At 54.4% G+C, this 116,371-nt stretch overlaps 8 protein-coding genes across 30 annotated transcripts in view; 1 reads left to right on the top strand and 7 right to left on the bottom strand.

The window, feature by feature from the left end:
* Positions 1-23,042: 23,042 nt before the first annotated feature.
* FXYD5 (FXYD domain containing ion transport regulator 5) lies at positions 23,043-33,674 on the bottom strand. Of its 7 annotated transcripts, XM_045988893.1 has the most exons (10): positions 33,482-33,558; positions 33,063-33,139; positions 32,656-32,716; positions 31,172-31,252; positions 30,383-30,433; positions 28,927-29,037; positions 26,773-26,868; positions 25,702-25,731; positions 25,554-25,628; positions 23,043-23,378 (listed from the first exon to the last, which is right to left on the bottom strand). In XM_045988893.1, exons 3-10 carry the CDS (start codon positions 32,714-32,716, stop codon positions 23,329-23,331), a joined length of 555 nt encoding a protein of 184 aa, XP_045844849.1. In that variant the 5' UTR covers positions 33,063-33,139; positions 33,482-33,558; the 3' UTR covers positions 23,043-23,328. The 7 variants fall into 7 exon arrangements, with proteins under 7 accessions (XP_045844849.1, XP_045844844.1, XP_045844842.1 ...); XM_045988888.1 differs by lacking the exon at positions 33,063-33,139 and having other exon boundaries at positions 31,172-31,216; positions 33,482-33,674; XM_045988886.1 differs by lacking the exon at positions 33,063-33,139 and having other exon boundaries at positions 33,482-33,641.
* A 362-nt stretch (positions 33,675-34,036) lies between these two features.
* Positions 34,037-43,380, bottom strand: FXYD7 (FXYD domain containing ion transport regulator 7). 2 transcript variants are annotated; one of them, XM_045988913.1, is made up of 6 exons: positions 43,205-43,380; positions 38,837-38,866; positions 36,657-36,731; positions 36,475-36,517; positions 36,275-36,315; positions 34,037-34,440 (listed from the first exon to the last, which is right to left on the bottom strand). In XM_045988913.1, the coding sequence occupies exons 1-6, from the start codon at positions 43,233-43,235 to the stop codon at positions 34,418-34,420; spliced, it is 243 nt and encodes an 80-aa protein (XP_045844869.1). In that variant the 5' UTR covers positions 43,236-43,380; the 3' UTR covers positions 34,037-34,417. The 2 variants fall into 2 exon arrangements, with proteins under 2 accessions (XP_045844869.1, XP_045844870.1); XM_045988914.1 differs by having other exon boundaries at positions 36,484-36,517.
* A 145-nt stretch (positions 43,381-43,525) lies between these two features.
* FXYD1 (FXYD domain containing ion transport regulator 1) lies at positions 43,526-49,390 on the bottom strand. Of its 10 annotated transcripts, none has more exons than XM_045988867.1 (9): positions 49,305-49,390; positions 48,868-48,969; positions 46,431-46,506; positions 45,949-46,024; positions 45,315-45,389; positions 44,958-44,994; positions 44,020-44,069; positions 43,777-43,828; positions 43,526-43,662 (listed from the first exon to the last, which is right to left on the bottom strand). In XM_045988867.1, exons 1-8 carry the CDS (start codon positions 49,316-49,318, stop codon positions 43,806-43,808), a joined length of 453 nt encoding a protein of 150 aa, XP_045844823.1. In that variant the 5' UTR covers positions 49,319-49,390; the 3' UTR covers positions 43,526-43,662; positions 43,777-43,805. The 10 variants fall into 10 exon arrangements, with proteins under 10 accessions (XP_045844823.1, XP_045844824.1, XP_045844826.1 ...); XM_045988868.1 differs by having other exon boundaries at positions 45,949-45,981; positions 46,442-46,506; XM_045988870.1 differs by lacking the exon at positions 48,868-48,969 and having other exon boundaries at positions 49,305-49,380.
* A 1,301-nt stretch (positions 49,391-50,691) lies between these two features.
* On the top strand, positions 50,692-58,501 carry LGI4 (leucine rich repeat LGI family member 4). 2 transcript variants are annotated; one of them, XM_045988767.1, is made up of 9 exons: positions 50,695-51,449; positions 51,891-51,962; positions 52,209-52,280; positions 53,160-53,231; positions 53,359-53,430; positions 53,675-53,844; positions 55,857-56,021; positions 56,124-56,629; positions 57,450-58,501. In XM_045988767.1, the coding sequence occupies exons 1-9, from the start codon at positions 51,280-51,282 to the stop codon at positions 57,762-57,764; spliced, it is 1,614 nt and encodes a 537-aa protein (XP_045844723.1). In that variant the 5' UTR covers positions 50,695-51,279; the 3' UTR covers positions 57,765-58,501. The 2 variants fall into 2 exon arrangements, with proteins under 2 accessions (XP_045844725.1, XP_045844723.1); XM_045988769.1 differs by lacking the exon at positions 51,891-51,962 and having other exon boundaries at positions 50,692-51,449.
* Positions 58,502-58,715: 214 nt separating this feature from the next.
* FXYD3 (FXYD domain containing ion transport regulator 3) lies at positions 58,716-70,859 on the bottom strand. The gene is given in 9 exon segments (XM_045988903.1): positions 58,716-59,636; positions 59,777-59,814; positions 60,098-60,204; positions 60,207-60,289; positions 61,044-61,067; positions 61,169-61,201; positions 62,314-62,370; positions 66,013-66,119; positions 70,727-70,859. Coding segments are annotated over 7 exon segments (348 nt in total). The 5' UTR covers positions 62,357-62,370; positions 66,013-66,119; positions 70,727-70,859; the 3' UTR covers positions 58,716-59,616.
* A 17,094-nt stretch (positions 70,860-87,953) lies between these two features.
* HPN (hepsin) lies at positions 87,954-104,437 on the bottom strand. 2 transcript variants are annotated; one of them, XM_045988792.1, is made up of 13 exons: positions 104,277-104,437; positions 103,627-103,696; positions 98,571-98,672; positions 98,444-98,485; positions 93,221-93,350; positions 93,022-93,144; positions 92,868-92,908; positions 92,244-92,409; positions 91,949-92,139; positions 89,197-89,292; positions 88,854-89,026; positions 88,507-88,671; positions 87,954-88,303 (listed from the first exon to the last, which is right to left on the bottom strand). In XM_045988792.1, exons 2-13 carry the CDS (start codon positions 103,640-103,642, stop codon positions 88,265-88,267), a joined length of 1,284 nt encoding a protein of 427 aa, XP_045844748.1. In that variant the 5' UTR covers positions 103,643-103,696; positions 104,277-104,437; the 3' UTR covers positions 87,954-88,264. The 2 variants fall into 2 exon arrangements, with proteins under 2 accessions (XP_045844748.1, XP_045844749.1); XM_045988793.1 differs by having other exon boundaries at positions 88,854-88,996; positions 104,277-104,436.
* Positions 104,438-105,801: 1,364 nt separating this feature from the next.
* SCN1B (sodium voltage-gated channel beta subunit 1) lies at positions 105,802-113,426 on the bottom strand. Of its 3 annotated transcripts, none has more exons than XM_045988895.1 (6): positions 113,257-113,426; positions 111,457-111,623; positions 110,487-110,727; positions 106,956-107,097; positions 106,535-106,611; positions 105,802-106,450 (listed from the first exon to the last, which is right to left on the bottom strand). In XM_045988895.1, exons 1-5 carry the CDS (start codon positions 113,294-113,296, stop codon positions 106,545-106,547), a joined length of 657 nt encoding a protein of 218 aa, XP_045844851.1. In that variant the 5' UTR covers positions 113,297-113,426; the 3' UTR covers positions 105,802-106,450; positions 106,535-106,544. The 3 variants fall into 3 exon arrangements, with proteins under 3 accessions (XP_045844851.1, XP_045844852.1, XP_045844853.1); XM_045988896.1 differs by having other exon boundaries at positions 106,540-106,611; XM_045988897.1 differs by lacking the exon at positions 113,257-113,426 and adding an exon at positions 112,410-112,820.
* Positions 113,427-116,311: 2,885 nt separating this feature from the next.
* The window catches only part of GRAMD1A (GRAM domain containing 1A), a 23,432-nt gene continuing 23,372 nt past the window's right edge, over positions 116,312-116,371 (bottom strand). For all 3 annotated transcript variants that reach the window (XM_045988675.1, XM_045988672.1, XM_045988673.1), the window contains one exon: positions 116,312-116,371. This exon is cut by the window's right edge and continues 389 nt beyond it. The gene's annotated coding sequence lies outside the window, so the exon portion shown is untranslated.

The following is a 116,371-nucleotide window of genomic DNA, read 5'->3' as shown; positions in this document are numbered from 1 at the left end:
AGAGTTAAAAAACAAAAACAAAAACAATTACTGAACCCTTCTGCAGAATACAGAAACCATAATCACTATGATGCCAGCAGTGACAGGGCCTGGAGGGAATGAGGGGACAGCCAGGACCATGCCTGGCGAGGGCAGTGGTCTGAGCACTGCATGGGCCATACCGCTGAAGTTCCCTTGCCATCTCCTGTGCATCCCTCGCTCTGGGAGGATCATGTAGGATGCTCCTGGCTACAAGCAAGGGAAGAAGAGATGCCAAATATCTTTAAAAAGACAAAGGCTTTTGTTATTTTGCAAAACAACGAATCTCACCAAGATAGAGAGGTTCTACAAGGTCATTGCATTTCTCATGGACCAAGAGTCCTTGCATATGGGGAGGTCCTCCCTCAAGGTGGCAATATGGCTGCTACAGTTCCAGCCATCATTTCCTACAGATGCAAAACATTACAACCTTACAGTTCCTTTTGCTAAAATCTTGCTCTACCCATTTTCCTCCTCTGTTTTAAGTGTTTGACCTCTCTGATTTCACTCTTGGTACTTATAGGCTCTTCTAAGTGCTGATTGAAGAAACTGCAGAAAGATAAGTAGAAAACTGATCTTTCTTTGCAGCCGTAGAAAACCAGACACTCCTCAGCATCATAAAACTCCTCTTGCAAATACTCTATCAAGCAACCTTTAACCTTCCAAATTCTGTAATTCTCATCTGTCTTACTTAATAATTTATTGCCCTGGGAATAATACTTAGATTGTCATATAGATTGTGACAAGGCTAAATATTTGTGAGGTTTTTTTCTTTGTTAAACCAGTCAAGTGTGATCGGCACCGCCTTTTTTTTCTCCCACGTGGATGGAGGGGAAAACCAGACACAGAGTCTGTCATGATTCTGCTTCAGATGAAGAGTTTGAGAAAGTCGAATCCGAGGTCAGTGAGTGCCTCCTCACATGGCTGCACTCTCTGTGGGAGGCACAAAAGGGAAGTTTCTTCCCCTTGCATTATTTTTTAAGAACAAAACCATTTTACCCCAGGAACCCCCATATGTGAGTTTAAGTCTGCTGGGAAGTGGTTAGTCACAGCTTCTTCCAGAACCAGTCACTGACCAGGAGACGAGAGAACTATGACTGGCTTACATACTTTCCCTGGACACATGGACGGAGCTAGTAAAAACAAGCTAATAAAATCAGGGCTCAGTCCACCCAGAAGAGGGAAGGAAAATGGATTTGCTTATTAATAATGCAGATTCCCAGTTCCTGCTGCTGGGCACGTGGCTGCTTTTGCAAGTCACCCCATGTCTGGGCTCACGCTTGGATTCTGCTTTTTTTTTGTCTCAGGTTGAGCGAACCACTCAGGCTTTGTAGAAAAGGAGCCTCTAGAGGGGGCGTGGCTTCTGTATGAGGGAAGTGCCTGCCCACATCCTTCAGGGGGAAAGTACCTAAGCTTGGCTGCATATGTATCTTTAAGACCTTGTTACCAATTAGACTGTCTACTGCTACTGAAACCCAAACTAGCTTAAGCACAAAGGGAACGTACTGGTTCTTACAATGGAAAAGTCGGGTGGGGGGGGTTGGATTGCAGGTATGGCTGAATCCAGGTGCTCAAACAATTCACTCAGGACTGTGCATCGCTTCTTCTTTCACCTTTTCTGCCCTCAATATCAATTTCCTTTTCAGGCAGGTCCTCTCCTCCCCCAGCAGCTCCAACCTTGCTGCCCACTAGGTGAGCAACCAGGGTAGGAACAAAGCTTAGCTTTTCCAGAGCTTCAGCAAAAGTCCTGCAGCTTTCTCATTGGCTTTACCTGGATGATGTGCTCATTTCTGAAGTGGGGGAACATGGCTGACACAAACAAATCACGCAGACAAAGAGAAGGGAAGGATGGTTCCCAAAAGAAAATGAGAAGGGCATATTTATCTCTTGCATAGAGGGAGAGAGAGAGCCCCAGGAGCACCAGCCTATCCTGTTTCATCACGAAGCACTGTACAGTCACTCACAGGATGATAAGGGGCTAAATTAGCTGGGGGTGGTCAGAGAAGGCATCTCAGAAGAGGCGCCACTGGAAGCAGAGCCCTGCAGGATAAAAGACTGTTTCAGGCAGAGGAACCTGTGAAAGCAAAAGACTTGCAGCGAATCCACAGTTGATGGACGAGTGGACAGAGGAATTAATGAATGGATGCCTGCAGGCGGGACTGCAGGCAAGAGCACTGTGTTCCGGTTCAGAAGGAGCCCACGAGCCCTGTGGTAATGGGGGAGCTGGGGTTGGGCTGTAGCTCTTGCAGGGGAAGTAGACAGCACAGACTGTCCGAGTGGAGAGAGGGGAGAGGTATTTGGACTCGGGAGCCAGGAGAAGTTGGCCCTGAACCCTGCCTTGGAAACCATGCCCCTCATCCCTCCCTCCACTCCTTAAGGCTCCTATGGCTGCCTAGAAACCCCCTCCCCTTCCGAAGCTTGCTCTCCCCTCCTTCTCCACAGCCTCCCCCCCACCCCACCGCCTCTCTCTCTCTCTCTCTCTCTCTGCCTTCTCATTCTCACTTCCTTTCCTCAGTTCCTCAAACACACCTAACTTGTTCCCATCTTGAGGCCTTTACACTTGCTCTTCCCTCCACCTGAACACCCTTCCCCAAGAACTCTGCAAGCCTGCCTCCCTCATAGGCCTCAGGTCTCAGCCAAGTCCCCTTCTCTGAGCAGCCTTCCCTGACCACCCCAACGGCATTCCCTGCCCTCTGCACCATGACCCCTTCCCAGTCACGTCACCCTGCTTTACTTTCTCTCCTAGAGGTTTTCATGTTTCGGAGGCTGCTGCAGTCAGGTGGCAGCTGTCACCCCAGTGCCCAGCACAGACCCCGGCAACAGAAGCTTGCTGTCCCCTCCCCTAGCACCCACTCAGAGGGTTCAAGGTTCAGCTATGCTCTCTGTCTGCTCTTTCCAGTGTGGTGGTGCCTTCTCTGTGCTTTGACTCCCTCCTCTGTAAAGCGGGCATAAGAGCAGACACGCCCTCTGAAGACAACCATCTAAGGCATACGGAGCCCCTGGAGCTCAGCTCACATAGGTGCCCCATAAGGGTCAGCCACTATGGTCTCATTCCTACCACCCTAGGATCGTCGTGAAGTCTTTGGGAGGGAGCCGGGCACAGCGGTCACCTGTATATGAGTCTCCAGGGCTCAGATTCCAGCCATGACTGTGGCTTCCTGGCTGTGTGACCCTATCCAAGGGGTCTCTCTCTCTCTCTCTTCTGGAGCTGTTTCTCTCTGGAAAGCGAGGCTTGCTGCTGCACCACCACGCTCTCTGCCCTCCATCATGGATGCGCACCCGAGCGGGCACACACAGCTGTGGGGCGGGTATAATGAACTCATGCAGATAAAAGTGTCTAGTGCAAGGCTCCAGGCAGCAAACGGAATGTGATTCACAATGTAATTTGTTCAGCCAGCTACAATCCAGAGAGGGTTCATGGTAGGACGTGGGACTCCACTGATGTCCTGGGTCTGGCTTTATCGCCAGTCCTCCCCCAACCCTTACCTCCGTTCTTAAGGGCCAGCTAGGGGCTGTCCCCTGCATGTAGAGAGGATTGGAACAGCAAACATCAGCCTCATCATGCTCCCTGCCTTGCTCATCCTGTCACCAGGTGGGGGCAGTCAGATCGAAAAGGGTCCCATGACTCTGGGATGAACACTTATAACCAGGGTCATTGTGGGGAAGTGGGGGGAGAGGTAGACCAGAATAGAAGTTCCCTACCCCCAAGCCAGACACCTTCCTATCCCTCTATCTATCTGTCTATCTATCTATCCATCATCTATCCATCTGTCATCTCTCAGAGCTCAGTGGACTTAACCTTTTGGTCCCTGAGGTCTTGGGAAAGCTGGATTGTTGTTGTTTTTTTAACTTGATACTTTTTTTCCCAGAAAATGGTAATACGTGCACCAAAAACATGAAGTCTGGTACAGTATTCTTGCTTTTGAAAAAAATTGCAAGTAAGGACATGGGAAACAAAACAAGTCTACTAAATGAAAAAGCATTGTTATCTGATCAAAAAATGGACAAAAGACCTAAACAGACATCTCAGCAAAGAATATACAGATGGCAAATAAGCCTGTAAAAAGATGTTCAACACCATACATCATCAAGGAACTAAATCTGAGATACTGCTGCATTCCTATTAGAATGGCCAAAATCCAGAACACGGACATCACCAAATGCTGACGGGGACGTGGAGCACCAGGAACTCTCACTCATTGCTGCTAGGAATGCAAAATGATACGGCCACTTCGGAAGACAGTTTGTTAGTTTCCAACAAAACGAAACCTACTCTTACCACACAATCCGGCAACTGCAGGCCTTGGTGTTTACCCAGAGGAGGGAAAAACGGTGTCCACAGCACTGATGTTTATGACAGCTTTATTTATAACTACCCAAAACTTGGAGACAACTAAGATGTTTTTCAGTAGGTGACTGGTTCAGTAAACTATGGTACAACCAGGCAATGGAATATTAGGCAGCAATAAAAAAGCAGAGCACCCAGGATTTTAGGCAGTGAAACTACTCTGTATGATATGACACTGATGGGTATATGTCATACGTTTATCCAAACCCACAGAATGTACACTACCAAGAGTGAACTCTAATGTAAGCTAATGTAAACTCTAATGTCTGCTCTTTGGGTGAGAACAATGTGTCATTGCAGGTTCAATTGTAATAAATGGACCACTGTGGCAGGAGATGTTAATAACAGGGAGGCTGTGTCTGTGTGGGGATGGGGATTTTATGGGGGAATCTCTGTACTTTTCACCCAATTTTGCTACAAACCTAAAATTGCTTTAAAAATAACATTTATTGATTTTTTTAAAAGCATTGCTTTTAATCTCAGTGGTTTTCAAACTTTCTTGACACTAAAAAGTCACTTTACATCACAAGTCAGGATAAACACATGTTCACAAAAGAAATTTCCCAAAACAATACTTCCTGACAGCCAAGGACAAATCCTGGTATTCTGAAATTTGTCTTGTCTTCTACTCAATTTAAAAGATGCTTGTCATGACTTTCTAAATTGATCTCATGAACTACTAATGAGTCACTACTCACAGTCTGCAAAGCTTTAATTATAGGCAAGAAAGGATGCTTTAACACCAGGAAAAAGTGGGACCCAAAGAATATTCCTTTACGGTGAATACATTTTGCTTGATGAAAGCATCATAGTTTTGTTTTTCTTTTTTTAAATCTGCAGCGGACTGATGAGATTATGCTGCATACGAAGAAGCACAAATAGGGTAAGCTATATCTGTGGGATTAATTTCACTCATTCATTCATTCATTCACTCATTCATTCATTCACTCATTCATTCATTCATTCACTCATCCATTCAAATGCAATGTTAGCAGCAGTGGGGTTCTGGAGCTGGCTCATACGGGCCGGCAGGAGTCAGGTGTTAAAATGTTCAGCAGTTTTGGTTGAAATCACATTGATGGCTTGAGATGGGCCACACGAAGCATGAAGAGCAATCAATCAGAGCCCCCCCCCATACACACACCTTACCCCTTTGAAAATTAATATAGGGAAACCCTAGGAAAGTCCAGTGGGAGGTTGGAGAGGGAAACTGAACCAGTCCTGTCAATGACAGGAAGAATTGTCAATTACAGACCCCACGGGATAATCCCCAAGGGGAAAAATGATCAACTATAAGCCCTAAGAGAAGTCATTGAATCTCCTGCAAGACATTGACAACTCAGCTACTCAGCCAATGAGGAACCGCCAGCAGCCTGGACTCTTGCTTTTCTCCAACAGACCCTCATTCAGAACAACCGCTCCCAGCTTCTTCCTCCTCTGTGAAATAGTATTCCTCTTCTTTGTTCTCTGGACTTGCCTATAGGTTTGCCATTGTTTGCGTATTCCAAACTGCAATCTCTGTTATTCCCAAATACACCCATTTTTGCTGGTAAGATAACTGACTTTTACTTTTTTTTTTAAATATTTTATTTATTTGACAGAGAGAAATCACAACTAGGCAGAGAGGCAGGCAGAGAGAGAGGAGGAAGCAGGCTCCCCGCGGAGCAGAGAGCCCGATGTGGGGCTCGATCCCGGATCCTGGGATCATGACCTGAGCCGAAAGGAGAGGCTTAACCCACTGAGCCACCCAGGCGCCCCCTGACTTTTACTTTTAAGATTAACACCCCACAGCTGCTTGTTACACATTCGTGAGCACAACTGTGCTGGTCAGTCCACCGTGTGGACAGAGTTTACATTCTAAAAGGGAGGGAACAGTTCACGGAAATAACCACAAAAGTAAGTGTAAACATGTAAATGCTGTGAAGTAACAGTAGAGGAATCCACAAGAGCATATGATACCAGGGGCTCCAAGAAGGCTTTTCAGAGGACATGAAATCTGAGCAGAGACTTGGAGGATGAGAGGATTTAACTAGATAAAGATTGCAAGGAAGAGTGTTTCAGGCAGAAGGAATAGCATGTGCAAATGCCTTGTGCCAAGAGAGAGAAGGGCCAAGGGGAGAGCAAGCGGAAGCAAGGTGGGAGGCGGGGAGATGTGTCTGCAGGTGGGGGCAGCCCAAGCAAGGTCTGTGGCAGGGCGAGGCGTTTGGGTTTGATCCTAAGCACAAGTCACACAGGGCTCCTCCCACAGCGTGTGACGGGATGTTCCTGGAAATGCCTTCTTTCACGCTTTCTCCCATCAGACTCTAGGAACGGGATGTACAGTACAGACTGTACGCAGCTGTGGGGCAGAGATGACAATTCCGTCTCTTCTGCATGTTCCTCTGGTTAATGATGCAGACTAGGGTTTTAAGAGTCAACCTCGGGCAAGTCAGATGAGTCCACGATGTGAGAAAACAGACCTGGAGAGCTCAGCATTTCACTGATGCAAGGGAGGATGGGTTGGCCTGATGTTACTTAACAACGATGAAGGGAGGAGCTCGTCGCCCCACACATGGAATATATTTTGAGGGCGGCCAGAACAGCCTGCAGGCAGCAGTGGAAGAAACCACAGCTTGGTGACGGAGAAGATACAGGGCACAGGCAGCTGCTTCAATACCACAGGTCTGGGCATACGGGGATAGAGGGCAGAGTGAGAGGGCTTCTTTATACATCATTGTTACAGCAGTCATAAAGGGGTTCTTTTTTGAAAAAGATTTTATTTATTTATTTGACAAAGAGAGATCACAAGTAGGTAGAGAGGCAGGCAGAGAGAGAGAGAGAGAGAGAGAGAGAGACAAAGAAGCAGGCTCTCTGCTCGGCAGGCTCCCTGCCGAGCAGAGAGCCCGAGGCAGAACTGGATCCCGGGACCCTGAGATCATGACCTGAGCAGAAGCCAGTTGCTTAACCCACTGAGACACCCAGGCACCCATAAAGGGGATCTTGTAAGGGGGCAGCTAGCCTGTCCCCATGTGGTCGGGATAGCACCTTTCAGTCTCCCACTCTTGGGGAGTCCTCTCCATCTGCTGTCACAGAACAATTGCCGTTCCTTTCCCACCGATGCCTCTTGTTTGTTATGAAACTGGTAAGTGGCTGCCTAAGCTGTCTGTGCCACACCTAAAACACGGGGGCAATTGTGGTAGCCTCCTCATGGGGTACTTCTGAGGACATTGAGATACCTGTAGTGTTTCCAGGGTACCTGGTACCTAGTAAGGGTTCAGTAAGTTTAGCTGCCATTGTTAACAGTGTCTCCAGCCTCCTGAAGATCCCCCCAAATCAAACACACCTGAGATGTGAGGCAGGTATAAACAAGTTCTTTTACTGAAGGGTCAGTTAATTAGTGTTGACACTGCTGCAAGTGTCAGAACCCCAATCTCAAGTGGACTTAAATAGAACAACAACAAAGGAGATTGAACTTATTGGTACACTAAAATGTTTTCAGCTTCAGGCATAGTTGGATCCAGGTGCTCAAGACGACAATAGTAGGAGCGTATCTCTGTCTCTTCTACCAGCTCAATGTACATCTATGTGGCCTCATTCTCAGGCTGACTCCCCCTTCCTGGGAGAAACAATGGCAACTCGAGGTTCACATCCTATTAAAAGGCTGAGTAACCCAGACAAAATATCAGCAGAATTCCCAGAATTGAATCTCACTGGCTGAGCCTCACCATGTACCCATCCCAGAACCAATGGCAGTGGCCAGTGTACAATTGGCCAGGGCTAGGGCCTGTGCTCATTCCTGGAGCTAGGAAAGGATGTCATAGTCCAAACTATAGGGGCTGAACACAGGGACAAGAATTGCCCAAAGGAAAATACGAAGGCTGTTACTCAAAGAAGAGAGAGTGGTTGCTGGTCAGAGGGAAACCAGAGATGTCCTCTACAGTCACACAGATCTCTGATTAGATGGCTTGGGGTGTGACTTTATCCAGCTTTCTTGCCTCCTTGAACCACTAGGGGAAATGAGCCACCAGGGCTTGTTTCTTGGAAAGGAAAATGTCTACAGTGAAATCTTTTCTCCTGTTGTCTCTTGTTCTATTCTCAACCTTCCCCCTATAGCTCTGCTTTCCAGCCTTTGAATCTGGCATTCCTCCCTTCTTCCCTGTGAAATTCCATCTTCCCATCTCTTGCAGTGGGGGAGTGGGGGGAAGCTTTAGTCAGATGCTAATAGAAACTCTCTTCTGGCCAAATCTCCTACACCCAAGGGGCCATGCCCACGTTTTGGGCTCTGGTCCTGAAATCACAAGAATTTGGTGGGTGTATCAGCCAGGATTCAACCAGAGAAGCAGAACCACTAAGCTATACCTATAAATAGCTATGAAGGCACTTGTTCCTGGATCTGATCTTATGCAATCTGGGGAGCAAGTGAAGCAGTCTCTGTCAGGGGGTTGTATTTAAGTCTGATACATGAACTTGAAGTCCACAGGGCAGGCAGGCAGGAAGGGAAGATGGATCTCAGGTCAGGGAGAGCAAGAATTAGCAGGAGCACATGCCCCAGGCTGGAGTCTGTGAGGATGGATTGAGCCTATTTCAGTTCCTGTTGCCTCTGACAACTTGGTGGTGTGTGTGTCCTTCTGGAGTCAGAGCCCTTCATCAGAGGGCTAAATGCACACCTGGAGTTAGGCAGCTGAAGGAGGATCCAGGGGAAGGTGGAGCAATTGCAGGACCAGTGGAGTGAGCCAGCAGATAAAGGCCAGGATGCATGAGCTTCTAGAAGCCTGCTACTTCCGACTGCCCCAAATCTTCCATAAGAATCCCTCCTATGGGCTCAACCTTATGGAAACACACGGAGAAGGGGATTCTGGGAAATGTAGTTCAATGCAAGCAAGTTGCTACATTAGGAAACCACCACACACAGTCCACCCCTTGTCACCCAGCACGTAGGCATCTCCTTAAACCATACTTAATCTCCAAATAAAAAGAATCACAGAGTCGTGCTTTAACTAAAGTACACATGTGTCAGCTAAAACTCAGAATTTGCTAGCCCTTCTCTAAGGAGAAGATAGGGCACCTTTTTTTTTTTTTTTTTTTAATTATTGGTTGATGCTCATTCTTCTCATAGCTGATTCTCCACCTTTGATATCTTGTCATTTACATATTGAGCAATAAAGCTAACTGCTATGAACACATCCTATATTAGCGAACAAGGGGAAAGAGGGAAAGAAAATAAAAAATATTTGGTATGTATATATACACACACGTATTCATTTCAGAAAAGGGAAGAAGTAAGTATTTCTTTCTAGAAGTATAGCTACTACAATTCTTACTTCTGTACCTGCTCACAGCTGGCATTTATAATTATGTTTATACCTCCCTTTCCCATTATCCATTTGCTATGGTCTCCATGTTTAGGGTCCCTCCCATTCATATGTTGAATGACCAATAGGATGATACCAGGAGGTGGGGCCTTTGAGAGGTGATAAGGTCATGGAGGTGGAGCCCTTATGAATGGGACTCTTACAAAAGAGACCCCAGGGAGCTCCCTAGCCCCTTCCACCATGTGAGGATTTAAGAAGTCTGAACCCAGAAGAGGGCCCTTACCCGACCGTGCTGATGCCCTGATCTTGGACTTCTAGCCTTTAGAAGTTTGAGAAATAAATTTCCATTGTTTATAAGCTACCCCTGCTTGTGGTGTTTTGTTATAGTGGCTGAATGGACTAAGAGGCCTCTCTGTATTCACTCTGCCCTCAGCGGCCATCTTGTCTGCTCTATCTCTACCTTCCGTTCTGTCAGTTTTTTGCATCGTGTATGTTCGCGGTCTGTTAGATATGTAAAGGTTAATAATTCCTTTTTTAAAAGATTTTATTTATTCATTTTAGAGATAAAGAGAGAGAAAGAGTGGGGCGGGGAGCAGAGGGAGAGGAATAACCAGCCTCCACACTGAGCTCAGAGCCCAACACAGGGCTCAAACCCGTGACACTGAGATCATGACCTGAGCTGAAATCAAAAGTCAAATGTTTAACTGACTGAGCCCCGCAGGCACCCCTAATGGTTTATAATTCTATCTTCTTGTTGTATTGAACTTTTTCTTAATACAGAATGTACTTTGTCTCTTGCAACATTTTTATTTAAAGTCTATTTGCTCTGAAATTAGTAGAGACAACTTGCTCTCTTTTGGTTACTTTTTGAATGGAGTATCTTTTCCCATCTTTTTGCTTTCAATCTACTTTCAATGTATTTCAATCTATTTGTGAATTCAGATGATTTCAATCCATTCTACCTATTTCATTTTCAATCTGATTTTAGATCCGATATCTTTGGATCTAAAATGAGTCTCTTGTAAACAACATATGTTTTTGTCCCTCCTGCCAGTCTCTGTCTTTTCATTGGAGTGTTTCATTCATTCCCATTTATAGTAATTATTGATAAGGAGGGAATTAACTTCTTCCACTTTCTTATTTAATTTCCATATGTTTTACAGCTTTTTAGTCCCCCATATGCTACATTGCTAACTTCTTTGATGTTTCGTTAACTTTCTTATAATGAAGTATTTAAATTTCTTTCTCAGGGCACCTGGGTGGCTCAGTGGGTTAAAGCCTCTGCCTTCGGCTCAGGTCATAGTCTCAGTGTCCTGGGATCGGGCCCCACATCAGGCTGTCTGTTCAGTGGGGAGCCTGCTTCCTCCTCTCTCTCTGCCTGCCTCTCTGCCTACTTGTGATCTTTCTCTCTCTCTCTCTCTCTGTCAAATAAATAAATAAAATCTTTAAAAAAAAAGAATGAATTTCTTTCTCATTTCTTTTGTGCATTCTATAGCTATTTTCTTTGTAGTTACAATGGGGATTATATTTAAAATCCTAAAGTTGTAATCCTCTGATTTGAATTTAGACCAGCTTAATTTTAATAACATACAAAAACTCTTCCTTTACAGCTCTGTTCCAACCCTTTGGGTTGTTGATGTCACAGAATTACATCTTTAAACATTCTGTGCCCCAAAACACAAATTAAGAATTCTTTTGAGGGGCACCTGAGTGGCTCAGTGGGTTAAGCCTCTGACTTCGGCTCAGGTCATGATCTCAGGGTCCTGGGGTTGAGCTCCGAATCAGGCTCTCTGCTCAGCAGGGAGCCTGCTTCCCCCTCTCTCTCCCTGCCTGCCTCTCTGCCTACTTGTGATCTCTGTCAAATAAATAAATAAAATCTTAAAAAAGAAAAAAGAATTCTTTTGAATGGATTAGTCTCACATCATGTAGAAAACAAAATTGGTATTCGAAACCAACGTCATGGGCACCTGGGTGGCTCAGTGAGTTAAAGCCTCTGCCTTCAGCTCAGGTCATGATCCCAGGGTCCTGGGATCGAGTCCCATTTCGGGCTCTCTGCTCAGCCGGGAACCCGCTTCCCTTCCTCTTTCTCTGCCTGCCTCTCTGCTTACTTGTGATCTCTGTCTGTCAAATATATAAATAAAATCTTAAAAAAAAAAAGAAACCAATGTCATAATAATACTAGCTTTTTGACTAATAATTTTTAAAAATGTCTCTCAGATAATAGAGCAAACAAAAAGTGCATTTATAAATCATTATTAAAATAATATTAGCTTCTTAATTGTCCATGTATGATACTGTGATTTATAATACAAAATACATGAGTGGTCTCCATCTCCATTCCTGACACAGAGCTTCTTAAACCCTCAGACAGAGCTATAAATATATCTTTTGTTATGTTAATGAGGTGATCCTTGGACCATCCCTAAGGAAGAGATATGATTGTCTATGGAGCCAATCATATGACTAGAGATTTGGAACTTTGCCTCTTATAACCCTACCTCCTGGAAGGAAAGGGGCTGGAGGCTGAGTTGAATTGCCACTGGTCAGTCTTGCCTATGTAATGAAGCCTCCATAAAAACCCAAAAAGGTGGGCTTCCTAGAGCTTCTGGGTGGGTGAAGGCATGACTATCTGGGGAGAGAGAGCACAGAAGCTCCACGCCACCCCCCCCCCCCATAACATCTTGCTGTCTGCCTCCCTTCTATCTGGCTGTTGCTGAGTTACCTCCTTTTATAACCAGTAATAAACCAGTATTCTGGTAAGTGCAATGTTTCCCTGAGTTCTGTGAGCCACTCTAGCTCACTCATTGAACACAAGGAGGAGGTCGTGGGAACCTCTGATTTATGGCCAGTCCTTCAGAAGCACAGGAGACAGCCAGGACCTCCCTCTGGCTTCTGAAGGGACAGGCTTATAGGACAGAGCCCTTAACCTGTGGAATCTGATGCTATCTCAGAGTAGGTAGTGTCAAAATTGTGAAATTGTAGGACATCCAGCTGCCATTGGAGAATTGCTTGGTGTGGGGGGGGAGACATTACATGTCAGAATTCAGTACAGAATCTCACCACATTTTAACTTTATTTAGATCTTCATTTCCTTAGGTGTTTTCCAGGTGCTGTCAAGCAGCTTTTCACACCACCCCACAAGACCACGCTAAGCATTTCTTGGGGGATGGAACAAGTTCCCTCAGCTTCCTTTCTTTTTTTTTTTTAAAGATTTTTTTAATTTATTTATTTGACAGAGAGAGACCACAAGTAGACAGAGAGGCAGGCAGAGAGAGAGAGAGAGAGGGAAGCAGGCTCGCCACCGAGCAGAGAGCCCGATGTGGGACTCGATCTCAGGACCCTGAGATCATGACCTGAGCCGAAGGCAGCGGCTTAACCCACTGAGCCACCCAGGCGCCCCCTCAGCTTCCTTTTTAAATATGAGAATGTTTTGGGATGCCTGGGTGGCTCAGTGGGTTAAGCCTCTGCCTTCAGCTCAGGTCGTGATCACAGGGTCCTGGGATGAGCCCCACATTGGGCTCCCTGCTCAGTGGAGATCCTGCTTCTCCCTCTCCCTCTGCCTGCCTCTCTGCCTACTTGTGCTCTCTCTCTTTCTCTCTATCTCTCTGTCAAATAAATTTGACAGTATTTATAAATACGAAATAAATATAAATAAAATCTTTTTTTAAAATGAGCACTGGGCATTACAGGCAACTGATGAACCACTAAATTCTACCTCTGAAGCTAGAAAAGAAAAAAGAAAAAAAAAAAGAAAAAGCAGCAGCAGTCAGTGATCAGACAACTGATCCTCTATATTTGGAGGACAAAGTGCTTTTTGGCCATTTGGGTCCTGCAGGGGGTGATGCAAGCTGCAGGAGGAACATGTGCACAGGCACCTGCCACGGGTCTGGGGCCGAGGGCTGGGCAGCTGCTACTCTGCTAAGAGCTGAAATTGAAGGAAATTACCACAATGTACCATCCAAGCCTTCCTCTGGAAGTTTTCAGGCTTCAGTCGTCTGCGTCGTTCCGAAATGAGTCTCCGGTGCAATTGCCGTCCAGGTGGGGAGACAGCTTCCTTGGGCCTCCTGCTCTGCCATCTTCCCAGAATCCTCTGGGGGTTCTTTGTCAGGTGATGACAATGTTCTAATATGGGTTGTAGTGAAGGTTGTGCATATCTGTGAATAGACTAAAAACTATTAGATGGTACACTTTAAAGACACGGATTGTATGGTATGTGCATTATATTATAAGAAAGCGGTTGTTTAAAAGAAAGAAAGAAAAGTGCTGCTCTTTCCATGAGGGAAGCTGTTCCATGTAATCAGCCTGCCATCACCAAGCTGACCGATCCACTTGGGGACTGCTGCCGGATCAGGGGATTTAGTGCTAGTCTTTTCTGCTGGCAGACTGGGCACTTACCAGTGGCAGTAGCCAGATCAGCCTTTCCGAGTGGAAGTTCTGATTGCAGATCCCACGCACAGCTCCCCTGGCCACCTCCCACACCCCATGGTTAATGAGCTGGGTTGGTGATGATGGCAGTGGCTGGGCAAAGAGACGGACTGGTGTCCACAAGGTGGCTTATCCTATCTTCCTAAAATCTTATTTTCTGAGTTCACTCTGGCGAGCCCCTGCGTAGGACACAATTCTCTTCCTCCTCTGGAGAGTTCTACCTACTTATCTCTTCCCCAGATCTCTTTGTAGCAGTCTCTGACCATCCAGTCAAACCATTATTGACAACTGATGAATTGATATAGATCTGTATTTCTGGGCATCTCTTGCTGCGGTCAAAATGGACAACCGGGTGCTCTGCTCAAATTTCTGCCCATGGGCAAAATTTCGCTTGACCCCCATCCTTCAGGGGTGTCCCAGGATGGCGCTGTCACGATACAGCGGTCCACTTTTGGGTGGTGCCTCCATGTCCTACGGAATTATATGTAAACCAGGGTTTTCTGTCACTAGAGTTTTACTATCTCCAAAATCTGATTTTTTTTATTCTCAGTCAACTAGTCATAGAGAGCTCCCCATGGGTCATAGGTGAGGTTTGAGAGCGAGAAGGCATTTAAGCAGGAATCAGGGACCTGAACATCAGGGTAACTTCCTCAGGCAAAGCACTCATGCCTTCACCACCTGCTAGCACCGTCTTGTCTAAACCACTTCCACAGATCGCTGCTGTGCATGCCTAACTTTGTGACTTCTTGGGTCGTGCAACAGGTGAAGAAATGTCGCTCCATCGGCATAGTATCTTAGTGGCCTGGGGTCAAATATTTAGCCTCTACTAAAGTCCAGTAGAAAGCCAAGAACTGTTTTTTCAAAGACAGAATAATTATTTTCAGAGAATGACCTGACTTTGCTCCAAAATCCTAGAGGTCTACACTGCGATTCACCAATAGGGAGCTGAGAGTCCCCAAAGAGCACCCCGTCTACCAAGACACTTCAAGCACCATTGTCTCAGCCCGGATCTGTTGCAGAGCTCTCCCTCATTCTGGATCCCACTCATAACTCTCAGCTGTCCAGATTGCTCAGTAAATGAGTGACAGCAGTATTTCTAAGTGAGGTATATGCAGATTCCAAGGTCTAGAGAAGTTCCCCAGTGCTGGGCTTCTCTTTCAGGGTCAGGAGGGCCATGAGCAGCAACTTTGCCTGCACCCAGGAAAGAATATCTCTACATCCCTCCAATCCCTGGACCCCAAGAATGTTCACTGAAGTGATAGACTGCACATTTTTGTGGGTGGGGTTTATTTCCCAATCTCTGGCATGCAGTTGTCCTTCCAATGTGTATAAAGTGGTGGCTATTTCTTGCTCATCAGATCCCATCATCATAATATCCTCCATCTAATGGGCCAGCGTGATGTCCAGGGGATAAGGCAGGTGCCTAAGCTCGGTCCAGACCATCTTATGACATAGGGCTGGAGTGCTGGTATACCTCTTGGCTGGGACAGTAGAGATGTTTCTGGCTTTTCCAGCTGAAAACAAACTTCTGATGGTCTTTACTATCAGGTATAGAAAAAAATAAAAAAAATTTAAAGCACGTTTTTCAGATCAGTAACTGTATAACAGGTCCTAGAAGATCTGTTGATTGCTCCAGCAACAAAACCCCATTTGGAACAACAGCAGCCATTGGAGCCACTCTCCCCTGCTTACATCTACAATGATCCACTGTCCTCTTCCCAGATCCCTCTGTCTTCTGCACAGTCCAGATAGGCAAGTTGATGGGATTGTGGTGGGACTCACCCCTCTGGCATCTTTCAAGTCTTTCTGGTGGCACCAATCTCTGCAGTCCCTCCAGGAACGTGGTATTGCTTTTGGTTTTCTATTTGCATAGGCAGAGAGAGTTCTGGCTCTTCCTACCGTGATATCCACCAACTCCGTGGTTCAGGGAACCAGAGTTGGAATTTTTATAATTGCTCAATGTATCTATTCCAATTATGCACTTCAGCATTGAGCAAATATCCACAGGATGGATTCAGTGACCAGTTAGGCTTTCTGTGGGACAGAACTTCCCTGAAATTCTGTTGATCACTTGACCCCCATAGCCCCACTCTGACTAACAAACCGCTAGCTCCCGGGGTTCCAGGAACTCGAGTCAGTCCACCTCTCCACAGTGTCCACTCATGCTTGGAAAATCTGATTATCTCCTTTCCCCCAGTGTACAGTTGCCTGGTAAATGACCACAGGTCTCCTGGGAGGAGTCTAGGAGAAAGATTTACCAGCATACATTTTGGGCAGCATAACAGGGTCGTACCTCCAAGGATCCCAGCCCTTCTTTCATCGAAGGCTCAAGTGTAGGATGTGATCGAGGTGCAATGACTCTCTGTTGGTCATCCAGCTCTGAACTCATTCACTAGTCCCAGAGCTCACCCACTAATTCAGATCAAGCAAGACTTTAGTAGGCTGCCTGCCTATTTCATTTCAAACTAGGAAATGCCAATGAGTTCTGCAAGTCAGCCTGTTCTCATTCCTGGTTGGGCTTCACTCTCCAATGGAAACCACACCATCTGATCTTTGATATGTCAGTGCCCGCAGGATCCCTGCCACCTGTGGTCTGTCGTGCCTATAGAACTTAGAGTTTCCAGTTCAAGGGCAGCCATTTCCCCTAGGATTTCTGACCTTCAAAGAAGAGCCACCACGAAGCTCTTCAAGGATGCTAGGAGTCCTTCTTATGACTTTATTTATGACAGCCACATGACAGCTGATGATAGTGACCTCACTGTGGCTCTTTAACACCGCCCCCCCCCATGGAATAGCTATTCTTAAATGACAAAGCCACTCAGCATTCCAGTCTTTCTAAGCCTATGTGGGTTTCTTTCCAGCTTAACTGAGATATCATCAATAAATAAAAATTCTATGTATTTATGGTATACAGCGTATTGTTTTGATATAAGTATATATCATGAAATGATTACCACAATCAAGCTAATTAACATTTTCATCACCCGTGTGTGTGTGTGTGTGTGTGTGTGTGTGTGTGTGTGTGTGTGTGGTGAGAACACTTGAGATCTACTCTCTTGGCCAGATTCAGTGTTACTGTAATAAATGCAATATTATTAACTATGGTCACTGTGCTGAATATTAGATCTCTGGAATTTACTCATCTTGTATAATTGGAGCCTTGTACCCTTTGACCAGCATCTCCCCATTCCTCCCATCCCCCAGCCTCTGGCAAGCATCACTCCACTCTCTGCTTTTATGAATTTGATTTTTATGGATTCCACTTACAAGTGATATCATGCAGTATTTATTTCTCTTGTGTCTGGCTTATTCTACTTAGCATTGTGTCCTCCGGGTCCCAAGCCTTTTGGATACTTTCCTTCAGAGCAGGACTCAGCAAACTACAGCCCAGGGACCAAATCTAGTGGACAGGCTGTTTTGGATGGCCTGCAGGCTAAAAATGGCTCTCACATTTTTTAAAATTTATCTGAGAGAGAGAGAGAGAGTGAGTGCATGGGGGTGGGGGAGGAACAGAGGGAGAGGGACAAGTGGACTCAGTGCGGAGCCCGACGAGCCAAAGGCAGATGCTTAACCCACCCAGGCGTCCCAGTTTTCATATTTTTAATTGAAATAAAATCAAAAGAAGAATAATATTGTGTGGCACATGCAAATGATAAGAAATCTGCATTTCAGTGTCCATAAATAAACTTTTATGGGGACACAGCCATGCTCATTCTTTTACCAATTGTCTTTGGCTGCTTTTCCACTCTAAAGCCGGAGCCGCAGCCGGCACTGGCTTATAAATTCTAAAGTATATCCTATCTCGCCTTTTACAGACAAGGCTTGCTGACTCGGGCTCTGCGGGTACACCAAGGAACCTCTGACATTTTAACCTAGGACAGGCCACCTTTGGGTACACAGGTCCGTCAAACAACCAAGCAAACCATCAGAGGTATTCTTGGACCTTATGTTCGAACATCGAAGCTAGAATCTCTGCTTCGTGGGCCAAATCAATACATTTGGCCCGATCCAATTTTATATTCTGCCCCTACCTTGGTTCAGCACACCAAAGACCCATTTCTACGCACGTTCTGCAGTTTTCTGTGGATGGAAATTGGCAGTTGTTCTGGGGATCTCCTCACAGTTCCTATTTTGCTCCTCACCCTTTGGGTTCTGTTGAGACTTAAGTCTGGCTATAGGTATTAGAGGCAAGAAAAGTTCTTAGGAGGATCACCAGCTCCTACAAAGGGCACTGCTTGAGGAAAGGCCATTCCAGTTCCTTCCAGCAAGAGGAGACCATCCTCCCCAGACAGGGGTGCAGGCTCACTTGATGGGCAAAGGAGACGTGACAGCCTTGTTAGAATCTGCCCATATAATCCAAACCCACTTTCTGGGCTCCTATTTCTTCCCATTCAGTGCCCTAGCATTAACCAAAGGACCCTGTAAGGTGGACGGGAATTGTAAATTCGGCTGCCCACAGGATTTCACTTTGAGCATGGTTTTCAGAACTCTGGGCCCTCTCTCGGTGGGAAATAAGTTTCTCTCCCCACAGCCACAGAAATGTTCGAGTCCCTCGGACAGCTCTTAGGCTGGGGATATAAAGCTCTGAGCTCCCCATTTTCTTTCCTCACGTTTTCTAGCACTCTTAGAGGCAACCAGCCAACTCATTAACCACCTTATTTTTACTAAAACGTCCTATGGAAGCAAACACTTGGTCCCCCGGAGCCTCGCTACTGATACAGGCAGTTATCGGTACTGATCTGAGTAACTGCTTTGCCACTTTGTGCCATGGGCTGTCAGTGTCCCCTTTGCCACAGGAAACAGGGTCATCAATGCCTTGAAATCTGATTAGATCAGAGAACCAGTTGCTTGTGACCTTGGTGGTATGTGTCCCGCAGAAGCCAGGACCCCCCCATCGCAGGGCTAGGCACGCAGCTGGTTCAGGGATTGGAGGAGCTGAAAGAGGGGGAAGGTGGGGACAGAGGCAGGCCCGACTGTTGCCTTCTACCACGAGGTGAGTCGTCGCAGATAAACGGAGGCTAGTGGAAGCCACAAGATGGCCACGGCTCCAACCTCGACCCCGCCATCCCCCATGAGAACGTCTCTTGCAGCCCACCTTAACCAGAAGCATACAGGGAGGGGAATGCTGGGAAAAGTCATTTAACCTAGCCAAGTGGACACATCCCAGAGCCACCTCACGGGGTGTTTCCAAGGCTGTTTAATCTCCCCACAGGCAGGAGCTCACAGACTCACCCACCCACCTCCCTAAAAGCAACACCTCACTGAAGCAAGCCTTAAAAGTCCCTCCCAACAGCCCCAAAAAGGCACGAGGTAGTTCCATGTGAAGAAAGCAGATTCCTTCCAGTAGTGTGATGTGGCCTTAATTCTTCTAGAACAAGAGTCTTGTCAGTATTGTACTCGGGAGGCTGGCTGCATTCCAAGAGCCATTCCATTAGGTCTTGGCAAGCCATCTCTCCCCTGATGTAAGAGCGGGGGAGGAGCTGCAGTTTAGACACCACAACAGAAAAATGGGTCTTGTGCCAGAAGGGGTTGGGGCAACAGATGGACAGCCTTTGGAGAGCACTGGGGGCCTTGCTAGAGAGATTTCTGGATGTCTTTCCTGAGTCTGAGAGTCAGTGTTCTGTCCCCTGGAGGTCTCCACAGACTCCACTCTTAGGAATTACCTTTTCCTTTCATATTTGAATAAAAATAGCTTGTGTCCCCATCCTTAACTTGGGAGAACCTCAGCATCCTCCCCACCATATCCACACATTCCTTGGGGCTATTGTTTTCCATGATGTTAGAGTGTCATGGACTCAGCTAAAAGACTGTATTTCCCAATTTCTTTTTGCAGATAGAAGTGGCCAATTGGAAGTAAGCAGAAGTCTTTGGGAGGGGATCCTGGGATCCCCTTTTAAAAGGATGAAGCTCGAGGCACCTGGGTGGCTCAGTGGGTTAAGCCTCTGCCTTCAGCTCAGGTCATGATCTCAGGGTCCTGGGATCGAGCCCCACATCAGGCTCTCTGCTCAGCGGGGAGCCTGCTTCCTCCTCTCTCTCTGCCTGCTCTCTGCTTACTCGTGATCTCTCTCTGTCAAATAAATAAATTTAAATAAATAAATAAATAAATAAAAGGATGAAGCTCACCTACTGGTGCCTTCCCCTCCACACCTTTTTCTTTTCTTCCTGCTTTTTTTCTTCCGGGACATGACATGATGGTTCCTGCAGCCATTTTGTGATCATGAGGATCAGAGCCACATGCTCTAAAAGGGATCCCCTTTTAAAAGGATGAAGCTCACCTAGTGGTGCCTTCCCCTCCACACCTTTTTCTTTTCTTCTTGCTTTTTTTCCTCTGGGACATGATATGATGGCTCCTGCAGCCATTTTGTGATCGTGAGGATTAGAGCCACATGCTAAGGATGTCAGAGTGGTAAGTCAGTAGGAGCCTTGTCCCTTATGACACCAACGAATCCCTTATGACACCAACGAACCCCTTCTCCAGTCTCGGACTGCACACTTCATAGTTCTGTTATGTGAGGGAGAAATAAATCACCTTGTTGAAACCACTATTGTTCCTGACTTATGCCTCTTGACATTGAATATGGTTTCTGCTTCTAGAATTCTTGACGTGTGAGATAATAACTTTCCTTTGTGGCATTACCCAGTTCCCTCACTGTAAGAAGATTGTAGTTTCCTACCTTCTTGAACGCAAACATGTCTGTGTGATTTGCTCTGGCCAATGAAATGTGAGCAGAAATGATGTGTGTGTTCCTTCTGGCAAAGACTACAAGAGCCAGCGGTGTCACCTTCTTCTCTCTTCTTTCTGTCACTGATAACCAGAGACGTTTCCAGTGGCGGCTTCTCCATCAGCTTAGGTCACATCATCGCTCCCACGCGACCTGTGATAAGCACGAGGTATGACTGCGAACACACCTTTGCCGTTGTAAGCCACTGAGATTTTGGAATTATTCCTGTCACTTTCCGGCCTGATATAGGGAATGAGGAGCTGACAAGCTTTTTGGAAAGCTTGGTGGAGTGGGCTCTAGGCTAAGACTTTGCAGATGATTTCAGAACCTGACTCTGGAGGAAAATTTGCCTCCACTCCCGTGTACTGCTTGTTGACACTCACAAAATCACGGCACCAAGCAATTCCCCGTGACCCCAGCTGGTTGTCCTACAACTCAGTTCAATTCTGACATGCACCAGAGTGAACATGGAGCCCGGAGGGGAACTTATGGGTCCCATGAGACTGCCCCTCTCCCTCCTTCTGACGCCCATGGATCGTAGGTCCCAGGTCACCCACAGCTTCTGTCAAATGTGACTACAAATTGGGGGTTTCCATGGTTCCCTCACCTTGGATTTGATGATTCGCTGGAACAGCTCATAGAACTCAGGGAAACACTTCTGTTTACCAGTTTATTATTATCATTATTGCTTACTCCAGAACTTCATATAAGTGGTAGTATTAGGAGTATAAGTGCCCCCGAGCTTTGGTACCTGGCTCCTTTCACTCAGGCTAATGCTTCTGTGAGTCCTCCTTGTTGCTGCCGTGTTTCGTGGTGAGCCGTATTCCTTCTCAGCACATGCCACAGTTTGTATCCACGCACGTGTGTGTGTGTGTGTGTGTGTGTGTGTGTGTAATATATACATGAATGACCTCCCCCCCAATGGGTTAGGCCTCTGATTAGCAGCTGGTGGATGTCAATCAAAAATATTTTTAGAACCCCCCCATATGTATATATCATACTACATACATCACAAATATAATATACTTGTATTCCACGTAATAAGTCTATGCATATACATAGTATATATCACACATGTCCATATGATATATATCACATATAATACATGTTTGTTTTCAAGGGATTTATCCTATTTATTTTTTATTTGAGAGACAGAGACAGGAGAGTGAGCGCAAGCCAGGGGAGGAGCAGAGGGGGAGGGAGAGAGAGGAGGAAAGAACCTCAAGCAGGCTCCATGCTGGGCGCAGAGCCTGATGCAGGGCTTGATCCCAGGACCCTGAGATCACAACCCGAGTCGAAACCAAGAGAAGAGTATATAAAGAGTCAGATTATTTGGGGTGTACTCTGATGTTTTTCTTTTCTATTTTATTACTTTTCTATTTTTTCTATTTTATCTATTTTTTCTACTTCAGTTTCTTTTTTTTTCTATTTTATTACTTTTTTATGCTACTCACAGCCCATGAAACTGGTTTCATAATCCATGAAGAGGCTGTGACCCAAAGTCTGTGAACTCTTGTTATGCAAGTCCCTGACGACAGGACCTGGTCTCTGTACTTTGTCGTGATGGCCCATATGCCGGGGGAGTGGCCTTTGCCCTGAGCCCCGCGCTGCAGAGAGCCTGCTCCGGGCTTATCCGTCGGAGCCCCTCTCCAGGGCTTTCAGGATGTGCCCACCAGAGCCTGTGCCTTTCTTGACCCTGCTCAGTGTCCCCGGGACCCTGGAATTCCCTGCCAAATGGCTTTGAGCCCTCCCCCTCCAGGCCTGTGTGGCCTTCTTGCTGGGCCTCCCCCTCCACCAAGAGGTGGCCCAGAGGCAATCATTTGTAGTGGGGGGTGTGGATAGAGTTCGGATGGGCAGGCTGGGGAGTCCACACTCGTGTGTGAGGCCCTTCATAGTGATGAGGGATCCGGAGTGTAAAGAAAGGTAGGCCCCTCTGGCCCTGGGACCTCCATTTGCACTTGGCCGGTTTCCTACCAAGGTGAGGGGTGAGTTCACATCCAGACGCCCCGCCAGGGTCTCAAACTGCTATGGGCCCAATCCAGTGCTGACGCTCCCACCGGTCAGCGTCCCCATGGCCTATCCTCCCGTCCCTGCTGCCTCACACCAGCCAGGCTGTGTTCTCTGGGTCCCCTGCCTTGGCTTTTGTGTCTGTGACCCCCTTCCTGCACTCCTCGGGGACCCGTCCCCAGTCCCAGCTGCTTGCTTCCGCTCCCCAGTCACGAATGATCAGAGGCCATGGGCAAGGACCACAGTGCTTTACTCTTCATCTGAACACAATGGGTAACTTGGGGAGCAGTGCCCACGAAGCCGGGCAGCCCTCTGGGTGGGCAGGGTGGGCAGGGGAGGGGCCTTGGGTGGTCAGTCCCGGCTCTGACTCCATCCGGGTCTTCCCTCTCAGGTTGGGCTTTATTGACTATTCTGTAGGCTTCGCGAGGGGAGGGAGGTGGCTGGGCACGGTGAGCCAGTGGGGACTCAATCTTGGGGTGCCCATCGATTCAGTTGCTGGCCCCTACTTCCAATGGTCTCACCTGTTACGATTCCGGCATAATTGAGGTAACCGCCTACACTTGCCACCTGCGGGTGAAGGAAACGTTTCAGTCATGAGTTGGAACAATAGTGATTATCGCGTGTGCTCTGGGTGCTAAGGGTCAGGCCTGCCGACCCTATCCCTCAGGAAGCTCCAGGGCAACCCTGAGCCAGAGATGAGGGGCACACAGGAGAAGAGCGAGTGCGAGGGCCCCAAGCAAGCAGCCTCCCACACACACAGAGGAGCTTGAAAACCCCTCTGAGCTTGTATGTGATTCGTTCGTTCAGAAAATATTTACTGTGCACCTACTACATGCCAGGCTCTGATCTTGGCATCGGGAGCACAGCCGGGGACAGGAATGAATAAAATCCCTGCTCTGGGAGAGCTAACTTTCTAGTCGGGGAGACCGACAATGAGCAAAATGACTAAGTCAAGTGTACGGACAGTGATATCAGATGGTGACGTAGGCTCAGAAGAAAACTAAAGCCAGGAGGGAGGCAGGGAGGCCCAGGGGCCGGGGCCATCCTCATGGCATTGACTGGAGGGGCCTCACTGAGCAGGTGATATTTGAGCACATTGAAAGAGGTGGTGGGGGGAGCAACGTGGACATCTCGAGGAAGGGTGTTCCAGGCAGAGGGAATAGCCAGTGCAAAGGCCCTGAGGTAGGAGGAGATAGGTGGGCTTAATGGACAACAGCGGAGGTTGGGGGGGCCAGACCAAAGTGAATGAGGGGGAGGATTCCAGAAAACTAGTCTCCGGCTGGCACCTTTGCCTCCTCACCTCTTTCTACTCCCCGCCAGGCTCGCACGGCCCCAGCCACCCCGGCCTCTTCCTGTGATTACTGCAACATGCTCAGCTCATTCCTGCTTTGAACTTGCTGCTCCCTTTACCTGTTTTTTAAATCGTCTTTTTCATCATCAAGAATCGGTTCTGACTTTATCTCTTTAGAGGGAGTGTCTCTTCCCATCCCTCCTGGCTTGTTATTCTGCTTTATTTTCCTTCTGGCAATGTGCACTCTGCTCACTAATGCACTCACCTGTTTACTGTCATCCCCCCAAAGGATGTGAGTTCCCCGAGGGCGGGGACCAGGCACAGCATGGGCACAGAGTAAGTACCCACAGATGACTATCGCCGGAACCACTGCCGGCCCCAGAGCTAACTTTCAGGCTCTGCCCTCACACAGACCTGGGTCCAGTCCTTCCCTGATTTTTGGGTGCTGCAGGACCTTGGGCACACCCCTATTTCTCTGAACTTCACTCTTCCCACGGTGGTCTGAGGGGAGAGGGGTGAGGACAGGCTCCAGCACAACAAATCAACAAATGGCAGACAGTGTTCCTCGAGCCCTGGACTCGGTGCGGGGCAGGAGGCACCCGCCATCTCTCCTCACCACTGCTAGTGTTCTGCCTCCCACCTCAGACAGAAAAGGATGTGGCTGTGTGCGTTTTTCTGATGGGGAAGTTGGGCAAGAGAGGCAATAACACTTGATGTAAGCTATATGGCTTCACGCAGAGCTTGTGAACAGGCAGCCTGCGTATTTTAGTTCACCTGCAGCATTTTAAAAATTCATTTTTCTGCTCATTGTTCTCTCTCTGGCCCCATTCCCCATATAATGCTGGGCTCCATGCAACGTTGTTCCCAACCCCCAAGAGACTGCATCCCCTTGGCCCCTCGTCTCCTAGTTGAGCCCTGGGTAGGAGGCTGTGGCCAGAGAGAGAGGTTTGGGTTTCAGATCCCTTCCTCCTCTACTCCCTCCTGGTGGGCTGGAGGGCGGGGGCATGCAGGTGCTGGAAACCTCTCCCTGGAACCACAGAGCCACGACTCAAGCCAGTGGCCCCATCTAGAGTTCTGTCTCCCACTAGTCCCTGGTGCCACCATTCTCTCCTGTCACCCCTCCAGACTGTGGGGACATGACTGCCCCTCCCCCTTGCTGTGCCATCCTGCTGCCACCAGAAGAACCACCCAGCTGAGCTCAGCCTACATTTCCAAATGGCATGTTTGGGCTAAGTCAATGGTGATCATTTTAAGCCATTGACTTCTGGAGTTGTTTCTACAGACATGCAGCTAATATGCCCTATTTAAAACAGCTAAAAAAAAAAAAAAACAAAAAACAAAAAACAAAAAAAGCAGCTCTGCCCCAGAGAGGCCGGGCTTCAAGAACTGATCCCCTGAGTCAAAGCCTCCTCCCTCCCAGGCTTGGGGCCTCCCCCAGCTCCAAGTCTTACTCGTGAGGATGACAATGCCAGTGATGAACAGCACAGCTGCGACCAGCAGCCCCCGCTTCCGGAGAGTGTATTCATCTGCAGAGAGAAAAATGGAGTAGTACAAGAGGGGCCTCCCTGCCTCTTCCCACTCCTCCCATGGGTAACTTACCATAGGAGAAGGGGTCGTCCTCACTGGAACCTGGGGGGACAGACAAGGAGCAAGTCAGTGTTCAACAAACATTGTGGAGTGAAGCAGTGAATGACGGAGTTGGTAGGGAGGGAGGGAGGGAGGGAGGGAGGAGGACCCGGATCTCAGCCTTGGGATACTTAGAACCAAAGCCTCATACAACGCACCACGTGGCTCCCATCCTCTCTCTACCTCAGCTCCTCACTCCAGCGCTCACCTCGATGGCTGCCCCACTGGTGGCTGGACAAGGCCCCTCTCACCTCAGGAACTTTGCACTGGCTGCTGCCTCTACCTGCAGCACCCCTGCCCAGACATCCACATGACTCCCCCTCAGCTCCTTCTCAGGGAGGTCTCCCTGGCCCTTTATGGAAAATACTCCAGTCACGTCTGCCCGTAATGCTACTTTATTTCTCTTGATAGCAGCTTTAAACCACCTGATACATAATTCTTATAACTCTTATTTATTGTCTCTATCCCCCACAAAAATGGGGAAGAGATTTTTGTCAGCTTCGTTCACTGCTATCTCTCTGATACCTAGAAGACAGCAGGTGCTTGTCAATGTGTTTTGAATGAATGAATGAACTCTCTATGTGACCTATCATTTCTACCCCTTCAGTGGGGCTGGCTGGGCAGAAAGTGGAAGATAAGACCACAAGGGGACGGATCAAGGTATCCCTGAAACAGAGCTCCCTTCCTGACCCCTAAACTGATCTCAGAAGCATGAGTAAGTCCAGCTGAGACCAGAAGAGCCCCTCAACTGAGCTCAGATGAAACTTCCAAACTGCAACCTTGGGAGCTACATAAATGGTTGTTATTTTAAGCCACTGAGCATCATGGTGGTTTGCACTGGGCAATCATTCATGGATTCGTTTGTCTATCCAGACATTTACTGGACGCCTACCTTATACCCCCCCCCCTTCCAGCCTTGAACTCATGTATCCACCCAACACATGTTTATGGAGGACTATTTCGTGCTGGGCATGGTTCCAGGTGCTAGAAATACACAGGGAATAGGAAATCTCCTGTTTCCAGTCTGGGAAGGGAGTTACTGACCAGTCGGCCCGAGGATAGGGTCTGGCCTGCCGCCTTTGCCTGGAGACTGCCTCTTGGAGAGCGTGGTGCCTTTACTGGGTTCAGCCGAGGGAGTGGCTAGAAGGTGGCAGAGGGCAGAAGTGAGTTGTGGAGGAGACAAGGCACAATGACTTCACTTCCTGGGATCATGACCCGAGCCCAAGGCAGCCGCTTAACAGACTGAGCCACCCAGGTGCCCCACCACCTCACTTCTTATGTATGAACGGACAGGCAAGGATCACAAGATGTTGGGGAAAGCCTTGGCCAAGGGAAGGCTCAAGCCAGACTGGCAGCAGGGACAGACACACGGAAACCACAGAGAACGTAAAGGACTGTGTGTTGTGCGGGGCTCAGGCACGCTGGTCCTAGAGAGCCTGGGCTCCCATTCTGGTTCTGCAGCTTTGGGCTGTGTGGCACAGGGCTGGCAGAGTAACCTCTCTAAGCCCCAGTTGCCTTCCTGTAAAATGAGGTTTTGACAGTTCCTTCCATGCAGGGTGGCCATGAGTAGTGAATGAGTGAACATGGGAAAGCTTAGCACAGTGCATGGCTCAGAGCAAACTCTGCTGTTGCTGTCACCCCAGAGCTGGCTCTCCTCCTGGGAGCAGCTTCCCCTTTCTTTGGGGTGGGAGGGACCGCTCCTGCTTTCCCCAGTCCATCTGGTTCTATTGTAACACAGGCCACAAGGGGGAGCATGTGACCCAAGCTCCTTCTTCCTGGGAGGAGGGCTCCGGTGAGCCAAGGCTCTAAGGTGCCTTTTATCACTTGATTTCATGACCCCCTCAGCCCAACTGAATTTCTCTCATGCATATTCAGGAACATGATATCATAACACAGAGTAACTCGGGTCAACACGGACTCACAGCAAGTGAATCTAGAGATGTGAGAATGTTTTCTCCATTGGGAAGAGTGGACACAGTCACTACACCTCCCCACACCTCCATTTTGGTGGAAAATAGAATAGTTCTCTTCTCTAAGACATTTTATTTCCATCCATGGTAAAATTGCTTTAATAGATAGGCTCTGTCAGAATCAGATGCTTCACTGCCATCTCTGGAAAACTACAATGATTATAAAAATCCACAAGGGGAATGACATGGCCTTGGAGGTGATGCTCTTGTGCCGTGCCCAGTCTGCACAACTGTGCATGCATGTCAGCCTGGGAATGGTCCAAGCTACAGTACCTTCCAGATGGGGCTGCTCTTCAAATATGGGTCACACAGGAATGGGAGGCCACCTGCTGGCTTCCCCTCAGCTCAGCTTCCTTTTCCATGCCTGTTAACGGACTCACTGGTCCTGAGGGGAACTACTTCTTCCCTGGCTCTGGTCTATGCAGTGCAGACAGGGGTGACCCCGCTCTCCAGCCCCAGAGTGGGCACAAGTCTCGGGCCTAACCAGTCAGAGCAATCCATTTCCCTGGCTCCCTTTGGCCATACGTGGGCGTGTGACCCCAGCTGGGCCAGTGAGAGTCAATTCTATGCCTTGGGCTACAGATGAGAAAGAGATGTGCTCTATCTGCTGGGTTTATGACCTAAATAGAATTATAGGACTATATTTGCCACCAAGAGGGGAAAAGAAACTTGAGAACTTAAGAACATAGACAACAGAGCTGAGAAAGAGAGAGCAAGTCAGTTATGATGACAGTCCTTGAGCATCTAGATCCAGCTGTTCCTGAAATCCTATATCTGGACTTTACAGAACACATATAGCCAATAAATCTATTTTACTTTTAGTTGTGTTTGCAGTATTTTGCAAGTGAAAAGCTCCTGCTCTAACATGAAGAGATACACAAAGGAAACATCTACATCCACATTTCCAGGTGCCAGCCCTATAAAGGAACCTGAAAAAAAAAAAAAGTCCAGCAGGTTTACAAAACGCTGCATACTACAAGCTCCTGTAGGGGATGCTTGCTGCAAATGAGTGTTAATAGGACTCCAAGAAGTCCCGCCAAAAAGAAATGTGTTTAACTTTAACTCAGAGTTTCCCAAATACCTTTGACCGCAAATCAAAACAGAGTTTTTTGAAAATGTATGAACAATTCCCCAAACGGATGCTCTGAGAAATGTACTTGGGGAACTGTTGACCCAGATAGAGAATTAAACAAAATTTGTACGTTGCCTTTCTAGTCCCAGACCGTACCTTCTGGGCTGGTCTTGCCTGTCCTCGGATCTGTGGCTGGGAGCCGGTGCACTTCCGTCGGTTGCATTTTCGGGGTCTGGATCTCCTCCTCCTGCTCTTGTGTTGTTCCTACTCAGGTCAGATGAGTGAGGGAAGGGTGAGCAACGAGTGAAACAGGGGCTTGCAGATCCATAAAACATCAGAGGGCCCTCTCCCCCTCCTCTGGTTGGCAAAAATCAGGGACGGTCATGTTGCAGGTGTCACGGTGCAGGCGGGAAAGGGGGACACTGGCCTGTGGCCGGTGGTAGGGCGAATCTACACAGCCACTTCCCAAGAGGCTTTGAAAACATATGTCGGTGTTCGTGTTCCTTGTCCCGTAGCATTGTGGGTAAACGCCGACATCCGGGACCCCCAGTCCCACCTCAGTCCCTGACTTGTTGTGACACCTTGAGTGAGTTATTCTGAGCCTCTGTTTCCTTGCCTGTACAGGAAGGCTGTTCTATCTCGGAAGGTTTGGGGAAGGATTGAGTGAGTGAATGCAGGTCAGATAGAACCATGACCAATGTATCATAAGCGCTGACGGGGTTTGCTTAAGGAGGAGGGAATAAGGTTGCGTTGCTGGGTGTAGGAGAGAAGACTAAGATGTTCACAAGACGTGCAAGTTTTCCTTAACCACGCGCAGACATCCAAGCAGAGTACCAGACAGACCAGTGGTTTATACAGGAGTGTGGAGAGAGCCTCCGAACATGCCGCTGCATGGGGGGAAATAGCAAGTCGCAGAACAACGATCACTTTGCAAACGACCAGCTCACAGGAACACGCTCCCCGGTCAGGATTTTTTCTGCAGGCAATCCCCCTGTGGTCCGACATCTCTGGGGGGCTACTCCCCAACCAGCGCCAGCAGTGGGGGCCTCTTGGAGATGGCGGGGAGAGAACAGAATGGGGGATGGGCCATGGGATTTCATCCTGCCTGTAATATCTGTATCACTTCCAAGCGGATTGTGCGCATGTACTATGGTATCATTAAATATTCATGGAGAAAATTGGGGAGCACTTTTTGAATGATACTCCCAGAAACAATTCAAAACTCGCTTGAAAACTCCAAAAAGGCAAAAGATACAGAGATTAAAGGAAGGAAGGAATGGCTTTGGCCCCTGAGGAGTTGCCGGGATGTTTGCAAAGCTCTGTACCTTGAGCTGGGTGCCGGTTATGCAGGGGATCGATTTAGAGTAATCTGCTTTAGTTCTATGTTTATGGGTTTTGTATTTTTCAGTATGCATATTCTTTTTCATGATTTCAAAAGATTTGTTTCTAAAGAAGCGGAGGTGGGTGGCTGGTTGTCCCACCACAAAGTAAGACAGAGGGTTCAGAGCTGGGGTACCAAAATGAGTAACCAAGGACCCGGAGTGTCATGTGGGAGAGAAAGAAGGAGAGGTGTCCGTCCCAGGCCCATGGTCCCAACCCCTCCTCCACTCACCGCCAGTCTGCGAGGTTATCTGAGGGGTGGGCTGGGGTTCTAGGTCTGCATCTGGAGTCCAGAAACGGGGAAAGAAGAGAGTAAGATGTGGAGAAGGTCCATGGGTAGAGGAACAGGGGGATTTCTGTAGCCACTCAATTTTGATAAAATTGAAATGACTTAATTAACTGAACCATTTGCTAACGCCCCAACGGCCTTGCCCACACCTGCCCTTCCTCAGCCTTCCCCTCCCACAGATGCACATGCCCCTCCTAAGAACTCATCCACCTCTGGAAAGAGCCCCTGGAACTTTCCTTATGAATCACCATTCCCTGAGTCTGGGTCACTTCATTCAGTGAGGCCGGCACCAATCTTATTGGGGCTGGAACATGAGACGGGGGTCTGGCCGATCAGCTTTGGTCTGTGGCCACAATGATCAGCTCATGGCTGGACTTGTCACCTGAGCCTAGTCGGGGACGCTCAGTTGTGGGAATTTTGCTGGATTGGGGAAGGGGAAACCCGTTTTCCTCTGGCTTCCTAACAGGGCGGACGGAAGCCTCAGGTCTCTAGGGGCCATCTTGACCCCATAAAAGGATCGTCCAGCCAAATCAGAAAAGATAGAACCGAGAGATCGAGACAGGTTCCTGATAGCATCATTTGAGCACCTAGACCCAGCCATGCCTGAAGGCCTATCATCAGACTTTCCGATTGCACAAATCCAAAATTCCTGAGCGGTCCGAGCTTGAGATTTTTGTGGCTGTTGTTATTTGCAGTGACAGGATCTTGACGGATCTCTCTCTCTTTCCTCACCTGGGGCTGGTGTCACAGCATGAACGTTTGATCTGTTTGGGTCTGCTGGAGAAACAAATGTGGCCTCCTTCAATATCTGTCCTGGGAAACCAAGGGCGAGGAGTCAGAGAGGAGCCTCTGGCCCCGCTTCTCTCACCAAAATTCCACCTTGCCCTCCCCTCTGAAGCTGTGGGCAGTAGCTCAGGACATACTGGTGGAGCAGCAGACAGACAGACAGACATTTGAATAGCGGTATCCATCCATGGTCCTGGAAGTGTTTTAAGAAACGCTGATGCCCAGCACTCCTTCTCCAGCCCCTTTCCCTTGCCCATCCTTATGGGAAAGGAGAGGTGATTTAGCCTTGTGAGCCCAGGTCCTAAAGTTAGCCAGGGCTGTGGTCTCAAATTTTGCTTCCAGCGACTTCCTTCCTATGTGACCTGGAGCGGGTGAAGTCCTCTCTCTGAACCTCAGCTGTCTCATCTGCAAAGAGGGCATACTACCTGAATCTGCTTCTCAGCACTACAGACAGGGTGAAAGGACACGGCAGAGGAAAGGGTCTCCCCTACTCCCTGACTATGCAGCCAGAGCCGGATACAGCCACTGCTCCCTGCCCTGGCCCAGCCTCACCCTCTCTGGCCTGGATACCCCTCCCTGGGCTCCCTGCCTTCATCCCTGCCCCTGCAGTCTGCTCCCACCGGCAACCAGAGGGACCTGTCAACCCCTGGGTCAGGTCAAGGTTTGCTTGTGCAGAGCCCTCTCCTTGCTCCTAATACAAGCCAAATGACTGAAAGAACACATGAAAACCATTTTAACAGAGACAAATGGGGCAGCTTATGACTCGGATTCTGGGGGCAAGAAAGATGGTTGTATCCCAGCCTGACTGCTCACTAGCCTGTGGCACACGACACTTCCCTTTGCTGAGCCTCGGTCTCCTCATCCATAAAATGGGCATGACCGTATGCATAACAGGGTAGGGCTTAAGTTGAAATGAGTTCCCCTAGGCACACATGCCATGTAGAAAGCACCTGCAAATGCCCACCATGAGTACTGTCTTCTAGAAACCCTCCCCAGGGAGGACCGAGACACTTCTAACTCTTGGACTGGCCCCAGCTCACCCCCTTTGCCTAATTGTGTATCACCCGTCTGTCCAAGGAGCGGCTTTGCTGGGAGCCTAGGGTTCCTGGCTGCTCAGTAGAAAACTGACACCATTCTCCCAGCCAAACCAAACTCAGTGAGTTCTTCTTGGAGGTGAAATGAAGATGCTCAGTGGGACAGGCTCTGGCCAGACTCATTGGAAGCGGCCACCCAGGTGCGAGGTGTCCAAAGAGGGTGTAACCCTGGTCCTCTCCACCCAGACCCCACTTCCTGGTGCTGCCCCGGTAGGAGGGTGGAGACATAGGGTAGGCCATCCAAATCCACTGGGTGCCTGCCCACCGCCCACCCCCTGCCAGTGTACTCAAGGTGGGGCACTCTGGGGCAGAGTGGGGACAAGGGCTCAGCCTTACCTCTGGTGGGGAGAATCAGGCCAACGATGGTGAGGAGACACAGGCGACCAGACGGCGACATCTATGGGGTGAGCGGGAGCTGGAGTCAGCCATGATGTCACTAGGCAGACCCCCCCCCGACACACACACACACACACACACACACACACACACACACTGGTCCGGTGGGGATCCTGCAGCCCCCTCTTTACCCAGAGGAAGCACCTCTGGCTTCAAGGACTCCTCCTGCCAGGACTGACAGCCGGTTTCCCGGGCAGAAGGAGGGTTCTAGAAGCGGAGGGAGGCCCCCAGCAACCACCCCCTTCTTCCATCTGCAGGCCCCCAAAGAAAACAAGAAGCATCAGACCAAAGGGGCTTCCAGTAGCAGCCACCGCACAGGGACACCCCTGGGGCAGAGAAGAACTTACCCCACCAAGGCTGAGCCTACAAGGCACAGGAGTTGATCAGGGGGCCCGGTGCCTCCCTCCGGGGCTGTCCCCAGAGGCTAGGAGTCAGCAAGGAGGGGAAAGAGGAAGAATGAGTAATGTGCTCCCGATCTCAAAGGAAAAAGTGAGCTGGTGTTAGGGGCCTCACCGCCTCAGGGACAATAGAGCAGGATGCTGGGCACCTCTTGGAGACCCGGCTGGAGAGGGATGGCGGAGAGCTGGGGAGACTGAGGCCAGAGGAAGAGGAGCCCGCAGCCCACCGGAGTGCCCGGAGAGCAGGCGCAGAGACTTGCGCATGAGTAGGGGGCAGAGAGGCACGAAAAGAGCAGTCCTCCAGGCACCTGAGCCCGGCCCCTGAGCAGAGGGGAGGCGGGCGCAGGCAGATCAGAGGAGAGACTTACGTCAGAGCCGGGGGTCCCAAGCCGGCAGCCTCGTGGACAGAGGGCAGCGGCGTTGGCTGCGTCCCGGCGGAGGGTGTGGCCAGGGGAGAGCTGGCGGGCGGGGACCGAGACGGGCTCAGTCATTTCCTCTCGGGTTTCCTGGCTTCAGAGCCCGCGGTGGGAGCAGGAGGGGGAGACGCTGAGGGCTATGGGGGGCAGGGGTGAGAGGCCGGTTAGTGGCCTCCACCCACCCGCTGGGGGGAGGAGGGCGGGAGAGCTCCAGCAGGTCTTGGTGGGTGGGAAAACTTTGGGGAGGCGGGGGAGTGTGGGCGGGGTGTCTACTCTGGGGTGGCGGGGGAAGCGACGGGAAGGGGCGACTGGGGAGGAGGCGTGGAGCACGGGAGGGGAAACTCCCGGGTCTCTAAGACTGGGGAGGCCACGGCGGGGGGGGGGGGGGGGGGGGGGGGAGGGGAGGAAGAAGGAGGGGGCAAGCCTGGGGGTGGGAGAGAGCTCCCCAAGGTTCAGTTTTGCCCTCTCCCCCATTTTGTCCCCACAGATGAGAACTCACAGACAGAACAGGGGAAAAAACCAAGTGCACATTTATTAAGCTCAAGACAGAGACTCCAAGGGTGCAAGGAAACCGATCTTCGGAGGGGAGACAGGGAGGTGCAGGGGAGCAATACGTGGGCATTCTGGGGGCTGGGGCTGGACTCCCGGACCCCAGGAGCTGGAGGTCTGAGTCCCTGGGTCCGGGATGCAGACGGGCTCTTTGGGGGGTCGTCATTGCCAAGACCTGGGGAGGGGCAGCGGGGTGCAGCTGCACCAGCCTCGGGTGGGTGGGGCGGCTCATTCGGGGGAGCGCTCCCCGGCGCAAGGCTGGGGTCCCCACCGCCTCCACCCGGTCCTCAGACTTCCGCACTCAGGCAGGGACAGCAGTGGAGGTGCCCAGGGCTGGTTTTACACGCCACCACCTCCAGGGGCTGGGGACCAGGGGTGTGGGTGGAGACAAAGAGAGAGACAGAGACAGCGTCAAGAGAGCTGTGGTCACCCACATGGGGCACCTGTGCAAGCAGCCCCCTCCCACAAACCAGTACCCCCCTTCCCCCATCCTCCCATGGAAGCCAGATCCCCAGGAAATGTCACCCTCGAGCTAACACTGGGAATGTTTTGCCTCCCCACACCATGATCCCTTTAGGGACACCTGTGTGGCTTTTGTCCTGCCCCACAGGACACTGTCATGGAGGGGAGCATACTTGCGATGAGGCTGGAGACCCCTGGTCCATCTTGGGACCTTCTGGGATGTCGCCCTGCTAGAAGGGAGTCTCCATATGCCCCTCCTGGGTCCCCAGCCTCCTCCTACACCCCCATTCCAGAACCACACCCTATTTCCCCATCGTTTGGACACAGTTGGAATTCCCCGGCATCCCACCCACTTGGGACCATCACTCAACTGGAGTGGGTCACAGTCCTGGGCATATTCTGAGACCTTGCCCCAGGTACTAGCGCCCCCCACCTCCCGCCACCGTCATCCACAAATAGGTCATCCACAAACCCCCATTAGGGTTTTAAATGTCACGAAAAGAACACAAAACAAAACACATCAAATTCCACACCAAATCCCCCCAAGCACGGAGTACCCCAAGACCCACTTTTTAGTTCTAAGCCTTTCTGTGAGAGGCAGACAGATTCCCATTTCTGATTTTTGTAAGTCCCTGGAAAGGACGCAGTTGCACTAAAAACAGGTCAGGATATTTTTACATAATTTGAATTAACACCCCCAAGGAATCCCAATCTCTCATCTGCAGCTTATTCCCTCCTACATCCTAATCTCTGTCCACCTTCCACCCGCCTGCACCGCCTCTTTCCCCACCCCCCTCACCCCTTCACCCCCCCACACCCTGCATACCATCCACTCCCACCCCCCCACACACCTCATACTCCTTACCTCTCCACGCCCCACCCCTTTTCCCCACCCTTCACTCCCTCCACACTCTTCACCCCACCACACCTGCCACCCCCTCCAGGGCCCCCCACCCCCAACTCTTCCATCCCCTTCATCTCCTGTACTCCCCCTCCACTCTCCACCCCCACATACACCCCTCCATCCTCTTCACACTTTATTCCCTTCCTGTACTTTGCATCTCATACTCCTTTCATCCCCATATTCTCTTTTCCAAAATCAGTTTTTAAAATCTGTATTCTGTGTGTCTCTCCTTTGGTTATTTTGATACAATTATCCAAAAACCCTTCCCCCCTTTCCTCCCTCCTCCTTCCCCCCTCCTCCCTTCCCTCCTTCCTTTTTCTTTCTTTATCCTTTTTTTTTTAAGTAATCTTTGCTCCCAATGTGGGGCTCGAACTCATAGCCCTGAGATCAAGAGTCGCAAGCTCCCACCGACAGAGCCAGCCAGGTGCCCATCTCCTGCCTTTCTCTTGATCATTTCATCCTTGGTCTTCCCAGCTGAACAATAAGGTCTGGAAAATATCCCATCTTCCTGCCTCCTGTAGTGCTCAGCTCTGTCCCTAATCCGAATGACGTGGTCCCGCCTCTCTTCACAGACTCGTGGCTTTCTCCCCTGGAGAATTAGTTCATCCTTGCTTTCCCGGAGCTTGTCTGCTTGTTTCTGGGAAGCTTCAGTGGATTCTAGGACGTTTCCCACATCCCACTGACTCCAATGGTTACCCTCTTCCATCCCGCTTCGGTTGGCCCATCCACTCATGGGTGGCATCCTTCTCAGGGGACATCCAGTGCCGCCCCCCTTCTCCTCCTGCCCCCATTTCTCCTCCTCCCAGAAGCACACCCTTCCTCCCCCTCACCTGAGGAGGGGAGCTCCGACTTACAAGATTTGCACGTTGGGCTGCGGAAGCAAAAACCAGAGAGAAAAGCATCAAGAAATCCAATAGCCACAGGCTTTCTGGGAAAGATGGGGGGACCCTGGGGCCCTTCTGTTAGGAAAATACCCCTGCACCCCAGGCTGCCCCCGCCCCTCTCCTCTCTCTCCCCGCTGCTGCCAGACCTCTCAGACCTGGAGTCCGCCTTCCTGCACTTCACCTTCTTGCCTGTGAGGAGATAGATAGACACAACGAGGCAGGGTGTAAGGGTCTCGACGAAAGCCAGCAGGGAAACTGTAGGTGCCCAGGGGACCCCAAGGCAGGCCCCGTTGCAGCGCTCTGGAGCCCAGGAAAGGGTCACACTTACTGATAATGATGAGGATGCCCAGCAGGAACAATATGGTGGCCAGAGTCATGCCCACCGTCTGCACAGTGTCATAGTCTGGGGGAGACAATGGGGGACATCAACATGGGAGCACCTCAGCCCTCCCTGGAGCCTCGACCTGACTTCAAGGCTGCCTGGCCAGGGCCCCAGGGTCCAGGGATGCTGGGGGCTGTGCTGGGGGCTTCCCCAATGGGCTAGTGTGAGGATGGAGAGCAGGAGCTCAGGAGCTCCCTTGACCTCTTTACCCTGACTCTTCCCTAGATGCTTTATGTATATATAAAACCATCCTCTACATCATAGGCATATGTACCTCCCCTCCTTTTACTGTATCCCACCTGGTCCTATCCACCATTGTCACCTGTCTGAACTATCTCAGCAAGCAACCTGCTCTGTGGTCTCCCTGCACCCCAGTCATAGGGTTCCTGCTAACACCTGAGTCAGATCAGGGTCCCCCAGCTTGGAGTGCCCCACCCCACCCTGGCTTCCAGTGCATTCTGAGGAAAAACTGCAGTTCCTTCTCAGACCTCACCCCACTCCACTTTCTGCCTCAGTCCCCTCCCCCAGGCATCCTGGTCTCTCTGCCATTCCTGGAGCAGATCAGGTATGGTCCTACCTCAGGGCCTTTGAATTTGCTGTGCCCTCTGCCTGAAAGCTCTCTCCCCGCCAATATTCCCACCTTACTAATTTCTGGGCTTTATTCAAATGTCAGTGAAAGCTTCTCTGAAACCTTGTCTATTTGGAATTTCCCATTCTCTCCTTAGCACTTTATAATCTCATTCTTTCCTGTATTTTCCTTCATAAGAAGCATTTTTGTCCAAAATGCCACAGTAGATATGATTGATCCTTGAACAACATGCAGGTCCCCTTAGATGTGATGTTTTTTCAATAAATATAGTAGAGCACTGTAAATGTATTTTCTCTTCTTCATGATTTTTTTTTTTTTTTGTAAGCTCTACACCCAACTAGGGACTTGAACTCATGACCCTGAGACAAGAGTTTCATGCTCTACTGGCTGAGCCAGCCAGGCGCCCTTCTTCCATATGATTTCCTTAATAACATTTTTTCCTCTAGTTTCCTTCGTTGCCAGAATGCAGTACATAATACACATAATATACAAAATATGTGTTAATCGAGTGTGTATGTCATCGGTAAAGCTTCCAGTCAACAGCAGGCTATTAGTAGTTAAGTTTTGGGGGAGTCAAAAGTTATATGTGGATTTTCAACTACACGGGGGCTCGGCACTCCTAATCCCCACGTTGTTCAGGGGCCAATTGTATTTATTGAAATATGAATTTATAGAGCACCCACTCTGTACCAGCAGTGTCCAGGCCTCTGCCTCAGGGAATTGGCTTTCATATTGTGACAAAGCACGGAACAAGATAAAATGAAACATCTGGGCCATGTGACTATGACTAGATGTGTCTGTGGCTCCTGTTGGCAGAGAGTCAGGAAGGGCCTCTCCCAGCAGAGCAGTCAATATTTGGTCTGAGCCCTGAAGAAGGAAAAGGAGCTTACTCAGCTGTATGGAGAGCTAGACAAGGAGTATTCCTGGCAGAGGGAACAGCACGTGCAAAGGCCCTGGGGTGGGAAAGAATTTGGCATATCGGAGAAACAGTACAAGTGAGCAAAGGGAGAAGGCAGAGGGGTGTTTAGAAAGGGAACCCGGGCCATGTCTGCTCAACTTGGGGGTAACTTCTTTAAGCTTCGGTGTCATGGGGATGATATAATGGCATCACCCAAGTAAAGCTTTCCACAAGCCTCATAGGTAGAAGCTAATACTATCCCTTCTTTGCAGAAGAGCCCAGAGAGGATGAGTTACTTGCTTAATGACACACAGCTAGTGAGTGGATAAGCTAGGATTCAAATCCAGGCAGCCTGGCCTCAGAGTTGTATGCCTCTCTGGTGACCACAATGTACCAGCCCAGAGACATGATGAAGCCTGGATGAGGTCCAAAGTGGGTGCCCACCCCCCACATCCCACCAAATCCAATTCTGCCCTCCAAGAGCCCAGCCGATGTAAACTGAAACTGCATGGTCACACGGCAAGTGGCCCAGCAGGTATCATGTTGCCAGGGCTGAAGCCACTTCAGCAATAACCTGTGGGGACCAGCAACCACCCCTCTTTCCAGCCCCAGGGTACCCTCATCACATCTACCACTCACCATAGTAAAATGGGTCAGGTTCCTGAGGAACTGTGGCAAGGAAGACAGGAAAAGAGAGAGAGGGAAAACACATTTCAACACTGGGTTTCTTAACATTTTTGAGACTCCAGATGGGGCCACTGGCCCAATGCTTTCTGGGTAGAAATCAGATAAAGATGTCCTTTGATCTGAATGATATAGCCTCATGCATGGCAATACACGAGGCTTGAAGCATGGAGCATAGGCTGGATTCCAGTCCCCACTCACACCATTAGTCAGTACCTTCCCTTGTTCAGTGCACAACCCACCAAACTGTACATGGCAGTCCTGGAACTAGCCTCCTGTGGAAATCTGAGGCAAGCTATGGACTCACTTCCTGAAAAACACAGACACCTATCTTTTGCATATGATGCTGGAGTTAACAGACTTCAATCCCACTGATAAACTGTTGAGTGTATCAGCTTCCCCTGAATACTCCCTAAAACTTCTGTTATTTGACAGCTCCCAAAAAATTAGGCATTATGGCTACTATTCTCATCCACTCGCTCCTGCCACTGAATCCAATGCAGAGGAGTTGTCCTATAAAATACTCTATATTATATTATATATAATATATATTTTATGACTTATTTCTAAGACATCAATTTTAAGATTCAAAATTGATTTCATAATAGCTTTCTCAGTGTGTGTGTATATGTGTGAATATGTATGAAACTCTACTATACAAAATGTACCCAACCATTAGAAGACTCATCCCAATTTCAGAAATGTTAATGTGTGAATAAAATGTGTGTGTGTGTGTGTGTGTGTGTGTATTTACTTTTCCCCATCCCCCACCTTCCTGTCCCAAACCATATTCCCCTTTGGGAAAGCTCAGACCACACTTCCCATTCAAAAAGCCCATCTTGATGGCTCCCTCATTCCTGACAGCTCTCAGGACATTCTGTCTTGTCTAGAGCTGAATTCTGCAGAGTATGCATCACTAGCTGAGGGGAACCAGGAATGTGAGGCCAATGCTAGGTACCATCAGTGTTCTCTTCCAGGCTTGGGGAAGGATGGCAGCTGCCTTGAGGTTGGGGGTTGGCGGGGGGGGGGGGGGGCGGCATGTGACTAATTCTGGCCAATGAACTGTGAGTGAAAAAGCATCAGGTGACTTCCAGACTGGAGCATTTAAATGTTCTTACAAGAGCTCCCTTTTGCCTGTTGCCTCCGTGTTGTGAAGTTTTCTCTGGTGACCAGAGACACCCCCGGGGTCGACCTGCAATGGACGTATGGTGTAAGTGAGACTTCAACCTTGATTGTCAGAAGTCCCTGGGATTTTTGATACAATCTTTACTACGGCACACTCTAGCCTAAACTGACGCATACAGATGGCGCCCAGGCAAGACTTGGAATAGCACCATTTCTCATAATGTGTCAGTTTCTCCTTCTTAGTGCCCTGTCCGGTCTTCAAGGAGGAAGTCTTGGGTAGGTGTGGAGGTGTCTTTAACACCTTCTGCCTTGCTCAGCTCCCTCTTTTCCCATGAGGACACCGTCCTTGGGCTCCCAGCCTTCAGCAGGCAGTGATAACTCTGTAGAATTTTGTGACATTATCTGGTTTTCTCCTTTATTTACTTATCTAACCAGCATTCGATAGCACTGACTGCATGCCGGGTTCTGTCTAAGCACTTCACAGGTGTTGACACACTTACGTCTACACAACTGCTCCCTGATACGGGTGCTGTCTTCACCCTTATTCCACACAGAAGGACACTGAGGCCCAGACACATGGAGTTGCTTGTTAACAATCATGTTTATACTTGCCTTTAAGGCAAAAAAGAAAAAGAAAGAGAAAAAAGGAAAGTCCTGATTTTCCATTTGTGATGGTGATATAAAATGAAGCCAATTGATGAAGTTTTGTCAAAAATGAATCCTTTAAAGGGAAAATAGTAAGTGTGCGTGTAGAGGACACCTGGATAGGGCAAAAATCGTCCTCGAGAGCGTCAAGATGGGGAAACGTTATTTTATAGTCGCATGTGCTGTCTTCGCGCCCCCACCAGATGGGGAGGAAGTTGGCTTGACTCCTCTGCCGTTAATCCTGACATTTATAAAAGTCTTTCTAAGAACTTTTCTGGAATGAATGAAAGAAACAATGAACACATGAGTGGGTGAGCGGGTGAATGAATGAATGAGAGCCCCCCGTTAGGCTGCAGGAAGCCCCATCGGAGGTGGAGTGGTTGGATTAGACTACTTTGTCTCCCGGGTTGCCAAATAGTCCACCTTCCCAAACCATCAGAAGCCCACGGGGGGAGCACCTGGTCCAGAATCCTCTTGAGTTCACCCTGGGTGCCCCGGGCTCTATGCAGAAGTCCCTCTTCTGGTCCCTGCTGCCCCAGGAATCTGGTTCCTCAGGGGGAGCCTGGGCTAAGGGTGGAGCCAGGAGACAAGAGAAGAAATGTACACCATTCCTGGCCAGTTGCCAGGGAGATATCAGGAAGGAGGTGGTTGCTATGGCAACTGGGGCATCTTCAGAGGTGAAGAGAGGTAATGGCACCCTAGGCTGGGTGGGGTCCTGGGGGTTAAATGTCTAATTCTGGAGCCAATCTTGGCTCCGTCTGCTCTCTTTGTATCTCTCAGTGCTGCCCTGCAGGGCTGGCTTCTGGCCAAGCCGAGGGTCCTTCTCAAGGATAGGGACCCAGGCCCGCAGGTTGTGCTCCTGCATCCCCTCTCTGTTTGCCCCCATCTCTCCCTCTTCCTTTCTGACAGAGTGGGAGAGGCCTCGTTTCCCTCCCGGTACTCCCCCCCACACAACTGATCCATTAATCAGTTTAAGTGGTGCAACACACAACATGCTCCTCTTCCCCCCTCCCCCGGGGTTTCCCAAGACCTGGGGTCCCCTCTTCTGCTGTGACTGGGGAAAAGGAGGGGGTGGGGCTGAGGCGTCTCTCCTCCCACCTCGGCCCCGTCTGCTGCCATCGATCCTGTTAACCACCATCTCTGCGAAAAGAAGCCCTGGGCTCCCGCCAGGCCCGCTGGCTCAGCCCTGCCCCCTCTCCCTAGGGTGGCTTCCAGCCTCTGCAGCCCCCCCCCCCCCCCGCCCTGCTTCAAATTCTGCAGATATGGCTCGGTGCAGCAGCCCCTGCCTGCCGGGAAAGGGGGCAGGGAAGGCGAGATCAGAGTGGAACTGGGGTTCCCTTCACCACCAGGGGTTCCTCAGCACCACTGGCCTATCCCCTCTGGCCCTGCTCTCAGTGCTGGAAACCCCGCCCCCACCCCCATTAGAGCATTCTTCCCCTGGTTCCTCTGCAGAGACAACCTCAAGAAAGGGGGCTGTTCGGGGGCAGCGAGTGTTTCAGTGGGCACATAACTGGGTTAAGGGGCGTGAGATGTAAATCGCGCCGCCCCTGGATGGGGGTAAAGAAGGAACATCTGTGTGCACACCTGAGTGCACCTCCCGGACCCCACAACACCCCTGCATGCTGGCTGGAAAGGAGGGTCCCGCCATCCATTCCTGCCCAAGGGGGGGCTCACTGCAGTGGCTCGGCCCCACCCCACGCTGCTCCTCCTGATATCTCTCTCCCGCGCTGTGGGTCCATCTCTCCTTCTCCTCCTCTGTGTCTTTCTCTATGCCTCTCTGTCTTTTTGTCTCTGATTTGATTTTCTCTCTCTCTCTCTCTCTCTGCATCCTTTTCTGTTGCTCTCCGCCTTCCCCTTCACTCTCAATCTCTTTCCGCATCTTATCTGTCTTCCTCCGGGTCTCCCTCTGTGTCTCTGACTCTGGGTCCCCTGTCTCGCGCTCTCTCTCTTTCAGGCTTTCAATTTTTCACATTCCTTTCCATCTCCCTCTCTCTTCCGTCTCTTTCCATCTCTCTCTCACTTCCTCCAGCTCTCTACCCCCTGTCTTTTTGTCCTTCTCCCTCCTTCCCGCGGAATCTGCCTGTCAGGGATTTCTGGAGACACCCACCATAAGAGCCCGCGCTGGAAAAGAGAGGCATAATCCTACTCCCCTTGCCCATCTTGGAGACCCTGAAATTTGCGAGAGCCCCTGTGGTCGCAGACCCATCCGTTCCCACCCTCGAAGCCCGTCTCTTCGCGTCCACTACCACCGCTGTGCAGGACCAGCCGCCCGGTTGCCATAGCTACCGGTCCGCGCATCCTTTCTCCCGGGACTGCCGCTCTCCAACCGCGGGTCCCGCACAGGAACGACACCACCGGGAGGGGGTGTCCACGAGGCCTGGAGGGGCGCCAAGGGGTGCACTGCAGGGGCCTCCGCCCATGGAAGGAACAGACATCCCCTTCCCCATTCCCTTCCCTTTTCAGTACTGGAATCTCCCTAGATCCTCTCCCCTAAGCTTTAAGATCCAGGACCCCTCCCCACACCCGCTCGCCCTCTCCCCAGGCGGCGCTCACCCTTCGTGGGGGCCTGGGTCGGGGTCGCCATGCCGGGCCGGAGCAGGGGGCGGCTGGATGCCGAGACGGTGAAGGCGCGGCTGCAGCAGCTGGAAGCTGGACGGACTGATGTCGGGGGGAGATGGGGGGAGCCCTCGTGTTGGGGGGGGCCGTAGCCAATGGGGGCCCTGAGAGCCCGCCCCCGTCCCGGCCACCCCCGCCCCCGCCCCCGCCCACTCCCGACGTCCCCGCCCCTTCCCCAAGGGTGGGGGCGCCCCCTGTCGGGGCCAAGGGGGCGCCCGAGCTTCCGCGCAGAGGGACTGACAGATCCACCAAACGCTGTCAAGAGAGAAAAGCACGTTTTATTGAAGTCTGGGCGGCAGAGAGGAGTCTGTGGGAGCAGGGCTGGGGAAGAGGGCAGTCCAGGGGGCGGTGGGCGCACAGGTGGTGGGTGGGAGGCATCAGGAGCCAGGGGAATCCTGTGGGGGTGAAAAACGTGAGAGGCAAGAGAGCCCCCCAGCCACCACATCCCACCCTTCGCCCCCTTCTCCTTCTCTTCCCCCCACCCCCCAGCCCAGCCCGAGCTGCAGGACCTGGCTGGGTTCCATCGCTCCAGGTGTCTCTACCGCCTGCGTGTGGACAGACCTGAGGGGGAACACGGAGAGTTCGGGTGTCAGGAGGGGCACCCCAGCTCCTGCAGAGCAGGGAGCAGCAGGGCAACTCCCGGACCTCTGGTTTCAGATCAAGCCCCTCCCTCCACGTGTCTGTCCCGGCCCGGAAAGGGGTTCTTGGAACCCGCCCTCACCCCCAAACACCCGAAGTCTCCCCAGACTCACGACGGATGGAGCTGCGGAAAGTTCCCTCCTCTTCATCAGGTTCCCCAGTTCTGGCGGAAGAAATTGGGGATGAAAAAGGAGAGAGGCAGCCACCCCCATGAGCCCCCCAGTGCAGCCCTCATTTCACAGACCCCGGTACTGAGGGCCAGAGATGGGCAAGGAGCAGGCTCGGGGTCCGCCAGAAAACCGGACGCACCCAGGAGCGCTTTAAGCGGGTGGCAGGGGGTGAGACATGTGCCTCCCCGAGTGCTGGGGAAGAGCCTAGAAGTTGGTGGAGGATGGGGTGGCGGAAGGACTGGAGGGCAGACAGCCTAGAGACAGCCTAGGCTAGAAACCCAGAACCCTCATCTCTTAGTGGAGTGACTTCACCTCCATGTGCCTCTGTTTCCTCATCAGTAAAATGAGGTTAATAACAGCACCTACCACACATACAAGGGGTGTGGGGAGTAAATAAGATAATTCACAATAAAACAGTATCTGGCACTTGGGACTAAATATTAGCTATTATTTAAAATCACATCTATAATTGTTTTAACATGGGGAAGGTATTCATACATTGCTTTAAATTTTTATTTAAAGATGAATCAAAGGGCTGGGAACAGGACGCTGAGCTAAACTGGGCCGCCAAGTGTGGTGATCTCATTTCGCCGTGGCTCTTTCTCTCGCCGCTTACCACGCTTTGTGATTTTATATTTGTGGGGCTGCTGGAACCCACGGCCGCCGCCCCCACTGGGCTGGGAGCTCAGCCAGGCAGGGAGGGCAGTTTACTTATTCACCATTTGGTCCCCGGGGCCTGGCTTGGGGCTTGGCACATAGTAGGGGCTTAATACATATTTGCTGAAGGGTCTCCGGCTGCGGGTCCGATGGACTCCCTGCTTCACCCCCAGCGCCCCTCTAGAGAGAAAGTAGGTGAGTGAGAGCCTGGAGGGGCCTCTTACCTCTGCTGCTGGTTGAATTTGCACCTGCACCTTCTGCCTGTGGGTGGGGGTAGGAGGAAGACGAGGCTGAGATTCGGCTCCAGGCGGGCACCGAGCGGCGCTCTTGCGCCGGCTCAGGCTCGCGAGGGGCGGGGCCGTGGGGACAGGGGCGGGGCGGGGGCGGGGTAGGGTAGGGGCACCAACGAGGCTGGCTGGAGCAGATGGGGCGGGACAGGGGCGGAGATGGGGCGGTGCGGAGGGCGGGACTGGGGCTGGGGCGGGGCGTGGACGGGGGCGGGGCGGGGCGTGGACGGGGGCGGGGCGGGGACGAAAATCAGCTCTTGCGGGGGCTGGAGGTAGCGGGGTGTGGGTACTCACTCAGGACGATGAGGATACCCAGGATGAAGAGGATCCCGGCGATGATGAGACCTCCGATCCGCAGGGTCTGGTAGTCTGTGGGCGGCAGGGAAGAGAGTGAGGGCAGGGAGGGGAGGAGGAAGGATAGGAGAGGGGCAGAATGGGGAGGAGGGAGCAAGGAGGATGGGGAGGAGGAGAGGAGAGAGAAGGAAGAAGATAAGAGAGGAAGGAAGAGAGGGATGGGGGAGGAGAGGATGGGAAGGAAAGGAAGGAGGTAGGCAGGGCACGGAGGAGGGAGGAAACAAGGAAGTAGGGGAGGCTGGTGGAGAGGATGAGGGGAACAGAGAGGGGAGATAGGGAGGCGCAGCAGAGGATGAGCCATAAGATAGTGAGAGGTTAAAGGAGAGGTTTAAAGAGACTCAGAGAGACAGAGAGGGATCAAACAGACGGACACAAAGAGACAGAGACAGACAAGGGGAGATCAAAACAAGGAGTCAGAGATCTGAGAGACAAGAGAGGATAGTGACAGAGATACAAACACTGAGTCAGAGAGATAGAGATGGAGAAAGAGAAGAGGAGTAACTAGGACAGGACGGACAAACCCAGGCCATATGCCCTCCCAACTCCCATGGATAGACACTCCTCCCTCCCTTACCATAGGTGAATGGGTCATGTTCCTGTGGAGCTTCTGGAAAGAGAAAGAAGTCTGGGGTTGGATGCTTCCTGGGACTCTGGACAGGGACAGGCATAAAGAGACCTTGTGGGGGCTTTACTCTCCTGGGCTGAGAGTCTGGGGACCATTGGACCCTGAGCAGGCTGCCCTCTCTAGGTCTTAGCTGCCTCATCTGCACTGTCCTGGTGGGGCAGGGGGCACCTAACTGCCCCCAAATCTTGTCTTATCCCATGTTGTCAATGATTCTGTCATCTGGGCCTCCATCCCACGGTCCACCTTTGCCTGACCTAGCATCAGCCCCCACCCCAAATACTAGCTTCTGACCGGACCCATGTGGAACCCCCAATTTCCTGGTACCCCACTGACTCATTTAGCTTGGAGTCTCCAACTTGGTTTTCTTGAAGGGCTTCCCATCGCCCCACCCCCACCTCCCTTGGAGCTGAGGTGGGTGGTGGGCTACATACCCCAGACTCACCTGCACTGGCCGTGGTGAGAAAACCCACACAGAGAACCAAGATGTGGTAGAGAGGCGCCATTGTCCTAGGGGACACCAAGGGTCAAGAAATGTGTTCCCTCATTCCCCCCACCATTGGGGCTTGAACCCAAGGGGTTAAATCAGGGTCCAGGGGTTTGATTCCAAAAGTGTCTATCATCCAGCTTGGCCACTGGGAGAAGCAGGGGCACCCCCTGCCTCATCGGACACAGTGTCACCAAAACAAGTCACAGTGGGGGTCATACGACACACGGCAAGGTCAAGGGGTAAGATACACACAGTCCACAGGGGCCTCCACAGGCCTGGGCCTCCCCACAGCAAGCCCCAGATGCCCCACACCTACCCTAGGGGAAGAGCAGGATGGCTCACCCCAGCCAGCTAGAGAGAGAGACACACAGACACACACGGTGAAGGATGAAGGATGAGGGATGATCCAGGCAGGACCTGAGGGCCCACCTGCCCGCATACCACGGCCTCGCTGTGTCCATGTAATATCCCAGCTCTCCTGCCCTCAGCCGCTGGCCAGCTCTCAGCCTGACCCTGGGTATAAATATCTCCCACTTCACCCTGGAGGAATTTGCCTCACACAGGCCACCATGGCAACAGCCTTCCTTCCCCCACTCGGGGGTCACGCACAACCCCGCCGGGGTGAGGCCCGGCTGCCACATCGCTCCCGGCTGCCCCTGTGGGAAAGGCCACCCCTTCTTGTCTTCTGAAATGATGAGAATGGGGGGGAAAACATCCCCTCCGCCTGCCTCTGGGTGACATCTTCCACAGGCAGACGCCACCAGGCCTGTGGCATGAGGCCCAGAGCAATGGGGCCGAGAGACAGAAGACAGATGCCGGGGCAGGGACACACACACACACACACACACACACTCAAGCACAGGCAATGGGGCTGGGATGGAGACAACGCCCATTCCCCAAACTCCTGGTTGGAGCAAGACATGGGGTGGAGACAGTTGCTAAAACGATTCTCTTCATCCCAGCCTCCAGTGCCCCCAAACTGTGACGCAATCCGACCTACACACAGGAGTGTCCGAAAGCCACCCCAGCCGGGGGCACACGCAGCAGCAGGGGAGCGAGGCGTTGGACCCCCACGCCCACTCCTGGGGAACCCCACCGTCCCAACCACACTCCCTCCCTCTCCGGTCTGGCCCGCCTGGGAAGCCACGGGCTGGCCACTCCTGCTCCCAAAATAGGTGGCCCAGCCAGGCGAGGGGGTGAGGCCTGGAGGGGAGGGCAGGGGACGCTCACCCCAATCAGGCTGTCCCCTGCTGAAAGAAGGCCCCCAAAGGTCCGGCTGTGCCGGGGGTGAGCACTTTGGACCCCCTGGCCCAGAGCTGGACTGCGGCCGCCCTCAGCGGTCTCCCCTCCCAGCCCCACCCCAGCCTTCCCCTCCCCAACCAGCAGCTGTAACTGGAGCCGGGGCTGGAGGGGGGCCAGGGGGCGGCCCCCAGCCCAGACCGCCCTGGCCCGCTAGGTTAACTCTCTCAGCTCAGATGGAGGAGCAGCAGGCGGCCGGCGTCTCCGGAGAAGGGACGAGTCGGGAGGGAGGACAGGACCACAGACCCACGCACGTGCCCGCACACACGTACCCGCACAGGCATGCACCCACGCCCGTGCCCTGTGGTGCGAGGGTGGGGTTCAGGGGTTTTCTGTGAGGCTCCCTGGGGACTGGGCCCATTCGGCTCCTAAGGTCACCCCTGTCTGAGTGCTCAGGAGCCCACTGACCCCTAACCCCAGTGTTCTGCGGGGGGACCTGGGCTGCCCCACAGGGCTCTTGGGACATTTCCGTTTGTGTATGTTGTCTGCTGCTGACTGTGAGGTCCCCCATAAGCGCACCACACACACGCGCACACACACACGCACACACACACACAGATAGATGCTGTAGACAGACACAATGACCTAGCCACACACGTGTCCACTCTTACAAATGGTCACATTCTTGTGAAGACATACAAATGGGGGGACAGAAACACACGGATACACACACCACACGTAGATGGACTCAGAAGCCCAGACGCACAGCTGGCCCTCCTCCGCGGTTTCAGGGACGGGAAGGCCCATACGCCGTGTACATATGGACACGGGGGCCGGCACACAGTGCCGTGGGCACAAAGAGAAGCAGAAATTCTGTCCAGGACACCGCCCTGCGACCCGCCACTCTTACACACAACCACAAAAACCGACACACACAAACTGTGTTCGTACCCTCACGTGCAGGCCACCAGGGCACAGCGGGCCACTCGGCCACAGGGAGACAGGCCTACACATGTGTGAGGCACCTCCAAACGTGTGTCGATGTGTTTAATCCCAAACCTCCCCTTTCCTGATCTCGCATGGCCTGTGGGACTCTGTGGAGGACGACGCACACAGTGCCCTCACCCGCGGGCCGGACTCACAGACTCCGGTGACAGAGAAACCTGGCTTCCGGTGGGAGCTCTGCCATCCTGGTTGTGCGACCTTTAGGAGCCCATGTGACCTCTCCAACATGCCTCCGTTTTCTGTCCCATAAAATGGAGAAACCACTGAGATCGTACATATCACACTGGGCCAGCCTTAGAGGTCTCGGAACCCCACACAGCCTTATTATTAATTCCATTTTCGGGATGAGCAAACCGAAGTTTTAGCAAGATGGAGCTAATTCTCCTGAGGCCCCTGAAGGCTGAGGACAGAAACCGGCCCCACCCTGAAAGGGTCAGCTCATGGGCTCACACTGTGGAGGACACAGTCAGGAGCAGGTGGGCATGTTCAGACAAAGGCACAGGGGTAGAGAGCTCTGACACACACACACACACACGCACACACACATGCACGCACGCACACACAGAGGACCCACCTCAGAGGACCCATGGGGCTTTGAAACGCCCTCTCATCCCTGTGCGTCTGAGCCCCGGCCCCTCATGGCCCTGCACCCCAGGGCCACCGGCACAGTCTCTGGTTAATGATAACCCTGATGTTTATGCAGCCCTGGGGAGGGCTGACAGAGCAGCAGGGAAGGCAAGCAGGGCTGGGGGCACCCAGCCAGCTCCAGCCCGTCCTTGGCTCCAGCCTGTCCCCCTGCCAAGGCCCACTGCACCAGAGTAGAGCAGCTCCGCCACTTTCTAACTGGGTGATGTCCGGCACCTGACGCAACCACTCTGAGGCTCAGTTTCTCCTTCTGTAAAATGGGGATAAACTCATAGTCCCCTCAGAGGTAAATTGGGGGGATTATGTGAAACGGCTAGGGTTGTTAAGTCTCCTGGGTGTGTGCAGCCCTGGCTAAAGAGGCTGGGTGTGTTCCTCAGGGGTGGGGGGAGAAGGGTTCGATTTAGATCTGTCCAAGGCCATGAAGGGAATCATTTAACCTCCTCCAGCCTCAGTTTTCCCATCCGCAAAGGGCACATCAGTAGTATGGCCCAGCTCATGGGGCTACTTGAGAACTGAATAAATTCATGTAAAGTCAGGCATGCAGGAAGTGCTCGATGATTATTATTACTGCTATTTCAGGTTGGGTAACAAGTGTCATTTCTTTATTCTTTCTTATTTAATGAATCTATCCAAATTGCTAAAAGCTTAGTCCGAATGAAAATCACCAATATCCATGAGTTTGGATCTCCCAAGAAAGAAGACAAAATCACGCATGCAGAGAGGCCCTGGGGCCAGCTGCCTGGGCTTGAGCGCTGACTCTGCCCCAGCTGGTAACCCAAATCTCAAATTGACTTGACCTCTCTCCTCAGTGTTTCCATCTGTAAAATAGCCATATGATAGGATCAATGTCAGAGGGCTGTGATGAGGTCGGCATGAGATGACAGACAAAGTGTTAGGACAGGGCCTAGTGCAGAGCCAGTGCTGAGGAAGGGGGTGGCATCCTCACTTTCACTTTTCCCAGGAATTGGCTCCTTATCCCAGTAGCTAGTGGGCACTCAAGGGGTTAATTTCAGGCCTGGGAGGGAGGCTGTGAGTTTGCGGTCTGACAGCTGCCCTGCCGAGTATGGCCACCAGAGGGAGCAGCTGGACCCCCCCCCCCCAGCCTTGGTGATGGGGCACATTACACCCTCCTGGGATCCAGAGGAGGGGGCTGGCTGGGCGTGGCCAGGATGTCTCCAGCCCCCCAGGGGTCTCTCCTCCAACCCCCTCCGCCTGCCAGCCATCCGGTCCCCACCCTGGTGACATCCTCCTCACACTCCGAGTGGGGTGGAGTGGGGAATCTGGGGAGGGGGCTGGCTGAGAGTGGTCAGGGCAGCTCCAGCCCTTTGTGGCCCCTCCCCTCCCATGGGGCCATCCAGTCCCTTCCTTAGGGCTGCTCTTCCTATGGCCTCTGACCTCCTCCTTCTTAGGCTGCATTGCCGGGCGCACCCAGTGCCCAGTGAGTCCCTTTCCCAAACCTCCAAGGAGAAGGGGCGTGGGAGGAGGAGAAGAACAGGGAACTGGAAAGGGTGGTGAGAAATAAAGACACCAGACAGAGGGATACACACACACACACAGAGGCCAACAGACAGAGACTGAGAGACTGAAACAGAGACAGAGAGAAACAGAGACCGAGAGACAGAGAGAAATCAAGACGGACAGAGAGTGGGAAACAGAAGAACTCACTGAGTCAGAAATACAAAAAGAGAGACAGAAAAGGAAAGAGAGTAGACAGAAAATTAGACACCAAAGCGATAGAGGAAGAAAGACAGGCTGAGAGAGAGACTGAGAAAGGAGAGACAAGGCAGGACAGAGTGTGCCAGCTGGCGGAATGGAGGGTCGCCTGGCACGCCAGAGGTAGTGGCCCCAGCCCGCTGAGCCGGGTGGGCAGAGAGAAGCCGGAGCCTCAGCGGGGGTGAGGGGGCATGGGAGGGGCTGGCGTGCTGCTGCTGCTGCTGGCTGGAGCCGGCGTGGGGGTGGCCTGGAGACCACCAAAGGGAAAGTGTCCTCTGAGCTGCTCCTGTTCCAAGGATAGTGCCCTGTGTGAGGGCTCTCCGGACCTGCCCGAGAACTTCTCCCCGACTCTGCTGTCACTGTGAGTGTCAGGCCCTCTGGGGGCCTGAGGGCAAGGATGGGAGTCCTGGGACCCCAGGGGCTGGAGGCAGGGTGCCGGGGTCCCTGAGGAAGCAGGGACCCTTCAGGATCTTGGGAGGTGGGCAGCAAAGGATGTTGGGATGCCTCAAAGGGGGCTGCTGGCATTTGGACAGGAGCCGAAGGGAGACTGCAAAGCCCAAGGCAGCATTTGGGGCCCAAGAGGGGAGGGGGGAAGGACAGCCGTGGGTGGTGGGGGGAAGCTGAATGATGCCAGGATCCTTGCCAAGTGAGGAGGGCAAATGCCTGTTTCCCTAGGATGGAAAGGAAAGACATCCGGGGTTGGGGCAGCACACCAGTGTCCCCCAAACAAGAGATGGCTCTGGGGCGGGACCAGAGCACTGGGGGTGATTGTCTGCTCACCCACCATTGCCCACGTCCCCAGCTCATTCGTTAGGACTGGAGTCACCCAACTGAAGGCCGGCAGCTTCCTGAGGGTGCCCACGCTGCACCTGCTGTGAGTGGGGCCCAGCTAAGCCGACAACTAGCTCGAGGGAGTGGGTGGGTGTTCGCACAGGTGCGTGGGGGGCGTGTGCACACGTGTGTATGCGCATGTCTGCGAAGGAATCGCATGTACCTGTGTGTGTGTGTGTGTGTGTGTGTGTGTGTGACCACGCCCATGAGGGTGGAGGGTGGGGGTCAATGTTAACATGTCAGAGAGGAGGCAGCAACTCTGGAAAAATCTTTCTTGCTCCCTTGCCAGCCTCTTCACATCCAACTCCTTCTCCGTGATTGAGGACGACGCATTTGCGGGCCTGTCCCACCTGCAGTACCTGTGAGTGAGGCCAGGGAGTGGCAGTGTGGAGGGGGGCTTGGGAGACGAGCAGGGACCCATCTGTGGCTCCGGGAGCAGAGGGAGGTAGAGGCTTATTGGCATGTGGGGGGGCAGGGGGTGCCTGAACAAAGGCCCTTCCTGGAGGGGGGTGGGGTCAGGGCTCCTGCTCAGCTGTGTGACCTCAGCCTGCTCACCTCCCCTCTCTGTGCCTCAAGATCCACAAAGGGCCTGGGTAACCCAGGACTCTTTCAGGCCCTCCCTGACGTAGCAGAGCCCAGGGAGAGGCCAGGGAGGACAGGGACAAGAGAATATTTCATATGAATGGGAGACAACTCTGAGGAGGTGATGGGGGTGATGGGGCGCTAGTGTTGGTGTTGGTGACCGTGGTGGCGGTCCTGTTGGTGTCACGAAGGCTGTGTTGTTGACGATGCTTCTCAGTATTGCTGGGTGAGGCTTGGTGACGACGGCGTGGGTGCGGATGACGGGAGTGAGTGCGGGGTCGGCAGCGGTGGTGGTGGCACCGTCTGGCGTTGACGAGAGTTGCGGCCATGTTCCTGGCACTGGGGTTGGGGATGGGGGTCGATGCCCGGGTGTCGGTCGTGATGGACGTTGTGGCGGTGGCAGCGGTGACCGTGGAGGTGGTGCGGGCGGCCATGAGCCGGTGCAGGCAGGGTTCACTGTTAGCTTGGCAGCGAGCATGGGGTTGGGTTCATGGCTCCTGGGATGACTGTCTGGAGCTTTGGGGAGGACAGGTTTCTGGGGAGGCTTCAGCACATTCCAGTGGCCTGTGACTTCAACGGGCTGACTCTCCCCAAGCGCCCTGGGGCCACAGCAGGGAACCGAGGCCCCCCCCCCCCTCACCCCGCCTTCCCTCCACAGCTTCATTGAGGACAATGAGATTGGCTCCATCTCTAAGAACGCTCTCAGAGGACTCCGCTCGCTCACACACCTGTGCGTGCCCCCGCAAGGCCTCACCCCTCCCTTCCGCCTCACCGCCCCAAACCCCATCACCCAGGGACACTGGGGATCCAGGTCACTGATCTGGTGACAGCTTCTCCTCCTCCTCTCCTTCCGCCAGGAGCCTGGCCAATAATAACCTCGAGACCCTCCCCAGATTCCTCTTCCGAGGCCTGGAGACCCTAACTCACGTGTGAGGCTCAAGGGGGCTGGCTGGGCCGGGGGAGTTGGGGGGTGTTTGAGAGGGAAGGGGAGCGCTGGGCCCACTTTTGGCTGACACCCAGAAGTATGGCTGCTGTGGTTCTTCTGTTATTTTTCACGCCACCTCGGGGTGGGGAGCTCCATCTAGAACCCTTGCCTGGGGAGGGGGGGAGGCACATGGCTGCCAGGGTGGCGTGGAAGCCAGGTCGCAGCCCCTTCCCGGCCTCTTGCCCCAGGGACCTCCGCGGGAACCCGTTCCAGTGTGACTGCCGTGTCCTCTGGCTGCTGCAGTGGACGCCCACCGTGAATGCCAGCGTGGGGACGGGGGCCTGCGCCGGCCCCCCTGCTCTGGCCCACATGCAGCTGCGCCACCTCGACCCCAAGACGTTCAAGTGCAGAGCCATAGGTGGGGGCTTTCCCCGCAGGGTGGGAGGGGCAGCCGGGGTTCCAGAAGAAGGTGGGAGAGCAGGGGCATGGCTGCCAGGGCTGAAGGGCTCACCTCGCTCCCCGTTCTGCTGTTCCCCGGCTTGTGAGCCCCTGAGCATGAGCATTAGCTTTCTGAGCCTCAGTTTCCTCATCTGTAAAATGGAGCCATAGGATCGCAGCGAGAATTCGGTGGCGCGTCCACACCTGCATTTGGAGCAGAGCCTTGGATGCGAGGCCCTCTTAAGTGTGCATGCTGGTGGCTGTTATTAATATAAAAACAGCCATTTAAAAAGACTTGCTATGATCACATTGCTTTTCCATAAATACGTTTTGGTAACTTTATGGGTCCTTGGCAGTGCAAAAGGCACAGCGGAGATGAGGACGGCCCTGGCTCTTGCCCTCCCAGAGCCTATGGCACAGGGGAAGGTGGAGGGTGAGTGCCCGGAGTGGTCAGGGCTGGGCTGTGGGTGCCCTGAGCCAGAGCAAGGATCAGGCACAGCGGGAGGGCCACAGAGAGCTTCCTGAAGGAGTGGGTAAGGCTACTAATGTAATAACCAATTTTTACCAGCATCTAAGTGTAAGTCGTGTTCTGCGTTTGTGGGACTCATAGAACTGGAGAAGTTAACTTAAGAGTCCCTCTTTATTCAGTTGTTCCACAGTCACTGAGGGCCACTCTGTGTCCTGTCCTATAAGAGACAGTGGGCATACTGTGGTAACCCAGACAGCCGTGGGCCCTGCCCTCAGAGCCCTGGCAGGTGAGGATGTAAACATTAAATAAAACACTACAGAAACAAACTTCGTGCTACACATTGTGATAAACACAGGGAGTAATGAGGGAGATTAAGGCAATGGGGTGATCCTACCTTCTGTGGGGCATCATAGACGGCTTCTCTGAAGAGGTGGCTTTACATCCAGATGTAGCTCAGTGGAATACAGAGGAAAGAGCACTCTGGAGAGAGGGGACAGCATGTGCAAGGGTCCTGAGGCAGCAGAGAGTCTGTCCTGCTTGCAGATCAAAGACAGGCAGCATCTTGGAGGAGTGAGTGAAGGGAAGGACACAGGTGAGATTGAAGGCAGCAGGGTTCTCACCGTGTATTACTTTGAAAGCCACAGAAAGCAGAGCGATCTTACCCTGAGGGCTGTGGGAAGCCTCGGAGGGTTTCGAGCCGGGGGTGATGATAAAGATACACCTTTGGGCCGGCATCCTTGGTGCCTTGGTTCATTGCTTCAACCCTGGTGCCTGGAAACAGGGCCCCGCATATAGAGTGAAGTATTATAACCTGGAGTCTACAACCCACCTCCATGCTGGGCAACCTTGGTGTACCGTTACCATAAAGCTAAGTGGCTGTAACCAAGAGGTCCAAAATCCCATGAATTAAAGAAGACAGAAGGGTCTGAGGTGAGCAGCCCCGGTGGGTGGGGTAGCACCTGGGTGTTGTCCTGGTTTCCATGGTTGAAACTGAGTTGTGGCCCACCTATCGGCCACGTCACGGGGAGAAGGGGCAAGAGACCAAGCTCAGGAAGAGCCATTGGCAAACAAGGGAGGCGAGCATTACCGCCAGCACTTTGCTCTTTCTCCACAGGAAACTTGGCCTAGACAGGGCCACACCTAATTTCAGGAGGGAGGTATTGGGGGAGCGCTAGGGTCACGTGGCTGTGCTCCAGTCCTCTTTCATGGAAGATGGGAAGGCTGGACTGTGCCTGCAGGCCTTAGCTTCCTCATCTGTAGAATGGGTAGAATGGAACGTCCCTAAATGAATCGAGAAATACATTGTTTCTAAGCAAAGATTTGATGGTGTCCTGAAGCTTAGAAAACAAAGCATTCCCCTGTTGTTGTGACTTAATTCATCTGTAGATGAAAAGATCCCCACCCTGTGTCCCTATGAGGTGCACACCGTGACGGTCCTCATTTCAGAGATGTGCAAACCGAGGCTCAGCGATGAGGGCCCGCAAGGTTCCGGAGCCCGCCTGACTCTCTCCTGCCACCCCCAGAGCTGTCCTGGTTCCAGACGGTCGGGGAGTCGGCACTGGGCGTGGAGTCTTTCTCCTACCAGGGGGAGCCCCACATCATCCTGGCGCAGCCCTTTGCGGGCCGCTGCCTGATCCTCACCTGGGACTACAGCCTTCAGCGCTTCCGGCCTGAGGAAGAGCTATCCGGTGAGCCTGCCCCCCCCACCCCTCTCCATCCTCCTGCCTGCCCCGGGGGACCAGCCCAGTGGGCCTAACCTGTCCTCCCGCACCCCGCCCCCCCCCCCACAGCACCCTCGGTGGTGTCCTGCAAGCCGCTGGTGCTGGGCCTGCGCCTCTTCGTGCTGGCTGCCCGCCTGTGGGGGGGCTCGCAGCTGTGGGCCCGGCCCAGCCCCGGCCTGCGCCTCGCCCCCACGCAGGCCCTGGCCCCGCGGCGCCTGCTGCGGCCCAACGACGCCGAGCTCCTGTGGCTGGAAGGGCAGCCCTGCTTCGTGGTGGCCGACGCCTCCAAGGCGGGCAGCACCACCCTGCTGTGCCAGGACGGGCCCGGCTTCTACCCCCGCCAGAGCCTGCACGCCTGGCACCGGGACACGGACGCCGAGGCCCTGGAGCTGGACGGCCGGCCCCATCTGCTGCTGGCCTCCGCCTCCCAGCGGCCCGTGCTCTTCCAGTGGCTCGGCGGCCGCTTCGAGAGGCGCACGGACATCCCCGAGGCCGAGGATGTCTATGCCACACGCCATTTCCAGGCCGGGGGCGATGTGTTCCTGTGCTTGACACGCTACATCGGGGACTCCATGGTGAGGCTGGGCCTGGTCAGGTGGGGCAGGCAGCCATAAGCCAGATCTAAACTGCAGTGGCCTCCCGCCCTGGGGCTGGCTTTGCAGCACTGACTCTCACCTTGCACAGGAGCTTCTAAACTCTGACCTGACCTCACAGCCTCACCTTTGAACTCTGACCCCACCCGATGTACTGATCTTTGAACTCTGGCCACCCCCTCCCCACACCCCCCTCCCACACTGACTCTAAGACCACTGTGACTCCTCAAGACTGAGTGACCATAAGCCCCTTCGTATCCCCCCAACACTGACACTGCCCCCCCCACTCTGAACCTTACATTTGAGCACAGCCACCACATTCCCGACCCCCAAGGCTGACGGCCCACCCCCTCCAGCATTCTCATTTTGGGTTGAGGAACAGCCAAGCAGGCGCTCTGGGCCTAGAAGGCAATGGTCTGACTCAGGTGTTCACAGGACATGTGTGTGGGTTGCAGACTGTGGTTGCAGGGATGAGAGAGGGGAGCCTAGGGCAGAGCCTGACGTCATGGAGGGAGGTGACTGTGGCTGGGCGGAGTGTGGCCAGAGCAGTTGGGAGAAATAGATACCATCGTAGGTATCTGATTCTATGTGGGGTGTGAGGGAGAGAGAGTGGCCAAGAATGACTTCAAGTCTGTGGCCTGGGCAACGGGGTGGTGACAGGTATGAAGGTAGGAAAGCTGTGGGAGTTTGGGGACCTATGGGCCTGTCTCCAAGCTGTTCCGGGTGTTCTGAAACCCAGAGGGCTACTGGCAGGCCTGGCCCTCCTGGACCCCAGGCCCTAACTGGTCGCCACACTTCACAGGTCATGCGCTGGGATGGCTCCATGTTCCGCCTCCTGCAGCAACTTCCCTCACGTGGTGCCCACGTCTTCCAGCCACTGCTCATCGCCAGGGACCAGCTGGCCATCCTGGGCAGCGACTTCGCTTTCAGCCAGGTCTTTCGCCTTGAGTCTGACAAGGAGCTCCTGGAACCTCTACAGGAGCTGGGGCCCCCAGCCTTGGTGGCCCCTCGTGACTTTGCTCACATCACCATAGCCGGCAGACGCTTCCTCTTTGCTGCTTGCTTCAAAGGCCCCACACAGATCTACCAGCATCACGAGTTAGACCTCAGTGCCTGAGACCCCACAGGACCTTGGCCATGGCTGGGAGGGAAGGGGGCACCGACTGGCACAGGGAGTCCCAGGCCTCTGGATACCCACTTGACTGGGAGCCTGGGAGAGGTGATGGGTCAGCTTGTGAGAGCGGATGTAATTTTCTCCCCAAGACACCGGCCTCCTGGCCCTACTTGGGCTGATGCTACCTGTGAGGTCCTGACCAGAGGCCAAATTCAAAGCAAGAGCTGTCCTTCCAGTCTTTAAACAACATCTCAGCAGGAGGCACATGCCCCCACTAGAGATGACTTGCCGGCTCAGGCTGGGGCGCTGCAAGGAGCCAGGATACAAAAGTCATGTGCAGGGTAATGTGCAGAACCCCGTGCGGTCTGGAAGAGCGCCCCCTCAATCCACTCCCACCGTTCCTGCACCCTAAGAAGGTACTGAGCAAGAGAGAATTTTCCTTTCGCTCTAAACTCAATCCGGCCAATCGCTTTTGGTGCCCGCCTCCGTGACGTCATCAGTCGCTGGGCCGGTTTCCCAACCGGGCTTGCTAACTTCCTCTGCTGCTTGTGCGCATGCCTGCTGCCCAGGCGGAAGCCCAGCATGTTGGCCCTCTTGCGCATGCGCGGGAAATAGGTGGGAAAGTGGGAAATAGGTAGGAAAGCAGGAGCTGTTGCGGGGAGCCCGGCTGCACGTCTCCGATGAGGGTCAGGGGAGAGGAGAGAAAGTGTATGAGCTCAATAAACGCGCTGTGCAGCTGCCCCGCTCATCGTTGTGGGATCTTTGGGAGAGTATAACAAGGGGGAGGAATGGTGTCCCAGGAGCAGTATTGGGGCGGGGGTTGCCCCAGGGGTGTATTTTGGCTGCCCTGGTGCACTTTCGCTTGCCCCATGAGTGTGGGCTCGTGGGTTGTGGGGGAGGGGCTTATGGGATGTTTGAGAGAAATAGGGACATTAGTAGGGGACAAGTCTCTGGTTTATTGTGGGTTTCTTCTTCAGGTCATGACTCAGTACATCGTAGGAGATAGTTTTGGGTGTTTTAGAGGGTTTTAGGCATTTTATAGAGTGGCCCTTGGGTGCATTTTGGTGATCTTACTGGGTACTGGGGAGTCTCAAGGGAGTTTGAGGCTCCTTGGAAGTTCTCACACCGATATATATTATTAAGAGTGTCTTAAGGAATTATTTAAAGGTCTCAGAGGGACACTTGGGTATTAGGAAGGGTTTTCTATGATAGAGGTCTCTATAATAGAGGTTTCTATGATGGGGTCTCAGGGGTGAGTGGGAGGGTCATGGGGATCTTACCATTAAAATCATAATGTATCTGACTATTCATACCATGGTAGGAAGATCCACATCCTTGTTTTCCTGGGATGGTCTCAGTGTCCACTGGAATATCCCAGCATTCCACCTGGCTAGAGCCCTCTTTCATTCCCCAAAGCATCCGCCATTTGGCTACCAGAAATTTTTAAATTGCCGTTGTGGTTCCCCAGCCTTGGGGGTGGAGGGCGGGCCTCATGCCATCCAGCAGGCCTTGAACTTTTCCCAGCAAAGAGATTTAGTTGCCAGCTTCTGCCCCAGCTGCCAGGGTGTATCCACCTTCTGCTAGTCCTCAAAAGCCCACCGCGACGTACACATAGGGAGTCTTGAGGCCACTTGGGCTAATCAATTTTTAGAATAAAGGATAAGGAGGCAAAAGCCATTTTTAGAATAAAAATTGAACAAAAAGACCCCTCTGTTGAGAGGTAAGGTGAGGCCTTGGCATGGTGCTCTGAGGAGAAGAGGGAGAATTCCATCCTGGAGTCCGGGCTCCTGTGCAGAACCAGGACTTGAAGGAAGAGACGGGAAGGGACCTCTGTGTCCTTTCAGTGGATCCGTCCTCAACAGTTCTGGGCAGAGCCTGGGAGAGATGATGGGTCAGCTTGTGAGAGCAGATGGAGTTTTCTCCCCAAGACACGTGCACACACAAGCACGCACACTCGCAGGCGCCCAGCCCTCACGGCCCATGTTCTCTGCATCGCCATTCTGTTCCCGGCTTACCTGGAGTGATGAGAGGTGGAGCTTCCCCTGGATGGTGGCTGGGGAAAGAAAAGTGGTGAGATGTGTTTCCATCCCCCTTGTCCTCTCCCTTAAGGCTAGAGGATTCTCAGCTTGCCCTGACAGAGCTTCCTGGCTATTTTTCCTGGAATGGGAGCAAAGCTTTTCAGACTTTGGGGCCCTCTGAAGATGATCAGCTCTGAAGAATAAACCTGGGACATCTCAGTGACAGCAATTCTCCAAGGCAAGGCCAGGAGATTCAGTTCTTTCAACGGGAAATGTGTCTGTTCAGTATGAAGTAGGCACCTGGGGAAGCTGTCTTACCTGGGCTTCTGGCTGAACTTGCATTTGCATTTCCCACCTGTCAGGGGAGAAGGGATGATTAAGGGAGAGGACCCACAGCCCTGCCCTGCCAGCTCGGCCTCCAGGGTCCCCACTCACTCATGAGGACGATGATGCCGATGGTGCACAGAACCGCGGCGCAGATGAGCCCACCGACCCGAAGTCTGTGCCAGTCTAGGAGAAACCCAAAGGAGGCCATTAGTGCTTGCCTGTGTCCTCCCCGTCCAAACCTTCATCTATCCGACAGGTGGGTATGGGGAACCTGACCACTGGCAGAGAGTTGTGAGTACAGAGGGGAGAAAACAAACAGCTCCAAAGCCCTCCTGTGCTCACATTCTCCCTTACACACAAACAACTGATAAGAGATTTAATGGAAGGTCAAGTGGAGATAAGCATTCTGAAGGCAAATAAGCAGAGCCAGGGAACAAAAAGTCAGAGGGCAGCTCTTTTAGGGAGACTGCTCAGGGAAGGCCTTTCTGAGCAGAGCCCCGGGGAGATGAGGCAGGGGGGGGCCCTGGCAGGGAGATCAGAAAGTACAAAGGTCCAGGGGTTTGGAGGGTGTCTGCTGTGTGTGTGAGCAACCGCAGAAAGGCCGCCCAATAACTCCCTTCCTCCAGGCAGTTTTTGCAAAGCCAGCCTTCTCCTAGCATTTGATTTGAACCATAACAATGGCTTCTGGTGAACCTTCCCGGCTTCCTTTGCGCTGATCTCCTGCCCGAAGAGAACCTTCCCCGGGACCAGACCCGCAGGGCTCGTTCCTTTATTCCACTGTGTTGACCTCTCTCTCTCCCCATCCTTACCCCTTCCTATCCTCGCCTCCTGTTTCGCCCACATCGGACCCCCACCCAAGCCCTGTGGGTCCGCAGACGCAAAATGTTAGGAGGGGGAGTGGGTGGGAGGGGGGAAAGAGAGGGACACAAGCTCTCACCATAGTAGAAAGGACTGTTTTTATCTGCAAAGAAAGAGAAAAAGAACATGAATCCAGGACAACAGCCAGGAGGCAAGGGTGGGGCTAGAATTTGGGGGTGAGCCTGGTGGTGGAGTCTGACTCACCTTCTGGGTCGTTGGCATCCAAGACAGGCAGGCCTGCTGGGAGAAGCGGTAAGGAGAGGGGATGGCCTGCGGACCTCAGCAAAGCTGGGAGGCAGGGCCACAGAGCCTCAGGGGCCCCTGATGGACAGGTCCCTGCCTCCTGAGGGCACAGGGGTCCTGGCCCCAAACCCGGAGGTGTGGGCTTCCCCCGCCGCCCCATACCTGTGAGCCCCCTGGGACTGCCCACATTTTGCCTCCCAAAATAGGTTTTAGCCTGCGTGGCTTGGGACCACTCTTTGGCCTGATGTTTTCAGACACCTGGCTAATCCTCCCTCTAGCAGAAACCGAGCAACATTTTCCTCAAGATGACAGGCAGTCCCAGCTCCCAGTCATTCTTGGAGCCTCGTCCATTCCCCACCTGTTCTGGCGTTTCCTCACCGCTTCCTTGTAGAGCAAATTGCTAATTATAAACTTAATACACTTTCTTTAAAAATGCAGCCCTCTCTCCCTACCCTGAACGGAATGCCAGTCTGGCCCAATGTAAGGGATAAAAAAATACAATAAAAGCAAAGGACTAGGATTACATTCTGGCTAGAAGCCGTGGGTTACCTGAGCTCCGGGCCTCAACTCTGATCTTTGTGTGTTCAGGGGTGATTAATAAGTTCTAATTATATTTAAAGCACAAACACCTAGAGCTTACTCTGTCCCAGGACCTGTTCTAACCTCTTTTCAAATACCAACCTGTGTAATCCTCACAGGGGCTACTAAGTACTTACTAGTAGAGCTGGAGAAACTGAGGCACAAAGGATTTCCATAACGGCTGCATCCTTGAAGCTCCCAGCTCCCTCTCATAATAAAGGGCGAGAGAGGTGCTGAAGACCCAGTGCCCAGGGCCGAGTCTTCTCATTGGGGAGACCTCAAGGGGGTGACTAGCTGTGTGAGCCGCTGCCGTAAGGGGGGCCTGTCTTTGTGCGCGCCTCGAAACCGTCAGTGCGACACCGCGACCCTCAAGGAGATGCTGACTGGGCAGTCGCCGCCCCACAGGGGAGGCGGAGAGCACGAGAGAGGCAGACACACGCACAGACACACAGACACACAGACATGGGGCTTGGCCAACACTCCGTGGCAGGGTTTGGGGAAAGGCAGTGAGGGGCCCAAGCACTCACCTGCCAGGAGGAGGAGTAGGCTCAGTGTTCTCACCTCCCGCATGTCAGCCAGCCGGCCTGGAGGGGGAAGGGTGGGGGGAGGGTCCAGCTCTATGGGGGCCCCCCACCAAGGTGCCAGAGCAGTGCCTCTGGTTTCCAGTCCTCTTGTGCTCTGCTCTCCCCAGGATACACAACTCGCCCCGGGGTAGAGACGCTGCTTTAACCAACCGCCCTGTCTGGGAGGTGAGGAGGAGCCATCAAAGGGGGTTGGGGGGTGGGGAGGTGGGGGGGTGGCAACTCGAACTTGGAGAGGAGCTGCAGGAATCACTGGCTCAACACAGACCTGGGGCTCTAGGGACATGGCCCTGGTGACCAAATGAGGGAGGCGTTGCCTGCTGTTCACCCCAGCTTACAGATGGGGAAACTGTGGCTCTGAAAGCTAAAAATGGGTGCATAGGGTCACCTTGGCAGGGAGCAGGATTTTGAGCAGCCCGGCTCTGCAGCGGCTGTTTGTGGCTCGGGACTATCCGGGCCTCGGGGTGTTTTGGGAAATGGGATGTAGGGAGCCAGGTGGCAGGAGGCCCGGTTCCCGGGTGTGTCTCTCAGAGACAGCTCAGAGTCTGCCCGCCCTGCCCAGACTCCACAGATCTTGGGCTGGCTCCCCGGGCTGCACAGAGCAGGGTGTCGGGAGGAGAGAGTTAGAGGCTTGGGGCAGGGGTGAGGGCCAGAGCAGAAAGGGGAGTCACGTGGCTGTAGCCCCAGCCCCATCTTCTGCCCCCACGACTCCTCGACTCCTCGTTTCTGTCCTGCCTTTGCCGCTGCCACAATCTCTGCCTCTATCCCTGCCCCTTACCCCTACTCCAGCCCCTATATCTACCTCTGCCCCTGCCCCAGCCCCTACCTCTGCCACAGCCCCTGCCCCTGCCCTGGGCTCTGTCCCCGTACCTGCCCCTGATCCTGCCTCTACCCCTGCCCCAGCCCCTGCCCCTGCCTCTACCCCTGCCCCAACCCCAGCCCCTGCCCCTGCCTCTACCCCTGCCCCAACCCCTGCCCCTGCCTCTACCCCTGCCCCAGCCCCTGCCTCTACCCCTGCCCCAGCCCCTGCCCCTGCCTCTACCCCTGCCCCAGCCCCTGTCCCTACCTCTACCCCTGCCCCAGCCCCTGCCCCTGCCTCTACCCCTGCCCCAGCCCCTGTCCCTACCTCTACCCCTGCCCCAGCCCCTGCCCCTGCCTCTACCCCTGCCCCAGTCCCTGTCCCTACCTCTACCCCTGCCCCAGCCCCTGTCCCTACCTCTACCCCTGCCCCAGCCCCTGCCCCTGCCTCTACCCCTGCCCCAACCCCAGCCCCTGCCCCTGCCTCTACCCCTGCCCCAACCCCTGCCCCTGCCTCTACCCCTGCCCCAGCCCCTGCCTCTACCCCTGCCCCAGCCCCTGCCCCTGCCTCTACCCCTGCCCCAGCCCCTGTCCCTACCTCTACCCCTGCCCCAGCCCCTGCCCCTGCCTCTACCCCTGCCCCAGCCCCTGTCCCTACCTCTACCCCTGCCCCAGCCCCTGCCCCTGCCTCTACCCCTGCCCCAGCCCCTGCCCCTGCCTCTACCCCTGCCTCTACCCCTGCCCCAGCCCCTGTCCCTGCCTCTACCCCTGCCCCAGCCCCTGCCCCTGCCTCTACCCCTGCCCCAGCCCCTGCCCCTGCCTCTACCCCTGCCCCAGCCCCTGCCCCTGCCTCTACCCCTGCCCCAGCCCCTGCCTCTGCCTCTACCCCTGCCCCAGCCCCAGCTCCTACCCCTGGCCCTGCCCCAGGCCCTGCCCCCGCGCCTACCCTGCTCCTGCCAAGCTCCTCCTGGCAGCCATTATTTCCTCTTTCTCCAGATAGGCCTGTCCAGCAAGAAGAACCCCTCCGATCCCCTCCTGGTCTGGTCTCAGCCCACCCTCTCCCCATTCTGGGTGCCTGAGCTAAGCCCCGGTCTCTGTGTGTCCCCCAGTCCCCGCCCCACTGCCACCAGCAGACACTGTCAAAGTGTAGCTAGCGAAAGCCAGCAGGTCCTCTGCCCCACCCTGTGCTGCCCCCCCCCAATGACCTTGCTGTGTCTTCACCCATTTCCCCCCCACCAGTAACCCCCGAAGATGATCCGTTCCAGCCCTCATTTCACCAATGGCACAGCACGGGCCCTCACTAAGACATCTGACACTCCCTGCTCTGTCCCCAGACTCCTCTCCACCGCTGAAGACAGTGACCATCTGTCTCCGCACCGTGTCACCCCCACCTCACGTTCCCTTCTGTTTCTTGCACATTCTCACAGGCTCCTCCCTCTCGCTGGGCGCACTCAGGTCCTGGGCATTCTCTCAGCCCTGAATCCCATATGGTGGACTCAAAGGTATCCATTTCTTGCAGGCAGGGGGCCTGTAGCTTTGGGGAGCATTGCTAAGGCATTCAGGATCCCACAGATTTGGGGAGGAGAGCTGGAGCAGATGTGTGGGCAGGACAGCCTGGTGGTTCCAGGCACAGGTCTGGAGAAGGACCAGCTGTTGTCTAAAGCTGCCTCGTGAGGCTTTGTCGCCCTGAGATGACACCGCAGTGATAGGAGCTAGTGCCCAGTGAGCGTTTACCATACGCTGGGCCCTGGTCTCAGCACTTCACACTTATTCGTATAACTCTGCAGCTTGATGGGGTGGCACTGTGGTTACCCCACGGTGCTGTCGGAGCCCCGTAACCCCCGCTAACGCAGCTGAATGCTGTAGCTTTCGCCAGGGACCCAGAGCCGCCGATCTGAAGTCTCTTTCCATGGAGTTCAGCTAGTCCCCCTGGCTGCCGGGCTCTGTTACTCCCCATCCCCAGGGCATCTCTCCCAGCATCCCTGGCCTAGGGGAGACGTGGGAGTAATCTTGGCTGCACCCCAGCCCTGGGGCCACATTCCCAACCTGGCTCTCCTGAAGGGCAGGCCACTGGGAGCTGGGGTCTGGCTTCTGCCCTCACCTTCCCAGCCCAGGCTGTTGTTGGAAGGGGCTCCTGAGCTACTCCCGGACTGACTGTAGTTGGCGTGAAGGCTCGGAGAGGAAGGCAGCCGGCAGAGGGAGGCTGTGCCCACCCCTCTGGGCTCCTTCCCCACCCTGCTGGTCCCAACACCCAGGTGATGGACGTTTCCATGGTCCGCCCTCTGCTATCCCCTTTTGTTCCTCTGTGATGGTTGCCAGACCCATCAAGCTTGTGCAGAATGACTCCCTCATGTCCCTGAAACTTCCTACCCAACTCTCCACTTTACAGCTTCCCCAGGAAGCCGCTGTCCCCTTTTCTAAGAGGTCACCGGGATCCACACATCCTCAATCCCTAGACACCCAAGTCCACCCAGTCACCCACCCATGCACTCTGATACCCTCAATCCAGCCTTGGTCAACCTAGATACCCCCCACCCACCCAAGCAGCCCGCTCCAACCCTATCCACCCAGATACCCCCAATCCAGATGTTTCTGGTCAACTCAGACACCCCCGATCTACCCAGTCACCCCGATCCCACTGGTGGGCTCATCTCAGCTAGCTCACCTGGCCCCCCGAAGGGAGGATGATGGGGGGGATGATCACATTAATCAAAGGTGCTTTCTCTAACCTCCTGTCCCCTGCCCCCCAGACAAGATCCTTGAAGAGAGGAAGTTCTAGAGAGGGGCAGGGAGAGGTTGGGGGCAGAGCCAAGAGGGTGTTGGAAAGAGGGGACCCGAGCCTCTTACCTGTGTGACTCCCCAGGCTGCTTGGAAAGTTCCGGGAGAGAAGGGGAGAATGCAGCTGCTAAGCCTGAGTCCTGCCTTTATCCACAGCTGCCACGCCCTAGGCAAACCTGGGCAGGTAGAGAACAAGTCAGACACCCTAAAGCTCGGGGGCTCTCTCACCCCATTCCTGCTCTTAAAGAGACAGCTACCACCCTTTCTTCCCAGCAGGGAGCTCCCTGAGGCCCCCAAGGTCACAACAGCCTCAGGTAGGCAGAAGGAACATAGGACAGGGCGGAAGTCCGCTCCTTGCATCCGGGGAGGGGGCTTTCTTCAATCTCTTGCCCCCGTAAAAAGGACCTGGAAGGAAGAAATTTGGGGCCTTTAGCAGCAAAGCTTCTGCCTCACATAATGGTGGGGAAAAGCAATGCATTTGGCGTAATTGTCTCAGTTCCTTCACTTAGATGGCAGGTTACGCTTGGAGGAGGGCTTGGTGACAATTGTGGGACATCCAAGGTCCCCTTCCAGACCACTTGCTGCTTTTGACAGTTTGAGGGTCAGCAGAAGAGGCTGATATGACCAAGATCATGAGGTGGAAGAGAAGGTGGGGGTACACAGGGGGTGAGGGAGGGGCTGTCGGCCTTTAGACCATGACCTCTCTCCCACATGCCCATGATGCCCTGGAGAGACTGGTGACTGGTTTCTGAGCATCAGGCAGACCTTCCCAGCTCAGGCTCTTCCCAAGGGTGCTGGGAGCCAGATGCCCGGGTCTATGCAGTGGGCGTTAGGGTGGAGGCTGCCTCCCACTCTGGAGAAGGCCATTGCACTGTGCAAGGCTCCCTTCACCTCCCTCCCCCCTCCTGCCCCTCCTCCTCATGGCATTCCTTCTGGCTGGGGTCTGCGTGGGCCCCCACACGGTTCTCGTTGGGGTGCCCCCTCCCCCCAATTCTGCCTTTTCAGACAGAGGGACTTTTGTCTGGGGGCTGGATGGAGAACAAGGCGCCTTTGAGTGGCTGGCGGAGGATTGGGGTCATGGGGAGGGGCAGGGCCAGGAAAGGGGTGGCTGTGCCCTGGCCACTAGCTGGACTCCAGGCGACCCCCAACACCATCTCGGGGGTGGGACAGAGGGCTGCAGGAGCCAGGCCAGGGAGAGGGTGGAGTGCAGGATGGGGAAAGGGGGTTTCCGAGGTCAAGACTCTGCTGGGGGTTGTCTGCTGGGGACAGAGAGAAAGGACCCCCCACTTCCTAGCAGAAAGGGATGGGGAAGCAAGGAAGGCACTCCCAATTACATGCTTTCTTTATGTGGCTCCCTCAGGCAATTCTTCAATCCCAGGCCCTAGACTAGGACAAGGCCTCTCCACCCCACCCCACCCCACCACCAGCCTCCTCCCATTAGGAAGGAGCCAGTCCCTACAAAGAGTGGAGGGGACGCTTGGGGGTGGGGCTCAGTCAAAGTGGGAGGTTCATGGGGGAGACAGAAACAGAGTTAAGGGAGGCCTGGAGGGGAGGATCCCAGTCCAGCTAAGGGGGTCTTTGTCTCTGGGAAGAGAGCATGCATCCCTCGCCCAGACATTTCCCGATTACAATGTCCCTGGGAAGACCCCTTTGGTGCTCTTGGGGGGGGGGGGGGGGGGGGGGTGAGTGGTGTCTCCCTCTGCTGGAAAGTTCAAGAACTGCAGGCTTCAGAGAGCGAGGGGGCCCAAGCTCCGTGGCTAGGCTGTCCTTCACCTGTGCCAGATTCTGCAAACTGAGATGCCAAAGGGGCCACGCAAGAATTGTGAACGAGTGAAACAGGACAGGCATGAGACCCTAGGGAGGGCTGGCTACTGGGAAAACGGGAAAATTGTCCTGTTTAAAAGGCAGCCCCCAGAACAACTGTAGCTGGCTCATGCAGACAGAGAGAGAAGCAGCTCCCAGACGTCTTGCTACACGCGCAGGGTGTGGTAAACAAGATGTATAGAAGTACATCTTTGAGATGGAAAAGAATGTGTATGCATACACTTGTTCATGAATGAGGTATCTTTGGATATTCTGCTTCTGGGGAGGAGGAGTGAGAGGCTGGGGGGTGGGGTGGAGGGAGACTCCCTCTTGTACCTTTTGAATTACATATTCTGAAAATGTCCTACTTTGAAAAAAAAGTGTAATTAAGAGAACTGAAAGGTCATCTTTACACAATCCTAGCCAACTGCTGCTACATTTTCAATCGATGTCAGAAACCTAAATCTTCCTATGGAATTCGCAATATTAAAAGTTGGTTCAGGGGCTCCTGGCTGTCTCAGTCACTGGGGCAGGCGACTGCTGACCTCAGGGTCATGGGTTTGAGCCCCACGTTGGGTGAGAGATTACTTTTTTGAAAGGCTGGCTAGATTTTAAAAAATATACATGCAGGTTTTAAAAAGTATGCAAGTCCAGCAAATACATCTAAGGGCTGGTTTCAGCTTGGGGAAGCAACTTCTGCCAACTTCATTTCCTGAACTTTTAATGCTGGTGGCTTTTCATTTATGGGGCTTTAACCCAACCCAGGCCAACTATAACGTCCGCCTGGGGCTGGCCTGGAAGGTGTCATCCACAAGTGTGCTGGCCTGAGGCTGGGGCTTCAGGCCCAGGGAGGAAGGACTTCAGACCCCCTTGTGGACAGGTGAAGGCGTGCCCACTTACACTTGGGGAAGGTCTGCAGGGAGTCGGGATCTCTGTTGGAGTGTGTTCTAGGTCAACTTGACTTCGATCATATCTGAAGTCTCCCCTCTCTCTATATATATGTTATATATATAATCTTTTATATGTAAATATATGTTGTATATTATACTATATTAATAATAAAGTCATTTGAAATACTTGCCCTTCATTTTGCTTTTGACATCATTTGGTCCTAAAGAATCCGCGGAAGTTGTGATTAGCCGTGAATTCTCAGTATCCTAGGAATTCTTGCAAGATGAGAAAAACCAAACCTACAGATAGCTTCTGAACACCCCAGTTTTCAGGAACGCCGAACTCAAGGAAGTTCGATTTCAGGAAGCACGAAATCAAAGCCATAGGGTGTTACATAGTCACCCACTCAGACTTAATTAATTTTGATTTTGCCATTATGCTTCTGATGTTCAGAAAGACCAAAACCCAACTATTGTACGCGTTTCCTTTGGTTTACGAAGTGTTGCAAAAATTAATAGTCACTGACGTTTAAGCATCAGGATGTTTCCAATAGCTAACCCGCATTTCTGGTTTATTAAGAAGACATAACCTAACTGCGTGAACGTTCCCGCTCGACAGCAGTGGCTGAAGGGGCAAGACCATCTCCCCTTGGTTTGAAGCTTCATGGGAGAGAATATGGGACTGGGAGACCCACATCCCGTCTCAAACCTGCTTCCGCCTTTGGGCCTTCTGGCCCAAGATGGATCAGGTGTGGCTTATGACCCCAGGACCATCAGCCTGAGTCTGCCCTTGACTGCAGAAAAGACACAACTAAGGAAAAGCTTAGTCATGTTTTGTGACTCTGTCCCAAAAAAAGCTTTGATGGGCAAGTACCAGTGGAGAAGAGCCAGTCTTTCGCAGTGCCTACCTGCTCAAAGATGGGCAGGAGAAGATGCCCGCGAGGCCAAACACTCAGAAAAAAATAATAACTAGGGTACAGATATATGGAGTGAAAGCAGATAAAGCAAAATAGTCAGAATCAGGGCATCTCCATGAAGGGTACTTGGGTTCCTCGTATCCTCAGGTAAATCTCCTGTCGCGACAAAAATTCAAACTCAAAGTTGCAGAAAAGGAATAAAAAATCTCAAATTCAAGTTAACACAAACTAATCCCTTGCAAGATTTAAAAAAAATGGAAAAAGAAGAAGAAAAGGTAAATCGGAATTGGATAAAGTGTTAAGTAAACAGAATCTAATGGACTTAGGAAATTTTGGATTTATGTACATGGCACCTGGGAGATGAAATGTTCTATGAATTTCTTTCTTCATGGATAAAAGCTGTGCTCTTCACTCGCCCTCCCCCAGTGTCTTCCTCTTCCTTTGCTTGGGTGGCCTGCATCGTCTTGGACCCCTGGGTGCCCGGCTCTGGCCCTCCCCAGCTGTGGGGGCCTCGCCGTCTTTTGGCTGCCCAGCCCTGCCTGCCCAGCCCTGCCTGCCGAGGGGCCCTGGGGCTCTGAGGCTGGCGCTGGGGCTGGCAGGCTCCCACCTGGCTTTGGACATAGGGAGATGAGTCTGCAGTTCTAAGAGCTTGGCTGGCGACGGTGGCTCCGGGGAGGCACTGACCCAGCAGCTTGCTGGCAGTGGGGCCCCTGACGTCCCACAGTCCCATTCTCCTTCCCCCTGCACCCTGGTGTCTAAGAAGGCGGTGCCACACCCGGCAGAACCAACTCCACACCCCTGCGCATCCCTGAGTCATTTACCAACTATCCTAACTGCCTTACTCTATTGTCAACGAATCATCCTCTACTGGGCTGCGGGCCTCGCCACCTGCTGGGCGTGTGCATGACTCACCCAATACGGGTAGGTGTGGCAGAGAGGGGCTGTCATTAGTCCCAAGGCACACAGTTAAGGAAGGGTCAAGTTTGGGATACCAAGCCAGGTCACTGGGCTCCACACTCGTGTGTATGTGGGGGGAGGGGAGGGAGCGGAGCAACCAAAGAACAGGACCCCGCGTAAATTTGAGGGTCCCGAGAACAGACAGCAGGTTAGAAAAAAGAATTAGATCACAAAAAATATTTCCAGAACCAACCACTTCTCCCCCACTGCCCCTACCCTGGCCCGTCCTGGATCCCACAGGGGCTCCATGCTCCCTTGCCGGCTGTCGGTCTGTTCCATGCTCACGGGCAGCCAGAGGGAGACTGTGAACCCCTGAGTCAGGGCAGGGCCCTGAGGGCTCCGAGCCTCCTCTGGCTGCAGCTCTCTCCTGGCAGAAGCGAAGTCCTCACTGTGACCCACGACCCAGAAGTCACTGCTCCGGCTGGTCCCCTGTCAACGCTCTGACATCATCATCTCCTCCCCCTCAGTTGCTCACTCACTTGCCCGCTCCCTCCCGCCACCCTGGGCTCCTTACTGGCCTCCAGCGTAGAAGAGCCTTTCCAGCCTCCAGATATCAGCACCTGCTGTTCCCTCTAGCGGACCCACTCTCCTCGCAGGTGCACACCTGGGTCCCTCCCTCAGCTCCTTTCTTCAGGGCTTTGCTCAAACATCACCTTCTTGAATGAGGCTTTCCTTGGCCATTGGATTCAAAACTACATCTTCCTCCTGGAAACCCTTCCTACCCTATTTTCTCTTTCTTTCCCCGTAGCATTTGCACCGACCACCTCCTGACATAGTGTGTAAGTACACACTTACTGGTTCTACTTATTATCTCTTTCGCCTCTGGAATGTCAGCTCTGGGAGGAAGGGACCTCAGCTGTTCCATTCCTTCTGTGTCCCTAGCCCCAAGCACAAGAGTCCAGCACATAGTGGATGCCCAAGAAATATTTGTTGAGTGACTGAATGAAAACCGTTTTTGAGAGTCACTATATCCCAGGCCTCGTAGTAGATGAATCAAGGACCCTGCTCTCCTTAAGTGGGATCACACCTGGGAGGCACACAGTAGGTCCACAGGTGGAGAGGGAAGGAACTTGGAGCCAGAGAGCCCAGGTTCACATCCTAGCTCCACCCCCTTCTCACTATGTGACCTCTGGCGAGCCAGTCGACGCTCTGCGCCTCAGTTTCCCCATCTGTAAATTAGGCTAAGAATAGCCCTCACCCTGCCCGGGCTGCCCTTTCAATTCAATGGGGTTGTTGTGTGGGATGCTGGCGGGCCCGTGACTAATTCTGAAAGCTGGTTCCCTTCCTGGCAGGGGGTGGGGTAGAAGGGGCAGGGCGGTGTGTTTTCCAACAGCCAACAATGGAACTCTTGTAGGCAGGGGCCCTCAGGCATGGAAAACACATCCACCCCTATGGGCTCCAGATAAAATTTTCAGGTCTCAGGAGGGCAGTTTTCCAGGGCATTTGTATTCTTTGAAGATTGTTACAATGAGAAATACTGGTTTGGGAACGTGAGCCCACCCTAGTGGGCTGCGGTGAGCAGCTACAAGGGCTGGAGTGGGGGGTGTCTCTCCTGGGGTGTCTCTCCCACCTGCAGCTCCTGAGGGTAGGACCAGAGAGGCTAAGATAATCTTTGAGCCGCAACCATTGGTCCAGAGGGGTCCAATCAAAGTGAGGCACAGAATTTTGCTTAGTAATTGAGGGAAGAAAAGATTTAGGTTTGGCTTTGAATAGTGGGGAATGCACATCTGGGATCTGAAAATTGCGATTGTTTTGCCACCATGGGAAGAGCCAAACCTTAGGACAAAGCTAACACTGAAGAGGACCACAAACCAAGAGAAATACTGAGAAACAGAATCTGCACCCTGATCAAGTCATGCCTGATCTCCCTCTGGAACTTTCCGTTATGAATCTAAAAATCTGACTTGTTCGAGTTAATTTTAATGAGGTTTTCTGTTATTTGTAAATAATAATAACCAAACTAGTGCACAGAGAAATTCTGTGGACCCGGCATCACTGCACTTTCACTGGAATATGTCCCATCATTTTTACTTCATTTGAGCCAAAGCATTTCTTTTTGCTTTACTCAGTCCAAGTATCTTCAGGAGCCAGTAAGTGCTTACCCTGGCCAGGTCAAGTCTCTCTGTGGACAAGTCTCAGACTGCTCACCTGCGCAGACATCTTTAGAAGGACCTGTCCTCCTTCACAGCTTCCACCTGGAAAAAGGGCAGTGAGCCAGAGGAGCCACAGGGGTTGGAAAAGACAGAAGCAGAGGTACCTGGGAGCTCAAAAGTCCTCCCATGGAAGGCAGTGATGGGCGAGTGTTCAGATGCCCAGTAGGTATCTCCCCAGGGGCAAGTGGGTGACACCCAGAGATGCCTCTCAGCCTCCCGTATTTCTGCTAGGCCTGTGGGAGGAGGGGGAGCAGCGAGAGAATGGCGTGGTCAGGCAGTGGCAGAACGGCTCCCAGTGCTCCCCAGTCCCCAAATCCCCCCTGGCCAGGTGGTACCTGCCACCCAAGGAACAGCCACTTGGATGAGGGGCATACAGTCAGTGCCCCTGAGCACGAGGCCCAGGTCACACTGGTAGCCCGCCCGTCATGGTGTCAGGCAGCAGTCGGGCAGGGCCATCTCAGTGCAGGAGCCGAGATGTGTGAGGAGTTGCAGAGCTCATCATGGCTGTTGGGAGGGCAGGCCTGCTCTAGAGGAACACAGATGGGGGTTAATAATTAGCTGAGTATTACCGTTCTGGAAATGTTTCCAACCAGAAGAGGACTGAGGGATCAGAGGGCAGTTTAGAGGCCAAGGGCGGGTCATAAGGGCAAGGCAGGGAATGTGGAGATCTCATCAGGAGGTATTGTGATGGTGGTGCTGATGGTGAGGATGGTGGTGATGATGGTGATGATGATGGTGGTGATGGTGGTGATGGTAGTGATGGTGGTGAGAGTGATGATGGTGATGAGGGTGATGATGATGATGGTGAAGATGGTGGTGATGATGGTGATGGTGATGAGGGTGATGATGGTGATGGTGGTGATGATGGTGATGGTGAAGATGGTGGTGATGGTGATGATGGTGATGGTGGTGATGATGGTGATGGTGGTGATGGTGATGAGGGTGGTGATGGTGATGGTGGTGATGGTGATGATGGTGATGGTGGTGATGGTGAAGATGGTGATGATGATGGCTTTGGTGATGAGGGTGATGATGGTGATGGTGTTGATGGTGGTGATGGTGATGATGGTGATGGTGGTGATGATGGTGATGGTGGTGATGGTGGTGATGATGGTGATGGTGGTGATGGTGAAGATGGTGATGATGATGGTGATGGTGATGAGGGTGATGGTGGTGATGATGGTGATGGTGGTGATGGTGAAGATGTGATGATGATGGTGATGATGATGAGGGTGATGATGGTGATGATGGTGATGGTGATGAGGGTGATGATGGTGATGGTCGTGATGGTGGTGATGATGGTGATGGTGGTGATGGTGAAGATGGTGATGTTGATGGCTTTGGTGATGAGGGTGATGATGGTGATGGTGTTGATGGTGGTGATGGTGATGATGGTGATGGTGGTGATGATGGTGATGGTGAAGATGGTGATGATGATGGTGATGGTGATGAGGGTGATGATGATGGCTTTGGTGATGAGGGTGATGATGGTGATGGTGTTGATGATGGTGATGGTGATGATGGTGATGGTGGTGATGATGGTGATGGTGGTGATGGTGAAGATGGTGATGAGGGTGATGATGGTGATGATGGTGATGGTGAAGATGGTGGTGATGATGGTGATGGTGATGAGGGTGATGGTGGTGATGATGGTGATGGTGGTGATGGTGAAGATGGTGATGATGATGGTGATGGTGATGAGGGTGATGATGGTGATGATGGTGATGGTGATGATGGTGATGATGGTGATGGTGGTGATGATGGTGATGGTGGTGATGGTGGTGATGATGGTGATGGTGGTGATGGTGAAGATGGTGATGATGATGGTGATGGTGATGAGGGTGATGGTGGTGATGATGGTGATGGTGGTGATGGTGAAGATGTGATGATGATGGTGATGATGATGAGGGTGATGATGGTGATGATGGTGATGGTGATGAGGGTGATGATGGTGATGGTCGTGATGGTGGTGATGATGGTGATGGTGGTGATGGTGAAGATGGTGATGTTGATGGCTTTGGTGATGAGGGTGATGATGGTGATGGTGTTGATGGTGGTGATGGTGATGATGGTGATGGTGGTGATGATGGTGATGGTGGTGATGGTGAAGATGGTGATGATGATGGTGATGGTGATGAGGGTGATGATGATGGCTTTGGTGATGAGGGTGATGATGGTGATGGTGTTGATGATGGTGATGGTGATGATGGTGATGGTGGTGATGATGGTGATGGTGGTGATGGTGAAGATGGTGATGATGGTGATGAGGGTGATGATGGTGATGATGGTGATGGTGAAGATGGTGGTGATGATGGTGATGGTGATGAGGGTGATGGTGGTGATGATGGTGATGGTGGTGATGGTGAAGATGGTGATGATGATGGTGATGGTGATGAGGGTGATGATGGTGATGATGGTGATGGTGATGATGGTGATGATGGTGATGATGGTGATGGTGATGAGGGTGATGATGGTGATGATGGTGATGATGGTGATGGTGATGATGATGGTGATGATGGTGATGGTGTTGATGGTGGTGATGGTGATGATGATGGTGAAGGGATTGTCTTAGATAACGTTTCCTGAGCACTCACTGTATGCTAGGCCCTACTCTGGACTCCTTCCAGGTGTTATCTCTTATAATAATTCATATTTTCTTCTTGAATTCACTGAAGGAACCTGGGTTAGCCAGAAACTATACAAGGGGGGCACCTGGGTGGCTCAGTGGGTTAAAGCCTCTGCCTTCGGCTCAGGTCATGATCCCAGGGTCCTGGGATCGAGCCCCACATCGGGCTCTCTGCTCCACAGGGAGCCTGCTTCCTCCTCTCTCTCTGCCTGCCTCTCTGCCTAGTTGTGATTTCTCTCTGTCAAATAAATAAAATATAAAAAAAAAAAAAAGAAACTATACAAGGTCATTATCACTCATCAAATAAGAACAACCAATGAATTGAGCCATTCCCTGAAGCTTGCTTTCCACACACCATCTTGTTCATACCTCGCAAAAATCTCACGAGATAGAGACTTTCATCACCCCTTTTACAGATAAGGAAACTGAGGTCCAGAGACGGTGATGGCTGAAGATTTGGAGAAGGCCCGCAGCATGACCTCAGCCAGAGGCAGGGGCAGGTCGAGCTGGGACCTGCTCACCTGGAACAGAACGGATGCCCAGGTGGGTCAGGAAGCCCTCCCCAAACACCAGCCCCTCGGGGCCGCTGGCTTCTGCCCCCGTAATCCAGTCTCCACAAGATCCTGTCGCTCCCTTGCTCAAACCCTTCCATGGCTCCCTGGTACACTCAGATAAAATCCAGAGTCCTCACTGTGGCCTGGGCAGCCCTTGGAGGCTGGCCTCTGTCACCTCTCTGTCCTCATTGTCACCCACTCAGCTCCTCGCTCACTCTGCTCCACCCACACACCAGGCCCCGTTCCAACCTCTGGACCTTCAGAGCAGCTGGTCCTCTGCCTGGACATCTTCCCTCATGTGTCTACATGATTCCCTCTCGCCAACCTCCTTCCCTGCCTTATTTTTCTCCGGAATGAACTGCGTGCATTGCCTCTGGACATACTTGAGGCTTTTGTTGATGTTTATTGTCTTTCTCTCAAGGATTTTTGTCCATTTTTTTTTTCACCGAAATAGACAAAGTCCCTGATCTTGGAGAGCTCCTATACTGTCAAGAGGAAGACAGTCAGGAAAAAAAGAAGTGATTAATAGAAAGGATGATTTAGGATACTGACAAATAGTTTGAAGGGAAGAAAATGGGAGACTATAGTGGAGAGAGACTGAGGGGGACTCCTTTCATGCGGGTAATCAGGGAGGGCTTCCCAGAGGAAGTGACATTTGAGCTGGCACATGAGGGATGATGTGTCGGCGTCAGCTGCGTGAGCATCTCTATTTCAGGCAGAGGGAACGGCGAGTGCCAAGGCTCTGAGGTGGGAGCCTGCCTGGAGTGTTGGGGGAACAATGGAGAAGTCGATGTGGCTGGAACAGAGTTGGGGGGGGTGGTTAGGAAGAGGATGTGAGGGCAGAGAAGCCAGTTTTGTGGGGTCACACAGGCCGCAGTTTTAGTCCGAGTAAGATGGAGCCAGGAGAGGGCTTTAAAAGGGGACGTGTGATCTGACTTGGTGTTTTTAAAGATTGCAACTTTGCCTGCAGTGGGGCTGTGGGGTGCTGCTAGAAAGCTGGTTTGACTTTGCAATTATATGTTTTATTTGTTTATCAAATCCTTTTATGCCCCGACTAAATGCCTTGTCCTTGGCAATTCGCATCTCTTAGTCCTCACACACAGATAAGCACACGTTAAGAAATCTGTATGTTACAATGAATACTGTTACGCTGCAAAGAAATTAAAACAAAAAAAAAAAAGAAAGAAAGAAAGAAATCTGTATGCTGTCTCTGCCCCATTCCTGGCACAGCTCCTAAAACCCTTGTCACTTCCTGAGTGATGGGGGCGCCAGGGATATCTTTTGTTCCGAGGTTTGGTACTTGACCCCAGGTCTCCAGCACGGAGCTCCTAAGTCTCTTGGGATTTCCCGGGGAGTAGGTGTCTTTTGTTCTAATGAGTCAACGCTGGATGGGCACCTGGATGGCTCTGGTCACCAGAAAGACCAAATTCTGACCAGAAGCTTGGAACTTTCAGTCCCACCCCATCTCTGGGGAAGGGAGAGGGGCCGGAACTCGAGTGAATGACCAATCATGCCTATGTCCGGAAGCCTCCGTAAAAAATCCCTCAAGTATGGGGTTTACAGAGTCTCCAGGTTAGAGAACACGTCCGCACACCAGGAAGGTGGCCCATCCCAAATGCCCGGGGATAGGAGCCCCCATGTTCAGGACCCCGCTGGCCCCGGCCCTGTGTATTTCTCCATCTGGCCATTTGCCTGCACCCTTCGTGATAGCCTTTATAATAAACTCGCAAACGTGAGCATGAGAGCAGATTACCAAACCCGAGGAGGGGCTTGTGGGAACCCCCAATTCTGAGACCAAAGTCGTGGGCAGCCTACTTCTTGCAGCTGGCGTCTGAGGTTGGGGGGACACTCTTGTGGGGCAGCCCGTCACCTGTGCTCTCTTCAGGGAGGTGGTGTCAGAATTAAATCGTATGTTAGGAGGCCCGGCTGGTGTCCACAGGGAACTGGAGAATTGCTTGGTGTGTTCTGTGTGAGCAGAGAATTGTGCCACGTGGAACTCACAGTACCCTTATGCCCCAGAGGGGGAAACCAAGCCAAACAGATGGAAAGCCACTAGGCCAAGGTCGATAGCTAGCAAAGGGCACAGCAGGATTCGAACCCGGGCTGCCAGGCCCGGTGCTGCCTATTTCATTCCTTCCCCACATTGTTCCTTAGACTGACTCCCTGCGTTGTGTGGGCCCAACATCCACTCCCTGCCCCACCTGTGGGGCCCAGACCAGGAGTACAAATCGGGGCTCACACGCCATGTTTTCCAGCTGCCAAAGTGTTCAGTGAACTGGGTTCTATCCTCCTGCCTTGACACGCAGACCTTTCTAGTTCCCTGGAGGCCAGGTGTGAATTCAGAATTGGTAATGCCTCAGAGTTTCGGGACAGGACGTGGTGCCCCGGAGAGGTTGCCCAGGGCCACCTCCTGTCTTCTCAGCCCTGCAGGAGGCCTGGCACCCTCGTACAACATCCGCTGCACTCCCCAGGTCCCCCCGCCCCCGCCGGTGATGGGGCTCTGTGTGTCCACTTCTCTGAGAACGGGCCTGGGATGAGGTCACTGAGGGCCCTGGACTGAGCTCAGAGCCTTTTATGCAGGGATTTCGGGCTCCCAGAGCAGGTCCCACAGGCACACCTTGGGGGAGCAGCACACGGCGTTGGGCAGAATTACTCCCCGCGCTCCCCAGGCCCCGGAGATCTCCCCAGCCAGGGGGTGTCTGCCCTTGCCTCCCATGGGGCAGCCACACTAGACGGGGGCACACAGTCGGTGACGTTGAGCCTGAAGCCTGTGTCACACCGGCAGCCTTCCTGGCACAGCGTCCCTACAGCTGTCGGGCAGGGCAGGCTGGCTCTGGAGGAACACAAGTCATTTGTCACAAGCACGTGGATTCAGCGCCCCAAGATCAAATTCTCTTGCCTGCTACCTCCCCAGTACCCAGCACAGGCCAAACCTTGATGAACAGTTGCTGGAAGTGTTCATGAACATGCCGAAGCCCCTTTCTGTAGCATTTGTTCAACCCAAGCTCAAGCATCTACGATACGCCACATCCCAGCCCCTGCCCAGGCTTACCTGTCACCTCCCGGAAGGGATCCTCCGACATCCCCTTTAATCCCATGGGTGCCCGCCTTGATCGACCGCCCCCCAGTCACACTGGCTGTGGGGCTTGGGTACCCACTGCCCACCCACACCATGAAGACCGGCCCCCCTGAGTCCCCTCAACAGGTGTAGGACCCAGCATACAGCAGCAGAACCTCTGAGCGGGGATGGGGGTCACCTAGCACCTATCTTTCGGAAACCCCACCAGGCTCCTGGGTGCACTCACACAGCTCCCAGCAGAGGGCGCTCAGCTCTGGAGCCCCTAGGGGCAGGACACCTCCCTTCTGGGGGCAGCCACAGAAGGCTCAGGCCCCCAGGCCCCACCACTGACCAGACAGCTGGTGTCCCTCATGCCACGCTCATGACCGACCCAGGCTGCGGCAGGCCAGCGGCTCCTCACGTGGGCAGCTTGCCTCACAGAGATCAGCACGTGTCTCCCTGTGGCCATTTTTGGGGCAGGATTGTCCGGGAGCGAGGAGGGATAGAGAGAAATCAGCACCAAGCATTAGACAATCCCCTCACCCCTCCCTCAGAGCCCCAGACCTGTGTTTTCCTCAGAACCACCCCAACACACACACACACACACACACACACACACAGAAGAGTTGTTTCCTCTCAGACACCAAAGCAGGGACAGACGTTTGTGTGCAGTTCACAGCCTGTGCCACTGTACACAGGCGGTCTCAGCACAGATCCCACCCTCCTCTTTGCTCTCTCCCTGCAGCTCACCGCTGAAGCCGGGAAAATACTAGGTGCCCACAGGGAGGTCAACACTTTGACAGGCTGTCATTGGCTGCACACAGCTTCTCCATGCCCCTGGCCCTGAACGGGCCCACAGGCCCAGACTGCTAGGGGCCTGTCAGTTCTGAGAGCTGCCCACAGGCCTTGAGGCCTGCCTACCTGGCTCTCCAATGGGCTGGGCGGCTGGACCATTCTGAGCTGCAGGGCCCCACCTCCTGCCCTCCGGCCTGGAGCTGCTCAGGCTCCAGCTGGCACGTTCCCAGGGACTTCAGGGCCTCGGGCCCACACACATCGCAGCAACAGTGACCTCAGCTTCCAGGTGCGCATCCTGGATCCACAGTGCAAGGCCCATGTCCATGGCCCGGTGGACGACTGAATACTCTGTGCGGACAGCCTGCCCAGCCTCGGGGAGGGCGGCGGCAGAGGAAGCAGGTGCCCGCTCGGCTGTGGGGACAGGATGCAGGACTGGGATCAGGGGGCGCCTGCAGGCTCAGTTCCGGGGGAGCAGTGCAGACTCTCAGTGGGAGGCATTTCGGATAAAAACCCCTGTATCAGGGAGAAGGGGGTGAGGCTCAGGGGATGAGTGAGACTCTGGAGAGGGAAAGGGGATGGACGGCAGAAAATATGAAAGTGAGCGCCAAGGTTGTGGGTAAAGATGGGAGAGGAGGAGGGTGGGCCGAGTCCCAGGCGTCCAGGAGTTGGGGTGCCGGCAGCTGGACAGGTGGGAGGAAAACCAGGAACGTGGGGTTCTGGACGCAGGGAGAAAGCGCTTCGTGGAGGAGGAGGGTTGGGGTGTCTAGAGCTATGGATTGGGCCCCTGGACCGAGGGAACCTCATCCAGAGAGGTTTGGTGGCACGAGCTTGAAGGGGGACAAAAGCCTGCCCAGAGGGGGTTCACAGAATGGAAAGGGGGGGATCAGAGTCAGTGAGCACAGACAGTGCCACAGTGGTTTGGCCATAAAGGGTTTCTAAGAAAGGGGCAACAGCTAGAGAGGCTGAGGGATCGGGCGGGTTTTTAAAGATGGGACAGATCACAGCCTGCTGGGACAAGGTGGGCAGGACCCCGCAGGAAGGGGCAGACTGAGCACGGACTCAGACCAGTGGGGCCCAAACTACAGTGGGCATCAGGGTCCCCAAAGGCCAGCTGAAACAGACCATGGGCCCCAGGGAGTGGTGGCCAGGAGTGGGACCCAAAAGCTTGCATTTCACACACGAGTTCCCAGGTGCTGCTGATGGTGCGCTCTGGGACCCCACTTTGAGAACCACTGATGCCGAGGAGAGAGAACAGGAAGGGTGCCCGGGTGAGACCCAGGAGCAGAGGCCATGGTCACCACAGCTGCCAGAACTCAGAGCAAGCTCCAGAGTTTCGAGAAAGGATGTGTGAGTGGTCATGGGGCAGGGAGGGAGAGAGGGAGTGTGCATCACAGGGAATGGGGAAGGTGGCCCTTCAAGGTCATGATTGCAGGTGTGAAGCTCGCCCAAGGGTGTGAGCAGGAGGACAGGGGAGCCTTCTGCAGGGGGGCTTGCCCAATGAGTGGGAGGAAGGGGAGGGCGCAGGCGGGGAGGAATTGCAGACCGAGCCTGGAATCCGAGAGGACAGGGCACGGGCAGCCGCGGTGGGCTCAGGAGGTTGGGGGTTGGCCAGCCAGTGGGCTCAGCCAGTGGCTGAGTTCAGGGGGCAGCCAGAGAGGGTTGTGCAGCCAGGAAAGTCGGGGGTGGAGGGTAGAGGAGGTGAAGCCCAGGCCTTGGAGGGCCGCCCCTCAGGAGGAGTAACAAGAGGCTTGTGGTGACGACCAGACCTGAGGAGGGCCCGGCTGTCCTGTGTCCCTCTGCCTTGGGAGAGCCCACCGTGCGGTTCACCCTCTGCCCACTGTGTGTTCACCTGTCCATCTGTCTCCCTGACTTCTGTCTCACCACTGCTTCTGTTCATCCCAATATCATTCTGGCTTTCTGGTTTACCATCAGCCTGATGCTCTCTCTCTCCACCTGTCTGTCCATCTGCCAGACGGTCTGTCTTCTTGTCCCTCTCTCCTTCTGTCTGCCTGTCCAGCTGCTGTTTGCTCTCTGCTGCCGGGTTCTCAGCCTATCTCTGTGACCGCCCAGTCTCCCACTGTGTCCGTCACTCCCCGGGGGGCCCCTCCCCACTCCACTCTCTAGCCCAGCCCCCGCCTCATTCACCAGCACACATCCTGTTGGGGTCTCGGGATCTCACCACCATGTCCCAGCCCGGCACCATGTCCCAGCCCGGCATCACCAGCCGGACCAGCTCTAGCACTGGGACTCCCCACCCCTCAGCTCAACTTACGCACGGACGACGCCGGGACAAAGGGGCAGGGCTGGATCTCAGCTGCATCTCAACAGTGTGTGCAGACGGCCCTGGGGACCCAGGTGGCCAGCTGGGGATGGGAAGCGGTGTGCAGGTGCCCACAGTGGCCCTGCCGGCTGCGGGGATTGCTAATCCAGAAAGCGGTGGAGAGGCGGGGACTGGGCTGTGGAGAGAGTGGGACTGGGACACGGACTCCAGGTCCTGAGAGAGGACGGCACTGGGGGTCCTGCTTCCAGGGCTTGAGACTGGAATGGGGCAGGGGGAGGGTTCACCAGATTGGGAGCGTGTCCTGCCTCACCTCTGATCACCTCGCTCCCGGTCACTTGATTCTGCAGGACTGAGGGTGTCAACCAAGCACAGGGGTCCACCCACCACAGCTGGTCCTCTTCCTGAACCCTCGTGCCCGCTGGCCCGCCAGCAGCAGCCGGAGCATCACCACGGTGGCCTCGTGTCCTGGGTGGCTGCAGTGGCTGGTCCCCAGGGCTGCTGTGGGGGCCCGGGAGGGGACTGAGGTAGGCCTGGGGATCCTGTACCTCAGCTCCATGACCCATTGTTCGAGGATCAGCAGGCCCAGGAAGCTCACAGGGATCCTGGTCCTCAGCCGGTCTGGTCTGGCAGGGGCCAGCCAGGGCAGGCCTGCAGGTGGGGGTGGGGTAAGATGGGGAGAGCAGGCAGATGGCTTCGAGGGCCTTCCCCAGGGGCAGGGTTTCCACAGGCACCCAGAGTCCAGGAGGAGCTCCCACTTCATCAGCGGGCCGGAGCGTGAGCCCAGCAGTCCGCAGATGGGGAACTGGAGCTCAGCGAGGGCGCAGGTGCCTCTCCTTCCCTGGGCCCGGCCCTGGCTGGCGCCCTGCGGGACGTTAGAGATGCATTCGCAGCTTCCTGGGCCCTGAGCTTGCAGGTGCAGAGGGGGTGGTCCAGATGTGCTCCTGGGGAGTTTAAGGGGCTGCAGGCCAGCTGAGGGGCCCATGGGGAGCCGCTGCAGAGAATGATGTGGGGCTCTGTGCTAGAAACTCATAGCGGAGCATTTGGGAACATGCATGGGGGACCTACCGCAGAAGGCAAGATTGATGTGGAGCTGGAAATAAGGGACCAGCAAAGAGGGCTCCTGCCGTGCACCGGTGGAGATTGGTGAGGGCTGCCTTGGCTGAAGACATTCTGAGTTAGGCCAGGGGGACTCCATGGTCAATATGGGGATCCTCAGGGGACCTGGGTGGCTTCAGTGGGTTAAAACCTCTGCCTTCAGCTCAGGTCATGATCCCAGGGTCCGGGGATCGAGCCCCGCATCAGGCTCTCTGCTCAGCAGGGAGCCTGCTTCCCTCTCTCTCTCTGCCTGCCTCTCTGCCTAATTGTGATCTCTCTCTATCAAATAAATAAATAAAATCTTTAAAAAAATAAAGAGAAATTAAACATTAAAAAAATATGGGGAGGGGCGCCTGGGTGGCTCAGTGGGTTAAGCCTCTGCCTTCGGCTCAGGTCATGATCCCAGAGTCCTGGGATCGAGCCCCGCATCAGGCTCTCTGCCCCGCAGGGAGCCTGCTTCCTCCTCTCTCCCTGCCTGCCTCTTTGCCTACTCGTGATTTCTCTCTGTCAAATAAATAAAATATTAAAAAAAAATATGGGGATCCTCAGGGCACTGCACTGGGTCCCCAAACACAAGGGTTCATCTGGCCAAACCAGGTGCGAGAGAGGGGTGCCTACACCAGGCCCTGATGTGAGCGGGCCCCTCACCTTGCCCAACTCTGAGGAATCTCTGGTTGAGACTTCCAAGCTGCATTCCCAGAACACCCCCAGCATGGGAGCCGGGGAACCCCCTCTCCCAGCCCACTGAGAGCAGTGTCCAAGCCTGATCAGCAGAGAGGGGCTGGCAGTGGGAGACCCGGGCCCCTCTCCTGAGATGTTAAGTCACAGCCCCAGCTTCACTCCCTCAGATATGCCACCTGGAGCAGATTACATGGCCCCCTGCAGGACATCCCACCCCACAGCCCTCTCCTCCTGGCTTGTATGAGGACTAAAACAGCATTTCCCGGAGTGTGGCTGGCTGGTGGGCTGCCGGTGCAGGAATTCCGGGAGCACCTAGGAGGGAATGAGGACGCACTGGGTATTATTTTACTCCTGTTTGTTTATCTAATATTTGTGGGGCTTTTTTTTTTTAAAGATTTTATTTGTTTGAGAAAGAGCACAAGTGGGAGAAGGGGCAGGGGCAGAGGCAGAGGCAGAGGGAGAAGCAGGCTCTCCATTGAGCAGGAAGCCCAAAATGTGCCTCGACCCCCAGGACCCCAGGATTACGACCTGAGCCGAAGGTAGACACTTAACCAACTGAGCCACCCAGGTGCCCCCTAATATTTTTTATTTCTACTTAAAAAAATATGCCACTGCCACATGAAATCTTCAGTTTTTGAAAGAGTGTTAAAGTCAAGGCTAGGTTGAGAAAAGAGAAACACAAAAAGAAAGAGAAGCAGAAAGAAATGATCTAAATAAAATAATAATATAAGTGGGACCAGTGGTATTTGTTCCTGGTCTGTCCCCCACACCCCGCCCACACACAAGACAACCCCATAAGAGCAGGGATTTCATCTGACTTGTCTCCAGTTGTGTCCCTAGTGCTTGGAACAGAGCTCACTTGGCACATAATAGGTGCTCAATAAATACGAGTTCAATGAATAGTAAAAATTAAGAAAACCACACTCAAGTGTCTGACTTGGAATAAATAATGGAATAACACACATAACATTCTCAGCAGCGCCCAGCACAGAAGTACTAAACAACATTCATACCCTTATTTTGATGAAAATGATTATTATTTACAGGCAACAAAGAAGCACACTGGCCAGATGCTGACCAGCATTAAAATCCAGACAAGCCCAAAGCTGAGTATCACCATCCAAGGATCTTGAAACATAAAAACAGATCTGAAAACATCTTAAACATTTATTACTGTCACAATCTTTTTATCCACAATCACAGCAGGCAAGTCTTTCAGGTCGAACACTTTAGTGAGGGACAAGGTCTCCACTTGGCTACCGGCCAACCTGCTCCTACAGTCCATGAGTTTCTGTGGCGGTTCTAAAACACGACCCCGAATTTTTTCAACGGATTGAGAGGGGGGTCTGTCTCTCTCTGCTCTTCTGAGTCTGGGCAGGTTTGTGACAACTTCAAACAACTGAATAGAGCAGAAGGGAGGCTGGGGTGTAAGAGGCAGTGTTTACAGAAATGCTCACTGAGGAACCTGAGAACCCTAAGATGTTCCAATGTCCTGAGGCAGCCGTGCTCAGAGGCTGGTGGGCTGGTACTGGAGCCCAGTCCAGACATGCGGGTAAAGCAGCTTCCCTACTCCTGTCTCTGTCCACCAAATCCCTCCATCCTTGAGATCTTTGAGACCGTGACATCACCAACCAGAGCCAAGCAGTCCCTGCTGCTCCCGTTTGACTTTCTGAGCCATGGAATCCATGAGCATTCTAAGATGGTCACTATTTCACGCCACTAAGTTTGGGCTGGTTTGTTATGTGGCGAGGGAACGAGAGCCGCTGCCCACGTGATACCGCAGGATTTAAATACTGTTACTTTTCTGCAGAAACGAAAATCCATTCCCTGCTTGCACCACTCCTTGAACGTTCACAGTAATTATTTCTGATCGTCACAATCACTGTTAATCACGGTGGCATTTTCCTTGTAAGATAACTATTGTGAAAGACTGTGCGTTGCTCCTTCCGCTTGACTGGGAGGATGCCAGCCGAGGAACCACGTGCGAGTCTTTCCATTCCAACTTACATCCGGCAGGCTTTTCTATATTTGCAAGTGAATATTCAGCACATAGAAGCACTGACTGTGGATGCAAAGTCTTGCTTGAGCTCCTGATATGGTTACACTGGGTGGACCGGATTCTTCTGGCTCAGAGATGCCTACCAGTGACATGGAAGTGAAGAATATGGATGGTCAACTTTTCTGAAGACCAAGATCCCAGCAGAACTTCAAGACAACCCTATGTTTTTTAAAAAGATTTCATTTATTTATCTGACACAGAGAGAGATCACAAGTAGGCAGAGCGGCGGGCAGAGAGGAGGAGGGAAGCAGGCTCCCCACTGAGCAGAGAGCCCAATGCGGGGCTCAATCCCAGGACCCTGAGATCATGACCTGAGCCGAAGGCAGAGTCTCAACCCACTGAGCCACTCAGGTGCCCCAAGACAACCCTGAATTGTCGTCATGGTTCTAATAGCCATGTGGCTCCTTGGGGAGGAGGGGGTCAAGGTTGGTGGGGGCAGGAGGAGAAACTGAGGCTCACCAATCCCTGGCAAACACAGGAAGCTGGTAGATGGCTGTTGAGTAAATCAAGGTTTCCCTAATTAACTCCCAACCTCCAAGACAGCAATAATGGTGGCGGATGCCAGAGTGGCCTCCTGGTCGACCTCTTTCCAGTGGACCTGCTATTGGCTTTTAATGCCCAAAACATCTACTAGATCCCCTAGAATAGGACTGCTTCCCCTCAGTTCCCCAGGGCAGGCCATGCCCCCTTTTGTCCCCTGCAGAGCTGGGTCAGGTCTGCTCAGAGCACGCCCTCCTCCCAGGGAAAGTTGTGTCCCCCTATCCCCTCCAGGACACGGTTGTATCTACTCAGGAGCCCCCACCCTGGAGCCATGTCCTCTCTGGATCCCTGAGCTTCATAAAACACAGGCGCCGTTCATTTTTCAGCTAATTACAAAATTCTAACAAAACAATGTGTGAGCCAAGTCTCAAATGAACATCTCCAATAGGATGGGTCAGACAGCACAGCCCCGTGCAGACGTTTGGGAAATCTGCCTGGATCTTGCAGATGAGACTGGGGGGAGGTGGTGGGCAGGGGGGGGGTGGGGAGCTGGGGTGCTCTGGAAGGAAAAAGCTATGGTGGGGTTCAGCTACGCTAAGGGTTTGGTATCCAAGGACTGAAGCTTGGAACTTCTTCCAAATGGTCAGTCGGCTGTTAGTCAAAGGCACTTGCCTGCGTCTATGTTCCAGGAAACTGCTTAGGAGCATGCAAGTGATGGGCAACACACTATAATTTTTTATCACCGGAAGTCATGGGAAACAGGCTCCGGTGAGAATTTTCCCCGCAGACCAGCTGGGTTTCAGCAACACGTGGACAATTAGGGCAGAAAATGCTCAATTTCTCACAGTTTAGGGGCAGCAGCACCCCCTGGTGGCAAACACAGGAAACACCCGTGGTGGCTGTCAAGCCTCCGTGAGATGGGCAGATGCTCTAGGGAACAGAGTGGGTCCCAGAAGAAGCTGGGACCTAACCTCCAGCCCAGATGAAGGAAGGGGCAAGGGTCTCAGGGCCTGGGACTCCTGTCTCTACCCTGCAGCGCCCAGTTTCTTGTGTTGGCCTATGGGGAATATCTTTTTTCCCTCCCCTGGGCATCTACATAGCTTTTGTAAGAAAAAGCACTCCATTTTCCTTTGGGGAGCTCCCTACACTGAAGTCATATAGTTCTTGAGAGTCAAACCCCTGACTCACGCATCACACATCGTGATTTGTTGAGGGGTGAGCATATAACACAAATCTGTCCAGGGAGAACCAGGCCTGGGCCTTTCTTGCTGTAGCTATTGGGAGGAAAGGATTTTCTTTTCACTGGGGCTGCTCAGTGGTCCATGGCATATCAGCCTAGCATCTGGGTAGGTGGGGGACATCTCTGTCTCTGGTTGTAGGGTAGGCTTCTTGTAAATAAAGCTTCTCTCCATACAAAAGCAGATTTTGGAGCAGAAACGAGGCAGTCCTGATGAAAAATATTTGAGCAGCTGGATCCAGCAGTACCTGAAGCCACTTGCTCCAGGGCATTTTTAGTTAAGTGAACCAATTAATTTTTTTTTCTCTTAAGCCAATGGGAATTGGAGGATAATGCTCCCTGCCTGATTTGTATCAGTCCCTAATTTCTCCCTTCCCTCCCGGACAAATGTCCTCATTGCTATTTACACTTGCAAACTCAGAGGCCATGTTAATCAAAACCATCTTTATTATTTAAAGAGCATCCTGTCATCACGGGCACCTATGGGGGTCCCCAGATGGCAGAACAATATTTACATGGGGGTCAGGAGGGTGAGGCTCGGGTGTTCCCAGGGCTGAGTGGGCCCGCCACTGTGGAAGAGAGGAGCCTGGAGGGAGGGTATCCTTGGACCTGTGGGCTCAGCCCAAGAAGAAAAACGTCCCATTCCGGGCCCAGGGTGAACCCCACCAGGTGGGGCTGGAGCCACCTAGGTGAACTTGGGCCCTGGAGGCGTGCGCATCAAGGAGAAGTCACAGGTCAGAGCTGGGTCACCATGCCGCTGGCTTCGGAGTGAGTCTGAAGAAAGATAACTGGGGGCTTCTGAGGTCTGAGAGGCTTCCCCAGTCCCACAGCTAACCTCCCCTCCCCACAAGCCCTTGGAAATCTATCCATCCCCTGGCCTGAGCACAGGTTTCTAGAAAACCCCTGCCTCCTACCCCTTCCCCATTAGAGTCCCAAACACTCCCGCCCAATGGCCCCCATCTGGGTCCAACGTTCACCTTTATGGCCTGGAAGATCCACTCCCGGAAGTCACTGACTTTGGTGTAGACACCTGGCTTCTGGGCCAGGGCACAGCCCGTGCCCCAGCTCACGATGCCACACAGCCGCCAGCGTGGCGTCCGAGAGATGCTGTCCTCACACACGAAGGGGCCGCCGCTGTCACCCTGGTGGGGGCAGGGGAGGCCTGGCTGGAAGCCAAGAGGGCATCCAGGAGGCCCTCTGGGATGGCCAGGGGCTGTGGTCACAGAGCCCTGTGGCCCAGAGAGAGGGACCCCGGCCACCCACTGCCCTATGTGTCCATCCCTGGAGTGGCAGGGGCTCGGGGCCACCGCGCACAGTCCCTCACCTGGCAGGCATCAATGCCGCCCTCAGGGAAGCCGGCACAGAACATCTTGGGCTTGATCTGGTTCGCGTAGAAGTCGGGGCCATTGCAGACCTCATTGCTGATTATGGGGACTCGGGCCTCCTGGAGTACCCCAGCCTGTTGGCCTGGGGGTGTGCGGGCAAGGCTGGCCGAGGCTGGGGAACAGGCACGGCCCCCTTCCCTCCTGCTGCGCCCCCCACCCCAGGCTCTTCAGTGTCCCAGGGCCCCAGAGCCAAGAAGCATTTGCCTTTCCAGCCAGCTTGCCTTTCCCCAGCCCACTTCCATCTCCCCCTTGGTGGCTCTGCAGGCAGAAGACGGGACTCACCGTAGTACTGCGTGTTACCCCAGCCAGTCACAGTACAGATCTTGCCGTGCACCAGGGCCTGGCCAGCAGCCGGGAGGCACACGGGCTGGATGTATTCTGTGAGAGACCAGGCAGTTCAGCCCCTGCGGGCCTGCCCTGCCTGGGACAAAGTATCTGTCCCCAGCCTCAAGGGCCCCGACACACCGTCTCCTCTGTTCTTTTAAAACAAGGACAGCAGAAGCTGCCTCCCCTGAGAGCCCACCAGGGTCAATGTCGTCCTGCCTCACTTCTTCCAAAGTCCTGCCAGTCCAGAGAGCGAAGGGCTAATATTAGCCCATTTCCAGAGGAGGGAGATGAAGCTGAGTCACTTGTCTGAGGTCTCGTAACGAGGCAATGACAGAGCTAGAATTTGAACCCACGTTGGCCTGGTTCCCAAGCTCTGCATTCTTAACAGTGGCCCACAGGCTGCCCCCACCCCGCCCTCCCCCAAGAAGGTGCCTTTGTGAGAAACAGAAGAAGGCCTCCCTATCTTTAGGTACTTGACTTCCATCTGCCAGAAGATCATTATACTCGGTACACAGATCTACACCAGCAACAGTGAGAATAGTGCTCCTAAGATGTGATGTCCTTGTGCAGTGCACAACCCACACCATAGATCCTGGCAGCTCTGTCTATGGCCTGCCTGCTAGAGACTTCACAGGCCTATCATCAGGGCTCCCAGGTATAAAATGGACAGAATAATTGTCTCCCTTAGAGGTTGTGGTGAGTAACCAGTGAAGCCCTTAGCAGCATGCTTGACAAATAGGAAATGCTCACATAACTATTAATAGTAATAAACAATGACAATAGCAATGACTTCTCACGGTAACTGAGTGCTCACTGTGTGCCGGCATCACTCTAAGCTTTGTACTCATATTACCCTTCCTTTTTAAAGATTTTATTTATTTGAGAGAGAGCAAGAGAGGGAGCCTGAGGGAGGGGAGGGGCAGAAGAAGTAGGCTCCCCTCTCAGTGGGGAGCCTGACATGAGGCTCTATCCCAGGACCCCAGGATCATGACCTGAGCTGAAGGCAGACACTTAACCGACTGAGCCACCCAGGCGCCCCTCATATTACCCTTTTAATCATCTTGATATCCCTAGGAAGTCATTTAATGGATCAGGGAAACTGAGGCACAGAAAGGTGAAGCCAAGATCACATGGCTGGCAAGTACCCCAATCTGATCCAAACCATATGCTCTTACCCTCTCAGCCATGTGTCTCCCAGCCAAGTGGCTCCCACCCCACCCCTCCATGCTTCCATGGACCCTTTCCTATGTCACTATTTGCAGCCCTTCCCTCCCTAAAGACAAGAGTTTGTTTAATTAAAAAAAAAAATGTGTATCATCCCCTTTGATGGAAAACCAGGAACACGGACCATTCAAAAGAAAATAACCATGAAAAGAAGTAGAATGCAAGCCACAGAACAGACCTGGCAGCAAAGCCTGTGGGCTAAAGCACAGACTCCCGCACCAGGTGGCCTCGACCCAAATCTTTGCCATTTTCCAGCTGCAGGACCTCAGAGCCACTCTGCGTGGGGACCTTCCCCCATGTGGGAAAACAGGATCCTACCAGGATCTGCCCTCCTAGGGCTGCTGTCAGAGCTAAATGCACACAGGCTGGGGACATGCTGAGAACAGGACCAGGCATGCAGGCGGTGAGCTGTGAGTGTTGACACTACAACATCATCGCGGGGATAGTATTTTATGGTACTTTTTCGCTATTGCTATACTCTTGCCTGCTAAAGGCTCATCTACACCCTCTTAGAGGACTTCATCAGCACTGTTTTTATGAATATTGTTGTCATGCCGTGGCCTGCAGAGAGTACAGGCTCTCAATCCACCGGCATGTGGTGGAGAAACGCTAAGGACAGCCGAGCCTCCAAGGGAGTCTTTCTCCGCGAGAGCAGGGAAAACACTCTGGAAAACTGCAGAGGGAATAACTTCTGATTCCCTCTCGGGTTCATTAACAGCTTTTAAAAGTTTTCTTCATTGCACTTCACTGTATTTTTTGGCAACAGCTTTTCTGAGACGGAATTCACACACCACACAGTTCACCCCCTCCGAGCGGACTAGTCAGTGCGTTTTAAGGGGTCCACGGAGAGAGTTTAGTTGCGTGCCTGGCCATAGGAAGGTGCCACCATCACCACCAATGATTTGAGGACATTTGGATCACCCCCAAAAAGAAAGCCTGTCTTCTCTGCTTGTCACCTCCCAATCTCCCTGTCCCTGTCCTCCTCCCCACCTCACACCACCCCTACTCCCCCAGCAACCACCTTCTCTCTCCCCTGTGCTGCCTCTTCTGGACATTTCCTGTAAATGGAATCGCCCAGTGGCCTCTTGTGTCTGACTTCTTTGGTTTAGCACAATGCTTTCAAAGTTGATCTGTTCTGTCACACGTCAGTGCCCCATCGTTCCCTCTTAAGGCCAAATACTACTCTATGGTAGAGATCTACCTCATTTAGTCTCTCCCTGTGTCCAATAAACATCTGGACTGCCTCCATCTTTTGACGGTCGCGGACAGAGCTGCCACGAACGCCGGGGTCTAAGATCTTACACGCACCGCGTTTTCCTTTCCTCTGGGCATGTAGCCCCAGGCGAATCCGCTGCGGCAAATGGTAACTCCGTGTTCCACTCCCCTCGAGATTGGTTTCCTGATCACCGCGGATTCCTATGACTCGGTCCTCTGTCCTTCCTGCCTCTGGAGTCCCCAGGCCCAGGCGCATCCCCAGACTTACCTGTGAGGGGCAGGGGGCTGGACAGGTGGACCAGGGCAATGTCATTGCTGTTTTCCTCACTGTTGGGGTCTCGAAAGGGGAGGTAGGCCCCGTGGTAAATGACTGCCTGCACCCCCAGCTGCAGGCCATGGGGGGAGGCCTGGGCCACGGCGCCGGCAAACACTCGCCACTGAGACAGGACCCGGTTCCGCCTACCAGGGAATAGGAGAGGAGGGAGGCAGCTTCCCCTGGGCACAGCCTCTCCCACCTCGCCTCTCCCCTGCCTCTCCCGCTTGGGGCTGTGCAGGACACTCACTCAGGGAAGCAGTGGGCAGCTGTCAGCACCCAGTCCCCAGAGAGCAGGGACCCTCCGCAGAGGTGTGCCCCATCGTAACGAAGACTGACTTGCCATGGCCACTTGCCCAGGCTGGTATCTTGGCCTCCCACGATGCGATCCACAGGCAGCTTCCTTCGGCCACAGTCTGTGGGAGAAGAAGAGTCAGGGGCCGCAGGAGGGTCTGAGCCTGGAAACTTCAGGACATAGCCCCATCCCTGGGGACCTATAGGAACATGGCCCTGCTTTGGGGGACTGAGGGGACACGGACCTGCCACCCTGGGAGAGTCCGAGGACACAGCTCCATCCTCATCGGATCTAAGAAGATATGGCCAGTGGGAAGGGGGAGGGTGTCTGATGGGATGAGACCCTGACCTGAGGAGTCTGCGGGAACATGGGCCCACCCTAGGGGAGTGAGGAGACAGAATCCCATCCCTGGGATCCTATGGTGACATGGCCACGCCACCTAGGGGTGTCCTAGAGGACACACAGCTCCACGCTTGTGGGATAAGAAGAGTGTATATTTGGGGGGACGGTGTCTGATGGGACATGGCTCTGCCCTGGGGGGGCGTCTCAGGGAGAGGGTTCTGAGTTTCAGGGTCTCACCTTGGCACACAGTAGCCAGGAAACGGCCCCTGGGACAGTCACTGTGACAGAAAGATCCGGGCAGGGGCAGAAACAAAAGGGTCGGCCAGTTAAGACAGGAGAAAGGGTCCCAAGGGTGGGTGGGATGGGCGCCCCAGCCCGTGGCCCTCCTCACCACACAGAGATGACCTCGAGCAGCCTCCCGGCCAGCGGCAGCCTCCCCTCGTCCACGCAAAAGAAGCCTGACGTGCTGTTGGCGCCCGCGGTCCGCACGTCCAGCTCCGAGTGGCTCAGGGCCCTGGGCAGGCAGGGGTCAGGCCTGCTCCTCCCGCCCCGCCCCACCCCGCCCGGCCACCCTCGGGGCTGCCCGGTACCTAAGGAAGCCCATCTCCTCGCAGCCCAGGCCCGCCACCCTGGCGTTGGAGCGCGAGGAGCACAGCAGCCGCCACGTGCCCTCCGTGTCGTCGAACACCATGAGTCGGGCGTCTGCCGGGCTGACCTGCACTGCAGGGCGACACGACGGCAGCCTGGGTCACCTCCCCGCCACGCCGCCCCCCACCCAGCCCGGCCCCACGGAGCTCCAGGTCAGAGTCCCACAGGGGCCGATAGGAGCTTGGGGCGCACCTGCGGGCGGAACCCTGGGTCCTGCCTGTCACCTCCCGCTAACTACAATGGCTGCGCATGCGCCGCACATCTGGCCCTTTGCTCGGACATCAGACATCTGGGAGGAGGGAAGCGGTTTCAACCACGCTGCCAAGAGCATGGCGTGGGGAAAAACAAGCCATGTGGGGAAAAACAAGTCAACGTGGAGGAAAGCCAGGGGATGTCTACCCCTCGATGGTGGGAGACCCAAGAGACCCCCAAAACGGTTGGATAAGTGAATTGTTTCCCTTGTTGTTTAACCAGTTTTCTCCTTTTGTCTTATGCAGCCAAAGACCCTTGACTAACACCTCAAATGGCCAAAATACTTAGATACCTAGTCTTCATTTTGTTGTTGTTGTTGTTGTTTTAAATCTTTTTAAATTTTTTGGTAGATACCTAGTCTTTAAAAAAGAAAGAGGAAAAAAAGGAAAGAAAAGCTATCTTTTCTGCAGGACTTGTCCTAGCCTTGAATGTACTAAAGTGCAATTCTCCGAGCTGAGCATGAGGTATTCATTTATTCACTGGCTCACTCGTTCATTCATTCATGGGATAATAAGCGTTCACTAGACGTATACCCCATACCCAGCCCTGCGGGTGGGTGATGCTGGAGGCATGAAGATGGCCAAGACAGCCCTGGGCTGTGCCCTCACCAAGCCAAAGTCTAGGACTGGGGGAGACAGACAGCAATAAAACAAAGTCACTCAACCAAACACATTATCGCAAACTATTGAGAAGAGGTTGGGTGCAGATCCAGGAAGGCTGGAGAGCACTGAGGGCTTCCTCGCGTCTGGGGCTGGTTGTGTTGAAAACTGCCGGTCCTCTTAGCCCGTCCCAGGCTGCTCCCCACGCGTGGCCAGAGGACCGTCTCCCGCACCTAAGCCAGGTCAGTCCTCAGGTGTATTTATCTATATATACTACACCGGCTGGGCAAGGCTCTATTTTGGGCAGTGAAACAAATTGTCACGGCATAAACAAATCAGACAAAATCCCTGCTCGGGGGAACTCCAGAACCTGTAGGTGAGATGGGTAACGAAAGGGACAAGCAAGCAAAATAGACCGTGCGTGTCACAAAATGAGGGGCTGGGGAGACAAAGCCAGCCTGACTGAGGCAGGGGCATCCTGGCGCGTGGGGAGAGCTTGCCGTTTTCCACAGGCGGGCAGGGAAAGCTTCACGGAGAAACTGGGGTGCGAACATAGATCTGAAGGAGGGGGGCGAGTCGCGAAGGTAGGTGAGGGAACAGAGAACTAGGCCACAGGAACTGCAAGCGCAGAGATCCCAAGGCTGGTGCAGGCAGGGTGGCGGGGGGGGGGGTGGGGGGGGGGGTGGGGGGAGGCACTGAAGGAGGGTAGAGGGGAGGGAGGGAGCGAGGGGCAGATGAGCTGGGAGGCAGGCCAGGCTCACGGGAGGACTTTGCTTCTCCAGGGAGAAAGGCGCAGCCACAGCCTGGGGAGGCTGAGCTAGCAGCCCCCTGACCTGACTCAGGTTCCCCCGTGAACCTGCTCCTAGGTGTGAGCCAGGAGCAGACTGCAGGGGGGCTCCCCAGGAGCAGGGAGGGGGGGTTTCTGCTACAGAATCCAGGCAGGGGAGGATGGAGGCCCAGCGAGGGCAGGGTCCATGGGGAGAAGCATTGAGATTCTGGAGAGATTTTGTGAGTGGAGCTGACCGGGTTTGCTGACAGACTGTGAAGGAAAGAGAGGGGTTAAGGACAACTCCAAGGCATCTGGCCTGGGCCCTAGAAGGATGCAGCTGCCCTGGGCCAGGATGGGGGAGGGGCAGGGGGAGCAGATCTGGGGAAAGGCCAGCTGGAACCCCCTCGGTCCTATTCTCCTGAGCCTTGTGCATTGCTGGCGCCCGATAGCACATTCTAGGAAACCAAATCGAGGGCAAACTCAATTTGGCCTCATCCGAGCTGAGGGGATCTGAACAAGGGAGGCAGGAGTTCCAGACCCAGTTCTAGAGAACCCTGTCTGCTGAGAACCTGCCATGTGCCCAGCATTATGCCTCACATCCTCCCTGCCCACCAACAGCAGGACCTCGTCACGCCACTCCAAGGCCACAAAGATCATCCCCCTTCTGATCAGAGGAGGAAAATGAAGCTTGGAGAGGTGGGGCGCCTTGCCCAATATCACGGAGTGAGAAGCAGAGAGGACTTGCATTCGGGCCTGCGTGACTCCAAACCCCAAGTTCTGGACGTGTGCCCGCACAGCCTCTCCAGTGACTCCCTTATCCACAGCGGTCACCGATCGCTTCCCGGCTGCCTCGCTGCAGTCACGGCCCCCTGCTCTGGGGTGGGGGATTGGCAATGTCGGTGCCTCTGCTAGATGGCACCTCCCACCCCTAAGGCTTGAGTTTGAAACACCAGCTGGGGGTGAAAAGCTTCCAAGTGTTCCAGATAGGGTAAGGTTTTAGGAAAGAAAAGGATCACTTTAGGGATATCCGTCGGGGGAGAGAGAAGAAGGGAATGTCAAAGGCCCCCTCCGATTATTTTTAAAGCCATGTTCTGTACCACTGTTTCTCACTTTTCCACTCTTTATTCTTGCTGGTATTATTTGCAAAAAAAAAAAAAAAAAAAAAAAAAATGTGTTCTGGGTCATCTGGTTTTGCTTACTGAATTATCTGATATATTTAGAGGTGTGAAAATCCCAGGAAAATGAGGTGGGGATAGAGTTTGGGGGTTGTTTTCATCTATTTGTTTTGTAATTTCCCATCAGTTTTGGAAAACCTAAGTACAACTGAAGGGCAGGAGTGCTGGCCTTGGCGGGAGCGAGGTCTGAACCACAGCCTCGTTACTTTCCAGCTGGAGGCCAAGGACAAGTTAGTTCATCTCTGTGACTTGTCTTATGCATGTTCGCAAAGACCTCCTGAGCGACCCTATGGGCAGGACACCGTCTGGGGTGGCAAACCCAGGGCCCCCCATCCTCCTGAAATGCCCCAGAAGTCAAGTGTGGGGAGAATTTTACCCTGGACAATAGGCATGGCCGCAGGGTTGGGGGAGCATGGGGCCTGGGAGTGCGCGAAGGCCTCTCTCAGCAAAGTTAAAGCAGGGTGAGACCTCAAAGCCACATTTATCAAGTGGCTCAGAGCCAAGCACTGCATCGGCTCTCTTTGTCCCCCTTGGCTCCCCGCAGCTTATAGCTAAGGAGGTTGGGACTCAGGGCAGGAGTGGCCTGAGGCCCCAGAGCTCAGCAGAACCTCTAAACTGCTTCTAGGTGTGAGCAGGCAAGAGGTAGTAAGCCAAGACCGTGGTGGCCAGGAGGGTCCTTCGAGGGCATGAGAACGGCCCATAGGCTGGACCCTGGAGATGCCAGGTGCGTGCATGAGGTGAAGGCCGAAGAGGGGTCTGCCCCCTGGGAGCCCGGAGCCTGCAGAGGGCTGAGACTTTAGCCCAGTGTCCGTGGGGAGCTACGGAGCATTTTCTGGGGTGTGATCCCTCTGGCCTGCTGCTTCTTCAGTGTGTGGTCTTGGGCAAGTCAGTTCCCTTCACTGGGACTCAGCAAACCCCATCTGCGAAAGGGGGGGCGATGATGATGGGTCCAAGGTTACAGCGTGGGTGCGGCAGATGGTAGCTGTCGCTATAGTGAGTCACTTGGCTGTTTCTCGAGAAACAGCGGAGTGTAGTAATTCTGCACAGACAGATCGAGGCTGCCTGGGTTCAGATCCCAGAGCTGCCATTTCCTAGCTCTGAGACCTGTGGCAAGTCGCCGAGCCACGCCTCGGTCTCCCCATATTAAAATAGGCTTTTGTGAGGGTTAATGAATTGAAATCATAAAGCCCCAAGGCCTATGCCTGGCCCCTGTGAGTGGTTGCTAAGTGCTGGGATGGTGACCAGAGCTGATGTAGGCTTTCCCTCTCCGGATTTTCATTTCTCCTCTTAGCATGATCTGAGTCCTTTAGAGGATTAGATGAGGCTCCTGGGAGGGAAAAATACATCCCATCACCCAACTTCCCCTTTCTTCCTGCTGAGCTGGGCCATGGAACTGCAGCTGGAGGCTGGCACCCAGGAAAATTCATCCATTCATTCCCCATTTAGTTTCCACATCTATTATTAGTGTGGCCGTTCATTCTCAGCTGCCTGCAGACACAGCTCTGCCGGGCCTGTCTGAGAGCTAGCTATTCCTGGCCTCATCATCTCCCAGCTGTGTGTCCTCTCTGGTCTCACTTTTCACATCTGTAAATGGGGATCATAGCAGCAGCACCCCACCCTCACCCCTGGAGAATGAGAAGGGGTCACCAAATTCATACAGCACCTCACAAACGAGCTGTGACCCTGCCTCGTTGTAAAGAAACACATTTTTCTATTTTACGATGTAGCCCTGAACTTGTGCTTTCTGGAGCAAATCACTGCATTGCTCTGAGCCTCAGTTTCCCCCGCTGTCAAATGGAGAGAACAACAGCACAGCTCTCATGGAACCCAAACGAAAGATTAACAAAACTTTTCCGAGCTGAGAGAGATGCGCTGCGGTCTTTTCTAATCTAATCTTCTTCATGCTTTTCATTTTTTTATTTTTTAAAAGATCTTATTTATTTATTTGAGAGAGAATGAGAGAGAGCACAAGCAGGGGGAGCAGCAGAGGGAGAGGGAGAGGCAGGCTCCCCGCTGAGCAAGGAGCCCACGCAGGACTGGATCCCGGGACCCTGGGATCATGACCTGAGTGGAAGGCAGACACTTAACTGACTGAGCCACCCAGGCGCCCCTCTCCTTCATGCTTTTTAAGTGTGGTTTCCAACTCCCTAATTGGATTGCATGAGGCACTAACGGGTAATGCATTTAGAGTCTGGAAAGCACAAGACAAGGTGGAGGGCTTAGAACCGCCCCTGGTCTAGAGCAGGTGCTCAGTACCCGCGCTATCAACATCTCTGCACATGCTCACACAAGTCACCCAGAAATCTTTCCTTGAGCTCCCACCAGGTTTCCTCCAGGGATCCCCAGAGGGTCCCGGCCTGCTTTACTCACCTGGATACAGCGGCTCCTGATCACTCTTGAGTAGAAAGGTCACTGCAGAGAAGGCAGAGGTGAGGGCAGGCAGGCAGGGAGCTGCGGGGGGGACCGAGGAGGGGAGAGGCGCAGGGGGCACTCTCACCAATGGCCCAGGACGCTGCCCCGATGCCTGTCAGGAGCAGCAGGGTCCCTGCAGTGAGAGCTGCCACCTTGGGTCCGGAACAGCCTGGCACCGTCCGGCCACCTGCAACAGACACCACGCCGGGGCGGTTGCCAGGCCTGTCCTTCTCGCAACAGGGCCTGGGCACGGGGCCAGCTCTGCCCTGCCCCCCCCCCCCGGGGGGGCTAACAGGATGCTGGATCCTGCCTAGATCTGCCCTGGGCCAGGTTTCTCAGGACCCGCCCTCCCCTACAGTGTGGCCCACCAGATGTCCCCAGCATTCCGCTGGGAGGGGGCATGGCCAGGAGAGCTGCCACCTTTTCCACCCTCCCCCGGGGACTCCTGGCACTGCGGGCTCTCCCTCGCCAGTGAGGCTGCACTTCGCTATCTCCTTCTTTTCTTGAACCTGTCACTTCTGCTCCCTCTCTCAGAGGTCTTGGAGCCTCTTGGGGGCTGCAAGCCCTGACCTCGGCCCTTTTGGCTTCTCACTTCTCGGCTGTTTGGCACGTCCTTACGGCTCCATCCTTCTCGCTGCCCCAGTCCCTCTGTCCCTGGGCATCCCCCCCAAACCAGCCCTCTCCCTCAGTACCCAGATCTGAGGTTAAAAATGCCCCTGGAAGTTAAGAACCTACGTTTGAAAAGTTACTGGCCTCACTTAATAAATAGCAGTCTTAGCCCTCCCAACCCAGGAGCTTGGGCAAGTGGCCTCACAGCACTGAACCTCAGCTTTCTTGTCTGTTTACTGGGCATCCACCTAGCACTCACCTCTAAAAATAATACTTTAAAGTTCTCTAATCATAGTAGCCAAACTCTTATCGCAGGCTCATGCCCACCAAGCCCGCTGTCCTCCTTTTGGGGGAGGATTCCCATTTGTCAGACAGGGAACACTAAGGCTCGGGAAGTGCAGTGAGATGTGCGCGGGACTCAGCCAGCAGGGGGCAGTGGCGAGTCCTGGAACCCTGGGAGCATGGGGTACTGGGGCCCAAGACTATAAGCAAGAAGCCGTGCTCCCCTCCCGGCGCCATAATACCTGCCCGAGAGCAAGTTGTCAAGAAATGCTTTTACATCATTGGAGCTGTGTGCTCCTGGGCAATACCTTTCACCTTTCTGGGCTTCCTTGGTGGAAAGGAGCTTTGTTCACTCCTTGTTCTACTCTGGCACTGTTCTAGGCTCGGGAGACGCACCCCAAGACACATGAGAGGCTGGCTCTCATGGGGCCCACATTCTCATTTGTGTGAGACTGAGGGGAAAACATAAGCAAGTAAACAACTTGATCGCTGCCAGATGGTGGCAAAGTCTGTGAAGAAAGTAAGGCAGGTCAGGGCAGCTGGTGGCTTCTGTGGGGTGCTGAGGGGAGGCTCCCCCAAGAAGTGACCTTTGAGCTGAGACTTGAAGGCTGAAACCAGCCACGCAAAGATCCCAAGGAAGAGCCCCGTGGGCAGAGGGAACAGCATAGGCATTCTTGAGGCAAGAATAAGCATGATCTGTTCCAGAGAGAGACTCCAGATAGGGCCAGGATGGCATGAGTTCGGGGGAGGCAGGGACCTAGGCTGAGAGCAGCTGGGTAGGCCGGGTGGCCTGAGGGGAAAGGGGTTTTTATTCCTAGTGCAACAGGGGCTGTGGGGATTAAAAGCTAACCCCTTCGCTGGGGATTGTGGGAAGGCCAAAGAGGAAGGGCTCCCAAGAGTCTACAGCTCCGCCCGGGGTGTCCCTAGACTCTGCAGGACATCCCCAGGGAGGTGGGAGTCCCAGGTCCCCGACCTGTATCGTGGTCCTACAGCTGGTGGGCACAGGGCCAGACCAGCACCCAGAATGGAGCAGGGCGTAATCTGGGATCTTCCTGGGGCCGCCATTGTCCGGGTGTCTTAAGAATTTGAGAATGCCGCAGTTCCCATCAAGGCGAGGGAAAACAAACACACCCTCCTTCCAAAGAGGCCACAGGGGGCCAGGCCAACCCTGGCCTCCCGCCCGCCTGCCAGCCCTGTCCCCAGCCATCTTCCTGGTTCCGGTGGGAGGTCCTGGCTCCTGCAGCCATTAGGCTGGTCCTGGTCTCTTTGTTTTCAGGGGTGCCCGTCAGGGCTCTGGGCCACTCCAAGCCCAGCCCAGAGGCTTTGGTGCGTCTGTTGGGAAGGCAAGCATTACCACTCCGGGAGAAAGACCTCCTTCCACACCCTCTGAGTCAGGGGGCTTTGGGCAGCCCTCAAACAGGTGCCCTGGATAGGACAGCAAGTGTCCCCACTCTGGGTCCTCCAAGTGCGAGGTTGCCCTCACCTTAGGTCTTCAGCCCCCACCATCTGGCTGCTAAACCTTCACAGGCGACATCTTGGGCTCCTTGTCCCTGAAGTCCCGCTCAGGCATCAGCTCATGTCTCAGCCCTCAGTGTCCCCAACTCCAACTTCCCGAATCAAAGTCTTTCCTTTGGCCTCTGGGACACTGCATGCATCTGGTTTTCCACATCTCCAACCCTCTTCCTCCCTCTCCTGACCCTCCTCCAACTCCATGAAACCTGGAGTTCATAGGATGGGACGTGGCTTCCTCCCCCATTCCCCTGACTCCCAGGTCTGACTCACACACCTCTGCAACCTCAGTTTCCCTTTTCTGTCCTGCAGGTTCGTAGATGCCTCCCCCTCAGATCCTCTGGGTCTTTCACATCCCCCAGGTCCCATACTGGCCTCAACGTCCCCCTGAGTCCCCAGGTCCTGTATCAGAGGCCCTTATCCTCAGGACTGTCCCTCTTCTTCAGGACACCTCCTGCCCACACGGCTTGCCCTCCCCGAAGCCCGCAGGTCTCCTGAGCAGCTCCTGTTCACCCTCTCCTTCCCTGTACCCAGCCCCACCGAAGCCCTGGCTCAGCCTCCCCTCTGGTCAGCCTCCACGCGGAAGCTTGACGATCGTCCTAAGCACCAAATCCACCCTGCCCCTTCTTTACCTAGAAGCCTCCAGGACTTCCCAGTGTCCCCAGGACAGAGTCTAAGACCCCTCAGCCCTGTGATGCCAGCCTATCTAGGATGTAAGCATGGCTGTTAGAGGTTTGGGAGTCAGAACCTATGTTTCTCCAAATTCCCAGACAGCCTTATGGTTCATTATCAGGCCCCTGACAGAGCTTCCAACAAGCAACCAAACCCACAGAACTTGTAAAAACACAAGTCAGAATAAGAGCAACAAAGAATGACTACCAGCGCCATCTTGTGGAGACACCTGGCACTGCCGGGGCCTCAACGAGCCCTTCCCCTGCAACAGTCCCCAGGGACCGGCTCACTTCCCCCTCATCACTTTCCCAGCTCCACTTCCCACATGGCCTCCAGAAATACCTGAATTCTCCATGTGCCCCTGCACACCTGGCAGCTGGCTGCCCTTCCCTTTACTGGGTGCCCCCTACCTAGTCCCAAGTCACCCTGGGTGTCAACCTCCTCCAATTCCAAGTCCCCAGGGAGCCCCAAGAACCTTGTCTCCCGCACTCCGTGAACACAACCAGCTGGCAGCCCCCACATAGCCCTGTCCTGCACCTTCCTTCCAGCCTCACAGCAGGTGTTAATAAGGAAGGTGTCATTAGCGTCATCCCCGGTTCCCAGATGAGGAAAGGAGACCCAGAGAGGCACAGCCACCTACCCAGGGTCACCCAGCAAGTAAGCACAGCACCAGAACCTTTGCACGTCTGGGTCCAGGTTTGAGCACCGGCTCCAGCCCTGACAGCAGGACGCAGCCACGGGACCAGGCCAAGCTGCCTGGAAAATGCACCAGAGTCCACTCGGCCTCAGTTCTCTCTGTCCCCAGACCATCTCTGGCCATCCTTCTGGGCATGATCCGCTTTTCTCCCTGGTTCATCCTTGCGGCGGCCGGGGCTGGGGCCCTGGAGACTCCCTTCAGTCAGGTCCAGGACAAAAATCGTCCCGAAGGGTCCAGGCTCTGCCAGTCACTTGCTCTCCAAGGGCACAGTGCCCCCCCACCACCACCCCTGAACCACTGGGAGCCTCGGTTTGCTCGGGGGCCCTAGCTGCGTGGTCTGGGACTTGATTTGCTAACTGCTAGAGCCCAGGAGGCCAGTGATCCACACGGCTCATTTCAGCCAACACAACCAGCACTCCCGGCCTCTCATGCCCTTGAAACCCTCACATCACCCTGGCGGGGTGCAGTCACCCCAGCTCCGTTCTCCAGATGAACACTGAGGCCCAGAGAGGGTAAGCCCCTCCAGCTGACTCCCCAGCGGGGTGGAGGTTGAGAGGGAGACAAGCTGATTGGAGTTTGCCAAGGGCCCCTCAGGGCCAGCCACCCAGACAGCCGCTGGCTCCCATCATTCCTGGAGCGGTTTCTCTGCGCTGTCTCCTCTCCATCCATCCCAGCTGAGTCCAAAGTCCTCCCTCTGCTCTTTTGCCCACAATGCTAAGAGGTGGGAGGAATGTCTGGAATTGGTGGGGGTCTTGGGTCCCTGGGACACAGGCTGGCTGGCCTCGGTCATGATCGTGACGGCTCTGGTTCATGGCGTGTGTCTCAACGCGCTAAGCCCCACGCCAGTGCCTTGTGTGGGTTCCGTGCTCCCGGCAAACCCTGTGGGTCGCTAGGCAGGTAGCCTTAGGATCCATGCATGACCCAGGGTGGTGGGGGGAATGGAGCCCAGAGAAATGACGTCACTTGTGCAAGAGCACACAGCTAAAAAGTGGCGGAAGCAGATTTGAATACAGGCCTGTGTGTTCATCTCCAGAGTCTGTGTCCATAACCGTGATAGCTGGTCTTCCCACCTTAGCCCCAAGTGGGGTACAGGTCCAGGGTTAGCTAAGACATCACTGGGGTGTGAGGGGAAACTGAGGCAAGGAGCCAGGAAGGTCGTATGGTGTAGGCAGGAAGGCAGGTGGTGGCAGAGCCCCACGAAAAATTTGGTTAATAGTTAATCGGGTGGAGGAGACTTCAGAAGGGGGTGGGGATGCACTCAGGAGGGGCGCCAGAGAGAGGGGGCTCTGAGGGGGCGGAGGGTTGGGAGTGGAGCACAGAGGGAGGGGCCCAGGCCAAGCCAAAGTGGGGACTCCAGGAAAAGGAGACTCACCCTCCTTCTCCGCCATGTCACGGACTCTTGTTAATGATTCCCCGGCTGACCTCCCGGGCCGGGGTGGGACCTGTGGGGAGATGAACAGAGAGGCAGGGCCTGGGGGAGCAGAGCCCAGCCCCGGTGCCCCCAGTCCCAGGCGCCCATCCAGGGAGGCTGGACGGACTGGGCCCTGGCCAGAGCACGCCGTGATCACGGACGCAGATCAGGCTGGGTTCAAGGATGGGGTCAGTGTCTGACCAGCAGCCAGAGGACTCCTGGATTTGCAGGGGTGGGGGCCCCTTGCCTGGGCCTCGGAGAGGAGGAGACCGAGGGTCTGAACTCCCAGCTCTGAGGGAGCAGAGACACCTGGGGGCCTGAACTGAACTCCTGGGTCCTGGGGAAGGAAGGATTTGGGGGCTCAGAACAACTGGGTATGTGGGAGGAGGGGCAGAGGGGCCCAGACTCCTGGGTCTGAGGGAAGAGGAGACCCAGGACCCAATCTCTGAGTCTGAGCGGGAGGCAGCTGGAGCTCCGAGGTCCTTGGAGAGACGTCTGAGAGCCCACTCTTGGGGTCCCCGGGAACCCCACTATTGGGAGGTGGGCATTAGCTTGTGTGGGGACGAGGGCACCCATGCCATGGGCCTGGAACTGAGGGCCCTGGTCCTTACCCTGGGGTCCGGCAGGTGGGGCCGCAGCTGAGAGATGGTGCCCTCTTCGGGTCAGTCTCCGGGCCTGGGCAGGAGCATGGTGGCCCACGGCAGCGGTGGCCCGGAGGCAGAGGCAGCGGCGTGGGGCCTGCTAGGCCTGGCTGCCTCACCTGAGGAGGAGGGGGCCGGGCGGGAGGCGGGGGAAGGGGCGGGGAGGGGCAGGGCAAAGGGATTGGCAGCGCTGGAGGCCACCTGGCAGGCGGGGCAGGGTTTGCAAGGGCTGGACCTGGCTGGGCCCGCAACCTCATCGCCTCCCTCTGGCCTGGAGGGGGCCCAGGTGTGCCGTTCTTAGGGGAGGTGGGAGCTGGGACAGGTTTGGCCTGAAGGCAGGGGCTTTGGGCAGACAAAGCAGGCCGGGAGGGGTTGGGGGGGCGGGGTGCTTACAAGGACTGAAGTGTGGGCCTTTGAATTGGAGGGAACCAGAGAGGGGGCCCCAGCTGCCCCAGCCCACCCCGCTCCTGCCACTTCTCCTGCCTCCCACCCAGCCCCTGCCTACGCCTCCGGCCCCAGCTGGAGCCTAACTTCCTCCCTAGCCACCCCTGCCCCTTCTACCTCTCCACCCCCATCCCCAAACTGAACCTAGGCCTACCACTGCTCCCTGCCATTTCCTGTCCCCATGTCCAGCTCCTGAACAAGGCCGTCCTGTCCTGGTCCCTGCCCCAGCTCTGGCCTCAGACTCCTCCCTCCCCCAACATCGGCCCCAGCCCCAGCCCCCTCCCCCCAGCTGCCTTCCTACAAGTCACGGGGGCTGGTTTGCTTTGGCAGCCTCTCTGCTGCCTGCAGCCGTGACCTCTGGAGCCTGGAAGTCCTGCATGTGGGGGGGATGGGGGGGCTTGGCCCGGAAAAGGCAGCACCAAGCGCTGAGGGCCAGGCCAAGGGGCCGGAAGTGTCCACAGGCGGATACACACTGTCCCGCCAGCAGCCAGGAGTGATCCACGTCAGACCCCAGGGCCAGATAAACACCCAGACACACAAGGGTCACCAGCCGCCACCTGCTAGCGGACAGCCATGCACCCAAACACAGACGCAGCTGCTCACCCCTCGCGCTTGCCCCACGCAGAGCCACAGCCTCCCACAAGGGCTCCTGAGGGGAGGGGGGTGCTGGAGCTGCCAGCCCCTAGTCTCTCTCTGCCACTCCCTCTACCTGCATCTTCCTCTCCTTCCCTCGCCCCTCCCCAGCTCCCACCACAGCAGAGAGAGCCACCCTGCTAGGAACTCAGCAAACCCCCAAACTCGGGCATCCTCTCTCTTCCCTCCACGCCACCCTTCCCTTCCCTGCTGCTCCTCCCTGGCCCCCTCCCAACCTCCCCGCTGAGCTAATGACGACCCCCCACCCCACCCCCACTAATCAAGTGCTAAGTCGCTGAGACTCACCCACCTGTTCCTTCCCCCTCCCTTTCCCTGAATGTGCACCCAAAAGCGGGTTGGGGTGGGGGGATCCAAGGCTTTCGGAGAAGGTGACAGGGCTCCCGAGAGAGACTCTGAATCAAGTCCAAGAATCTTTATTTCATGAACAAAACTACTTGTGTGAAGAGAGAAGAGGCTGAATGGGCCTTTCTAAGTGGCCCCAGTCCAAGGCTGGTGAGAGAGGGCAGGGCGGGGCTCGGGCAAGTGCATCACAGGGAGGGGGACCCCAGGTCCAGCCAGAGGAAGGAGGGGAAGTGTCGCCGGGGGTCTTCGGTCTGAGTGGGTCCCAGAAACCCCCTGCCCCAAACTGTGCCGCCCCATCTGGACCCGCCCCCCCCCCGCTGGGAGGGGGAGGATGACAGGGGGGGCTGGGCCCCAGTAGTGTGCATCTGAAGCGGCCAACGTGTGCAAATCAGCAAGAAGGAAGGGTGCGGAGCCGCTGCCCCCGCCTCACCGCCCCCCTCCTAAACAGGCAGCAGAAGCAGGGGTGGGGGCAGGGGCAGTATTGCTTTACCCATCATGCATGGCGCGGGTGGGCGATGGGTCAGGAGGAAGTAGGCTGGATTGGGGGTGTGAGCCAAGCCCCCTGCCCCCTCCCACCCAGGCGACTCCGTTGGCAGGACTCTGAGGCTCGTGGAGGTCCAGGAGTGGCCAACCCCCATTGGGGGCAGGCTGTGCCTGGATGTTCCCCATCAGGGCTGGCTCTTCCTTGAGGTGGAGCCCAGGGCCTAAAGGAGAGGGAGAGACAGGTGTCAGGGATCCAGCCAGCTGACCCCCGCCCAGGGCCCCCAGCCCCCTGTCCACCCACCTACCTTACCGGGGCTATTCGGCCACCTGGACACCCGTACAGTTCTCCTTGCTTTCTGAGGTGATGGCCAGGTATTCCGAGCTGTAGGGGCAAAGGCCAGGGGTACAGTGACCAACATCACAAGTCTGGCCCATGCCGGGGGAAACTGAGGAGGGTGGGGGGGGTCTCTGCCCCAGGTGCACAGGGTTCTGGAGTTAGAGAGGTGGGGACTGCGGGCTGGACATCCAGGGATCCACGGGAAGCCCAGGCATGGGGCCTGGAGTCCCGAGTTTGAGGGAGGAGGGGACTCAGGGGGTCAGACTCTGGGTCCTGAGGGGAAGGCACTGGGGCCTGACCTTACCCATCCATGACAGTGGATGGACGTACCCCTCTGGGAAGCCCGCGTGTCTGGGTCACTTGACCCCATCCCCACCGGCGCCACTCACGCATTCTCTTGTGCGGCAGCCTCAGTGGCCGCAGCGATCTTCTTGTAGCAGTAAACCATCTCTGCCACGAGCCATATGGTCAACACCACGATGAGCACATACATCATGATCTCCGACACGATGGACGCCATGTCTCTGTTGGCTGCAAGGGCAAGCCAGGGTCAGGGGGCCATCAAGGCCAGGCTCAGGAAGCCTGAGGTGCCCCAAGCGTGCGGGGTATGAGCCGGGCCAAGTGGCCTGGCCTCCCTGGGCCTGGTCTGCCAACGGGACCAGGCTGCTTCCCTAAAGTCATCATTGTTAGCGTCATTCCTATTATCTTTTAGAGCCCAATGTGGGGCTTGAACTCACGACCCTGAGATCAAGACCTGAGCTGAGATCAAGAGTGGGATGCTTAACCGAGAGCCACCTGGGCGCCCCATCACTGGGATTCTTAATAAATAGCCACTGTCCAGGGGGCTTTGGGATCCGCCTTAGCCTGCCTCCCTGTGAGGCTGGAGGGGGCATCTGTGTCATTCAGGCGGCTGCAGGTTCCCCGGGAGCTGCAGCTGCGCAACCAGAAGGCTCGGGTTCAGATGCCAACCCTGCCACTTGCCAGCTGTGTAACCTTGGGCAAGTGACTCAACCTCTCTGAGCCTCAATAACCCCTCTGTAAACCGGGAAGTGACGGTACTCATGCCTTCTCACGGGGTTACTGGGAAAAGAAAACAAGTTAATCCCTGTAACACGCATGGATGGGCTCGCGGTCGGCACACTGCCTAAATGTTGGCTATTCACCGACATTTTCTGGAAACCTTCTGTCCTTTCCACAGCACTGGCTCTTGCCATTGCCAGCTTCCTCTCACTTAGCCTAAATTTAAACTGTGGAGGGGATGTGCTCAGCCAGGGAACCGGAAGCGAAGGCCACTGTGACGTCCCTGGCCGGATCTCACAGGCGTCCGCCCCATACTCCTGGGCCTCTCCTTCCGGGTGGCCAGGATCTCATCTGCCCCCGCTTGTCCTCACATGGTCTTTCCTCCCGTCAGTGGGCACTCTCTGCTGCTCCACCCCGTGCAGATGGCACCGACGCTTTCTGGGCCAGAGGGAAAGAGGGCGCAGGGCTGGGTGTTTCTCCCTTGCTTCTCTGCCGGGAAGAGCTGGTGCCACACATCATTCATTCATTCGAAAGTTCAGAATGTGTGTCATATGGAGAACGCGTGCTTCCAGCCAGGCTCTGTGCTAAATTCTTTATGTGAGCATCGCTCTGCGTCTCTGAAATACCCCCAAGGATAGAGAGAGTGCTGGCTTCCCACATCAGCTGACCTCAGGAAGCACACTGAGTTGGACTGTTGTTGGGTAAAGCGCGCATCTTCAGAATTCTCCTCCCTGCTCCTGGAACTCAGTGTTCTGATGGAGTTAGGTAATCTGGTATCTCCTGCTCTCCCAGTCGGATTAGGGCAGTGACTGGCACAGCTCTGCAGCCCATTTTTCAGACAGGGACACTGAGGCTCAGAAAGGGGACGGCTCTGGGCAATGACGCACAGCCCAGGATCGGATTCAGAGCAGGGATTCAACTCCAAGTGTAACTGACTGCAGGCTCTGAGCTCTTCCCTGCTCTGCAAACGACCACAGCCAAGGAAACATTGGGTAAAGGGCGCTGTATGTCCAACGTAGACTCCACCAAGCCACACAGACATTTCAGGAGGCGGGACTGTCATTCCCCCACTTCACAAAGGAGGAACTGAGGCAGAGGGGTCACTGTGGTGTGACGAGTAATGTTAAAAATACTACAGTATGCTGGCTGACAATGAATACAGTAGAACAAGTAAAACTTTCAAATACTACAGTATGATTAATCTAAAATACTATAGCATGGTGGGTAAAGATAAAAATACTCTAGTATGATGGGCTTGATAAAAACACTGTTGTATGTTTGGTAATGTTAAACAGTATAGTATATAGTAATATAAAATACCATACTACGGTGATAAGAAAGAAAAACCACTAGAGTATGTTGGATACTCCCGTAGACTCTGGGAAGATAGCATACAGAGCTCTGCCTTTGGTAAATGTGAAGAACACAGGATCTGGGAGGTAGTAGAATATGCTAGATCAAGTTTAAAAGGGGCTCTGCTGGGTCGGGGGTGTGTTCCATCCCCAGCCTCCAACCCACAAGGGCAGAGCGCGAGAAGCAGGAGGAAGGAAGGAACCTGGGAACCTCCCTGCTCTCCTGACCCCTGGCCTCCGCATTGATTCTGAAGACAGGATTGACACAGATTTTTGTGAAGCCACAGGATTTGGGGGTGTTTCTTGTTCCAGCCACTCCCAGGGGCGGGGCTCCGTCTTCCACATCCGTGGGTGGCCGCCCACCCAACATCATGACCTACAGCAAAGAGGAGCTCAGACTTGTCTCCTGCGTTGAATCCTGCTGGTTCACTTTGATAACAAACGTAAAAATGCTAATTATCAAAAGAAACCCACAGGCTCTGGCTGACAGCAGAGTGTAGTAAATCACGCCAAGAACAGAAACAGCAGTCACACATGCTTAGTTGGGTTCAAATCCAGGTCCCAGCTCTGTGATCTCGGCCACATAATCCTACCTCCCTGAGCCTGGGCTTTCCCGTCTGTAAAGCGTGGACAGCAGCAGCCCCTAGCCAGGAGGGTGGGTGGGGAGGCTCAATGAGGGACTGCACCCCTCTTGGGGAAAGGAAGGACCATGTATGGTCCCGTGATGATGCGCGTGTGCCGTGGGCCCCACAGGGCATACTTGCCGTGGTTCTTTGGTGCCTCAAGTTCTGGGATAGCTTCCTGACTCTAAGCTAATGGGCCCTCCGGCCCTGGAAAATTCCAATTTACACCCATCGGAAGATGGTTCAGAGAAGGGATCCAAGGCAGCTGGAGCCAAAATGATGCAATGTCCCCAAACGCCTGAGATCCTTGCTGTTCGCTGTGGCCCCACACCTGCCACTTTGGCTTCGCTGAGAGCTTGTTAGAAATGCAGCGGGGGCCCCACCCGGGGTCTGCTGAGCCAAGGTCTCCCAGGACACTCACTCACTGGCACAGTGGAATTTCAGGAGCTCTGCTCCAGGGGACACATTCTTATCTCTTCCGTCAGGGTGACAAAGGGAGGAGGGGCTGAGGCTACCGGACTCAGGACAGTCGGAACCTCCACTGTCATTCCCACTACTGGGGCAGCTGACACCCACCCACCGCTCCATCCTCACACTGCGCTGAGAGATGGCTACCGTTATCAGCCCGTTTCCCACCGGACAGCCCTTCCACAGAGACAGGAGGATACCTGCCCGACGTCCCACAGCACAGGTGGCAGTTTTGCACCCAGAACTTTCACGGGAGGGGTCTGCTGGGGCTCCGAGGTGGGTTGAAAGGAAAGGAAAGCCGGAACCAGGGCTGGGGAGGGAGGTGCAGCTCCCCCTGCTGCCATGGGCGTTCGCCCGGCCCAGGCGTGGAGCCAGCCTGTCCCCTGCCTGCCATCTGTCCCACCATCTGGCTGCAGGTGGGCAACAGGGGCGAGGGGGCAGGCAGGGCCGGACTCACCTTTGTCCACCACCTCAAGGTGGATCTTTTTGACGACGCTGGTGTTGTGCTCGTAGTTCTCAAAGAAGAGCAGGCGGTAGACGTGGCACTCGTAGTCGCCGGAGTGGTTGTAGGTGACGTTGGTGATGAAGATGGACAGGTCCTGCAGGTCCTTGGTGCCCCGGCTGCCGTTCCACACCACCCGGCCCTCAAAACGCTCATCCTCCTCCAGCTGTAGGACCTCGTTCTCATAGCGCAGGATCTGGGGGGCAGCCAGGCTGGTCACTGCCTGCACCCGTCCCCCCCACCCTCGCCCAGACCATTCTGTCCCTTGCCCTGACACTCAGAGAGACAGCGGACACACACATGGGCACCACGACCCCGGGCACGGAGGGCACAGGGGGGTGAGAATGGTGCCCTGGCCTGCCCCCGACCCTGTGTCCCTGGGCCACGCACGCACACTCATGTACGTATTCCTTGGGCACCCCCACCCCAGCCCTCTTCCAGCCTTCCTGGCTTTCACGCTCACCAGGCACACCCCTCAGCCAGGCAGAGAGGAGTCCAATCTCAGCCACAGCAGACCCCAGTGCTCTGGGAGGCCCCATGAGTCTGCGGAGCCTCCTCACGTGTAGTTCAAAATACATATAATGTAAAGGAAGGCGGGAAATTTCTGCATCTTTCATGATGACTACCGGAGACGGCCTTGCTGGTATCTTTGTGCCACCGTGTGCCAGGGCAACAACAGATCAACCCTCAGCCAAGCCTAGGAGTGAGAGCCCACCGCCACCCCGTCTTTACAGAGGAGGAACCTGAGGCTCAGACAGGCCCAGTGCAAGGGCAACAGCCAAACGGGGGTGGAGCTGGAATCTGAATCCGGGTCATCACAAATAGCACATTATCGGAAATGAGCAAACAACAACCCCCGCCCCCAGCATGCTGCCTGCCACCATGTCCCGCATAGAGGCCTGCTCCACCCCCCCACAACACACACCTTGACAAACTCCTCTGTGCCCTTCTGGCGGAAGGTCCACTCCGTGAAGGTCTCGGCGGTGGTCTCGCTGCGTCGCTTGCAGGAGATGCACAGAATTTTGAAGGTCATTCCATACACGGCCTCGGTCTCTGAGTCCACCTCCACGCAGCCCCCCCAGGCTGAGGACACTGCAGGGACAGCAGGCTTAGGTGGAACAGGGGCGCCCAGCACCCAATGCCAGGTTTGCTGGCTCTTGGCTCTCCAGCCTCTCGGAAACCATCTGTTTCCCCTCGATAATGAATACGAACGGACAGAACCAGACGCTCAGCCTGGCCCTGCCACTTGCTGTGTGCCCTTGGCAAGTCCCTCATCACCTCTGGCCTCAGTTTCCCGCAAACGGTCATCTCTGCTTGGAGGGGTTGCTCGGCAGATTCCACCAGTGAAGTAAAGCCTCAGCAGGCGGCCTGCCACGCAGGAAGCCCCCCACCCGCCCAAACAACATAGGGCTGTCACTGTGGGAAGTAACTCAGAATCTTTGCTCTGTATCCAAGTAGACTCCCATATACCCCTTCTTAGGAAGTCCCCTTGCCCATGGTATCGCAGCATTTAGGTGGTGGGATTAGAATTCCAGATGTGTTAGAAGTTCAAGGGGACAGAGTCATTCCCCTAACACCAGGGAAGGGGTAGGGAGAAGGCAAGGCCTCAGAGGGGTGGGGGGGGGGGGCGCGCTGGAACCAGGGCAGCCCTACACTCCAGCCCAGCTCTCCCCACCCCCTACCCAGCTTCTCTGGCCCCTGTTGCCCTGCCCCCAGGCTCCTCAGCTCCAGACCCCCTCCCACCTCCTATCAGCTTCTTGAAACACACTGAGCTCTTTGCAGCCTCGGGGACTTTGCACCCCCCACTGGATTCCGGTCCTCTTGGGTGCCTCCTCCGTATTCTCACCTGCCTCCCCCTTCCCCAGCCCCAGCGTTCACCAGATAATGCTGAGCCTCTCTGGCTCCAGCTCTGGGTCTGTTTCCTTGTCCCCGAGTCTCTCCCTCTGTGAATCTTGGGAACTCCTTGTCTTCCTCCGCTGCTCTTTCTAACTCCTTGAACACCTCTGTGTCTGTCTCCCTTACTTTATATCCCTTACGGAGTCTCTACCACTTTGTGTCCTCTTTCCAGGCTCAGACGGCCTCTCCCGGTCTCTCTCTCCACCTTTCCCTGTCCCTTTTAAACTCCACCTCTCCGTGTCTACCTGTGACGCCGTCTCTCCTGCCTCTCTCAAGTTTGTCCCTCCAGCGCGCCCATTCCTAACTCGCTTCTCGGCCTCTCTCTGGCACACTCTACAACCTTCTCCTTCTCCCCAGTTATTCCCGACTCCCAGTCTCCGCGGAGCGCTCCGGAGTACTCGGAGTCCTGCGCCTCTCGCGCCTTCCCTTGCGTCCCCATCTCTCCCTGTCTCTCGGTCTCCCCCGTCCCAGTCTCCCGGCGCCGCCTTCCCCCACCCCCTCCCTCGGCTGTGGGTGTCACATTGCAGCCTGCGGGGCTCCGGGAGCAGCTGACTCCGCGTTTCCTCGCCCCCGGCTGGGCGCCCGCAGCCGCCAAGCTGTGCCAGCCCGGCCCCCGCCCGCGCTCGCCCACCCACACCTCCACCGCCCTCCCCCGCCCCGCTCCCCGCGCTCACAACTTCGGAAGCAGACTTAGCCGGGCCGGGGAGTGGGCCGCGGGGGGTGGGAGCAGCCCTCCGCCCGCCGTCCCGGGTCCCACGCGCGCACCCCACTGCCGGGCCGCTGCCCGGGCCGTGCCCCCCGCCGCGCACCTCCCGCCCCGCGCACTCACCCAGTGCCGCGCCGACCACCAAGGCCAGCAGTGTCCCCATGGCTGCGCGGCGCGCGCTGCGCCCCCCTCCCGGGCCGCCGGTATTAATAGCGGGGCAAGAGGCAGCGGGCCCGGGCGGTGGTTAGAATGTCCCCGGGAGCGCGCGGGCGCAGCAGCTGCGGCTCTGGGACCGGCGAGGGGGGGCGGAGGGGGGGCGCGGCCCCCCCGCTCCGGTTACCGCCGGGGGCCCAGCCCCGGGGCCCGGCGTCCGGGCATCCCCGCCGCGCGGGCGGCGGCCGCTGCTCGGGCTGCTGCGCTAGCGCGCGCAGCCGGGCGCATTCGCCAGGTGCACCGACCCCGGCCCCGCTCCAGCTCGGGCGCGCTAGGGCGCCGGCCGCGGTCTCCTGCGCACTGCAGCGGCGGCGGCGGCGGCGGCGGCGGCGGCGGTCTGGGGAGGGAGGAGGGAGCGGGAGGGGGCGGGATGAATCACCGCGGGGGGAGGGCGCGGCCGCCCAGCCTTTGCCGCAGCGGCCCGGGAGGCGCCGGCTGCACCGGCCTCTCCGGGTGGCGCAGGGGCCGCGGCTTTTGGGCAGGAGCGGATGGCCTGGGTGTCCCTGACCCCTCCCGACTCTGGGGACCCCCAGCATCGGAGTCTGGGAAAGGTCTGGGAAAGGTCACCGCCAGAGTCACGGAAGGGCTTAAAGGGCGTTTTGGGGACAGGGCTTCCGACTTCAGTTTATGGAGGTCATCCTCGTGGGATGGAGGGGGACTCCGCTCGGACCTCCAAGTGACCTCCCCTTCAGATCCCTGACATCCGGGGCTGGAGGTCACTGTGCTGGAACCCAAGCGGTCATGAGGTGGGGGTGTCAGGCTAGGGCATAATAGAATACTTCAGACTAGCAGCTGGGATGTGCTAGATCTAGACCAGAGACCCTGCTCTGGGGGTCTGGGGGTACCATGTTTCAGGAGGAGGGTCCCTGATCTTTGATGTTACCACCCCCCCACCACCACCACCACTGTCCAGGCCCCTGCTGCCGGTTCTCAGCGCACCAGACTTATTTCTGCCTCAGGGCCTTTGCCCACCTTGTTCTTCCCTCTGCCTGGACCACTCTTACCCCTGGTGACCAAAAGGCTCACTCCCTCTTCTCCCGCAGCTCTGGGCTCCAAGGTCACCTTCATCAGGTCTTCTGTCCATTCCCAGGAAGCTGCCTCCCCTGTCCCTTACTTGACCGACTTTATTCATTTCGGTTTTTTCCGCCACAGTTGTCAATGACATTATAGTCTTCCTTTTTATAGATCTTCCTCCCAACACCTGGCCCTCCAGCCCTGGAGTAGAAGAGACCCCCAGGTGAGGATACTGTCCCATGAACTGCGTGTTCCCAGCACCTGTTACTATGCCTGGCACGTTACAGATGCTTGATAAATATTCATCAAGTGAATAAATGCCAACGGTAGAGCCCTTCTGTTACGCCAGATCCATTTCTACCCCCCACCCCATCATGGGCAGCAAGTTCTATTATTATGCCCATTTTATGGAAGAAGAAACTGAGGCTGAGAGTGCCTCATGCCCTTGCCTAGGGTCATGTAGTCGGCCTCAGGTGGGTCCGGGATCCTGCCCCAGCAATGCTGGGTGGAGAGGTTGGGGGTGTGGGCTCTGGGCTGTCAGGACCCGGGTGGGAGTGAGACTTCGGGCTGGCTGCTCAGGTCCTGGCCTCCAGTTCTGGGTGCCGTGAAGTTCCAGGATTCCCCTGACCCAGTTCCGCTGAGCAAGAGGAACCAGGGTGTGGGGCAGGCTTGGGGCAGAGAAACAGGAAGCTGGGGACACTGGACACCTTTGTGGTCTGGGCCTCTGTGCCAACACTTCCTGGGCTGTGAAATTGCCTTGCAGAAAATAACTCTCTTGCTATAACGAGCCCTCCCGCTAGCAGTGGCAGTGAGGACAGGCCTTAGGCACTGGGCAAGGGCACCCAATCACAGCCTTACAAGCTGGTGTTCACTGAGCAGCTACCATGGGCTTGGTGCTGTTCTCAGCACTTTACTAACATTAACTGCAATTCTTCCTTCGGGGTGGGTTTTGTCACTATTCCCAGTTAACGGGTATGGGAAACGGAAGCCCAGAGTAGGTAACTTGCCGTGATCACGTAGCCAGAGGGGAGGCTGGCTTGGCCCTTTGCCTCTCGTGGTCCCTCCCACCTCCATCCAACACCCTCCCTACAGTCCTCCGTCCCAAGCCATTTAATTAAGTTTCTCACAGCCTGTGACATGTCAAAGGTCTACAGGGTTGACTGAGACACACCAGGGTTCTACCTGGACCACAGACTTGGCCTCTAAGCCCATTTCCTCATTGGCAAGATGGTTCCATATGGCCTCAATCTGTACAGGCCATGGTCGGGTCCTGCAGGGGACAGGACCTTGCATCTAAGTGTGGAGACACCAGGGACAGGCCTGTAGTGGCCTCAGACACGTACCTATCTGCCTCCCCCATCTCACAGAGTCACCACGAGACTTACACGAGCACCAGACCTTGCCACAAAGTCTGGTCCCCATCTGGTGCTTACTACAGGAGTCACTTTCCTCTCCCCCCATTCTTCCACGATAAGAGGAACATCAACTGAACACTCACTCTGCGCCAGGCCCCGGCGTGAGGAGCCGCACTCATTAATGCAGCACTTGTCAGAGTGGCTCACGAGGTGGGATCCAGGGAGCTGTCGGAAGTGCACACCCTCAGCCCACCCCAGAGCTGCTGACTCAGGACTATTCACTTCTAAGAACCCCGGGAGGCAAGTGCCGCTCTTATGCCCATTGTACAGAAGGGGAAACCGGGAAGCTAAGAGGGCTGGACCTGGGTTACGTGACTGCTAAGGACCAGGGGTAGGATCTGAACCCAGGCCTCCAGGCGCCTGCGTCTGCCCTCACGGCCCTGACACTGGACCCCGAAGACACAAAGCCCGTGGAAGACGCTGAAGAATCCCAGATCGTGTGAGTGACTCGGGACCCCGGAAAATGGACAGATTCCCCCTTCCAGAACAACAGGAGATCCCCGCCCACTCCCAGGGACCCCGCAGGCACAGCCACAGCTGTTTCCAACCCTTTATTGGGGCTCTCCGTCGGCCCCAAATAAATACAATACATTAAA

Source organism: Meles meles, chromosome 19, assembly GCF_922984935.1.
Source record: "Meles meles chromosome 19, mMelMel3.1 paternal haplotype, whole genome shotgun sequence".
Taxonomy (NCBI): domain Eukaryota; kingdom Metazoa; phylum Chordata; class Mammalia; order Carnivora; family Mustelidae; genus Meles; species Meles meles.
Note: the sequence above shows the minus strand (reverse complement) of the source record. Positions and strands in the feature narration are given on the sequence as shown.

Bases quoted from the DNA above. Each gene is read 5' to 3' on its own strand.
- LGI4 (XM_045988767.1), top strand. From the start codon at position 51,280: ATGGGAGGGGCTGGCGTGCTGCTGCTGCTGCTGGCTGGAGCCGGCGTG. The intron at 51,450-51,890 runs GTGAGTGTCAGG...CCACGTCCCCAG, and splicing joins TCCCCGACTCTGCTGTCACT to CTCATTCGTTAGGACTGGAG. The intron at 56,630-57,449 runs GTGAGGCTGGGC...CACACTTCACAG, and splicing joins GCTACATCGGGGACTCCATG to GTCATGCGCTGGGATGGCTC.
- FXYD5 (XM_045988886.1), bottom strand. From the start codon at position 33,604: ATGACTGAGCCCGTCTCGGTCCCCGCCCGCCAGCTCTCCCCTGGCCAC. The intron at 29,038-30,382 runs GTGAGTGGAGGA...ATCTGACCTGAG, and splicing joins GATAACCTCGCAGACTGGCG to TAGGAACAACACAAGAGCAG. The intron at 23,379-25,553 runs GTAAGACTTGGA...CTTCACCCGCAG, and splicing joins TGGCATTGTCATCCTCACGA to GTGGCAAGTGTAGGCGGTTA.
- FXYD1 (XM_045988866.1), bottom strand. From the start codon at position 47,379: ATGGGCGTTGTCTCCATCCCAGCCCCATTGCCTGTGCTTGAGTGTGTG. The intron at 45,982-46,430 runs GTATGTAGCCCA...TTCTCTTTCCAG, and splicing joins CCAGTGCAGGTGAGTCTGGG to AAGCTCCACAGGAACATGAC. The intron at 45,390-45,948 runs GTAAGGGAGGGA...TGCCGCCCACAG, and splicing joins ACATGACCCATTCACCTATG to ACTACCAGACCCTGCGGATC.
- HPN (XM_045988792.1), bottom strand. The intron at 98,486-98,570 runs GTGAGAGTGCCC...CCTTCTCTGCAG, and splicing joins GGCAGCGTCCTGGGCCATTG to TGACCTTTCTACTCAAGAGT. The intron at 92,140-92,243 runs GTGAGTGTCCTG...ATTCCCTGGTAG, and splicing joins GCTGCCCACTGCTTCCCTGA to GCGGAACCGGGTCCTGTCTC.
- SCN1B (XM_045988895.1), bottom strand. From the start codon at position 113,296: ATGGGGACACTGCTGGCCTTGGTGGTCGGCGCGGCACTGG. The intron at 110,728-111,456 runs GTGTGTGTTGTG...GCTGCCCCCCAG, and splicing joins GCACAGAGGAGTTTGTCAAG to ATCCTGCGCTATGAGAACGA. The intron at 106,612-106,955 runs GTGAGTGGCGCC...TTGCCCCTACAG, and splicing joins GCTGCCGCACAAGAGAATGC to CTCGGAATACCTGGCCATCA.
- FXYD7 (XM_045988913.1), bottom strand. From the start codon at position 43,235: ATGGCGACCCCGACCCAGGCCCCCACGAAGG. The intron at 36,732-38,836 runs GTGAGTGGTAGA...TGTCTCCCCCAG, and splicing joins ACCTGACCCATTTTACTATG to ACTATGACACTGTGCAGACG. The intron at 34,441-36,274 runs GTGAGGGGGAGG...CCTGGTCCCCAG, and splicing joins GTCGGAGCTCCCCTCCTCAG to CCCCTGGAGGTGGTGGCGTG.